Raw genomic sequence first — 126,632 nt, 5'->3', positions numbered from 1 at the left:
GTTTTTTTATTGTTTTGGTTGGGGGGGGGAGGAGGTATATTGTTTTGAGGGTTTGTTTTTTTTTGTCTTCCGACGTGGTGGCACTCGCTGTGCCCAGCGTGTCGGGAGCGCGGCTCGGAGGATGGTTTTTCGGCGTAGCGGCGGATCGGAAAGGGGCTGATAGTGCATGTGTGCGAGTTGTGCGTGCTTTTTTCTTATCCTGAGCCAGGCGACTCTGACTTGGCAGCACTCGCTCACCTTACTGCCGCCTCTCCCTGCCCCGGTGGGCTCTAGAAGATAACGGGAGGGTTTTCATCCCCTTCACCCCTACGTGAATCCTATAAAGTCGCGGGGGTGGGATAAGGGGACGGCCGTGGGATGAGGGGGCGTGTAAAAATAAAAAAAAAATATCTATCTGGCCGCTTTTACGATGGGCAGGAGGCTCAGTTGCATGCAACAAATCATGCTGCTGCGTGCCAGACTGTTGTGAAGTCTGGACTGCTACACTGCAATCTATTATCAGGCTGTTGTTACAAAAGACTGGAGCTGCACGGCAGCCCAGATGCTTAAAACGTGCCTGGAAAGATACTCTGATTCTAAATTCAAAGTTCATATTAAACGTCATTTTTGCTTGTTTTTAACCAGGGGTGCCCCATCTCCCCCAGCTGTTGACCTTGGATATTTTAAAGGCTGTACAAATAACATATTTGAAGGATATGGATTAACACGTTAAAATTTATTTTGGAGGTGCTTTTGGAAATGAGTTTGTGCTTGTACTGCAGAAAACAGCAGTGTCTTGGGGATGTTCCATTGGCAACAGATGGTCAAGCCTGCTGTCGAAAGGGTATTGTAATTGAGCAGTCTTGCTCAGTTTTGAAAGGGGGTCATGGTAGTAAACATTCTGTGCAAATGCTTTTTGTTCTTCGCCCTTGTGGCACAGCTTGCCTCCCTAACAAGTGGGAATGACAGTGTATGCTCAGACCTTCCCGTAACACAAATCAGTGTGTGATGCCCCAGCTGGCCATTAAGCTAAATGGGTAGTACCTGGGACTCTGCGGTGTCTTACTGATGTAATAGATAAAAATAGGGTTGGTGGGTCTTCACAGTTCATGGCGCAAATTTAAAGTTCAGTTTATGTAAGAGTTGTGTGATAGAGTCTGTATCTGGTATGGTCTGGACAAGTAAGGAGTTTGATGCCTTCACTCATGACATGGAGCACCTTGTTTCCCATGTAATCATAGTTTGGTAGGGCTGATTATGGTAAAAATTAAAGTCAGCTCTTAACAAAAAAGTGTGGGTCACATGAAACACAAGTGTTGCATGATAGAATTTAAGTTGAAACTGTGAAGTTGAGAATACTTAGCATTAAATAATAAAGTCTGATTGTTTTTTTGTTTTTTGTTTTTTGGGTTTTTTTTAATGCTCACTTTAGGTGTTCTAAGGTGTTACCAGCTGGCCTCTGGACTGCAAGAGATGACAGCTTGCTGTAATTTGGGGTTAGAATGGGATAATTCAACAGCTAGCCCAAACTATTCACAATAACTGTCCCCTGACAAGTTGCTGCAGAAGGACATGTAGCTGTGTGATAGGTGAAATAAACACCTTGGGTGCAGCTATATATAAGGTTCTGGCATTTCCAGGAGTCATGGTAGTCTTTTGGATGTTTGTTCAAAATTTCTTCTGAATAGAGCTGCTTAGCAGTGCAAGCAGGTACATCGAATGTTTCTTAGTGGTCTCTTCATTGAGGCACATTTATAAATCAGTTTGCCACAGGCAACGGCTGGCAAACCTTTTTTGTACTGCTAAATATTTTTCAAACCCAAGTCTCATTCAGTGGTGTGATCAGAGGCTTGATCTGGCACCAAATTCGGCATGTACCATCATGGTGTATATAAAGAGTAGCTCCTGGTCAAATGCTGAACTACAGAAGATGGAACACCACGAGCTTAAAAAAGGGTCAGTGAACTTATTTTGGCCTTTGTTCCTGGAGTGGCCTTTTTTCTGGCATTCCTTAGGCTAAACTTCTCCCTGGCTGTGTGTGGGTAGACCAGGCTTCTGTGATTCAGGAATAAGCCTTAGTGGCTTTGGGAAAGTGATGGCAGGTCTTCTGTGCAGGATCTGGGTTGGAGCATTCTCACCTGTTAATCAAGTGTAATACATTTCAGAAAGCAAGTCCTCCCTTGCCTTCACCTCTGCCAGCCTGGTATCTCACCAACGAGTTCACCTGGCAGAATCAGACCCACAAAGACAGAGCAGGAGGAGGATTGGTACTAACTCATCCATCTGTGGCTAACTATGATCAGCTCTGCTAGTGTTTGTTATGTGCATTGCACCATGCAGGCACAATATTTCTTAGGGTGTGGTGTCTTCAGAACTTTAATCCAGAGTAATTGAAGGTTACCAGTGAACTAGTACTGGACCTGCTTTATTTTCCCTGGTCTGCTTGCTCTTTTTTTTCTCTCTCCGTCTGTTTCATCCTTTGTGCTGGCACTGGAGTTCACCAACCCAGGGTGAGTAATTGAGAACAAACTCTTCTTTTTGTTTGGTGATTTTTTTTATTTTTTTTTTCCCCCAGCATCCTGTGCTCAACATCTTCTCTTGGCTTTGTGAGCACTGGTGCCTGCACAAAGATGATGACAGAAGGGGAGCAGAAAGGGAACCAGACCACCAGTTTGTTTAAGAAACCTTGAAGCAAGCACCCATGATGTTTATATAGATCTTCTAGGCTGGGCAACATACCAAATCTTGGAATGAGTCCAGAGGCCATGGCTGACTAAACACCAGCATGTTTTGATTAGGCTGGTTATTCCTGATGATTCCTGTGAGAGGGGCTAGAGTAAGAACCTAATGTTTAGTAAAATACATTTCATACATAAAATATATTTTTCTTGATCATCTGAGGCTGCTAGGGACTCTGCCCACTTTCTCCATGTCTGATGTGTTAGAAATTAAATCTCTCTGTGATTATCTCATATTTATGCCAGCTGAGGATTTTAATTATGAATAGTTGAAAGTGTTTTGTGTAATTGATGAGCATGCACATCTGCAGTTACTTGTATTATGAGTATAGATAAAAATATACTGTGGTCAGACTCTGCTTGTAGTGTTCAAAAGATGATCACCACGAAAAAAGAAGTTTCACATTCTGAAGCTGCATGTTTTGCTTCTGTTGATTGTACAAAAATCATACAGATCCACTCAGAAGAACTACCATGACTAAAACTACTGAATGGACTACCTGGCATACACTGTTTTCTTTTTTTAAAATTGGTGGCAGCAAAGCTAGTCCTGTCTTTTTTAGCATTTGTAGTTGGGAGGAAAAGCATGTGAGCTCGACTCAGACTGAGAGCAAGACAGAGTAGGATGGAAAACTGTAGGATGCAGCCTTCCTGACACAGCAGGCTAACATGGTAGGAAAAATGGGAGCATTCAGGTCTTTATTCATTGGGTTATTAGCAAAAAAGCTTAATCATAGATAATAAAGATGCCTGCTGGTTTGAATGGCATAAATATTCACATACAAGCTGACCTTTTTCCTCTTCTGTTATTTTCTGGAGGAGTGTTGCCTAGCAGAGCTCTGTCTTATTCAGTGAGATTGGTTTGTCTTATGCTGACTTTGTTAGAGAACAATTGGAGTTAGACAGAAAAAAGGAGAGCAAAAGAGCCTTTACAAGACTGTTCTGGTTTGGGCTAGATAGCAAGGTTATTCTCTGTGAAAGAACAAAGTCCAAGCCTTTGACCGCACAGTTCAGAGATAATTCTGGGGATCTGGTTTCCTTTGTAGCAAATTTAGCCAGGGCTGTGTGGAGGAGGATAGAGGTGGCCAAGACCTGTTGCCACTCTGCTTGCTTGACTCTCTGAAACACTCTGCAGTTTTCCTAGCCCAATTCCAAGTGGAATGGTTGTTCCTGGGAGCAAGCAAGCAAACCGTGCAACAGATATTTATTAGCGCAGTAGTTTGTTGTTAGCTTAGTAAAAATTCAAAATTAAGCCACGTGGAAGGTCTCAGAGCAGCAGTTTTGGTGGTGTAGGTGACAAGAGCAGGGCTGGGGACCAGGAGAACCTGGATCTCAGCATCTGTACCCATCTTTTAATGACTTGATGCATTTCCTCTTATCTGCTTTCAGCATTATTATAATAATGACATGACCAAAGTTTATACTCTCTATGGTAGAAGTGAAAGCATGTTTGTTTTGTTTTTTTTTCTCACCAGCAGCAGGTGACACTTCTTAAAGACTATGGGCCGTGTTGCTAATGTCAGCAACCTGGGTTTAAGTCCAAGGTTTTCAGAGGTATGACTGCTTATTTACAGGTGGATTTTTTTTGTGCCTTAAAATGAAACAAGCAAGTTACCATAAGTGTTCTTTCTGGCTGAGAGCTGCTGTATTTATGAGGAATATATTGATATTTTGGGGATCTATTGGTGGGGTTTTTTTCTCTTCCCCTTATCTTAATTATGCTCCCATAACAAGAATTTGGCTATGACTGACAGTAGAAGCAGAGTATGGACCAAATTTGGATGGATGAAAAAAAAATCTAGATTCTCCTCATCCAAACAATAAAGCAGCACTGACTTTTTCTGAGTGCAGATGCATGGACATTTCATTCTGGTTCAGTACAGGAGTCAAAATTCAAAATCTACTCCTCCCCTGAATGCAGCGTTCCTGTTTAATAAACTAAATTGATCCCTCAAGTGTATTTTTGTTCTTCCAAAGGTGCTTTTAATCTAATTTATTTGTTTTAAAGTATTTTAGATATTTAATTATTCTTTACCTTATTAAATCAGAGTAGCAATTCTTACTGTGTTGTTTCCCAACTCTCTCAAACTTGTATTTAAATATTCATTGTAAAGTAAGCAAAAGGAGTTTTTCCTACTGTCTTTGGAGAGATCTGGACTTACTTCCTTCTTCTAGCAGACTGATACCATCACCTGTACACCCTCTGTTTTCAGGCTTTTTCAGATGTTATTTTTCCCAGTACTTTTTTCATTCTCCTGGTTGCCAAGTCTCCCTGTTCTTGTGACATAGTCTTAATATTCCACATCACTATATGTATCCTCCCAGTTGTGTTTATATATAAACCCAGGCACAATTGCAAAACTAGGTTGTCTGACAGAGCGTGCTTTGGTTCCAGTGGAACTTTCCCAGCACAGTTAAGGATATTTAAACTCAACATAAAAAATATGTTTTGAATCCTGTATCCATTTAAAAACTTGCAAAGCTTCTTTTTGCTCACCTAGCTCTCCTGCAAGGTTATTTCTTTTCCCTTTAGCATTTCATGCTACTTCTGCACTTGCCTGAAGTGTTTTCTGTTCCAAGCCATTTGGCTGAAATTTAGTCGAACACCTCTGTGCTTGGTCTGTTGAACCTTTGGGAGAAAACTGATGGAACTCTGTCCTGAATCTTTCTGTGTCTTGAAACGTACCAACTCTGTCCTGAATCTTTCTGTGTCTTGAAACGTACCTTAGGACACGAACAAATTCTGTCATCCTTCTTTCCTGGATATGTGTGTGCGTGATGTTCAATTAGGCGTGCACCAGCCTGCTCTGTGTGCCTGCTAAGTGCCATGCTGGCCCTAGGGACTGAGGCTCCAGCAGCGGGGTATGGGCTGTACGGCTGGAGCTGGAGAGTAGAAAGTGTGTGGAACAGCTGTTTGCTCCGTGGATCAGGCAAAACGGGAAGATTGGCACACACGTCCTGGCAGTGTGCCCAGCTAACTGCGCTGTGCCACACCTGACACAGCAGGTATTCAGGCTGCCTTATCATGTGCCCGCTATTTTCATATTCTTCTATGAATAACTTTAGAGATAAGTGGTTATTAAAGTCTGCATGGGTTACCGAGATTGATCAGAAATTCGTTCCTTGTCATAGCTGACACTCACTGCTTTTGAAAGTACTTGGACATCTCTTTATCACTTCAGTGAATTACCAGCTTCTGTATCAGCACTGTTGGATGGTAGCCATGTGGGAGCCAAGGTCCTGTTGTGGCCCTATCTGTTGTAGGCTTTGTAGACTCAAACTCTGCTCAAGCTGACAGTGGCTGCTAAATACTGACTTTGCCAGTTTATTGCTTTCTTTTGTCAGTGTCATTTCCTTGCATTGTGCTAGAGGCTTTTTCTTGGCTGCTGTTTTTCTGCATCGTGCAGGGTTATTTTTGTTTCATTTACTGTTACTTAAAGCTGGGGCACAGATATCAGTGCAACTGTGTAGATATCCAGCTTAACAGACAGCTTATTCTTTATGCTTATGAATCTCAAGGGCACCACTGGGATGTTTATGACATTATAGGCCATATTGTTTTCTGCTCTGTTACTGAATACATGCACTGGTTTTTGGCATGATGTTCCCAGATAGCAAAGATGGAAAGGAAAGGAAAGTAAAGGTACAACTTCTTTTGATGTTACAGGACAGGCATACATCTCAAACTGCAGCTCAAACTGCAGCTTAATCTTGTACTGGACACAGTTTGTGTCCTTCTCTTCTCCCGAGATGAAGGAACAAGTTACAAACACAAGATGCAGGAGAAGACACTCCTTTCCAAAACAGTCCTAAAGAATGTGATGGGAAAGCTGCAAGGCTTGATATCTTTGCTCAGTAGAAGATAGAAGTGATGCTCCAGCGACTCTGCAGTAGGATGGTGGAGCACCTGTCAGCACTGCACTTAGTTAAACCAGATCTGTGGCTGATTAGTGTAAATGACTCAGTGACCAGGAAGGGGTGTGGAAGGGGTGGTGGTCAAAAGTGTTTCTGTCCTAACGCCATCCGAGCTTGTGGATTTCTTTTGGGAAAAGCTGCTTTCTTGGGGAAGCTGTGCCTTCCTTTTCCCCTTTGAGGTTGCTGCCAAGCAGAAAAGTACCTTTTGCAATGTGAAATTCTTTACCCTTTCTCCTAGTTGCAGATGTAATGTCCTTAAACAGGATGTGCCAACAGCTGGAAAAAGTGACTGAGGCTGTGTAACACAGCTTTTTGCAGAGTGTGTACTGACAATACTATACTTGCTCAGAGATCAAAGCTTAATGGCATGAATTGTGCTCGGATGTCGCAATTATTATTTTAGCAGGATGTTCTGTTATTTCTAAAGCCCACTAGAAAAGAGCCATTCTTTGAGAGCCCAGGGAAAAAAAAAAAATCATCTGCTAATATGGACTATGGATTTTTGGACATTGGCCGTGATAAAGTAAATCACATTTTGTGTTTGTTTTTGCCAAGGAATGGACTAGATTTTTGCCTTTTTATTTATTTTTTTTTTCCTCCCGTGGGGAAAGTAGAGGACATTCAGTGTAATGTTTAAAGTTGAAATGCTTCACGTATTTCACAACCTTCCAATTTTTTTAGCTATTCGAAGCTATTTTTTTTTTTTGGTAAAATAGATGACTGGATTTCATCTTGCGTCTTATACTTGACACTTAAGCAATTCCTCTTGCCTAAGTGCATGCCACATCCCCTTGCATGTGCATTCCTTTAGGTCAGTCCAGCTGTGGTGCATGCAAACTAGACACCTTCCACTGTGTCGGGGCTGTGCTTGTTTTCATCAACGAGCCTTTTAAGCATGCTAGAAGTAATGAGAACCGGCTGTTTTGGTGATTCTGGGAAGCTGAGCTGTGACAGGTTCTTCAGAATGACTTGGCGTGCTGTGTCAAAAGGAAACGTTATAGAACAGCAGCCATTTTTGAAAATATGTATCCGTGTAAATGTGTAAGGAGGCACTGAGGACTCTGGAAAAGGTAGTCAGGCTTGTATTTATGGAGTACTTTAACTGGTGCTGACTCTGGAGGGAATTGTCCCATATGGCTTGTTTCTGATTGGTAAGGGTAGGCCCACCAGTGTCCCAGAAATACATCTTGGGAGTCTGGCTTTGACAGGAGAGGCAGGTTAAGTACTCTGAAGAGTTTAGGGCCAGGAATGTCAGTGCTTGTTGTGTTAAATCTAGGCGAGGTCTTTAAAAAATATCATCTGCTCATGTGTTCATAGTGGAGCATTCAAAAGGTCTCAGCACACAAAATACTGACTTGTGAAAAGTCAGTTTTCTCAGTTCTCATGCCAAGGCTAAATACCTTTAGAAACCACTTGCCATTTTGCCTAAAGAGTTGGGAAGTCAGGTTCCTGCTCCTAATGTGACATTGTGTTAAGTCCAAGTCTTGTCTGAGCGAGATCCAAGCTCACTTCAATGTGTGGTACCTCATCCAGCAAGCGGAACCCGATATAGGGCTTGTTTTTTGTCTCTAGTTGCTTTAGTAACAGCAGTTCAAGCAGGTTGTGAATAAGTATTTTATTGTCGGCCTGTTGCTAAAATTATTTCTTTTCCACTGATTGCTTCCAATTTTCTGTGAGGTTGGAGCCCCCTTAAATAATGAAGTAATTTACTTAGTGTTTTATAGCTGTGTGCGTGCTGCCTTAAGGATCCTGTGGATGAGTGGGAGGCTCTGTGTCTTGGACCAGAGGTGGCAGGTTGCTGGAAGTGTTCCATGAGACTCTTCCATCAGCTTCCTGATATTTTGGCTTTGTTCTTTAAATCGTGGTTTTATGAAATTTGACAGGCTCCTCAAGGAGGGAAAATGAGTTCAACTGGTTGTGAATTTATCACAAAGATGGATCCTTAAAATTGTGCCTGTCATACAAATCACTGTTATTTAGAGGGCTGATGTGGATGGCCATGTTGAAAGCAATATATTAGTTGCCTTCAGTATTGGTAAGCACTGGAGAACAAGGCCAGCTTACTACCTAACCTAAGAGCAGATAGTCAGTGTGTGAACTGAAGTAAACTAGTTGGGGATCTTGCCAAGAATTGCCACTAAAATGCTGTTGTTTGTTGTCCTAATTCTTGCCTGCTGACCCAGGAGCTCTCCAGTCACATTCTTAGGAACAAGGAGTTGGTGTAAACTCTGTGACATGACCTAGGTGATTTTTGAAGAGGAAAGCACTTCTCTGTGAATGACTCTTTAAACGGAATAGGAAACTTTGTGTCCTGTATTCATTTGGCAAATAGGAGAGAAATGTCCTCTGTGAGGAGATTATGAAAGACCTGCTTTTAGTGTTTGTGTGGCTCCACTGATAATGTGTCCCAGGCAGAAGGCTCTAGGTTCAAAGCTCACACCTCCACTGCTGATCCTGCACTGGTTGTGATTGCTACAGAGTCCAGCCGTGCTTAACCCAGGAGATGGACGCGTGAGATCTGCAGGTTTTATTCTAATCTCTGCTTTTGTGTGCTTGTGGCCCCAGGTGAGTTGCTTGAACTCTGTGCTGCTAATGCTTTATATGGCACCTCTTTGTAACCTAGTTCAGGCTCTTCGGCTTAAAACATTAAAAGGTCAATACTGTCATTTATATGAAACTATCATTATTTAGGTGGCAGTTTCCCCTCTTTCCAAGAGCCCCAGTAGGTGCCGTTAAGTTTTTTGACTGCTCGAAAGTTTTAGAGATGGGAATGTCAGATTTGTTCCTTTGGGTTTTGCAAGCTTTGTGTGAGTTTTGATCACGATGGACATTACTTCTGGTTCTTTATGCATTTCCTTTTTTTTTTCCTATGGATATTAGCTCCAACTAGATGATTAGCAACAGGATAAAAAATTATTTGCATTTGTCCACAGCTGTTCTTTATCTGGCCTAATCTTAACAGAATGTGGATTAATACTGTTTTTTCCTCTTCCTTTAGTCTCATTTGAAGTTGCATCTATGCAAAGTACTTTCTGGGAATTGAGGAAGTAACAATGAAAACATCTTCCCAATACTTATGCCTTGAGAGCTTTTTATGGCCTTGCACAGTTTTAAGTTCTACAAAGTGGATGCAGTTGTGTAAGAGTAATTCTCTTGGTTACAGCTGCTGTGCTGGAAGAAGGGAAATCCTGGTGTTTGGCAGAGAAGTGGCCAAGACACTAGACCTTGATTTGGGAGATGGGGATTTGATTCTGGACTCTTGGCTTAATCTGTACCTCTGTTACACTAATCCCCATCCAGGCTGCTAGTTTCTTTGGTGATTTGTCTTATGAGAGTCAGAATGTCAGTTCATAAGGGAGACAATTCCATCCTGTCTTGGTGTGTACAGCCCTCGTGGGGACCTGATCTCAACTGATGGCATATGGATCACTGGACTTTGCAGAATTCGCATGGCTCATGATCCTGTTTCCTTCACAAAACATCCTGACACTACCTAAAAGAAATCGAATGATAAGACATCTATCAGCATTCACAAAGAGGACTGTATTTCTGCTGAAGTATGATGTTTGTGCCTTAGTTGCTTCTTTTCTTTGAAAGTGGGTCTCATTAGACAAGATCTGTTGGAGTTAAGCAGATGTACAACTTTTTGTCTGGGGCAGAAAACCTGAAGTACCAGGTCATGTCTGCTTGTGGCAGAGGAAAGCACTGGCTCTAGGAGCTCAAACCTGTGCTGTGTCCAGCAAATAATGCCTATTTTGCCCTCATAAAGGCAAAAATCATATGTAGGCATCAGATTGGCACTCTCCATGGCCGCTTGATCTGTGGAGAGTTGCCAGTGGTGGTAGTTTCTGTGATGTGGAAAATCTGAGAGGACAGAGGCTGCTAACTGATTTCACAGAGGCCACTGAACCTTCTTCGACTAATAAAAGCTTTTTAGCTCTGCTGACAAGGACTTAGTTAAAGTTGTCCATAGTCTCTTGCCAGAATCATGAAATGTTCCAGTCTCAAAGTTCATTAAGATCGTTTTGTTCCCTCTTGAAATAATGATTTTTTAAAAAAAAAATTTTTTTCTCCAGGGGAAAGAGTTTTTTGGCCCCCCCCCCAAGAAAGCAAACAGCTGCATTGTTTGCAGAAAGCTGCTTTTGAAGGCCATTTTATGTTTACTTAGTTCAGACACCAGGCATGGGGGTGGAGAACGGATTCTCTGCCACTTGAGGTTTTTCCTCTCTAAATCTACAGCTGTAAAAATACATTTCTTTGTATTTAAGGTGGATTAGATCTGGAGACTCTTGGTGTAGCAGCTAATGGACTTTTCCACAGCCATTTTATTTCTAAGTGGTGGATAGCACTGCTCTAGAAATAAAGGGTTGGCCAAAGACTGTGTTTCTCTGTCATTGTTTTCAGAGGTTGCCCTGCAGCCTAAATTTCTTTTGAGAGCAATTTTCTGAATTGCACACTGAGTTGAAATAGGTCTGGAGGCTGTGCAGGTTTTTTGCAACAGGGCAAAATGTCGTGTGCAGGGAGTTTTCTGCAAAGGCAGACCATGGGACAAGTGTGTGGAATCATTGCTTTAATTGTGCCAGTCCGTGTTGTACTGTGGTACTTTAGACCACAGAAAAGTGTGGGGATGATTTCTTGAAGCTTTTCTTACCTTAGACAGAAACAGTATTTCTGCTTCAGATAGTTCTGGGTGAGCGTCAGGAGTGATCACTGATAGTTACTGTTGGCTCAAAATTTTATGTAGGTGAGGCACAAAAGAATGAACTGGAAACAAGCTGTGTTTTGGCACTGCAGTGCTAACTGGCAAGTTGGATTTCCCAGCGGTGTTGAACTTATCAGGCTGGTCTGAAACGGAGATCAAGATGGACTTCAGCTCTAACTGAGCTGGAAGTGTTGAGTCTGTCACTTTTTTCTGCATTTTTGTCTTACAGTTCTTGCCTGTTGTGAGCTGGATGAACATCTGAAAGGGTGCTAACCCATTTTGCTCTGATATTCTTAGTTTGCAGAGCGCTTTCTGATGGATTAGTAATTCAGTGGACCTAGTTAACTTGTGTCAGCAGTGAACCAAATATGTCAGCCTTTGTGGATGAAAATCAGAGGCGGCTCTAGGCATTAACAAACCTGTGTTACCCAGTTTGTAACAGATACTGGGGCACACAGTGTCATTGCAGCTGTCATCCAGCATGGCTGGAAGAAGAACTGGATATGCTTCAGGTTCAGGTGTTGTGCTCTTGGTGGTTAGTCCAGTGTTAGGCTCCATGGCCTGGTTTAATGCAGGGACTTAGCTGGTATGCCTCCAACTGGGCAGTCCTTAAAAGTCAGTATTTTTACATCATATGAAACCTTCATCCAGGCAAACTGGTCTTATTTGAAGGCCAGGACATTTGCTTTGTTCCCAGTAAAGTCTAGCCCAACTCCAGAGAGCTGAAGTTCAAGCAGAGGCGGCACAGCTGAGTCTTCCTGGCTGTGCAGGCTTCTGCTCATCAGCTGAGACAAGCTGATTGATCAAATACTTGCCCTCTCTCACTGCAGTCTGCTAGTGTGATGGGAATGCTACAACCTCTATAAAGCAGTATTTCCGTGTTCTGGATCCCGTGGGCTGACTGCGACTGCGAGGGATAAATATTTGGATTTTCACTGATAGGCATTAAATCGACTGCCCTGACATTTGCTCAAACATCCCACAGACCGCTTCAACTTTTATTTTGCCTCTGTGCAGAGTATTAAGGTGCAGGAGTAGGGCCTAGTTCCACTGAGGAGAATGCCAAAGGCCTCTTTGACTCCCAGTGGGATCCTTCTCGTACTCTTCCTGTGGCACGTCATACGCAGGGATTTTGGTGTTTGTCTTTAGTTGTTGGAAAGCATTGGAAGTCAGAAGTCAGCTTATTGCAGAGAGTTAACAATATTGGGAGGCTGGAGTTGAAATATAGAGTGGGTACTCTGGAACACACTTCTGAAGATTAAAAAAAAACCCTGTTACATAAATACCACTGATTGTAGAAGGCCGTACAGTGGCTTTCTGTCCTCTGCTCCTGTATGCCAAACTTTTGCAGTGGCCACAGGATCAGATGCAGGAAGAAAGGATTATGTCTCGTGGCATGTTGGACAGCACAGCAAACCAGTACCAGCACCCTTGTGGAAAAATGCTTGAAAAGATTAATTCTCCCAGGGTTTTGTAAAGTGATTTTGCACCAAGTTAGTGGTTGCAGCGTGCCTGTGTACTATGTGAGTAGCAATCCAGGTTTCTCAGTAGTGTGAGTAAAAGTGTTGCCAAATCCCCCAAATCCTAAGCAGAAATGGGACAGTGGAGGAGGTACAAAGAAGAGGTGATAATATTCCCTGCTTGGTTCTGTTGCTAGGTTACATGTTAATTGCAGCTTGAAGTGTGTAGTACTGACATGCAGAGGAGGTGCTGCAGCCCTTCCAAACCTGTAAGCAAAGGTGTGCTTTGGGTCCACGAGCATGTGTGCAGTCATCACCAGCCAGGGTTTGTCCTCTTGAGATTTCCCCACAAAGAGCAGGGTCTTTTTCCCTGCTGTGGCCTGTCAAGTGCCTCACTCTAAGCATGTCTGAGAATTCTATCAGCCAGATGTGCATGCAGCTGGAACGTGTTACTGTCAGGGTGCTCCAGCCAGCAGCAAGCACTGTGCAGGGAAGGATGGCTCTCCTGCCAGATTAGTTTTGGGCATCCCTCTGTGAAGAAGCATCTGTAGAGGTCATGTCAGTGAGTTACAGCAGCACGTAGCAGAAGTTAATGAGCCCATGCTGACTGTGCCCTCAGCTGCCTGCGTGCTGACATGAGGTTCAATTTGTAGGGTTTTGTAGGCATCTGTTATTGTTCTTTGGTTCTCTGTGCTGGCATTAGGAAGCACTGTTGTCTTGTTGTGATACTATAGTGTAATTATCTGTAGAACTCAGTGTAATGGGTTTAATTTATTTTGTTAGTCATGTTAAGGAAATATTTTTGTGACACGGGCCTGTATTATTAAGGGAAGTTTTCATCCCACAAGTCATTGTAATAATGGAATTTACTTTTGGATGAGACTTAAAGATCACAAATTGTTCATCAAAGCTCAAAGCTCACATCCAGAATTGCCACTTAACATATAATCTTAACTCCAGTGTAGGGCTGGTCAGAGCATTTCCCGAGGAAGTGTTAAGTTCCTAGTACATTTATGAACTTTGGGAACCTTCTCAAAGCAGTTTGCAGTCAGGGAGGCAACTCTGAATCATAGCACTAGGGTACTGGTATGTGGGACACCAAAATCAAAAGGATGTGTGTTCCCAGTTTAACAGGTGTTTGAAGGAATGATTCTCTTGCTGTGTTTTTGGATCAGCCGCTAGTTGTCTTGTTAACACAGAGTCTGTCAACAGAGTATATTCAGGTACATAAATCAGAATTAATTTAATGTGGATTAACTGAATTCTCGTGTGAACACTTACTCAGAATTAAACTACTCTTGATTTGAAGTGGTCTTAAACTCAGAAGTAAATTAAACTATGCCAAAATGATTCTGGAAAGAAAGGTTTAATGACATTTAACTAATGTGTTATAAGCTCACCTTTCCGTATGATTGAGTTTTCCTGGAAGGAAACTGTGTACCCAAGCCTATGCCATGCTATTATTAATAGCTACCAAAGAGATTAATGTATTTTTTAACCCTTTATACTCTCATACTCTAACAAGATACATGCTTAATGCACCTAATTCTCAGTAGTGCTGGAGGCCAGGTGTTCACAAAAGCTGAACACTGACTCAACAGCAATTTTCCATTCATTTTATCCAGATATTAACAAGTCTGGGGTCATTCTTAGTCAATTATCTTCAAGGAAATGAACATTTCTGCCTTGCTTGTTAAATGCAAAACACTTTCTCCTACAAGTGGTGGTGTTGGCTGGACTTCAAAACAAAGGCTTTGCTAATTTGGCAGCGGGCTTTTCACCGTTATAAAAGTAAATATGGAAAGAAGCATTTAGAAAAAGAGTTGAAATGTATGATTCTGTCTCATTCAGAGGGGTCTTTAAATCAGCTTTCAAATAGTAGTATTTTTCTTATTCTGGGCTATTCTTGCTTTTGGAATTCTTGGGGCAGAAGAGAAGAAAATTGTCTTGCAGAGTGGTGCTTTGGAGCTCTGAGGTAAGAGACAGCATGTCTAGATCTAAGCCTGCTGAGACCCATGAGATTTGGCTGGAGTGCACAGGATAAGAAGGCAGCGGGGAGTGCCATGTGGGGGCTCTAAGGTCACAGAGTGCAACCTCTTGTCTTTCCCTGTCTTGTTGCCTTTTCTCTTGTGACTCCCTTTCAGCATTTTTCCTGTTTTTGTTTTCTATCCTTAGTTAATGCCTGGCCACAAACATCTGTGCTGTGTACTGCTGCTGCTGCACAAAGGAAGCTTCTAGGCTTTACTTAGAGAAGATGGCTTTCTGGACGCAGCTGGGATTGCTGCTATGGAAGAACTTCACCTACAGAAGAAGACAGACTGTAAGTATTAACCAAAGGGTGTTTTGAGACCTTAAGCTGTAGCCTTTTAGCTTACTTTTCAAGCAAAGTGGGGAAACATCCTGTATTTTACTTACTGTCTTTCCTCTGATGGTCCCTGGCTGAGCAAACTGGTCTGGCTTTGGAAAGACCCAGTTCAAACTGAAGAGAGTGATGGGTGTACAAAAACCAGAGGGCTTGAAGGAGCTCAAGACTTCTGTCCTGAATTCCAGTGTGGGAGAGTGTTGGAGTACTGAACCACTCATGTCAGATCAGGCAGAGAGGGTATATGACTGCTGTGTGCAGCAAGGAAGATGTGAAATAAAAACCTGTGCTGTGACCCACTCCACTCTGGGCGAGGCATTCCCAGGCTGTGGGGATGTGCCAATGAGTCTAAAAGCTTTGGAATATTGCAAGCTGCAACAACAGCAGCAAAATTCTGCCATTTCCTAATGGCAGAAATGGTGGAGACAATAGCAGGCATCCCCACTTACTTTTTAACCAGGGAGAGAATCCCAAACCCGTTATGTAACTTTACAACAGGAGATATAGATTAAGTCAGTGGCATGAAGCATGTTCTTGTATTGGCATGGGGATAAGCCTAGGCAACTGATATTTTTCTACTAAGGTGTGTTCTGAGTAGTTTTAAGTGCTAGCCTCACCATCTGTTAACTGTGTGGAAATGTACCTGTTCAGATAGGCAGTACCTAAGAAGAGCTTCTCCTTGCAATAACAAGGGCACTGGAGTGTGAATCCAGCATGGTGTTCTTAAAATTCTTTTGCCTTTAGGTTAATGAGACCTCATAGAATGCTGTAACTCTTGCAGACAGCTAAAAGCCAGAGAAGACATGCTACTGTGTTGGATAAGGGCACGTCCTGTGCAATAGGCTTGTTCAGAGGATCCAGAATGTTAGATCTGACCTTGAGGAGACATGAGTAGGGAACGTGAAAGGAACATGAGGCACTGAGGTGGTGAGTGGAAAAGTGGTCTCTTTGATAAGCTTTCTGAACCCTCCAAATGTCAGGGTACTTGCCAGCTGGTTGGGTTGGGTTGTTTTAGAAACTCAGTGTCACAAGGGAGGGGAAGCTATCATATTCACCACGGGGGACAGTGACAGTCCTGAAAGTCTTCACTCAGGTGTCTGAGGCTTGTTTTTATTGGACCTGTGGGGTCATTTTAGTACTGGAATTAGTCCATTCTTAAATAAATCAAAGGTACCTCATGGCATCTTTGACTTTTCCTGTATACCTCTGTGGTTAGGGAGCTGACAGTGAGGACCAAGTTTTTGTTTTGCGTGTTTTTTCCCTTGCTTCACGAGTCTTGGTCTCCCAGGACAGAACTGCCCCCCCAGAGAGATCATGGACTGTATCATCTGCAAGGATGAGGTTATCTGCTCTCTGGATGCCTAGGCTGGCATCCTGACCTTGTGAACAGCCTCTTAGTTTATAAAAAAGTTACAAATGAGCTGGGGAATGCAGCCTGGAAATTTGCTATAGCCCCTTAAGATTGGCTCTTCTCAGCTATTGCCTATGTAACCTAGGCTCTTGGAGCTGAAAACATCCTTCCTCCCTTACTACTAGAGGTCTTACTCTTGACTCCTCCAAAGCTGCCTTTAGAATGTAGGGGAACTCTAGGATGTTGTGGGATTTTTCTGGAGCAATGCTTAAACCAGGAGGATATTTCAGAGGAGCTGAGTTTTACACTAAGGATGATGGCTTTTTTTGTGTCAGGATCTTCTGAAAATAATAGAATCACAGAATCATTAAGGTTGGGAAAGACCTCCAAGATCATCAAGTTCAGCCTTTGGCCAAATACCACCATGCCAACTAAACTATAGCACCAAGTGCCACGTCCAGTTATTTCTTGAACTCCTCCAGGGACAGTGACTTCACCACCTCCCTGGGCAGCCCGTTCCAGTGCATGACCACCCTTTCAGTGAAAAAATTATTCCTGATGTCCAACCTGACCCCTAGCACAGCTTGAGACTATGTCCTCTTGTCCTCTTGCTGGTTTCTTGGGAGAGGAGAACAACCTCCATCTTGCTACAACCCCCTCTCACATACTTGTAAAGAGTTGTTCTCCCCAAGCCTCCTTTTCTCCAGGCTAAATAGCCCCAGTGTTGCATCAGGTTTGAAGGTTTCTTGAAGAGGTCTGAGTTTAGCGTGGATGTCACGTCAAGGTAGGTGTAGGCCAGCTTACTGGGCAGCAGAGGTGCATTTGTATCCTTTGGTGATGCCACAAAAGCGCATCAGAATGGCTAACCATTCTGGATCTGCTCAGCTGTACCTTGGTACCTTCCAGCAGCTTCGGTACCAGTTTCCCATCAAGTACCCCAGAGGGCCTGAAACTCTATTCCACCCTGCTGCTATTAGTAATTTCACAGTGAAGGTCTAGGACGTGGCTTGTTTTCTTGGGATTCCTCGTATTTGTGGGGGTTTTCTCATTAACAGTTCCCATTTGAGCTTTACCTGAAAATGTCAGGAGGGGAAGGCCACTTAACAGGAAATTGCAGAAAAGCAGCAGAACACCTTTTCTCACTGTGCTGTTGTGATGTCTGCACAGTTGTTCATCAGTTTGTTTTCCTGTTAGGACACCATTGTCCTTGAGCTGGGTGTGCTGATGAAGGCTCTCTCCCATTTGTACTTAGTGAAGATGTAGCCCAGAAGTGGTTTGATCCTTGCCCTTCTTCCCACACGCTAGCCTTGGCTTCCCCCTGAACCCCCTTGCTGGCTGCTGTGAGTTTGGGCTGTGTTGCGAAAGCTGGGTTCAAAGCTCAGCCTGACGTGTGCAGTTCAAGTGTTACTTTGTACGGGATAACTTCCAGCACCACCGGAGTGGGGGGAGGGAGCCTACAGGGGGTGGGAGAGAGAGGAAAGAAAAATCGTGTTCAGGGATCATTGTTTTGAAAACGTTTCTTTCCCTGCTTTTTTTTTTTGCAAATGAGGGGACACTTCAAACTTGCATGGAAAGACTGGTCAGCTGCTGGTAGCTCCCTGCATTTGAAACTGGACCATAAAGGTGGCGAGGGGGGTTGGCAGTAAATGGGGTCACAGCTTAGTTAGTTCTTGCTCAACAGATTTCCTGTTGACACAGTGTAGAGCTCAATATTTGATGGCATCCTACATCATCAGGCAACTGGTATGAATTTGGTGTGCTTCAGGGATTAGCCTCGGTAAAATAAGGAGCAGTTTGTTCTTGGCTGAGTGTTGCTGCTGAATTCACCTGCTGTGTGCAAATGAAATGTTCCTCCTTCAACTCCCAATGGATCAGGGATAACAGAGGGGTTGGGCGCTTGAAGATTGATTTCAGTATTAACCAGGATTCTCTAGTAGTTGCAGCACAAAAGTCGGTGAGGAGGCTTGGCTTTTCACTATCTACTTAGTGTGAACATCAGTGAGATATGTCCCCTTTAGTATCTTTGTGTCCTCATCTGCAAAGGCCACAGTAGATGAAAAGTGCTGTCACAGCAAGATCAGGAAGGAACCTGCTGACTTTTGCAAGCAAAGGAAGGTAATTCGGTTTTTGTTCAACAGCACAAAAGGCTGGACAAGGAGTCTCTGAGATGCTGCTGACACTCTGAGCTTGGCTCTGTGCAAGCCTCTGGTGCAGCAGTTGCCAGCTCCTTGTCATTAAGTAGCACTTTGGTCTCTGCCATGATTCAGCAGCCTTCAGCTGTAGAGGTGCAACTTGGTCAGTCCAAGCTGCACCCCTCCTTTCTCTGTCCTCTCTGAGCCTGTCAGGTTAGGCATGTTGTGTGTGGGGAGGCACACAGCCCTGAGCATGCAGCCCACATGTGGTTACCTTCGTGACTCTGTAGTTACCCATAACCAGGCAGGCAGCAGGAGCTGCGTGTACAGGTGGCCAGTTCCCCCTTCAGCAGCAGGGCCATTTGGGCACTACTGTCCCACCCCTGTGTGGTGTGGCTGAGGTTGGTACTTCTCTGAGCAAGCCAGGGCTTGAACCCAAGGGCAGTATTTTCTCACTGGTTCTGTAGCAGTTGCAGGGCTGAGAGAAGCTCTCTGGCTTCATTGGTCACCCCCAGAAGCCCCCAAAAGCCCAGCTGACACTGCCCTTCCCCAAACAGTGTAGTGGCAGTTGCTCGGGGTACACGCTGCTCACCTACAGCCAGGGTGGCAGAGGGCTCTTACTTGTGCCAGGGCGTGGCCATTGATGCTGGTGGGCTTGTCTTGGTTTCACAGCCACCCTTCTGTCAAGAGGAGGAAAAGTCCTGCTGTGCCATCCTGGAAGCAGCTGTAAGGGGATCCTGAAAACAGAAGGCGTACAGAAGTTGTCAGTGCCCTAGCTCTGAGCATCTTTTGATCTCTGGGGGCCAGAGCACTGTTTAATGTGGAACAAATCAGGCTGTCCATGTTAATGGATGAGTGTGTGCTGCCACTACATTGCATATTGTAATAGGACAGACCAAAGATGCTGAGACATCTTCCTGGCACCTTTGTTAGTGTGGTCTCTTTCTTACTCAGTAGTCATACAGTGTGTGCATGAAAATAACAGATCACAGAATATTTTGAGTTCAGATGACCCAAAGGGATCATCAAGTCCAAGCCTTAAGCGAATGGCCCATACGGGGATAGAATCTGCAACATTGTGATACTAGTACCATGCCCTAACCAATTGAGCTAATCTCAAGGTCCAGTGGGTAACATTATCTCAAAATTATCTTGCAGAGACTGACGCTGTTATCAGGAGTGCCTGGGAGACTCTGATGCTCAATTTTTGCCTTTCAGATAGAGTTGCTGTTTGGTTTGATGTTAGCCATCAGGGGTATCTATGAAAAGCTACCCTACATAGCTTCCTCTGCTGGATCAAGTGGCCTTTTTTTGAATGGTCTGTTTTTACAATGTGAGCTTATTTTGAGGTACAATAGTCACCTAGAAGCCTCACCTCAATGTTTGCATGGAGTGCCTTGTGCTGAGTGCCAAGAGTCCAATTTTAGCTGTTAATGATGGAACATGGGAAAACATGTTTGTGTGGGGGATTCTGTCTCCTAGGGGGGTGCAGGTCTGGCTCTTAAGGAGAATGATGTAGACCTCTTATTAGAAAAGACGGAGTTTTCCAGGAAAGAAAAGGAAAAGAATTTTCTTTACTTGACCAAGAAAACACTGTTTTCCTACTTCCAGTGACTGAAAAGTATAAGAAGTGGCAGCATAAAAAGCTTTTGGTTTTTCCTTGTCTCATGGCTTTCTGAAAATCCATGTTTGGGCAGTCTTTCTAGAGTGGGAAAAGATGGGTGTGGCTGGGGAAGCTCAAGTCTGGGAAGCCTCAGCTTGTATCTCAGAAGCTCTAGGCCGAAGAGTTGCTTTGTCCACGTGGTTCTGTGGGATGTGACACATCTCGGTGAATTTTTCTGCACTTCAATTCTCTGTTTAAAAAATGCTATGCACTTAATATCAGGCCTTTCTTTTTCTTGTCCAGTTCCTCTAAATTACTGAGTTATTTCTTTATTTACCTGACACTCCCTGCCTGTCTGTAGATAACCTGGACCAGTGGGTGCCTACCTTGGGCAACAAAGGTACATACATTAGGACAAAACAATAACTAGATATGAGCTTAAGTTTAATAGTTTTTCTTTCCTGATACCAATATACTTCTGCAGCACTGAAAGATTTGGCATAGCTGTGCATCAGCACAGTTTCCATGCCTGATGTGTTAGAGTAGAAGCTTGGTGGTTTATTATGAGAAGGGCATATAAGTACCTCCCACTACCTCAAAATTATGAGGCAAAAAATTCAGCTTATTGCTGGGAAGATTCATTGGAAAGTTTTTTTCAGTCAGGGGACGAAAAGAACTATAAAAAGAAGCCAAAAATAGGCCTTTAAGCATATATCTAGTTTAGTCCAATAACGGCACATTTTAATGAGGAAAGCCTGTAATTCTTTGCAGATTATCCTCTGAAGCTGGAGGAACAAACTTCTTGATCCTGGAATGCATAGGCAAATCAAAATGAGACAGTGCTTACAAAACTATTCTGGCTTACAAATGGATTGTCCTGGAACCTCTGTTCTGACCTGTATTTTGAATATGATATCTTAATACTTTGCCTTTATTGTTTCCAGTTCCAGCTGCTGATCGAAGTTGCCTGGCCCCTGTTTATCTTCTTCATCCTGATCTCTGTAAGACTTTCATATCCGCCCTACGAGCAGCATGAATGTAAGTACCAAACACAGCAGCTGCACCCAGAATGGCTGTTGTTTCATGGCTAGAAGGTAATAATAATGCAGCTGGCAAGATGCAAAGAGCAGTGATTCTCTACTTCAGTTAGAAATCCGTAGGGAGGTCTTAATAGCTCCTTTGCTTCCCCCTCGAGGACTGCAGTGTCTTCTGACATGTTAATGTTGCTCCAGGACTGTACTTTTTGCTACTCTTTTTCTTGCTGTTTCTTATTTTTTCCATTTATAATGAATTACCTGAGAATTTGCTGTAGAACTGTGACAAATCTGTAAAACCCACACATAACACAAATCTTATTTTTCACTGTTGATCTGTATGTGACTTAGCATGAAAGAATGCAGTGTTCTGATCTCTAAGAAAGCAATCTCATTTCCAGGCAGTAATGTGCATTAATGTATTATAAAAAGCACAAGTGCAATTCCATTCCATCTAACCATTAGGGTGTCAGCTCTGCATTTAGCAGATTCAGCAGTCACACATTGCTGAGGAAAAAATTGTTCTACTTTTTTCTTTATACCATAAATGGACACAATTCTGCTTTTCTTTCAAAGGGTGCTTGTTCTTTATAAATGACAATCTGTAGGCTTATTTGGTTGGCATTTGATTTAGGGAGCACGACTTGTTTATTGGGAACATGCTTTGTTCTACTGTGTTTGGTGACAGCTTCATACTGCAATTAGCTGACTCTGGAAGAGCTCTTTGTTTATCTTTCCTTGGCCTGATTGCTGCAAGGTAAGGTTTAAGGGTCAGCAAAACATGTTTCTGAAGGGCACTCTGAAGCATTTTGTTCTTAAAACAGGGCATTCTGTGCTGTTTGCTAGATGTTCAAGCTAGTAAGGGTCCTTTTAAAGCTGAGGTGTTAGTGTGTGCAGTTTCCCATTACACTTCAGACTCTGCTGGTCCCATGTACTGCCTAACTCACTTTCTTCAGTGCTCAGCAGAGTAATTGAACCTTCCCTAAATTGAATCTCATACTTTACATAACATTTGAATTGCCTCTTCTGACTGAATGTTACAGTGACATTAGGAGAGGTACCTGTAATATAGACATGAAGCTGAAGAGAAGCAATAAGCAGTCTACTCAGCTGGTATAAAAAACGAGCAGCTTTTATAGTAGTTCAACTGTGGCAGTGCTGTATATAAACTCAAACCTAGCAAGAGCTGCAATTTCACAGAGCTATTTAGATTGATCTTGTTAGTCAGTAGCCTCCTTGTAAATCATTTGCTCTGGCACCCTGGTGTCACAAGCAGAGTTTTGAGTCTTCCACCTACACCCCTTTTTCCTTCCCATTTATTTAGAGTGTTATTGCTTTGTCTGCTTTCTTAGTGTCCCCAGGAATTGTAGAGTATAGGACATCTGCTAACTTTTTAATTAACTTTTATGATTAACTCCTCTTCATTTTTCTAAAAGGTTCTGTGAATAGGTTTCTAAGTTATGTTTTTGGCATCTGGATTGGTTTCACTGAACGTTCACTCATATGCTGACAAATGTGGATGTGTTGTTGTAAAGTAAACCAATTTTTGCTGAACTGTGAGCAGAGATAGAAAGAAGCTTTGGGTTTGTGGCAAACTCTTTAGCAACTCTGTGGATGCCTTAAGGGAAGTAAGATTGCTATCTGTAGTAGCAGTGCTGTATGCTGTTATGAAATCACTTGAGGTAATGCCTGGTGATAACAGTAACAGAGCTGCATGCAAGTGCTTTGTAGCCTCCAGACAGCCTCAGTATTTTAATGGTAGTCTTTTCCAACAAATGACTAAAATTTTCAGTTCTCTTTTCCTATTTGAGAAGAACCAAGGATTGGACTTATCTTCTCAGGATTTCTTATTTCTAGCAGCTTGGCTTAGTGTGAGGAACTTTTCTGTGAAAACATGGGGGAAAATTTTGCTAACTTTGAAGTGATAGTTATGTGGCTTTCACCAGATCAGTCAGAGAAGATCTCTCTTAGATTGCTATTGAGCCAGATTGCTGACTTGTGTCTTCTAGAGCTTTTCTGTTCCTGTGACCCCTTAAGGTATTCAAAATGCACTTTACTGGGGGCAGGGGGAGGGAAACTGACAACAAGGGACTTTAATCTCTACTGAAAAGCTAGATGTTTGAAGCAATGTAATTGAAAATGGTGTGCTGTTGCACTGTGTTTCCTGTGTAATTCATCTGATTTAAAACTGGCAGGTTCCTGCTTTACTCTTGGAGAAACTGCTGTCACATGCATCACTATGTGTAAAAAGTTGCCATAAACTCTTGTGCACCATTTCTTTCCATATTGCTCTTAATAGTTTCTTGGAGTTCTTGACCATGTAAAATGAAAGGCATGGAGGAGAGAGAAGGTGATTCTCCGGGAAATTTTACAAAAAAGGTTCTGAAAGTCTTAGCGTTCTTTTTTGTCCCTCCCACCTCCCAAGCCCCTCAGCCAAGAAGAACAAAAAACCGAAATGAAACAAAAAACAGAGAGCTCAGGTAAACAGCTCTTTTATTTTAAACAGAGAACTAGGAACAAGAACTCTCTGAGTACTGGAAAAAATGAACTTTCGATTCCTCCACCTTTCTCCTGGACAGTCCTTGGCTTTCTCCCAGGAGGGCTGATAATACTCCCATCTTTCTTCAGCCATGTACATTAACCAGCCTTGCTGTAATTCAGCAGCTTTGATATTTCTTCCTCCTGGGGCTTTGGTACCTCCACTGAGGCTGTGGAGGTAGGGAGCCAACCCCCTGAGTGATCGAGGCACAGTGGGAGGACAAGGGGAGGAGAATGTGCATCTCATCATCAGAGTCTTGAGCTCTGAGATACTGAGGAAGGGGATAACCTTCCTCCAGGCTTCCCTCCCTAGTGTGGGGGTGAGGAAGGGACCTCCTGGCAGAAAGTAGCTGGACAGCTCATCTAAGGTGCAGGATTATACAAGGGAAGCCTTTCTTCCCCTTCACTGGTGGGTGAGGGACTCGCAGGTACCTGAGCCACATACTGCTGGAGATCTGCCATGAGTAGGGTATTACTGCTTTGTGCTTAAACAGGCCTATGACTTCAGTAGTTCTGTAGTAGAAAGATTCAGACTTGAGCAAAAAGATTTGAAATATGGCAGGCAGGTGGCTAAACATTTTAGAGACTCTAAAAGTTTTAAGACTATTTGAGAGTCAAGCCAATATGGGACATGCTTATCTCAGGGAAACAGTGTAGGCACCCACCCTTTGTTTGGTCTTTACTCTGTGTGTAATTGGAGTGAGCAGATTTTGAAACCAAAAGTACTGAATAGAAATATTGTGGATCTTCAGAACCTAGACCCTGGCCAGGGCTGTCCCTGTGGCCTCAAACCAAATCCTTGTGTTAGTTAAAGCTGTAAATCCAGAGCAGCATGGCTGGTTTGGAAGCATGTATGCATGCATGAGCTCACCACTGCCAGTCTTTGAAGTTGCCTGTTGTTAGGCATTAATCAGCAAGAAGTACTTTATTCCCATCAGCACGGCCAAAAACAATGCTGCACAGCTGAGAGCAGCAAAGAGCTTCTCCTACAGGTTTAACAAGGTTTTGTTTTTCAGCTGAGGAAGTGTGGAGGCTAGAGAAGTGTGGAGAACCTAACATGAGCTCAGCCCTTCTTAGTGTTGGCTGCTCTGCTCTCTCGTGAGCACTTTGGGACAATAGCCAGCACAGAGTTAACACTGCCCTCCAGATTCAATGGTGTGTAGTAGAGGCTTGCATCGTGTGTTTGTTTCCTAACTCCCCTGCTTCTGTTCTAGGTCATTTTCCAAATAAAGCTATGCCTTCAGCAGGCACCTTGCCATGGATACAGGGGATCATCTGCAATGCCAACAACCCTTGTTTCCGCTACCCGACTCCTGGGGAGTCCCCTGGTATTGTTGGAAACTTCAATGCCTCCATGTGAGTCTCTGCTTTTGCCTCAGCTCTGTTCTTGGGGGGAACATAATGAAAAGGGATATTTGGAAGTCACCAACTAGTTGTAAAACCGTACAATATGAAGGGTTTTGCAGTTTCTACCACCACTGAAGTACCAAATTCTTCAGCTACCAAGTTCAGAGGGGCTAGCAGACAGCTGGTAGGTGTGCAGTATCTTCAAGTCCAAGCAGTTGAAGCTCTTGGTGAATGAAAAGCTCTGCCTTGATGAGAACTGAGTCCATTTACTTATCGGGACTCAGAATTTGGCCCATGAAAAGGTAAGGCTTTTTAAGATGCTCTTTTTTTCAGAGCATCTCTTTCCCTGGTTAATGAACCTCTGAACAATGCAGAGTAAGAGACAGTTGAAGGACAGGTCTGGGGGATAGTCTCTGGCATTTGTCATTTATTACTGGCTAATGTGAAACAGAGTTTATGGCCAGCTTCCCTATACCTTGTCTTACTTTCTGCATTAATACTGTCAGGTGAGTTAGGCTTGATGCAGAGTATATTGTGTCTGCAACCTGGAGAAACATTTGAAAGGAGCAAGGACATACTTAAATTATTGTGCTTCCGAGGAGTAGTTTGCAGGCAGCAGGAGTCCCTCTCTGTCCCAGTCTTAAAAATGCTTTAAAATGCATGGATGTTCCCAATGTAACTTAGTTTGACCTTCCTTTAGCAGACATCTTTTATTAGGGTCCTTGGATTGTCCTAGTGGAGACAGGGTTTTTTGTGCTGGAGTGGCATAACTGAAAAAGACTAAAGTTTGGAATTGGTGTGTAAAACTGTGTCTGTGGATGCTGGCTCACAGAGCTGATGACTGCTGCGTGTTTTTCTGTTTTCCCATCCCCAGTGTCTCCCGCCTGTTCTCAGATGCCAAGAGGTTACTGTTGTACAGCCAACAGGACACAAGTATAAAGGATGTCCAGAAGGTCCTGGGAAAACTACGCAAGTTGGGAAACTCCTCTGGCTTAGGTAAGAGAATGGCAAAAAAGAACCACCTACATCTGGCACTTCTGGTCTGGTTAATTCTGCATGTGTGTAAATTTCAGAAAGGTACCGTAATGGGAATGTGCATGATTACAACTTACAGCTCATCAAACCCCTTCCAGTCCTGTAGAAGTACCTTAAGCTTCTCCTGTGTCAGAGAAGTTTGTACGCTCCTTAGCTTATTTGGGGGAAGTGAAAAGGGATGGTGTGCAATGCCAAGAACAGCAGCTGTTCTGGATGTGAAATTAAAATCCTCAACGCACCGAAGTTAGTCAAAATGCTGGCTTTCTCAAGGAGAACAAGTAGTGTTTCTTTTTGGAAAGATATGTTGATATTTTGTCAAGCAGTGCACACAATGTAGCTGCAGTTGAGTGTCCTAACCCCTGAGCTCCAGAGGGAAGTGTGCTGGAAGAACACAGATGATGTTGACCTCCAGTTTACAGACTTGAAGCTGGTTATTGTCTGACAAAGAAGTATCCCTTTCCCTTCTTGTATTTTGTTTTGGAGGGTTTATTTTTGTTTCTATATGACTGTTTGGTGTAGTATAGTTCATTCTCTTCTATTGTCTGGCAGGATTTTGAATGGCAAAGTACAGAAGAAAATTTTTTTGTTTTGCACAGCCCTATTTACCATGAAAAATTAGAATCCTTATCTTGTGTGAGAAGATCTGGTGTTTCTTCCTGTACTGTGCAGATGAATGAGTGACCAGTATGAAATCTCATGGAAAGCTTGCAGCACACCTGGGACATGAAAGAGCTCTGCCCAGTCTTGTGAAATGTGGCAGGTTGCTGGTTGCTTGTTGTTGCCAGAACTCTCTGATATGGCAATTTGTAAAAGTTTTTTGGGATATTTTTTTCTGAAAGGTTATTTATACTGGCTGCTGTGTTAGTGCTGCACGAGTCTCGTGGAAGTGATGGAAAGTAATGGTTTGGAAGGAAATACAGCAGGAGAATAGAGCAGGGAGAACAACCATTGACTGTCTTCCTCTACAGCATTTATACAGGCATATGGAGCTCTTTGAATGTGGGTAGTATTTTAGTGCTTTGTCTGAAAATTGTCCTTGGTTTTATGCCTCTTGTTCTTCCCAGCTCTTTTCATTTGAGCATGTCTCAGGCAGGCTGCAGGAAGAAAAACATTTGACGTGATGTGACGTGAGTAGTTCCATATAGTCTGATGTGTGCTGAGCACACTTAAAGAAGAGATGGCATTTTTACATCCTTTCCTGCGTTGCTCAGTACATTGCAGGTCACTTTGAAATAATCTGTATTGTTAGTGGTTGGCAGATAGGTGTTGAATGTATACCATGTCCCCAGGCCTTCTGTCTTTTTCCTCGGAGGACCTGGCAAGTGGCATCCTCACGCTTTTACCGAGACCTGCAGCAGCATTTAGGGGGGAGAGCCTGCAAAGTGAACCCTTTTGCATGGAGATGGATACATAATGAGCACAACCAAAATGAGCTAAGATGGTTATTTGCTGAGGGGAAGTTTGACACTATTTTCATGGAGGGCGTCAAAGGCTTGGTTTGATTTGGTCGTCGTGTGGGAACGAGCTCTCTCCATCAGAATGACAGATACTGCTGTTAGTGGATTTTACACTTTGTGCTTGTAGCAGCATCTGCAAGGTAACTCTTCCAAAAAGAGTAGATACCTGTGTTTTGTATTGAAACATACAGTGAACATCAGACATGGACATTTAGAGGGAAACTAGCAAAGCCGCAAGCTGAAGATCTCCTTACTGGTAAGGTTTGAGGGGGAGTAGTGATTCCAAGAAGCGTTTTACACTCAGTATTGTACAAGTTGAAAGTCAGAAGGCTCGTGTTTCTCTATACTGTAAAGATTAGCTGACTAAATTGCAAAAACAATACTCAGACCCAGTCATCACAGATCATAATTCTAGAATAAAATATTTCAAATGTGTAATCAGAAAATCAAACCTCTGAGTCATTAGAATGACAGAATGCCCATTGTTGGTAAGGCTTGTGGACAACAAAGCCTGTTTGTCCTTCTTATGGTCATCTACAAAGCCTCCAACTTGGGGGTCCCTGCTGCCCTTTCCTGCTGTGTGATTTGTTCTCTGACAGAATGCATGCATCCTCTAATCTTAGAAGTATTTATGTATTTATACTTAGTATTGCTTAGATTCATGTGCAGGGAAGGTCAGTCAGCCCTTCAGTTGCTGTTGACAGTGAGGTGTGAGAGATGCAAATCCTCTCCACTCTGGGGCGTTTGCTCTAGTGACTGGAAACCTTAGAAGACAGTTGGAGTGGATGTTAGCTGTAAGAACACCCCCAAACCTCAAAGTACCATCTTTATACAGTTGTTTCCCCAATTAGCAGGAGGGCTAATTACCTGATGAGCCTAACTGAAAACATTGTAATACCCTCTGTGTTGTAGCTCTGGCCTGGACCTGAAGTTGTGTCAGTCGGTGGTGCTCAGGGGTGCAGCTTTGCAGCTTCCCCTGTGGAAGGGACTGTGTGCTCCCTGCTGTGTGATGTGGGCTCTGTTGGAGTGTCTGCAGCTCCTTCATCCCCTCACACACTGCTCTCACTAGTGCCTGATGATTTTGAAACAGGTTTCCAGGAGGTGATCTTCTATTGCTGGTGTATAAACTGGAGCTGTGGTACAGATATTTTTTCTAATGCTGGTCATACAGAACATGCGTGTCTGTGTTTGGCTTCTGATGTCTGAATCGGTTCAGAGAGCATTTGCTAAAATCCTTTCCCCTGAAGCTTCTTTCAAACAGCCCTCACAAACTAATGTTCAAGGTGTGACTCTTAGAGCCGTCTGATCTGAAATTAGGCATGCACTGAACCCTGGGGAAGGGAGATTTATTTAATGTGGCAGGTTGCTTGCACAAGTATGTGAAAGTGAATGTCTTGTCTTCATTAAAGACAAGGTAGGTCACTAAGATTTTTGTTCTCATGCCAACATGCTTTGTGTCTCAGGCACTTCTTGATGCAGTGTCAGGTAATCCTTCATTAACAGGGCTGTTTGTGCAGGAGTTTGAAGGGGAGCAGCATGGAAGAGCTCTCTCATGGAGAGAGGGGAAGGTGTTATCCGTAAGGAACAGTCCACTGTTGCTTAATGTAGCACCTTTTGTGGCCAGGATGAAGTACTAACCGTGGTGTGGGGGAGTTCAGCACAGTTAAATGGCCGCTTTCAGCAAGACCTGAGCAGTGAAATCTACGTGCAGGCACACACATACCTTAACATAATCAATTTTGCAGGCAGGTGCCAGGTGCCCTCTCCGTCCCAGCACTTGTTACATCTCTGTCCAGCAATATCAACAAGGTCTTCTACACTCATGATAAGGGCAGAGTGCAAATCAGAACAGAGAGTCAAAGACCTTAGTGACAGCACTTCCAAGAGCACGACATGGCTGCTGGGATTGCCAGCTGCAGTAGGTTTGGGTCACTGCTTGCAGGCACTGCACTTGCAACTGGCCTCAGTACCACTTTAGCAGATAAAGTGTTTGCAAGAAATAAGCTTTTGTTCTGTTTTGAAAGGTGGAGATACAGCGTGCTGTTGACTCTGAGGCACACTTTCTTTATTTCTTCATTCCCTCTACAGGGTTCCCAAATACTTTGTTCTGCAGTGCCATGGGGTAATAAATCAACAGATATACTTAAAGCCACCTTCTTTGGTTGTTGCTAACAGTTGCACATATAAGCCAGTCTGGCTGGTATTTACTTCATTGCTCTCAGTTTTCAGTGATCCCAAAGGAAATGTTTCCATTTTTCTGGAAAGCAACCCAACCAAACAAAAATGAAACGATGAAATAGGCAGAAGGAAACAAACATCGCCTAAGAAATTGCATCAGATCTCAGATTATTGTTCCACACGTGCCCTGCCTGTCTCAAGTTGTTTGCTGGATTAGTATTGCTCATGGCAGAGGAGAAACATAACTGGGTGGCATTCTCTGCTTATGTTGCACCTTGCTGCACAGACCGATGCTGAGACTGAAGGAGTTTGCAGCCTGTCTGGTCACTGCTATTAGTGCTTCTTTCATTTAACAGGTAAAGAATGATGGGAGAGCTTGGGCTAAAGAGCAGCCTTGGAGGAGGCTTTCTGGTGGCTCTGTCCTACTGTGTGATTACAGGGTGTTCAGGGAAACAGGATGTTGTACATTGTCTGCTGGGTGACATTAGGTGATGGCTAACTCCCTCTTCAGTGTCGTGTCCCTAACAAAATTGACCCCACACCCTCAAGCTAAACATTTAGATTGAGTCTTATACCTGCCTACGCCTCCCTAATTGAACTGGTCTCCTCCCTGGCTTCCCTTGGGAAGAATCCTAACAAAAGCCACCCAGACTAGAATGAGGACTAGCAAACCATATATATGTTCAGGTGGCCTTCACCCCTGGAAACACCTGCAAGCACCAACTGTGGCAGGGTGGCATTCCTGTTGCTGTACATAAATATACAGCTGTGTTCTCTGAGACTGTGCTCCATAGTGGCATACACATCCTTTAGGCCAGGGGCGGGGGTAAAAACGTTGCCAAAAATGCTGCCCTGTGGTATCAGTAGAGAGATCTTGACTCACAGGGGCAGGTAGGAAGGACACTTTATGTCTCTTACTACAGGTAGTGGACAAAGTCTGTGTGAATCCAATGAGTCCGTTTTTTTTTCTTTCGATTTTATCTTAAACTGAAATTGGGAGGCTGACAGTCAAGAAATATGCAAAGGTAGAAAAGACTTCTAATGGCAGTGTTAGTCCCAGGGTTTTGTTGGGCAGTTAGGTATGTAGCTTTTATTAATGAGGTGGAATGATACTGGCATAATTCAGAAAATATCATAGCATAACTATAATACAACTGCATATGCTGTCACCATTTTCAACAGAGCCTACTTCTGCTTTCCTTAATATTCCGAAGCCAAAGATGAGATTAAACTAATAAAATGATCTTGGTAGAGGTTAAGGTACAAAGGTATGCTGTAGCATTAAATCTGTTCCCAGGAGAGTCATGCTTGTTTCACAGGGGACTGTTCATGAACAGTTTTTACTACATGACTTAGCTTAAAGGTTGAGATGGGTAAATGTATGATTAGATAATGTGTATTGCCATCTTCTGATTCTGTAGAACTGGACTTTGGTGCTTCCTTTTGGTCTTAACATCCTTGCTGCTGAGACACTTTTGAAGTTTAGAATTATGCCAGCTTGGGTTCTAGGTCGGTCTGTATGGATGTGAAAGGGCAAGACTGCAATCTCTTTGAATAGGGAATTAAAAAAAGCCATGCAGAGTTATGTTAAATCTGGCCTTGCTGTAGTGTTTGCACTTTACTAGGTGACACGAGCTTGAGAAAAACATTTCTGAGAATCCTATCACAGAATATTGTGTGAACCCTGTTAAAAACACACAAGTGGAATAGCAAGTTTGTCAGCATAAGCCTGCACTGACAGTAGGTTACTTTAGGACTGGCTAACCTGATGGTGCCAGCTAATAGCTTGACTTCATGTAAGGAAGTTAGCAGTGCCTGTAACTACAATTAGCAACAGAGCTATTCCAACAGAAACCAAATTGCCCTACTTTAAAGGCACCATCTTTATCTTGCCGTTAATTTGCTTTAGATAAAGACACAATGATAAAGAAAGCAAGAATTGCTTACTGTGCTTGTCAGTAATTAATATTAGTATGTGCTGCAGAAGCAGGACAGTATTAAAAAGTTCTGAGTGCTTTCTTTAGTCTTTAGCTGACTTTTTAGTCTTAACACTGACTTTTATTTTAAACCAGCAAATAAAATGGAGAGTATTACGTGAACAATTACACCTTTTACATTTTGCTATTATCTCCCTCTTTTTGTATGCAGCCTTGTTGGTACACCTTGCCAATACCAGGATTATGTTGCTGAAATTTAAACTGGATTAACTTCAATTTGCATTTTTTTTTCTATGTTTTCCACTCTGACAAAATTTCTAGATTTGTTCTCATTAATTTCTAATCTCAGAATTCTCAGTAAATTGCCTGATTTGTGGAAGATTGCAATTGGTTTATTTAAGCTACAGTCTGAAGTTGGTTGAGACAGCAGGGTAGAGACTTTTCACATGGAGCTTGGTGTTCGTAGTCCCCTAGGAAATTTGTAACACTGTTATCTGGTGAAAAGTTCAGCTTTCTCGGGGGATTTCCATGGGCCTGAGCTCTCATGAGAGTGGTGATTATGAAATTGTCCCATTTGGAAAAAGCCCTATCCACTTCTGTGTCTGATTGGTATTGAGGCCAGAGTGTGTAATCTGGGTCTGACCTCCCATATCTTTCAAGTTAATATTCAGCTTTGGAGCCATCTCTAGTAATAATACATTTTATCTTCAGCATGCGTTACAAACTCTTATTACCTAATTTTTACAGCATTCCTGTGATCTAAGTAAATAAACAGCTTCTAAGGAATTCTGAATCACAGTGGGATATGGCAGTTTTCAGTGCAGTCAGGATGCAATAAAAGGTGATGGCTTTGAAATGTTGATGCTGAATCAAATTTATTTTTAGACAGGCAAGAGGACAGAGCACTGCTTGACTGAATTTTTTTGAAAATCCATGTCAGTTCAATTTTTGTGGGCAGCCTTTTTCGTGGGGAAACAGATGCTGTTCTATTTAAATATTTTTAGTCATTAGATGAGCGAGTGTTAATACCAGATCCTGGCTTATTCTACCACCTGTTGCTGAATTTTTTTGCAGTTTCAGCAAACTGCAATATTCTTAACTTCCAGCCCTAGGTTTTTTTTTTTTTTGTTCTGCTGTGTTGTATTGAGTATTGGTTGGGTCTTGTTTGAGATACATTTTTAGTTCACTTTACAGTTTTTATGCTTACACTTTGCATATGTTTTGTTTCCAAAATTGTGGGAAAATCCTTTGAAATTAATTGCAACAGCTGCAGATTTAAAAAGTGCACATCCTTATGTATTTACTAAGTGTTAATAATTAACTGAGTTTGTAAAAACTGCATATTGCTTAGGCCTGTGTGGAATCAAATCCTCAGCTGATGAAAAAATGGTGTAGCTCTGAAAATTTATTGGAATGTAGCTCATCTGTATTAGCTGAAGATCTTGCCCTAGCTTTTTTTTTTTTTTTTTATGCTGATCTGGCAGGTTTCTTATGTGCTATATGTGGAGGAGATTCAGCCTGTTCTGTGACACACATCCTCTGGAAACAGCCAGAGTTTCCTTCCCTTTCTAATTTAGCCTTAGTTTTAAGGATGGTGCAATGAAAGACTCTATTAAGGAATTTTAAATAAGACCTTTTGCTGTGAGTTTTGATGTTTTGTGGTGGGTATCGTCCCCTCCCTGAACCCTTCTGTTCTTCTGAACATAGCTTTTTAGAGGCAAATATTATCTGAGTTAGTACTTACATGTATTTTTGCTGGACACTGTCAGAAGTTTTGTGTGACCTCCCAGGAGGTCCTTTCCTTGTGCTTCTCAATCTATTTTAATAAGTGTGGCTGAAACATAACTGGGCCCTATCTGAGGCTGACTGAGCATACACGTGTGCCAGAAGGAGATTTGCTGATGGGACAAAGCTTACTGCAAAGATAGCAATATCTGAAGTCTTGAGTGCTTGTTCTGGCTTGTGCCAGCCAGCTCCTTAGGAAAGCAGCAGCTGCTGCCTACCCACCAAAAAGTGCTATTTCAGAACAGTAGGGGGAAAAAAAAAAGTGCTTTGCCACTTGAGACAAGGTGTGGACATCAAAGTTCTTTGTCCCAACAACTTTTGTTACAGCAAAGGCACAACTGTGTGACAACATGGTCAGCAGCCATGGCATATATTATTATCCTGCTCTGTTCACATGCCCACTGCCTAGCAGGTGGAGAAAAGTGTGCTGTAAAGCCAGAGAACACAAATCAAGACAGTGAAATAGCCCTTCAAGACCACAAGTGTCTTTGCATGCTTGGTCTCTTTCCTTCTTTTTCATGTTATCTCTGCTTCTGCCTTAAAGTGCAAAGAATTTTACCAGTGTATCCATAGAAATAATGCAGAACCTGGTACACAGAACCAGGTTCCTAAAGTACCAGGAGGCACTGCTGTTCTGTGTCTGGTAGTAATGTTCCAGTCCTCTGTGTGAGACACAGTGGTGCAAATACTCCGTGTATTTTCAGCTTGCAAGTTATGTCAGTACTGAAGGGAAGGGATGGCTAGTATATTGACAGTCCAGAAGAAAACCAACCTGAAGTGTGAGCTCCTGAGACTACCAAGGCAGGGGCTGTTGGGAGCATCCTGATGTGAACAGCAGTGTAGCGTTGCACTTAGGATAAAAGAGACATGATCTCCAGCCAAGCCATTGTGTCAATTTAGGCAATCCTTATCTATTAAGCATCTGTTTTTCAGTCTTTCCCAAAGACTCAAAAAAGTTCTTCAGCTGTTTTGAAGTGGTGTTTGCTCAACAGTCTGTTTTATAGTAGTGAAGGGTTTGAGTGGTCGCAAAGGTTGCCCTAAACTAGGCAGAGAAACCATAATCTTTTCTTTTAGTGCTTAAGCTTGAGGGTTTTTTCCTTTCTGTTGACCTTGAGACTCAAAACCCAAATTACTATCCATAAGGGTAACTTTGCAGTGACCAGCTAAACTGAAATGTAAAAAGCAATCATGGGAGATTGAAATAATCTAGATGTAGGTATATTTTCAGTGGACATAAAGAGTTGTTCTGGTTAAACTAGTTGCACTATAATAATTTGCTTATTGTTGTTAATCTTTAGCATTTTTCGGATTGGTTTGACTCTTTGTTCTGGAGGTGGCTTCTACTGTAGTGTGCTAGATAAGGAGCATTAGGACTTGGCACTTAGTCTGGAAGTGACAGGTCTTCCTGAAGATAGGAAAAGCAAGAGCCACTATGATCTGCTCACTGCAGGCTTGATATCTTGTTAAACTTTAGAATATGTCAGGTGTGAGTCAGGTTCCCCAAATTTGTGGCAAGTGAGAGGAAGGGATATCTGGCAGGATGAGTTTTCACACCCGAGGGAGGGGTGGCTTTTTCACTTCTTGTCAGCCTTTCTGTGTAAGGAGGGGCAAACACAAGCACAGCATGGTCAGGGAGCTTCAGTCCTGGGAAGCTCTGCCTGCCATTTTGCTTCAGGTTCACCATGACCATGCCAGTTTCATGGGGGAAGCTCTTCCAACTGTACAGCTGGTGCTGTGATATGTTCCAAGGAGGAGGATACTGCTGGGTTGGTTCTGCCTGCTTGTTTAGGGGACTCAGAATGGTTCTGATATAAGTGTCTTCTGTTTACATTTGAACCAGCAATCTCCCAGATGCATGCTTACATAAACAGCTTTCAAAAACACTTCTGCTGTTAATAATGGTCATTTGATTAAAGTGTCCAGCCCTGCTTTTTCCTGTTACTTGAATTTCCACTAAATTTAAGGTCACTTGTTCAAGTACAAGGAATTCTGGACAGGGTCCTCCTTGGTCATAGCTTATTCTTTCAACTTCTATTTAGCTGCATGCTTTTTTAATGGCATAATGCCATTGCTTACATGCTCACACCAGTGCTTGCCATTAGAGTAGCAGTATGTGCCTGGATGTAACCATGGCATTTGGTTTTCAGTCTGTCTGTTGATTTTTATTTTTTTTCCCCAATGTATTTTACTGTATGAGTTTATGTTTTGAAACACCTAAAAGCTGCATATTATCTAGGGCATAATACTCCTAGTACAATGAAAATCCAATCCTAACAGCAAAGCCTTACTTTCTGCCTCTTTACCAGGATCTATCTTGCCCTGAGCTGGATTTGACCTTTAGAGGACCTTCTCTGCAGCCTGTACCATCCCTAAATGTGTTCTGTTTACCACTCCTGGAAATAATTTTGTTGAAATAATGAAGTATTGTATCTGGTCACATCTGTGGTCTGCCATCTCTGCGACTGACAAGCCAGTTCAGAGGCTGAGAAGTTTGCAGTTTGTCCTTATTTTGTGAAAATTAGTGTGAGAATTTTCAGCCAGTTATAGCACCACACGATTTGGAGCTCTGCTCAGGACTTGCTTCTGAAGTGATAGAATGAATGTACCTAAGGTGTTTCCTTGAAGCCTGTTTCATTTTTTGCACTGGTAGAAGCCTGCATAATTTTTTTTTCCTGCTTTTTTCGTTGGCAAGCTGTATTTCACAGTTGTCTGTGCTGATAACAGAATTTGGCTTGCAGCAGGGAAAGCCACAAGAATATCTCTTCTGTGGCATTACATGGGGCTTAGGGAGGTGGTTGGGTGTGCCCCTCCATAGGCAGGAGGTCTGCAGGCTGTGTTTGCTGGCAGGGCTGCTGGTGCCCAACCTGCAGCTTTTGCTTCTGGGCTTTGTGTCTTGGTTTTCTGATGCAGAGTCTTTCTGTCGTCATGTGTGTCATACTGGAGGAGGGCCTGATGGCTTTTGGGACTTAAATAACTGCACAAAGGGAGGTATGAGCCTTGTGGTGGCTGCTGGCTTTCCACGGAGGGCAGAGGTGGGATCTCAGCTGGCTTAAATGGGCTCTACATCCTTGAAGTCACCCCCAGTGAAGGCTAACTGAGGATTGTGTTGTGTATGTGACTAGTGTAGGCTGTGAGCTGTGCTTTCGCCAGAGTCATTGTGCTGGCCACGAGATTTAAAGCTCTTCTAAGCAGAAATAGTGACTTATAGAGGACTGGAGGTGGTCCCAATGTTTGCACTCCCAAGATGAGAGAGAAGACCTGGGCCTGTTTCCCTTTCTCTCAGGAGAGATCCCAGCTGCTGGAGATGGATGGCAAGGCTGCCTCCTCTCTACTCAGATCACCATTTGGCATGGCAAATATATATGAAGACAATGGGCTCTGGTTAAGGGGGTGCTCATTTAAGGGGGTGCTCACTTTGGTGTTATCTAATGTCTGCAGAGGCAGCCCTGTTGGATATCTGATGGCCTCGGAGCAGAGAGCTGCAGCCCACTGTAAAAACAGGGCAAGCCATGGCTGCACAAAGAGCAGCACTTTGACTGTGAGCAAATTAGGCTTGTATTTTCCCACTAGTCAATCCTGCACAACAGGCCTGCTGAGCTGCTTGATTTCTTCTCAGCAAATCAGGGTATGGCTGTCCAACTTTTTCAGAGCGCAGTTTTAGCTCTTGCCAGCATCAGTAGGTACAGAGGCAGCTCTGAGAGCTGTTCCCACCACACAGGGGGAAGGCTGCCCTAGAAGAAAAGAGCAATTAAAACGTAGTAATTGCTTAAAAAAGAAAAAAGCCAACTTAAGAAATGTTACTTTATCATGCTCTCTGGATGTGTTGTCCAAGGTTAGCAGTATGATGAAGGCAGGTGAAACTGTTCCATCTGAAAGGTTTCCTTTTTTCATTGTCAGTTGGGGTCATTGGCTCACTAGGGTACAATGCAGTAACATGGTTCACTGTTAAAAGATTGTTGTGTCCTCTGGATGGTTGTCAGTTTACTGCAGATGATTGTCAATTTACAAGTTCAGTTTTTGGTTCTCCTGTTGAAGTTGTTTGAAAGCCTTTTTTTTTTTTTTTTTTTTTTTTTTCCAATGGGAAGCAGCTTCAGACTGTAGATCTTCTGTCTACAAATCAGTGTTGGGTAATGAGTGTGACAATCAGTCCAGGTGTTCAAGTGCACCCATCACCTATGCATGAGGAATACTTCTCAGATAATGAAAGTTAATACAAAATTCCAGTGTACAAGGTAACTGTGTGACAGCGTTTGGGTTGCTTGCCCTGGTCCTGTCACCGTGTGAGGGTTTGCTGAAAGGTAAGGCAGGCTTCTAGCCAGAGACTTTGTGGTGGTCAAGTGTGCTACCAGTAAATGCTCTCAGCTGCTGGAGCTGGAGCTTCAGCTCTTGCTCTTGGCTTCAGCCTCTTTATGTACTTGCAAAAACTGTTGCTGGAAGTGTGACTAGTGAACAAGCAGTGCCCTGGGTGAAGCAGGCCTGTGTGACCAGGCTGCCTCATGACCTAGTTCTTCAGTTGTGCCTGGGCACTGTGGAATAGTTTTGCACAAGCCTGACGGCCAGCTGTGTGATCAGGCTGGACCTTCCCTTGCTGTGGAAGCATGGCTTTACCTGAGTGGGGAACTGTGAATATGAACTCTTTAAAAAGGGAGAAGAAACTGCAGGTGCCTCTGACTGTGCTGTGCTGGGAACCCACTTCTCTTTTTTGTCTCCTTTGGGCACTAGATGAAACCTGCTGACTCTAAAGAATGAAACTAAAGCTTCTCGTGCCTCATCCTGCCTCGCTTTTCATCTTGCTGTGATGCCTTCATGTTGCTTTTACAAAAATGATTGGGTTACCCTATGGTCAGTCTCTGTGGTGAGAAACAAGGGTCAGAATTTAACATCAGCTTCTCTGTTGCCTTGATACTTGGCTATTATGAATACAGGCTTAGCCAAAGGAATGAATATAAAGAAAATAACATAGCTGTTTTCAGCCTTGCATGTTCCATCAGTAGAGAGTGAAATCCCCTGATGACAAGTTGTCGTGTCTGTAGATCAGACACACTGCCCTGCTTTCCTCTTGGCTGTTGAATTATCTTTCGGCATGAAGCCCCCTCTCCCTTTTCCTGCACCCAGTTCTTCATAGGAAGTCAAGATATGTGAGGCTGTGAAGAAGATTTGACTGTCACAGCGTTTTCACTGAGCTTGTTAGCTTTAAACTGTCTGAAAGTTGGTATATTGCAGATTATGGGCGCAAACCCTTTGGGCAGAAATCCCACAAATTAAAGTCAGACCTGGTGAGCTTTGTACTCAAAGCGGACTGAGATATGTTGAAATAACACTTGCATGCCTTTTATTTTTAGAAGGCAGTGTTCAGGATATGAAAAACGTAGCCACAATTTCCGTGGGGTTTTGTTTTTCCACCCTATTGTTTCATCATGACAGACAGTGCACCATTAAGTTTCTGGAGGAAGGTATGGGCCTTCTCTACTTTCAAGTGAAGCAGCAAAGAATGAGAGAGAAGTTTGAGGAGAAAGGTCTTGTTCTGTAACCTGCCTCTAGAGGCTTTTTTTGTTCTGCTTGCTTGTGGATCTTCCCAGTATTGTTGGAAATTGTCACTGCTTACTGTGGGACCTGTTACAGTCATCCTTGCAGTAAGATCAGCAAATCAAAACTTGTTCCTAACTGTGGTTTCTCTTGCTCCTTGAGCCACCTTTTGAGCTTGCAGAAGTAACTAGGGAGGTGTTTCTGGAACGAGGACACTAAAAACGTGTGGCTTTTGGACCACAGATACTTCACTGCACAGTCAGTGCTTCAGTTCTGGTCTGCATGGAACAGAGACCTCACGTAGCACTGACTTGCTGTTTTTCTATAATGCACATTTTTGTTTTGATGTTCCCTGTAATCAATAATTTAGCAAGCATAGAGGTTGTTTTTCTTCACTAATTCATGTGACTATCTTGAGCTGCTTGAGCAGGTTTTTTTTGTTTCTTTTTTTCTATTGTCACAAAGTTTTGGTTCTCAAGCAGAGACTGATTGGCCTACCATTGTGCTCAGGAATGAAGGTGCTGGAAAAAATTAGACTGTCAGAAAAATGTAAATCTTAAAAATATTTAAAACAGTGTTACAGTCCCGTAGGAGATGCTCTGCAGTCTGAAAGTCCAAGAGTTTCTAGTTTCAATGCCCAGAATGCAGCCCCCAAGGTTCTTTTGAACTGTGTGGAAATGAAGGACAGCTGTGCCTTTCACAAAGACAATATCTGTGAAATGCTGCCGTGTGTGATTCTCTAATCTTGACCAGTGACTTTAGGGAGGAAGGAAGGTTTTGTGGTTAAAAGGCACAAGACCTCCAGAATCTAACAACTCTCGATTCTGCTGGAAGCTTCCTTATGTGACCATATGAAGGATCTTTCTCCCTACCCTGCATGGGAATTGGACTTCCTTCTGCTTGTTTCATGTGAATAGGGACAGTTTACTGTTGCGTTGCCACACTGTGCCCAAACTAGTTAGAACAAAAGCACTTCATCCCTGCCAGACCTGCTGGCATTGGGGGTTATTTGCATGATTTATATGCAAAGTCTCTGCTTTACTATCTTTGTTCTGCTGTTGCTCCCTTAGTGTCAGGACTGAAACTGTAAAAGTAATCTGCCATGGGGAAAAGCTGTCTCAGTATTACTTCTGCAGACATTTATCCCACCACTGAATAAGCCTGATGGTTCACATCAGATCTGACAGTCCTGGAGTGTGTTTGTTCAGTCTGACCTGAGGTTCATCTCCACACTTATGCCTGGGGCTTGGCTTGCTTGCTGGGACCTGTGGTTACAGCCACAGGCCATACTCTGCTGCAGGACTACAGCTCCTTTGGTTTTGCCTCGAAGATGAAGGCGAGAGGGAAGGAAAGGCTGCATGCCTTTGTCGGGAGGCCTGTGGAGAGACTGCTCTCTGATGTGCTGCCTGGATGCTGCAGCTGCATTTTTATGTGCCCACCAGCTTGCAAGGGCTGACCATAAGGATGCTCTTGGGGAGATGTGTGAGTTAAAACGTGTTTGAGCTGACGTATTTTGCCTCACGTTTGAGTTACTTGATAGGGTGTCTGAACTTTTTTGGCAGGAAAATACTGCCGTAGTAGGCTCATGGTGGTAAAATGAGTTCTTCCACTCAAGGTGTTTGCATTATTAGGTAAGCTTGCTATTAGCCTTCAAAAAACTCGCCTGTTTCTTTTGTTTCTAATTTTTGAGGAGTTCTTTTAAATAGCCCTGTTTCCTCAAGTCTTGGTGGGCAGGCGGTTGCGTCGGGGGGGAATGGCTGTTTTCAAGAGGAAGCCTTTATTAACTCTTGACTTTTTGAGTTATCCTGGGAAGGAATTTAGATATTGCAGAGCTCGGTGCTCTTCTGTGGTTTCATGTGCTTCCGTTTTGCGTGCCTCTGTGATGGAGACGGGTTGCGTAAGACACTGACCCACAAGTCCTGGAAAGTAGGACCACATGGGATGGGGGAGGAAAATGCATGGTAAGAAAAGGCTAGCTGTTTGCTTAGGGCACTGCAGCCAGGATCGTGGTGTTGGGATTTAGCTCCTTGGTCTCACAGAGCTTTCGTGTGTGGCCTTGGGTTAGTGAGCACGGGTTCGTGATCAGCTGGCTGGAGTCCAAGCATTGTCCCACAGTTTTGGTAACTTCATGTTCTGTTTCCTTCGTGTTTTCCTCCAAATGATGATGAAAACTCCTTCAGATGTTTGTAGGCGTTCCTTGGAAGGCAGCTTTGATTTTCAGCAAATTCTAATGTTGAGCAAGTCTGAAAATGCTAGGCATGACAAAAAAGGCAGGGGATAAGTGCTGTGTTAACGCTGGGCTGGTTAATTATAGCTGTGGAAGATGGCAGGCTCTTTGTTACTCCTCCTTATGATTATAGACCAGCCAGCAGGAATCTCAGTGTAGTTCAGGTTGCTCTCCTGCAATTGCCTATAGAATATGTCCCCGACCAAGAAAATCCTGCTTTCATATGGCAAAAAAACCTCCAAACCAAACCCACAAACAAAATAGCCTCGGCAAACCCCAAAGCAGCAAAACACTGTGGAAACAGAAAAGTGGGGGAATCGTTGCCTTTTTTTTAAAAAAAAAAAAAAAAAAGGTGTGTGGCCCTTTAAGAGAAGGTTGAAAAATATCTTAAATGGGGACAGATTAAATGAAAAAGCTTGCAAACATCTGATCTCTGCATGCCAGTGTGCTTTCAGCCAGCCACCCCTTTGTCCATCTGAGTTTCTGAACAGTAGATGATCTCACCAAAAAATAAACAAGCTGCAGAAGTGCTTAGGGAGTTTGGCGCATTTAGGAATTAACCAAGGAATCGGGGTGTGGGGGGGGGGGAATTTTTCCTCCAGCTACGGCGAAGCAGGGTGCTTCAGCTGGAAAGAAAAGGACGTTTTTGTTATTGCAGGAGCCGGCTCTTTTACCAGCCTTTCCCCGGGCTGGGAGTGGGGGGTGATGGTTGATTATTTTTTTTTTTGGGGTGGGCTCAGTGGGGCGTTTGCACGGCACGTTCACGAGTGGGTCCTGCTCCGTGGGGAGAGCGAGAGAGAGAGAGAGGAGAGGGCGAGGGAGGAACTTTTTCGCCCCAGAGTAACCTCCGCGCCGCCTCAGCAGAGGCGGGTGATTTACTTTTTTTTTCGCCGTGGAACAAAAAAAGGCAGCGGGGAATTTGTAACTGGATATGTGGATGAGGGAGCAATGACCGTCAGTAACCCCGCGCGCTTCGTGCCGCGGGAGCGGAGCGTGTGGATTCATTCCTTGGATTCGTTCCTCCCCCCGACGGCTGCTCCGCCCGGCTCCGGCCGGGAAGCAGAAGTGGCACCCGAACCACCGGTCCCCCTGCTACAGCTGTTCTCTGTAGGACGAGGGGGGAAGTGCAAACTCTTAGTTCTCCCGTGTCATTACTTTCTCTGTAGGGCTGGCTCGTTGTTTCCCCACTGTTTGCTCTGGGCTGCTTTCCTAGAGTGGTAAAAAAACCCAACCAACCAAACAAAAAAAAAACCAACAAAAAAACAGCCTTGCTGGTTTTGTCTTAGCTCAGCCTGGAAATCTTCACCCTGGTAAATCCTGTGGTGCTTGCTCTCTCTGCCTCCTCCTGGCAGAGCTGCTTTGCTCATCGCTGCTTGTTTGCAGAATCACAGAATATTCTGAGTTGAAAGGGACCCGCAGGGATCATCATGTCCAGCTCTTAAGTGAGGCCCATAGGGGGGTCAAACCTGCTGTCTTGGTTTTATTAGCACCATCATGAAGGTAATAGGGTCCTCTCTCTCTTAAAGAAAATAACAAAACCAAAACACAAAAAACAAAAAGAAAGAAAAAAACCCACAAAAAGCCCCAAACAAAAAACCACACACACACCCCAAAAAGAAAAACAAACAAAAAACTCCAACAAAAACCCCAAAACCCAACAAAGAAACACCCCCCCAAATAAACAAAAACCCAAAACTACCCCCCTCTCCCCAACTGAAAAAAGTAACCAAACCCAAACCACAAGACAAAAATCCAGAACAGTGTTTGAGGGTCAGTTTCTTAAGATCCAGGTTTGTGACTTCAGTAGTGTGCTTGGATTACAATTTCCCTATGGTTCCCCTCTTCTGTGGTGAAGATACGAATTTGTTTTAAAGCCAGGAGGTGAAACACCAATGGCTTGAGAAGGTGTGAAGCTTTTGGGAGAGAAATTGGAAAAAATCCTGCAAATGTTTTTTTTTTTTAATTCCAAGTGGTTAAGATCATTTGCTAGATCTTTGTGCAATTCTATATTATACCTGTGTGTCTGCATATGTCAGACTTCGAAATTTGTGGTAGAGTACATTTACTATTAACACAATTGACTGCAGGATGGTAAATCCCTTGGTAGTCCATGCACCAGCTCAGTCTCATGTTCTGTAGCAACACAGGGATTAAGTGCTAATGCTGGGTTTCAGCCCAGATCAGGGGAAAGCTTGGTGTGTCTTGCTTCTGTGTACATATGTGCAAATTGAGCTGAACTAATGGTGTTAAAGGGAGCTGTTCTTAAAGGTGGGTTGTTGGGGTTTTTTTGTTGAAGTTTTGATTTTTGCTGGGGTTTTTTTGTTTGTTTTTTTTTGTTTTTTTTTTTAATTGGGGGGTGGGGGGACGGGGTTGAGGTCATGACATCATGGATTGACATTTCTGAAGTCTGCAAAGCTTCACAACACTTTGCCAGCAGCTCCTCTTTTCCCTTTGTGCCGTGGTTTGTGTGATTCCCTATCCTCCATTCGTCAGCTTTGCTTTTCCTGTTCAGAACTCCCACATGAGTTTCCTTTTGGCTTTGCCCTGACCAGAACGTTGCTTGTTTTGTCACTTTCCAGACTTGAAACTTCGGGATTTCCTGGTTGACAATGAGACGTTCTCAGACTTCCTCCACCATAACGTGTCCATGCCATCATCTGCAGTAGAGGAGTTACTGAATGCAGGGGTCAACCTCCAGCAGGTAAAGAGCACTTTCAACCACTAACATAATGCTTGTCTGTTGTTTGTTTAGCCATAGTGCCAAGATCCACAGTGCAGAAACCCTCTGAGATAGATGTTGTACAAACACAGAGGAAAACGTATTCCCTGCTTCTCTCTTCCATCCTGCCCTCTCAATTTACTGTCTTATTTGATTGTAAGCTGTAAAAGGACACTGGGAACACATGGGCAAATGTTTTGGTCTGCCTGAGATCTCAGGCTAAACTGAATTTCTTCTTTCCTTTTTTTTTTAGTGTAAGTAAAACATTAATTAGGTTGCTTGTGCTGTTCTAGCTGTTCGGTCACTCAGCTTGGACTGGAGCAGGGTTTCTGTGTGCTGCTCTGCCTTATAGTCCTGTGCAGCAGAAGGAGGTGTGCTTTTAGGTTTGTGACCAACTCTTCAAGACAGACACATTGTATATTATGTACTACCGGAGTCCTGATATCAAATGAGATTCCTGAGCACTCCCATGGAGCCGTAAATACAGCCAGTGGTGACACTGGACTAGAGCTCCTGTCTTATGATGGCTGTCTGCCATTGTCAGGTTCATAACATGTTTTTTGCTAGGCTTGATGCATTAGTCCACCAGCATCCTTTCCAATGCAGAAGTCAGAAGAGACTTCAAAGAAGACCCATGGTTCTCTTGAGGCAGTGCAAAAGATGATATGCAAAAGGAGAAGGAAATCCATTCTGCCTCCCAACTCCGTATCAGATCTTTTCATTGAAGTGGGATGGATTAATAGTCCTTTTAGTCTTTGTTTTCATGTAGTTACAGATACTGTGCTGCTTTGCACAAGTTGTGTTGTTCTTCAGTAAATTCTACCAAGCCATCTGTTTTAGTGCAGTTTGATAGTTAATCCTCTAAGTTAAGGATATGTTCTACTAAAAAAAAATGTGGAAAAAATTTCTTACTCATTTTAGGGTGCAAGTTTTGTTTTATTTGAAACTAATTTGCCTGAAATTCAAGATAGATTAAGACAGAGTCATGGTACGGATGGTTCTGGAAGGATAGCTGGAAGACTTCAGCAACAGCAACATAGTCATTCTTCCTAAGCTGGTGTGGAGAGGCTTTTAAAACATGCAAAAAATCCAGCTCTCACACTTACGTTGTGTGGCTGCCACGTTGTATCAGTTGTACAGGGCAAAGCCAGTGGAAGGCGAAAAAAGCTTAGCTTTGATCTATATAACATGTCTGAAGGGCAGTCAGGGGGTGATTGGTCATCTAGTTCTTCCTTGAATGATTTAAGCTGCGTTCTTGTTTATGTAATTCTTGAACTCGTTCTGCTAGGGCACTGGGAGTGAGGCTGTTAAATCTTAACAGTGTTTCGTGCTCAGGGAGGCAGGGAGAGCTGACAGGGCAAGAGGGCAGTAAGCTGCAGAGCAGTGGCCCACCAGATTTTCTTTGAGCACTTTTCTAACACAGACGGTAACTAGAGATGTAGAGCTCTCTCCTCCTGCAGAATGACTTTATCTGAGTCACAAAATGGACCCCTTTGATTTTGTGGGAGATCTGGGTTGGAGATCTGACCTCGCTGCTGAGCTGACTTCAGTATTAATAGGCAGTAGTTATTAGGTCTCTGTATGGGTGGGTCATATAGAAGGGCCTGTGCATGCAGAGTATGCAAACCTCTCACAGGAAATATAGCTGCCTTCTGTGGTCTGTTTGTGTCCTAGGGTTGTTCAACAAGGCAGGAAGTTATGATATGCTAGCAAGTAAGGAACTGAAGTCAGCAAGGAGATGGGACTGTTCACTGGTGTTACTGTGATGATAGTGCTCCAACGTGCCAAGCTGGGTTGTGTGTCCAGCATGCTGAAATAAGTGCAAATAGATAAAAGCCACCAAAACCTTCTCTTGATGGGCATGTTGCTTCCTGGGGCAGAGTGGCTCAACACTGTTTCTCCATTACTGGCAGCTGAGGGATTTGGAAGGCTCCTGGATCAGCAGTGGGCAGGCAACTGTCTAACCAAGTCTAATATGCTGCTGTTGTCCAGGTGTGGCCACACAGCTCTTAATGTGGCTTGGAGGCAGGAGTAGGTCCTTTCCCTCCAAAAAGTTGGAGGCACAGTGAGGTCCTGGGCCAGGGCTGCAGCATGATGTATTGAATAGCAGTGAGGAGTGAATAATAATGGCCAGTGCATATTCTGCTTGGAGCAAATCTCCCTGTTTCATGAAGCAGGCGCAGTCCTAGGAGAGAATGATGTGACCTGTGAACACAAAACAGTGACCTGTGACTACTTTCAGACACGACCCTGGCATTTTGAGAGTCCTTAGGGGACTTAGTCTGTCACTTAGGATGTATTTTTGCCTGTTGAAGATGCTATGAGTTCAGATGACTGCAGATGGTTAGAGAACTGGTTGGCTTAGCGTGACTGGGTGTTTTAGTTTGGGATGGATGGGCAGAGCCTTAGATTTAAGGTCTTGTGCTGTGGATCTCAGCATTTGGAAGGGGCAGCTTCTCTCCAAAAGAGTTTAAAATCTGAGTGAAAATAGTTGGGCATGCTCAGGATGGTGGAAGGGTTGGTCACCTTCAGTTTTTGTGGGTAATGCTGAGACGCTAGGAGACACTGGTTTTCTATCTGTCCATGCAGGGAAGCTGGTTTAGACTAATTCCAGGTCTCTGGAGTGTTATTTCCATACCCCATTAATATCTCCTTTTCAACATGGCTATAACACTGGTAGTATCTCTGCTGTCCAAAAAAAAAAAAAAGGCAACAAAAAAACCAAACCAAAACAAACCAACAACAACAGCAAAAAAGAAAAAAAATCCCCCCAAAAAACCTCCAAAATTTTTCAAAAGTCCAGCCTTTTTGATGAGAGAGAGCTGATTTATTCAGCTGAGTGTGCAGCACTGAAATATCCTATTTTTGGCATATGGACACAGACCAGAGTTAAATGTTTGCACAAGTGTTGCGTTAAAAATCTTTTGCCTCTCCTGTCAGTTCCATTTGCTTGTTTTCTGAACATAATGTGCTTTTTCCCCTAGATGGTTGATACCCCTTTGGTTTTGAAAGATGAGAAAGTTTTCAGACTTACCAGCACTGTTCAGGAGCTGGTAACTCTTCTGGGATGTAGATCAATCCTCCTGAGTTGTTACTGGAAACTGGGCAATGCATGCCAGGTATTATTAAAGAATAGAAAGAAGAAATGAAGTCTAAAGCTATTGTTACCTGTGCATTTACAATAAAATTGTTCCTTCTGTCTAGCCCCATGGCAACCAAAAAGTCTTGCCAGCAGTAGATTCTGCATTTTCCTTGTTTATCACCTTTCTGAAATGTGCAGCTTTTTTGACATGGACCTGTTTGTTGTTCAGCAAGCCTAAATTCTGTAACTAACCTGATTAGAAGAATCTAGGCTGTAAGGTCTGAAAGGGTCTGATGGTAACACAGAGGGATTTTATCAATTTCTTTCATTAATAAGGTGGTTACTTGTGGGTTAAGAAACATTATCGACGAGCAAACCATTACCTTAAGTAGAATTTGCCTGTGAGGGAAGACTCTAGAATCTTATCTCGTCTGTTGCAGCCAGTAAGATAACTTTTTTTCATTGATATGTTATCTGCTCAAAAACACTGCAAAAGGTTTGTCTCAGCACTTAGTGAAGAGATATTTCAGAGCTAAGGGAGAAGATGGTTCTGATCCAGAACTACACAGCAAATGTGGCTGGCAGATACGTCTGAGGAGTTTGGGACATAGGTCTTTTGCCCTTCGCATACATTTGCCAGACTTGTGTCTAGTCACAACCCTTGTTTTTGTCTCTGTGGCTCAGTTCCCAGAAGACTGAAGGTTAGGCAATGCATGTACCCTTGGTTGGAGGAAATGGCTGCTGTGGAGGACAGGATCACTGCTGCTCTGTGCATGTTTGTGGAGAAGTGAAGAGAGACCTTCCTCCCCCAGGACTTCTCTCCCATGTTCTTCAGTGGGGAAACGTTTTTCTTGGAACTGAGTTGTGTATGAGTCAGGGCTGCTCAACCTGTAGAGAAGAATGCCCTCTTACCTCTATCTGGAAATGTTATGAGTGTTTTCTTTTGTCTAGGCAATAACCAGTTTTTTGCTTGGAGTCTTATTTGAAGGGAGACTGACATGCCTTCCTCACTTTTCTAGGTCATTGTGTCTGGTTATCGAATGCGATTGAGAGATCTCTGCAATAACTCAACGTCATCCGAGTATCTTAAAATCCAAAATCAGACGGTGGCCATGGACTCTGAAGCCTTAATTTGCACCTTGTCAAAGGAAAAACTCCATGCAGCTGAGCAAGCCTTCCGTGCTAACCTGAATCCTTTGAAGCCCCTTCAGGTGAGTTCACTGGTCCTACCTGTGAGAGTCTGTCACTGACACAGTGGCATTTTCCAGAGCTTTCAGTCTAGGAACTCATTCGTATGTTTCCAGAGTGAACTGTTCATTGGCAGTAAGAAAGAAGATTGTCTTTATTACTGGAGTGTGAAGAGCATTGCTTCTTCCTGTCATTCTTGCCCTTCCTGTCGCAGTCTGCTACTTGTGGAGCATAAATGTGTGTGGTCTGCAGTTCAGTTTGTCAAGAGGAAAGTGTTTATGCTGCATAGTAACAAACAGGCTCTTGGTTGTCCCTGTGTTTTAGTCAGATGTTGTGTCTTGACTGGAATGGGCCCGGATATTAGACCATTTTGTGCTGAGTGCTAAAACCATCACCCTCTGTCCTTAGCGTGAGGCCACTGAGAGTAGAAGTTTCCAGCCACTGATAAGCCACAACCTTTAAACAGGTTCAATTCGTACAAACTAGAGTCAAGTTTAAAAGTCCTGTTTCAAAAATTGACCAACTGAATGGGTTCTGGATCAAGAATTCGTTGAGCTTCAAGAAAATACATTATTTACAGGGTAATTGGAGGCTGGAGCAGACTTGATCTGGGAAAATCTAGTGATGTTTTGCTACAGATCCACAATATCTGTGAAAATACAGAAGTCTGAGGAATTCAGTGCTGGAAACAACAGTAGAGTGAAGAACAGACCACAGAACCCACTTTGTTACCCACTAAAACAAACATTCTGTTGTCCGCTGTGGAAGAAATAAACACTTCGGCTGTGTGAGTTTTCAGATTTGATGAGCCTTTCAGGACTGAGAGTCATGTACCCCTTGCTTGGCTTTGTCCCCAGTCAAAGAGGGTCATTATCGAGTACTGGAATCATGTGAGTCTTCTGTGCAGCATGTAGTGGTCAGTGACTTCTCTCCACAACCCATCTTCTGTTTTCCATGTGTCCTCCATCTGCATTTTTTCTTTCCTTCTGGAAGAATAAGATAATCATAAGCATGAAAAGATGAGGTAACAGCACTAAAACTGTCCCCATAACAAAGATGGGCTCTTTGGAGAGGAATGGCTGTATGCAGTTTCTTGTCTTCAGTTATATGTATGTGTGCACATCTATACATATATTGCTTTAAGCCATTCAATGATGCTAGAATTTCAGGGTCTGAAGAGGATGAAAACAGCCAGCTGTTGTAATACTTAGTATTGGCTTTCTGGGCCCTGTGGAGACTCAGTTTTGCTTTTCTCATTTATGGAAGTTCCTGCAAGATTGCTGACAGAAGTGGGTACTGAGTGTGTCTGTGCCATTAGGTCTGTGTTGGTTGCTGGTGAGATAAAGCAGTCATAAACCACTCTGTGCCACTTGGCAACAGCAATATAGATTTAAGACATTTATGTGCAATTGTAGGGGACTTCTGAGAAGCTGGCTCATTATCTTGTCTACAAAGGGGAAAAAAAGCTGGAGGACAGAGGCCAGCAGTTCTAAACCTGCTGTGTGTTACTGTCTGGTAAAGGCCCACAGTTTTTCCTTAGAAAAATGTCACAGCGTACCATCCAGTTAAACTGCTGTAATGCATCAGTGAGTGAAATAAAAACTAACTGGCTTCAATGTGTCGGGGCAAAGCGAATAAATTAACTCTAGGATCACGACCAACACGTTCGAAACTTGTGTCTCTAAAGACCAAAAAGTGCGCTGACCTGCAGTAACATCTTTGAACAAAGAGAGAACTTTCTGTTCGTGAACAAAGGACGCTTTTGACACAGCTTATTGAAAGCACTGTGTGTCAAATCTTGGACGTGCACACTGAAGACAGCTTGTACCATATCTACTACAGAGTCTGTAAACCAATAACAACAGTTTGCCCAGAGATTAATTTTTTTTTTTCCCCTTAATCTCTTTGATGTACTTCACAGCAAGTCATTTCAGTAAGTAGAGTAAGAGCCAAGTCAGGTGCAGCTACAACAGCAATTTGGAGGCAGGTTTTTAGTTTGTGTAATGGGACCTGGGCTTCTCTGGTTGCTCCATTTTGTGACTTATGGAGTGGCAGCATCTTAGTGCAAGTAGGGTAGTACAGGGACTGGAAGCTGTGTGCAGGAACTGTGTAAATTCAACACCAAGGGCTCGAATAGTAAACCAGGAGTTTGAGCCCCTCAGATATCTGCGCAGTAAAGTGGCTGTGGTTTCTTGAACTGTCCTAATCCTGAAGACTTCAACTCCTCCTTGTTTTTGTCCCTGTACATTCCTGTTGTTATTCCATCTACAAGATGATGGCAGTAAATTACATCATGGAATTGATCCAAGAGGCACCTGACTGGGTGCTTACACAAACATTTGTGCTGAAATATGAAGAGGAGGGTGCAGTATTGAGATAAGGGAGTGTGTGTGTGGCCTGTGACCCTGATGATGACTCCTGCTGGCTTAAAGTGTGTGTGCATTTGAAGCCTCAGAGAAACTACAGGTGTTCTAGGTAACTCTTGAAAAACTCAGTAATTATTAACAAATTATGGCTTTAAAAAAGAAAAGTGCTTGCTTGGTGAATTGCTTGAGCTGTAAATGCCACAGCACTGTTAAGGACTTTTTTTTAAAAAGAAAGGCAAAAAATAAGCACTTTATATACCTGCTCATCAGTTCTATCCAGAACACCTTGAATGTTGCCCAAAGTGCAGTAGTACAGTTAAAACAAAGAACTTCTAATTAAAATTTTCCACTAGGATTTCTAGCTCTGTCACTCATCCTTTGTATTACTTCGATTTAGCCTTCTCTGCGGGATGAGGAAACAGATCCAAGCACATAGAGGCATAATAGGAGGGTTAAAGGGTGTCTCCTTATTCATTTTTTTATGTAAGAACCTATTTGAGACAGGCTGTTTAGATCAAAACCCAGCAAAATATCTGGAAGTGATCACAGGGCAGCAAGGCAGAGGATCAGCTCTCCTTCTTCTCTAGGTGTTTCAAAAGTCAAATTCCTTTTTCCAGGACCCACGTCTTAGTCTGCGTTCATTCTCTGAAGAGAATGGTCTTTTGACCAACAATAAATACTGTGGGATAGGGGACATGTTGTACAAGATGCAGACACATCTTCTCTTTTTGGGGTTTGCCTTGTGCGCTGGGTGTGGTGAGTGGGACTGAGGTAGGAGAAGCAGGTTTGAGAACAACAGTGAAGCAGTAAGGTTGCAAGCACTCCAAATTTCCTTTCCCTCTTTCTCCCAGTGGTAGGCCAGCAGCTGTCCCATGGAAGAACTACACAGTTTGGGAAAGATTTGCAGGAGCAATGGCATTAAGTCCCCACCCATCCCAACACAGTCTGGTGGGACACCTCTGACTGTCTTATATAATAGAAATACCTGTTTAGACTTGCCTCTGCAAGTTCTCCCCAGTTTAGAATATGATTTGAGGGGGAGGGGAAGGTTTAATGACAATTCAAATTCGTCCTGTAGGATTTCATCTCTGCAGCACTGCCTAAGAAGGGCTTTGCCACACTCAATTCCAGTGAGTAATAAGCCATAAATATGTTGTGGCTTGTGTACTGTAGTGGTCCTTGAAAGAGTGTGGGTGAGCACATGAAAATCCAGTTGTTTTTTTTCCCTTCGTAATATGGGTGGTATTTTGTCAAAAGGTTAGCATGAACTAAGTGTTAGATAATAAATGGCTTTTAGAAAAGGTCTCTTAATGTAAATATGTGCTGCAACTGAACTTGTGGCTTTCCTTGCTCTTTTGAGAGCGTTTTCAGTCAAGCACAGTGATATCATCCTTTTAAGCAGCAGTAGTTTGGGACTTCTGGGAAACAAAAGCAGAAGCTTAAAGCACATGATTTTTCTGCAGAGGCCAGTAAAAAGTTTCTGCTGAGATCAGTATGGAGTTGCAATAACTATTTCAAAGCAGATGTGGCAGAGTGGTCTTTATGAAGCAGAAACAGTTAGCTGTATGATGCAGACTGAATTTTGGTGGAATTTTGTTATGACTTTTCAACACTTTAAACACATGCACTCTCATGTATGTTAGTGAATTGGATTTTTCCATCCCCAGTAAGTCTCAGGTGGATTTATTCAAGGCTTGTCTTGATTGTGCAGTCAACTCCTGTCATCTCAAGTATTTTTCACTATTTAAATCCTGTAACATGCACATACGAGCACACAAAGTCCCCTCAGAGCACTCTGTGCCTCAAGAGTATTATGATGTTGGCTGCCCCAGAAGACAAGTCTAGTGACTTGCTAGACACTAACACAGTAATCATACAGGGCAGTTGTCCTAGTTAGGACAGCTGAGATCAGTTCATCATGGTGGGTGTAACCCAAAACTGTATTCTATAGCCTTCCATGTCATTTCCCAGAAACTAGACTATTGTTGTCAATAGACTATTCGCACCCTCTGCCCATAGAGCATGGTGGGTGTAACCCAAAACTGTATTCTATAGCCTTCCATGTCATTTCCCAGAAACTAGACTATTGTTGTCAATAGACTATTCGCACCCTCTGCCCATAGAGCCTGACTCCTCAGGCTATAAACTAGGTGTTAAGAGGCCTGTGAGATAGAAGGATGTTTCTGTCCTCACACCCTTTGTGAACTCCCCGCCCTGAGGAGAGTACCAAGCATTCCTGCCTGAACTGGAGGATATATAATCTTGGAGTTTTGGAACATTTTTCAAAACCCACTCGTGGGATCCAGAGGACGGCTGCATCTCATCGCTCTCAACCAGACTTAGACCACCACTGGACTGCGATCACCAGTTCTGGCCAGACTGCAGCAGCTCTCCCACCAGCAGGTTCTTCCCCTCTCCCTTTACTTTGGACTCAAACAGGGCCCAAGGAACACCACTTTGTTCAGGCCCCAGGGTACTGGGTTACACATTTGGGTTTTTTGTGGGTTGAGACCAATTGTTTGTTTGTATTATTGTACTTACTGTATTATTTTAATAAATTGTTATTCTGACTTATAATCTCTCCTTTGAGTTGAGTTCATTCCCCCTGCTGGTTAACTTTTAAACCAGGACAGCAGTTGTGCTCAAAACCTGCTAGAACTTTGTCTTTCCACGGTGTGCCTGGAATGGACAGTCGATGTTTTTGCAGCGCTTCACCAGAACAGCCCCAGGATGTAGTGCAGACACCTGCTAAAGCCAGCCTCACAGTAGGACCAGTCTTACTGAAGCTGCCCTGCACCATCTAGAGGTTTCTTATTTATGGACTGATCTACTTAATGAGCCCCTACAAAGTTTTATGTTGCAGGGAAATCAGTGACATGCTCATCTGTTCGAAGAAGACTGGCCTCTGTGACTGATTTTTGTCATTGTCTCTGGAGATGACTTGTGAGAGGCTACCTGAGTGGGCTTTAGCATGCAAGAGGTGGTAAAGAAAATAAAATTTCCTCCATGTCAATGATACCATTGCAAGTTATGGTGAGAAATGAACTTGAAGTGACATGAATTTGTTAGGGAAGAAAAATCAGGGTACTGTGGTGTGAAAGGATAGGTTGGCTGCTCCTCATGTTTCAGAGTAAGGTTTGCAAGCTCCTTGAATCTCCTAAGACTGACATACTGAGTCAGGACAAAGTCTGGTTAAGCTCAGTGTCATTGAGTGATAGCCCTTAATGGAGGCATGTGACAGAATGCAGCCATGGGGCAAATATGTAATATTTCCTCAGTATAAAGTCCTGTTCTTCAGTAGCTTGTAACTCAGACTTTGTCAGCTACTGCTAGGATCTTGGTGTTCAATAGCATTTGGTAAGATTTTTATGTTTAATGAATTCTTTTAAGCCTTTCTCAAACTCACAATACCCTCAGGATTGCATAATAGCTACTGATATTTTTTTTCCATTTTGACTAAGTTGCATATGCAGAAGCTTCTTTTGGTTTTGTTTTAGACTAGTCATTTCACTGGAAGTCCTCCAGTCCTGTAATGTGAGGCACAGTGAACAATCATCCCCAGTTTCCATTCTCCATCCCACTTGTAATTCCACAGACCTCTCATAACCTGTGTTTGTCCTTACAGATCCCATTGGAAGACTTGTGGTCTATTGTTCTTCCAACGAAAACCGTTTTTGCCTTGAGTCACACTTGTGGCCTTTGCTCCTTCAGAGATGGAGAACCCAAAGTTGCACGTAGTTCTTGAGAACCAGGACTGCAGTGTGGATTTATATTGATGTTGATCTGTTTTATCACAGTAATTTTAAGATCTCCCTTTCTGAGTGGCACTAGCTCATTCAGAGTCATAGAAGCGTATCTTAAGGTTCTTCTCCCTTATGTACTTTACTTTGCAGTACTGAATTTTGTTTGGCACTTTGTAACAGTGTGTCAGCATGAAGTTGTTCACTAATCCTTTGCAATTGGATTTTGACTCTTCACTGCTCTGAACCAGTTAGTGTCATCAGAAAACTCTTCCTCATCCACGCTGTCCTCTGAATGCAGTAAGCAACACAAAACTATGTAGATTGAGGTATATGGAGCAGAATAAGCACATCTATTGTTATGCAGGAACCTAGGACCTTCCAAGTCGTTGCTAAAGTGGTAGAGCAGATAATGTAGCTTTGGTATCTGCTAACTGAATTTCTTTAAATGTGTCTTGAAGGTCTAAGCCTGTGGGAATTTTGAATTGCTTTTCTCCTACACCAGTGATGTGGGTTTTATTTGTCCAAACTTTAAGGCTCCAAAGCAACTGGCTTTGGAGCGAACACCAACTGTGCACTCAGAAAAATTATCTAAGTCTTAAATGTCCCAGCAGATCAGCAGAGCAGTGCCCATTTACACCAGCTGATGCTGACCAGGTCTTAGCAGCCTCCAGCAGATCAACTAGAATAAGTGAAAGCCTCCAGGCTTTGTTTCCAGGAGTTACTCCAGGAAAGATGAGAAAAGGAAAAGATTCAGCTCAAAAGTCGTGTGCTGGAATCAAGGGCTTGGCTGTTCAATGTGTCACAATGTAACTTCAGTATGCTTTCAGATGCCACAACATGTAGCTACTAATGGGAAATCTTAAGAAATTACTTTAATCTTCATTCCCTTGAAACAAAGATTGCGTCCAAATGTTTCTATGCATGATAATACAGATATGTGAACAGAAGGGCAAAAGAACCCCACAGCCCAAAATCCAGACCTGCTAGTTACATGTAGAGCAACTGGAAACAAGGAGTTGTCTTCAGTGTAACTCCCTGCTAGAGCAAATAATTTCCTAAAAGCTATGCCTTCCACTTCCAGAAACCTGTCAGTCTTGCTCTTGGTGAATGGTGCATGTCAGCTGTTTCCTGGAAACTGGTTGTTTTTAAATAGGCCACTGGTTTAGATAAAAAACATCAAGGCCCGATGGGGGGACTTGAATAGTGCTGATATACACTGTAGTAAGGAGTTCTTTCTATGTGAGCTGGTATCTGTGTAGTCTCACTGAAAACTTGTGCCTACCAAATCACTTTGACAATATCCTCCGTTGTACTGACTTTGTACATCCCCTTCTTAGTACTGGCTTGCAGGATTTCAGGTCTGTCAACGTGCTGTGCTTGCTTTGTGGCCTGGAATGCAAGTCATCCTTTGCACTGTTAAGTGTGTGTGCATGCATATAACATTTTATTGGTATGGTTCTGGTTATGGCATCTGTACCTAAACCCGTGAGGAGGGAAAGGAGTGATCCTATCACATTGCAGGGTGCAGATGCCAAGGTATTTTAAGTTCAAGGTTGCACAGAAAGCCAGCTCTGCCTTCCCCATCAAGAAAGTTGCTGTGTAAGCAGTCCTTACTACTGTATACAAGAATGTTTGTAAGAGTTTAATAATCTTGGTGCCTCGCAGTAACTTTTAGTTTCTTTTTCTGTCTTCCTGCAGAGACAACTTTCTTTCAATTCCTCCTTGTGGGATCTATCAGAAACTGTGGAAACTTTGAGAGAAAGCATTGGGAAGCTTGTGAAAGAGGTAAGGAGAACCTTTGTGTCACAACACATTACCATTGTGATGAAGTTACTGTCTTAGCCTGCCATGGAGCACAGAGGCACGGGTGTCCTTAGAGCAACTCTTCAGTCAAATCCCTGGCTTGTTTTGGAAACTTTGCCCATCCTACAGCCGTGTCAGTGCAGGCAGCGCTCTCTTTGCAACCCCTTGGCACTCCCAAGTTACAAACACCATAGCAGGAGTTCAGATGTTTTCTGTAGTGTTTTGCCTTCTCAGCAGTGGCACAACTATTGCCCTTGTAGTACATCTGCTGCCTAGCAGTGCCTTACGAGCTGTACGTGGAGGCTTTTCACTGTTTTTCTTCACTCAGCTGCCAACCATGTCAGGGTTATTACTTGGTTGTATCTACTGTTTTTTGGGTGCGGTTAGGGTATGGCATGTGGAAAAGATGTTGTGGCTGTTCTAATCTAAAATAGTAGCTGTAGGCTACTGTTGCCTCTTTGTCTAACTAGCTTTTTGGGGCAGAGACTGTTTTCCAGTCTTGAGGGGCACTCGGCACAACGACATGACAACACTAAACATTAACAGAGATTTGCAGAGCCAAATTGACATTCTCGAGACTGCAAGTATTTGTTTTTGCAGGTGAAACGATGGATCAAGAAAAAAACCCCGCGTACCTTAGTGTGAGTCAGAAGTCCAAATCTGGCGGGGTGGGGGGTGCTGAGCCAGAAACTTATCCTAGTTTTTTTGCCTGACTCTGACTTTGAAGTGCTGCTGTTAGTCAAAAACATTCTCTCCCTGGAGCAGAAATCACAACCATCTAAGCTAAACAATGCCGCCGCCTCCATGTAAGCTAAACAATGCCGCCGCCTCCTCCTCCCCTTCGCTAGTCTTCCGTCTTCTGCATCAGAGCAGGAGAGCTCAGCGGCCGTGAACGGCAGTAACCTCTGAGAGCAAGCACAAGAGCGGGTCACTTCAGGTTAGCAAGCGCCTCACTCCCACGGAGGGGCAGCTGCCGGGAGCCTGCGCCCTGCCAGCCAACAATTCCTGGCACGCATCCTTCCCGGAGTCCTCCAACCTGCCGCTGAGTCCCATTTGCATTGAAATTAAGACTATTCCAGGATCAGCTTCAGCTAGGACCGACCATGGCAGAGCTTTTGCTGCCACCAGGGAGGCTGCCCTTCAGGGTTTGATTACAGCTGTTTCCTGTTACGTCACTTCAGCTTGCGTTTTTTTCCTTGTCTGGGATAAAAGTAATTGAAACCATGTGATACTCAGTTTGCTGATGTGGACGAAAACGTCCCACAGTAACGTGCCTTTTGCTTGGCAGCTGCTTTGGGTAGGACTACCTTTTATTTTGCCCTACTGCTCTGCAAACAAAGGCAGCTTTTTGCCCTGTGTACAATATGAGCTGCTCCAGATGGCTTGACCGAAAGTTACTTCTTATTGTCTGTCAGGCGGATTTCTGTGTGAAAAGGAGGGACTTGCTCCCTTGTTTCAAAGGGCAGCAGCTTGAGGGGGTTGAGAGAACTATTGTTTGTGCCATGTCTAGGAGCCTTTCTAGCAGGGAATTTTAATTAGAAAATGGTCTGAACAAAATATTTGTCTTGGAGTGTGGGGGTTGATTGGGTATGTGTCCTTGAACTCTTCAAATCAAGGTCCAGGAAGGCAGATTAGACACCAAGAGCAAGGGCAACTATTAAGAAACACTTACGGAGCCAGGTTTGATGTCTGGGAAAAGAAATAGCTTAGTAACCCTTCATGCATGAGATGCTTGTTTCCAGTGGTGTAAAAAGAGCAACTCTGCATGTAAATTGTGAAGTTGCTGGTGCCAAAGATGAAACAAAGCTCCTTGCTCAGGCTGTTTTAAAATTATATGTAAAAATGTATTTGCCAATGCACTCCCTCTGTAAGATGATTAAAACTTCATGTGTTCATGGGAATTAACTGCACTTCCTATTTGTGCACCTTTGCTCCTCCTATTTTGGAGTTTGTGGTACTTAGCTAAAGCAGCTGACTTTTTGCTGAGCTAAAATGAGCTGTTTTGCCTAAAGTATCAGTACTCCTTAAGGGGTCTCTTTGAATTGTACCCTGAAACTGTAACACGTCTGAAATGCAGCCTTGGCCTCTTGGGTAGGGAATTATCAAATCCAAAAGGCCACATGAGCGTGTGTAACAAACAAAGGCTCTTATGTGACACTTTTTTTCCATCAGTGTCCCATGATGCTAGGGTCCTGTCAGTCACCCTGAACCTGTGGAGTCAGGTTGAGTGGCACCAGGGTGCAGACAAAGGAGGCAGTGAGGAAATGAAAGCACACTTGAACCAGTCACTCTGGACACACGTACTGAATCCTCAGGCTTTAGCAGTTCTCACAGCTGTCTTCCATCAGATCAGTGTGTCATGTGTTTTTAGGCAGCTAAAAATAGAGGCTCCTCGTGTAGATGACACATAGTAGCTGTAGTTTAGCATAAAAGAATTTTTGTCCAGATGTTGGCCCATCCAGAGGATGCACAGCCCTGCAGATGAACACAAAGGGTCAGGTTTGCTTCCCACTGTAAGGCCAGAGACTCTTGAGTGCACTTTCATTGGGTGATCTTGGACTGAGTTGTTCTAGCACACTGCTGCTTTTCAGCATTGTTGCTGGCTGGCTTTACCAGCTGCCTTAGACTTGGGTTACCTGCAGTTTAAACAAAGGTGACAGAACCAATACACAGTGAGCAAAATTGGCAAATGGTCTTTGATTGACTCCGTCCCGTTTTCAGAGACGGTAACAGTTGGACCACAGCATCTAAAGTTTGTTTCTAAAATGCAGCTTGATGAGCAGTTACAAATAGGTGTCTCAGCAGCTCTCCTTGCCTTTATTAGTGCATGTGGCTGTTTTGGGCAGCATGGTAAAAACATCCAAGTTGATGTCACCTGATATTTCATAGCAGTCAAGAAATCAACTAAAATGCTGGAAAACATTTAAAATGGGATAGAGAACCATGTAGCCTTTTACCGTTTGATAGGGAACACAGATGTAGGCCCTTAATCTCCAAAAAAGGATATCAGAATTGGAAAAAACATTCAGAAAAGGGCAGTCAGGACACTTAGAAGTGGAATGACTTGCACACAAAGAACAAGGGAATAGGCTGAGACTGGACAGCTTGGAAAAGAGATGAGCTGGGGATGTGGCAGGGGCCTATGAAGTTGTGTGGCACATGAAAGAGATAGGAATGGAATGTTAACTGTCTCTTCCAGTAAAACAAACAAAACAAACAAAATACACAAAGAAGACACCAAAGGGAGCTAACCATAGCCAAATTAAGGAAGGGGAGAGAAGGTTCTTTCGAGTGATATGGTGATGTGTTGGGTGTTAAACACTTCTGGATGTTCAAAACTCCAGGAGCTGATCATGGAAGAAATTCATTGAGGGTTAGGAAATAAAAGTTCCTGGAGCTGAAAATAAATGGAAGGTGGAAGGTTACTTGGGGGAAGTATCCTACATTCTTGCCTTTTTCTTGTTTTTTCATAACATTCACTTACTGTCACCATCACAGAGGTGTTGTTCTTGCGTCTTGAGACAAGGAGTCTGAGAGCAATGCTCCAGTGTAGCATGAAGTACTCAGGGAAGTGGGTTGCTTTTCCTCTTGTGGTGAGCTTAGCCATACCCAAGTATGGCCACATTAATGCAGTGAGTGTCTCAGACTGAGGGCCTGGTGCTTTTATTCATGACACATTGCAGACACATTGTCTGGCTTATGCCAGACAAATGAGTCTGGAGGTACCAATTTTCCTGGCTGGTTGTATGTTGTCACCCAAAGCCTGGTGCCAGATCAGCTGGGCAGAAGACTCCTTGCTGTGGCTGGCTGCATGCACAGCTTGCGCTGTAATCAGGCTCCAGGCTGCAGCAGGTCTTGTTTTCAGGCATTTTCTGGGAATGCTGTTGACGATGGGACAGGAAGTTTCTGGGGCAGGGATAAGCGATACCAATCTGAGTGGTCAAACTGGCTGCCAGGTGTAAATCAGTGGAGGCTTGCTGACCTCTATGGAATTGTGCCAGGTGACACTGCCGTGGCCTGCAGCTCACCCAGCCTGTGTCTCCTGAGCTGCACTCACTGTGTGTTGTTCCTTTAATCCCTGTTCTGACTCAATGCACCCCACCCCACCAGCCCTTGTGAGGGGACTCCACTGGAACGTGAGCCATTGTGCAACTGGGAGGAGAAGCAGCTTCCACGTGAGAGGACAGGGAGGGCAGGAACCACCCAAAGCACTGGAGGAGAAAACTCTAGAGTAAAGAACTTGGCAAGGATACATTCCAAGTGCTTGCACAGAAGAGACTTCCTTCTATATTCTCCTACTGTAGAAGGGGGGGAATGTTATCCCTGGTCCTTACCCTTGATGTTGTGTTCAAGGGCATTCTCGTCTGTTCAAAACCAGATGTGTGATTTGAAGGAGCACAGCAAGACCTTCTCCTTTCATTAATCCTGTTCTGTACTTGCTTCCATTCTTTTCTACCCTCTTCCCTTCCAGTTGCTGACTATGAGGAGCTGGAGTGACATGAGGCAAGAGGTGATGTTCCTGACCAACGTGAACGCCTCAGACTCCTCTACACAGATCTACCAGGCTGTGTCACGCATCGTGTGCGGCCACCCTGAAGGTGGAGGGCTCAAAATTAAATCCCTTAACTGGTATGAGGACAACAATTACAAAGCACTATTTGGAGGCAACAACACTGAAGATGATGTAATTAACTTCTATGATAACTCCACAAGTAAGTGTAACCCTGGCATGGCCCACGGTCCCGTCTACTTCATGGTTGTCACCACTGGTGTTTCCCAAACTTCCACAGATGAAAGCAGGTGGTTCTGAGGGACAGTATACTCTGTTGTTTCAGAAAGGCATGTGCATGTCACCCTGCACGTGCCCTTAAGTTCAGCGAAGGTGCCAACATGCAGAAATTCCCAAGGCCCTTCTGGAGAGTCCGCAGAAAGCTGTGCAGTGGGCTTCCTTCATGGGGAGAGGGAGCACAGTCATGTGCAGCCTTTGGAAATCTGTCCTTTTTGGGACAGATTTTGCTTGTGCGGTGCAGTGGGGTTGTTGAGAGCATTGCAGAACTACTGCTGTGGCTCTTGATGGAGGCGAGCTGGTTGCTCCGTGTTCACTGGGCAGGCTTGGGCTGAAAGGGGCTTTTTGCAGAGCTTTGTAGTAGAGGAGGGGTTTTGTGTCTGAAAAATGCTGTGCTTTCAGTTGTAACTGTCCTTGAAGCCCACACTAGTGGGGTTTATGCCTTCTGCAGTTGTCACTGTGCTCTTCAGCCACTCACTCTTGTGCTCTCTTAATCAGCACCCTACTGCAATGAGCTAATGAAGAACCTGGAATCCAGCCCGCTTTCCAGGATTATCTGGAGGGCTTTGAAACCCTTGCTGATTGGGAAGATCTTGTACACTCCAGACACACCAGCTGTAAGGAAGGTCATGTCTGAGGTAACTATAGCCCTGTCCTCTGATATGTAGCACAAGCTATGTCCTCTAGCTGTGCAGCTGATCTAGTCTAGTTATATTGGGCCCAAACACAAGCCTAGAAAGGATTGGCTGCAAAAGCAGAGCCTCCTTAGCCTCTCACCTCCCATGCACTCACTCTTGAAGGCTCAATGCACCCTCTCAGCCCACAGTGGGTCTCTGCCAGATTTTGGAAATAAACTTCCTCTCCTCTTTGTGACAGGTGAACAGGACATTCCAGGAGCTGGGTGTGTTTCGTGACCTCGGGGGAATGTGGGAGGAGATAAGCCCAAAGATTTGGACATTTATGGAAAGTAGTCAGGAAATGGATCTCGTTCGGGTCAGTATGCTGTCCTTGCCAGAACCACTACTGTTGTTTTTTGCAATAAGTGATGAAATATTTATTTTAGATGGTGCTTCATGGTCCTTCAGAGCTGGATTGGGCAGATAAATAGTATGGATGGGACAGCTTCTCGAAGCAGGTTGTGACTGTACTAATCCTGCATTATGCTTGACATTCCTTCCTTCATGTAACAATCTCCTGCAAATGGGAGTAGTGGACGTTTAAAACCTGTTTCTAATCTGCCTCTGTTGGGAAATGGATTGTTTCATCCACAGCATTGCCCTAACAAGTTATGAGTACATCACCATGGTCCCTCACGTGCGGCTCTGAGGGGTGGAGCTTTGCACCCTGTGCTGATGTCTTTGGAAGCACAGCAATGTAAAACTGGGGTCGAGCAACTGGGGGACAACTGTAGAGGAGCTTTTCCAGTGGTCTCTGCGAGGCAGCTGGTTGGGTATCACTGTGCAGCTGTTTGTGTACAGAGACCTCCCCAGGTCTTAAAAGCCTTGAAATTCTTTCCTTTTTTTACTCCAGTGTAATGCTGTGCTGAATAATCTATGACCTGTCCTGTTGTACTTTCCCATCAACATGACATACTGGAGTGTCAGCCTCCTGTACCTCTCTTGGCTTTATGAAAGTTAGTGCTGTAGATGGGTAGCATTGGAGGTGAGAACTGTGGCCACTAACTGTAAACTGAACAGTTTGTTGCAGAGTTCAGGTGGAAAGTCAAGGTCCAAAACTTTGATTTGATGTCCTGGGAAAAATGAATGTCTGTGGGTTTTTTTGTTTGTTTGGGTGTTTTTTTTAATGGGCCCTGTGCTTTTCTGGATTCCTGTTTTGTGTTGCTTGTTAACTCTACTGTCTCTGGTAGTTAATTCTTGATCTTCCTAGCAATCTCTCTTCTGTATTGGTGTAGGAGTTCCTTTGTTGTCACCTATTGATGATCACACAAGCAAGAGTACTTCACTGTCAGTGCCCAGGCAGCTCCCAGACAGCATCCCACTCAGTTTAGAGGTGCAGCACGGATCATTTGCACCTTGAGGACATGGAGGTGCTGGAGCATTTCCCAGGAAGGGCAACAGAGCTGATGAAGGGACTGGAGCACAAGTCTTGTGAGGACCAGCTGAGCAAGCTGGGGTTGTTTATTCTGGAGCAAAGGAGGCTTGGGGAGACCTTATTGCTCTCTGCAACTACCTGAAAGAAAGTTGGATCCGGGTGGAGGCTGGTCTCTTCTCCCAGGTAGTAAGAATGAGAGAAAAGGACTTCAAGTTGTGCCATGAAAGGTTTAGATTAAATATCAGGAAAAATTTCTTCACTGAAAGAGTGGTCAGGTATCAGAACATGCTGTCCAGGTGGTGGAATCACCATCCCTAGAAGTGTTCAAAAGGCACTTGGCTGTGGTACTTGAGAACATCACTTAGTGGTGGGCTTGGCAGCGCTGGGTTAACATTTGATCTCAGTGATCTTAGAGATGTTTTCCAGATTTAACAAGTGAATAAACTGAAACACAGTTGCCTGTTTGTGAGTGCTTTCAAGAGGGAGGTAGGTCCTTTGCTGGTTTTTAGCCACTGAGGGTGCTGTGCTGCTGGGTTGACCAGTCGCCATCTTCCAACTTTCTGGGTTGTACAATCTCTTTGGCATATTTCTTCCTGCTGAAGTACAGGAATGTGCTTTGCTTGCCCATCTCTGCCACTTCTAACTTGATGCTAATGTGGCTGCTCACTTCAGGAAGGACAATATGTGCCCTTAGAGTTAAGGAGCTTTTATGTGGGCACTGAATGAGATGAGGCTGAGCCACTTCCCTGCAGGCGTGGTGTCCTTTCTGCTGGGGATGGTGGCATAAGCTAACCTTGGGAGGCCAAGTGAGAAGAGAGAGAGCATATCCAATCCCTGTTTGCTTGGATTTCCCTTTTGTGTGTTTTCCTTTGCTAGCTTGGTCTGTTCTGTTTCTCCAGTTTGCAGTGCTGTTTTTATAAGTGTGTGACCCACTACTTTCTGGTTTGCGGGTAACAGCAGAGAATGGGGAAGCTCTCCCTGCTTGATTTTTTTTCTTGGGGCAGAAAATCCATTTCCTGTTTTTATTCATATGGATTTTTGCAGTTTTTTCTCTTGTGCAGGCTTTTTTTAATTTTTTTTTTCCTCATCTCCCTGACTTCAGTTCAACTATGTCCTTTGCAATTAATGCTCCCTTCCTGCCTGGTCATATATTGTCTACCCAGTGGACTGGTGTCTGCTTCAGTGACAGGCTGGAATTGCACTTGTTTGAGGCCTTGAGCATACAATAGCCTGTCCTCAGAAAACTAAAGTTAAACGAGATGAAAAAAGCACTGTCTCAGCCAGGAGAAAAAGGCAGTACCTCATGGCTGTACAGGACTGCTTCAACCAGCCCTGGTGACACAATAGCAAAATATATAAGAAAATCACCTGGCCTCTGGTGCTGGTATTTCTGCTCAGCACCGTGACAGTTGAACCTTCTTCCATGCCATAGTCCCTCTCCATCCCAGCTAGGAGCAGAAGCTTGGCAACCAGCATAAGCTGAGTGGGTTTCTGCTGAGCACGCGCCTCCCTCTTCCCTGGTTTGCATTTGTAGGGTGCAGAGCTGTGCACGGCTCTCTGCTGCCCTCTCCTTGGGAGAGGGGTGGCAGGACATGGAGGCAGCCAACCAGCCTGCAAAGCACACCCGATGGTGTAGCTATACCTGGGGAGGCATGTCCTTCACAATGGGAGGGTGAGAGGAAGGACCCCACTGTGCTGATCCTCCCAGTATGACAGGGGGCCTCTCCCTGCACCTTTTTAACAGGTGTTTTCCATGGTAGCACGTGTTTTCATTATGAGAGAGGAGACCTAACATTAATTCTCATAAGTGCTTCTCCTTTGAAAACAAAATATTTGCAGACGCTGCTGAAAGGCAAAGCCCTCTGGGACCTGCACTTGCCAGCGTCCAACTGGACAGTGGAGGACATTGCCCGTTTCCTGTCAAACCATCCGGAGGACTTTGGGGCAGAAGATGGCTCCGTGTATACCTGGGTGGATGCCTTCAATGAGACAGACCGGGCTATCCAGACCATCTCCCGCTTCATGGAGGTGAGATCCTGCTGCTGTGAGAAAGAAGCTGGGGGGATGGCTGGAGCTTGATCTCCGCCCATGCAGTGGGGTGTTCTGGAAAGGGAAGTCCCTCAGTCCATTTTCTGGGCGCTACCAGGCGTTAGCAGGGCTCAGTACACAGCATATGAGAAAGTTATCATTTATTCAGGTGCCTAATATAGATGTAGGAACCTAGCTGTAGGCCTTGTTCTTGAAACTTTTGCTTTGGCTCCTGTGTGTGGTTTCCTGCCCTCCTGTTATTGGGTGACTGAGAGTTGCTGCTGTCTCTGGCAGTGTAACAGCTCCTGTTTTGGTCTGGGGTTTAGCTGGGGACCACAGTGAAGCCAGCAGCTGCTCTAAACTGAGGGAAGACAGCGAGTAACAAAATTAGTTCTGCTTGTTGCCTGATCATCCTGGGAGATGAGTGCAAACAGAAACAGGCCATGGTCTGTCAGGGACCTGGTCCAAAGCCTTCAGATCTCTCCATGATATTTAGAGGCTTTGAATGACTGGTTTATTGGTAGAAGAGGAACTAAGACTGTGTATGGAAACTGATACTTGGATGAGGTCCTGTAGGTAGTGCTGCTAGTGCTACCTAACCTCTTGTACAGAAAATACCTTTGCTGGGGTATCTATCACTAATAGGTGACCATCAAGCAGGCAGAAGTGACATCTTTTGCAACTTACTGGGCTACTATAACCCATAGCAAAGTAGTCCAATGCTGTCTCTTCCTTGGGCATGGAATTACCATTACAGAGTTCTCCTTTTTTCCTCCATCCCAAATGTAAACAAAGTACATTCTGGTTTAGTAATGTATCCAGTAAATGCTTCCAATTCTACTCCTGTCTAGTGTGTCAACTTGGACAAACTGGAGCCTGTGGCCACAGAAGTCCGGCTTATAAACAAGTCCTTGGAACTTCTGGATCAAAGGAGGTTCTGGGCTGGCATAGTCTTCAATGAAATAGCTCCTGACAGCACAGACCTCCCTCAACATGTGAAATACAAGATACGCATGGACATCGATAATGTGGAAAGGACCAACAAGATCAAGGATGGGTGAGCCCTGACATCCTGCCCGATGGATGATTTCTTATGGCAGATGTGGTGATGAAGATTTCTCATGGAAAGGTCTTGTTCCCTTGGTGCAGGTACTGGGATCCTGGTCCCCGTGCTGACCCCTTTGAGGACATGCGCTATGTCTGGGGAGGCTTTGCCTATCTGCAGGATGTGGTGGAACAGGCTATCATCAGGGTGCAGACAGGCACGGAGAAGAAGACAGGAGTTTATGTGCAGCAGATGCCCTACCCGTGTTATGTGGATGACATGTATGTATGCTGGCTGCTTCGAAACCTCCCAGGGGGAGCAGTTTGGGAGGCATGGGCTCTTGTCACTCCTCAAGCATGGTTTATGTCCCTATTATCAGTGAGGAGGCATTCTCCATAGTGTTCCTAATCCCTGGAATTAGGGCGTACAAAGTACGTTCCTGAGGTGTGACCATATCCCCGCACCTGATGCAAACAAAAATAGCCCTGGGGAAAAAAGCAGACACATATGCACAGGAGAGTGGAAAGAGGACACTTGAGAGCAGTCCCCAGGCAAGGCAGGTTTTGCACCCACTCTTCCACCTGGTGATAGCTGTAGCTCCAGCTCCCACTCCTAACAAGCAATGTGCTCCAAACCCATCAGCCTCACCTCATGGTGATCACACTGATCCTGTGTCAGGCTCTGCACATCAGCTGCTGTGTGCAGTGAAGCCCTGGCTGTCACCATGCTCTCATAGCCCTTGAGTGATACTGCAGTTCCAGTGATGTTTCTCACTGTGCTCTCCTGGCCCTTTTCCTTCACTTTCTCAGATTTCTGCGTGTCATGAGCCGCTCCATGCCCCTCTTCATGACACTAGCCTGGATCTATTCAGTGGCTGTGATAATTAAGGGCATTGTGTATGAGAAGGAAGCCCGGCTGAAAGAGACGATGAGGATTATGGGACTTGACAATGGCATCCTTTGGTTAAGCTGGTTCATTAGCAGCCTAGTCCCTCTCCTGATGAGTGCAGGACTGCTGGTGCTGATCCTGAAGGTGAGTTGTCTGGTTTTTCCTGTGGCAGCAGACCCTAGAGCCTTTAGAGCCTGCTTAAGCAGTGGTCTGCACTGACATGCTGGGGAGGAGTTAATGGTGTGTGTCGACCAGTCACTTTTTGGGAACAATGTTCTGGAGCAAAACAGGACTGAGTGGCTGAAAACAGCAGGAGGGGGTGTAGTAGATTCAGTGCTCTTGAAAAGATGCCTCTGGTACTGCCCCACTTCTGGGAAAGCTGTTGTGCAAATTGCAGGAAGCCCAGCTTCTCCTGAGCAGCAGCTTTGCAGGCTTGCTTATAATAAAGCTGCCTTGGAGAGCCCTTTTAAAGCCTAATGCACTTGTTGTTCTCCTGCCAGATGGGGAATCTGCTGCCTTACAGCGACCCTAGTGTGGTGTTTGTTTTCCTCTCGATCTTCGCCGTTGTGACCATCCTGCAGTGCTTCCTCATCAGCACTGTGTTCTCCAGGGCCAACCTGGCAGCTGCCTGTGGGGGCATTGTCTATTTCACCCTGTACCTGCCTTACGTGCTGTGTGTTGCCTGGCAGGACCACATCAGCTTCTCACTCAAGATTTTTGCGGTAAGTCTTGATGAAACGATCCTGAGTACTGGGCCTCCACCAGTACGACACTCAGCAGCTCTCTAGCTGGACTCTGTTTGAAGGGGGAAAGTGGCAATGGGAGGATAATTTCCAGCGTAAGAGACTACCAGGGCTGGGCTTGATGAAGCAGTTCACTGAACCTGCTGGAAGGTTCTGGGAGGGTTTTGTTGGCTTTGGTTGTAGAAGCAATGTGGCTGGACTAAGTTGCCTTGATCTCTGTGTGCTGTGATGCTGTACCACCAGATATGCAGGCTGAAGGAACCAGCTGCCTTTCCTCTGCACAGCACTTCTTACCTGTCTGGAGAAGGTGACTGTCAGTGACCTGAGGAAGGGAGGAAGAGGAAGGGAAAGAAGAGAGGGAAACAATCAGTTCTGGAGGGAGGTCTAGCAGAGATTTCAGGACTTGCTGGAACCAAGACCAAATATGCCATTCCCTCTCTGCAAATACAGTGATGCTCCTTGGAACTTTGACTTTTCACAGGGATGATGTCCCTTAGCCTTGTACTAGAACTGAGCTGCCTAGTTGGAGAGTGGATGTGAAAAACTCAAATGCGTGTTTGTGCTTCCCATTTGCAGAGCCTGCTGTCTCCAGTAGCCTTTGGTTTTGGTTGTGAGTACTTTGCACTGTTTGAGGAGCAGGGTGTTGGTGTTCAGTGGGACAACTTCTTTGAGAGCCCACTGGAAGAAGATGGCTTTAGCATCACCACATCTGCCGTCATGATGCTCTTTGATACGTTCCTATATGGAGTCATGACCTGGTACATCGAATCTGTCTTCCCAGGTGAGGTGTGCTTCTGAGGTTGAGTCATGTCTTCAGGCTTTTAAATAAATCCTTCCACCCTACTCGCTTGCTAAGGTGCAGATTTGGCCCGTTTTTAAGCAGAGCTGCAGAAAGGTCATGGAGGAAAACTACAGACCAGCATCACAGCAAAGCTGTTGCTTGCTGTTAGTGGTGAATGTTGCTCACCACTGAAGTGTGGCCCCATTGTGGCCACAGCTGAGCTAACCCCAGGAGCTTTGCTGTACTTCAGCTGTTCCCTTCACTGAACTACTGAGTCCACAGACCCTGCTGCAAGGGAGAATTTAAGAGTGCCACATGTGCCACTTAGCACCTTCCAACACAGCACACTTTAACCCTAAAGTGAAGTTAGGTGTCTCTTACCCACAGTCTGTCAGTGTCTTCATCAAGAAAGATCTCTTCTTAGCCTTGCCTCACCTAGAGGCTTACTGGGGGTGGAGTACTTCCCTTCTTGTCCTGAAAGCTAATAAAAGAAAAGGGACAGATGCGGTCAGGTTCATGTAATGCTTTTCTTTTTAGGCCAGTATGGGATTCCCAGACCCTGGTACTTTCCTTTCACAAAGTCGTATTGGTTTGGTGAGGAACCACAGGACAGGCAGCAGCCTCATCCTGATCAGAAGGGGTCTTCAGAGGGTAAGTGGCTGGACAGAGAGACTTTCTGCAGTGAAGTGTTATGGTCTGCCTTTTTTAAATGAGTCTGAGGACAGCAGGACTGGCATGGCTAAGGTGAAATTGATTGTCATTTTGTTATCACAGTTTGGGTACACTGATCAGGTGGGTGTATCCAGATAAACCCAAAGTACTTTGCCCACTTGAGTGCAGATGTGCACTTGAGCCTCATGGAGTTGCAAAGTCCCCTTCCACCTTTGCTGACCCTGATAACAGTGGAGATCTCCAGATCTCGGATGAGACCAGGAAAGAGAAAAGACTAAAGGACAACTTCTGCGGAAGGTTCCTGTTCCTGAGGCAGAAATGTGGTCAATTCTTCATATAGGTCATTTCTTCTTTGAACTCCACAGTCTGGGGGGAATGTGATAGCTGTTAGAACTCCCATGCAGTTCCTGTTAAAACCTGTCTTTCTATTGCTGTGTTTTCTTCCAGTCTGCAAGGAGGAAGAGCCAGTGCATTTGAGTCTTGGTGTTTCCATCCAGAACCTGGTCAAGGTTTATCGTGATGGCAAGAAAGTTGCTGTAGATGGTCTCACACTGAACTTCTATGAAGGACAAATCACCTCCTTTCTGGGACATAATGGAGCAGGGAAAACCACTACCATGTAAGAACAAAATAATCCTTTAGGACAGTGGAGGAAGCGACTGCATAGTGCAGTTCCTACCCATATGGTAGAAGTAGCCATACAGCTGCAGTGTGCAAGCTGGTGCAGACTAGTGTGCTTCTGCTGGTTTAGTCCAGTTGTGAGCTGCCTCAGAAGACTTACAGGGGACTGAAACTAGAGGAAGTTCAGGTAGAGAATGGGTCGAATGAATCTGGAGAAAGCATTTTATAGTAACACCATTTGTGATTCTGACTTACCAGTGTAAGGAAGAAAGTTGGGACTGAAAGAATGAGAAGCTCTTAGAAGAAAAAATTTTTCCTTCAAGCAACCATGTGGGTGTTCTTTGATCGCTGTTAAAACCATTGGAGATGATCTTATTTTTTTTTTTTAATCCATTAGTGAGATGTTTTTCAGACTACTTTCTTGATGTGGGAGTTCCCCAGGGCTTCCACCCACTCTTAGTTCAGCCATCCTGGCATGCACAGCAGCTAATTCCTGGTGGAACCTAGGAACCTGCTAATCTGTTCTGTTTGTCCTTCAGGTCCATCTTGACTGGCTTGTTCCCCCCAACTTCGGGTACAGCCTTCATCCTGGGCAAAGATATCCGCTCTGAGCTCAGCGCCATCAGGCAGAACCTGGGTGTATGTCCACAACACAATGTGCTGTTTGACTTGTGAGTAGCATCTGTGAGGCACAGAACTGGTGTTATCCAACAGACGTTTGGGTTCTTAGGAATACAGTAGTGGGCTTTCAGCTTTGATGGTCGTTTTTTTTAATGTGTGCACTGTGTGACACAGTGGGGTGGTGTGAGATTGGTACAGGAACGCTTTGTTTACTAGCACGTTCCTATGTGCCTGTGAATGATCAGCAAGAGCCTACACTTTCATCTGTCGTGTCTCGTAATAATCTATTCCACTGAACTCCACTAGGCCAAGTGCTTCCCTGGTGCTTAGTGATTTGGGATGTTTGGGCTACTCTGTCAAGCGCCCTTAAAGGAGGATTATTTACATGGGTGGTGAATAGAGCCACACCCTGAAGTCAGGCCCAAGCAGAGCACTCCCAGTCTGTAGCTCCCTCCTGAGACCTCAGCCTTAAAAGATGTTTTTCTGAGCAAACATATGCCTGTGTAATGCTAATGTAAGCGATGAATTCCAGCATGGTGCTTTCAACCATTCCCTGAGGCTGCTCCTGTTCCGTAGGCTGACTGTGGAGGAGCACATCTGGTTCTATGCTCGGCTCAAAGGGCTGCCGGAAAAGAAGGTGAAAGAGGAGATGGAGCAGATGGCAACAGATGTTGGTTTGCCTCACAAATTGAAAGCCAGGACAAGCAGACTCTCTGGTAAGGTTCAGCTCCGTTACATTCCTTCCCTCCAGAAATGCTCTGTTGGCTTTCTGAGGCTGCATTATGAACCTTGATTGGATCCTGTAATTAGATACAGACTGCTATACAATTAAGCACGTAAGGAAATCAGTTGTTTATTAAGTACCTAATCAGTGTGTCTTAGTAAACTTTAAAATCTTGCACTGTCTCAAGCTATCTAATGGCCATAAAAAAAATATCTCACTTTTTCTGAGTATTTTGTACTTGTTTCCATCATGATGTAGTCCAGCTGCACATAATATCTGTTCTTCTACAGCTTATGAGTTTCATGAGTTTAGGTGAGAGTGGTTTAGACCATAATGTCCAAGTCCCTTGCTGTTTCCAAACTGTATGTGCATTCCTTATGCTGACTTGTGCTTCTTCAGTTGGTGACTTGGAGTGTTCTTCTCATTGTTTCAAGAGGAGCTGGATTCCTGTATCATTCTGTACCAGATAGTTGAGAGACTGAGGTGCCTTTGTCTTACTCAACTATCAGTACAGACTGCACGTTTGAGTTTGGGAAGGGAGAGCAGATGACCACAGTTGGCTTTAGTATTGAAGAGTGCAGTGTAATTCCTCGCTTCTGCCTCTGGAACGCCTCCATGAGGTCTCATGGGGACCTAATTCTGCAGCTCAAGCTCTGGAGACCTGTGCTCCAGATCCCCAGATATGGTTAGGCCTCCAAGCTGGTGACTTGCTCAGCTTGTGCTGAGATAGATGATTCACTTACGGAAGGGTATGCAAGGCGTGGTTTCTTGCAGCAGGAGGAGAGTTACATCCACTGAGGGAAGACCACCCAGACCAGTTATCCACTGTGGAGAAGCTGGTTGGGACCCTGAAGGCCTGAGACAGTAGCAGTACTTGTTCTTCTCAGTCTGTTTTATTTCAGAGAGCTCATTATCCACTGTGCTGCAAGTATTGCTGTTCCACTTGTCACTGCATCAGCCTGAACACCTTTCTTCTTGTACCTGACAGGTGGCATGCAGAGGAAGCTCTCTGTTGCCTTAGCATTTGTTGGTGGTTCCAAGGTTGTCATTCTGGATGAGCCTACAGCTGGGGTGGATCCTTATTCTCGCAGAGGGATATGGGAGCTGCTTCTGAAGTATCGGCAAGGTAAGTACATGTCTTTTTCTTGACTCTTAATGAATGTGTTGTGGAAGGCAGAAGAAAATCAGTCCGTTTCATGACTGTTCTCAAAATAGCCATGTGTCTCTGCAAATCTGTTGTTGCCTGCACTGAGGAATGAACAAAGATAACGCAGGACAAGGTTGTTCTGATCTCTCACCTGTCCTCCTCCCTCATCCTATTCATCCTATTCATGTCAGAGCTCAGAACAAAGTTCTTTACTGGGTCATGAGGGCGCTTAAAGTCTAAAAGTCACCCTTGGTGTTCAGCAGTGTTCTGTTCTGCTCTGTGCAGCCAGCCTTGCTGACATGAAATTAAACCTGCCTTTGCTGAGCACGACAAAGGTCAGCAGAATAAGCGCGTGACAGCAGTTGTGAACCTTTTCCATACTGCTGGTCTTGTTCAAAGGAGCCAAGCTCGTGGCATCAACCTCCCATCCAACTTCATGGCAAGATGCAGATGGCTGTGGCTTTGGCGTGGGAACGTGGGTTTGTTTGACTTACAGCAACATCTTCCTTGGTGTCTTTCAGGTCGCACTATCATTCTCTCCACACACCACATGGATGAGGCAGACATTTTGGGGGACCGGATTGCCATCATTTCTCATGGCAAGCTCTGCTGTGTTGGCTCTTCTCTCTTCCTGAAGAACCACCTGGGAACAGGCTATTACTTGACCCTGGTCAAGAAGGATGTGGATTCCTCTCTGAGCTCCTGCAGAAACAGCAGCAGCACAGTGTCCTATCTGAAAAAGGTACAGCTGACCCTTTCTGCTTATGTTTATTTTTTTCTTCATGGAATCTCAGGCCTATTAGAAGCAGCAGACGTGTTACACATTTGATAGGTACTATGCCAGACCATGTCTGGTTAAATTGTTACATGGGGTGTACATCTACGCTGTAGTTTGTTTCAATGTCCGTGGTCCAAACCTGGTTGGAGGGATACAGAATAGATGAAGTGCATGCTTTTGTAACACTCACTTCTATACCTATGACCTCTTACTTTTATTTTAGCCCTTTGCAGTGGTACGTCACCGTCTGCAGCATCTAGTGGGCCCTGTTTTGATTAAACAGGAGGAAATAATGTTTGTCTTCTCTTTTTGTGACCAGGATGACAGTGTTTCCCAGAGCAGCTCTGATGCTGGCCTTGGCAGTGACCATGAAAGTGACACACTTACAATAGGTGAGGCTTGAAAGAGAATTTAAGATTCAGTCCCAGTGCTGACATTGCTCTACAGTTCAGCTTGGACAGCCGTCTTAACCTTGTGCCCCTATGTAGCTACAGTCTTGGGGCAATTATTAAATTTACAGAGATGGTATTTTTAAAGTTGTAAATATTGGAATGTTTTTCTTGAGTGAGCCATTTCGAATTCAAGCTCTCCTGAGAGTTAATAAGCAAAGATTATGTAGTTGCTAGGGCTGTAATGCTGGTGGACTGTACGTCAATGACTTGCAGATCTTCCAGTAGCATGTAAAAGCTCTCCCAGATTCTGCATGTAAAAAGTTACAGCTAGGCTTGGGTCCAGGCTTCCATCCATTGTTAAATGTAAAAAGAAACAAGACTTTCCATGGAAATGAGCTGCTTTTCAGAGATGTCCTCTTTTCCCTCCTTTCCTTCTGGCAAGATTTTTCAGACTGAGCTCTTCTTTCTTTCTACTGTAATGAGTAGTAACCAGAAGAAAACTGTCTTTTATGTTTGTTTTTTCTAGATGTCTCTGCAATTTCAAATCTCATTACAAAACATGTTTCTGAGGCCAGACTAGTGGAGGACATTGGCCATGAATTAACCTACGTCTTGCCATACAAGGCTGCTAAAGAGGGAGCTTTTGTGGAGCTGTTCCATGAAATTGATGACCGTCTTTCTGATCTTGGCATTTCCAGCTATGGCATCTCTGAAACTACCCTGGAAGAGGTTAGTGAGTTGACAATTTTCTTCTATCTTAAACTAGGCAAAATGAATTATGTCACAACTAAGAATGAGATGCAGTCTTACCTCTTCCTGTAAAAGTTTATTATGGAACAGGCTGCTTTGCATTCCCCTCCAAAATGGATTGTCTTCTGCCCTGTTGAAGTGTGTGCTCATAGAGGGGTGCCCTAAAAACTAGGTCTGTTTCTGAGACATGGGAAAGAGCTCAGGTTCGAGATGCACTGAGAACTGCCATTGGAAAGGGGGAACAGCTGGTATGTGGTAACAGGCTGGCTCCTGAAAACTGGAGAGAAACCACAAAGTCCATGTCCCTGTCATGCAGGGGATAAACTATATCCTCTGTTTTCTTTTTGCACCTGTCAGTCTTTTGTTCTCTCATGGCATCTCCTGAAGCAATCCCCACATTGTTGTTCCTTCTTTGATTTTTTTTTTTTTCACTGACACTTACCATTGCTTTTCAGATCTTCCTGAAAGTGGCTGATGATAGTGGTGTGGATGCAGAAACCTCAGGTGGGTCTAGTTGTCACCTGCAGGAGTGACACATCCCCTGCAGGTGTGACAGACCCTGTTTGAGACTGGACAGGAGCTCTGGTGTGCTAGTATTTTTAATGATTTAAAATAGCTGTCTTAGTATACTTAATGCATGCTTTTATATACTGTAATCTTCAATTGACTCAGTGGTAGCATATTTATTTTGGAATAGTGAAGAATTTCTACTGTTTGAGTGTATTGAAAATTATTTGACTGACACAACTGTCTACTCTGAGGAACTCTTGAAAGGGTCAGACCAAATGAGTTTCTGAGAGCGGATCACTGCACTAAGTGCTTATAACAACATTTCCTGATAAATGAGTGCTAGCAAATAGCACTTGTAGTCATGTACATATCAAGTGAGAATTTTATTATAATGCTGTTTCCCTGCCTACATGGAAAAAAAAAAGTGTCCAGTGCACTAGAAGTTGTTTCTGGAACATCACACAAGATATGATGCATAAAACATGACCCTTTGCAGAGTGAGGGTCTTGGTTTTACTTTTACCTGCACTGGAGTCACTCCAGATCGGCTCCTTGTTTTGCAAATAGAAGACATGTAAAATGAAAATGATATTACTGCAGTTTTTCTGGGGCTAATTGGAGATTACCTGAAGCAGCTCAGCTAACCATAACTGCGTTATTTTCAGATGGGACATTGCCAGCCAGAAGGAACAGACGTGTGTTTGGAGATAGACAGAGCTGCCTTCGTCCATTTACAGAAGATGATGCATTTGATCCTAATGATTCAGACATAGATCCAGGTATTGCTGTGTCTTAAGCCTGTTCTTTTCTGTTATACATACTGCAGGTCTGAAGGCTGAGGCTGCAAAAGGCGTGGTGGCATATTTGCCTTTAGGAATAGTGACCAGTGCAGGATCCACAACCTGTTCAGTCCTCTCATCAAGGCTCAGAGAGATAAGGGAGAAAATACATTCATGTAAATTTCTGTTATCTCTGCTCACCGTGCACTTTCTTTCTTTTTTGGATGGGTGAGAGTAGCTGCTCCAGCCATCACCTTTTGCCTCCAGCACAGAAGTACCCAGAGAGCATCTCTGAACTTCTGAATGAGGGTCATTTCTTCTTAGCAGAATCCAGAGAGACAGACCTTCTCAGTGGCATGGATGGGAAAGGCTCCTACCAAATGAAGGGCTGGAAGCTCACCCAGCAGCAGTTCATGGCTCTGTTGTGGAAGAGGATGCTTATTGCCAGGAGAAGCCGGAAGGGCTTCTTTGCCCAGGTGAGAGCACCCAACGTGAGCAGAGTCCCTCAGCAGGGACAGCTCTGCACTGTGTGTTGTAGTCTGAGGGGGTGGCAGGCTGAAAACCTCAAGGGAATGCGAATAACCAAAACTGGTCTTCAGCTGTGAACTGCACACTGCACCTGTGAACAAAGGGAGGCCTGTGCAAGTGAGAGGAATTGTGTGATAACCAGGTGGTTACAGTATTCTTGCACAGCGAGGATGCAGCTGAGGTTCAAATCTAAATTTGGCCTTGAGAGCAGCATTTGCAGGCTGAATCCTCTGAGTCCCAAGTCAGTGCCCTGGTTAAATGCCAAGATAAGTCTTGCATTGGTGTCTATCACTGCTTTGGTGAAAACAGCAAAGACGTTCCTGGGAAAACTTGAAAAAGTTGTAATCCAGTAAGTTATTCACATGTAACTTCTGATGCCTCTGGGAATATTTGCTTAAAAAGGGACTTGCTCTTTCCTTGTACTTTCAGATTGTGCTGCCAGCTGTCTTTGTGTGTATTGCTCTCATGTTCAGCCTGATCGTTCCTCCTTTTGGGAAGTATCCCAGCCTGGAATTACAACCCTGGATGTACGATGAGCAGTACACTTTTATTAGGTATGTTTCTTGTGGCCTACAAATTCTAAACTTTTCAGACTTGTGTTACTGAGTTCCTTAACAGGTTATTTAAATTTGGGGTTTGTGCTTATCTCAGAAGCACATTTTAAAGAGGGTACTGTTATTTTCTTCTTGGACCTTTAAATGCCAACTCTGAACTACTGGCAAGGCCGTACCCCTTTTTGAATGGTGTTATGACTCTAACAGTTCTGTGTACAGAGACTGGAAGTGTGTGTGTGCTCTAGGCCAAGCATTCTTCAAAGGCAAATCCCCACCCATTATCCTTTCACTGTGTTCTTGGCCTTGCTCTGCTGCTGCTTTTGCTGTCTGCCTGTTAACACACTGACCCAACAGTGGTTTTCTGCTGTACCCATAGCAATGATGCTCCTGAAGATGCAGGCACTCAGAAGCTTTTGGATGCCCTTCTTGATAAGCCTGGTTTTGGGACACGCTGTATGCAGGGACATTCCATCCCGTAAGTAGAACTCTGGTCTGGGAAGAGGAAGTCCACCCCCAGATTCTGGTCACTAGTAGATTTAGTTAGCTTTAGGGAATTATAGTACTGTGTGGCCAGAGCAGGATTTAAGCCAGGAGAGTTGCAATTACATTCAGTTTTTCTGCTGAGAACCTTTTAAATAGTTGCCAGCCCTCAGCATGGTGAGGGAGTGAGGTTTGAGTGCAAGTCCTTGCTGATGGAGATGAAAAGGAGAGAGTAGTCTCTTCCCCCAGATTTACTGTTTGGTCCTGAACGTGGTGAAGAACCTGGTTACGTTGCTCTGTGTTATCAACTGTAGGTATTCCCTACAGAGTGTACATCAGTCTGAGATGGTTGTCTTTAGCCTGGAAGAACTGCAGCTGATGTTCACGGGATGATAGGGAGAGAGGCAAGGTGTCCAATATGCTGGCTAGGGGTGGAAATTAAGCTACATCCTTTATAACAGACATGGGAGCTGCATTACTCCACCAATGGGGCATGGGGAGAAAGCTACCCACTGATGCTGCCGAGGGGGGAAAAATAGTCTTTTGGTGCCCCAAAGGCAGAAATGTCATTGAGGAAGTGAGTGTCTGCTGTGATCTTAGAATCATAGGATATCTTGAGTTGGAAGAGGCCCATGAGAATAGAGTCCAAGTACCTGCCCCTCACAGGGCTACTTAGAACTAAACTATATGACTAAGAGCATTGTCCTTGAACTCTGGACACTGTGCATGCTGAGACTGACTGAAATAAAGAGCTTAATTATAATACAAAGAAGGGAGTGTCTGACACTACTCAGTGTTGGCCAGCCTCAGTCTCTTTGGCACTGGGATGTCTTAAAAGCTGCAGAGCCAGGTCTGTCACTCTGAGCTGTTTGTCTCAGTGAGGTCGAGCTCCTTTGAGAAACACTCTGCCTCTTCTGAGGACTGTGACGTTTGATCTTTAAATGGCTTGTAAGCAAAGGCCATCATAGTTGGTTTTAAAACTGCATTTTTCTTCCCTCTTTCCTGACACAGAGACACTCCTTGCACTGTGGGGCAGAAGGAATGGAGCACTGCTTTGGTCCCAGAGTCAGTCCAGGACATCTTCTTGAAAGGCAACTGGAGCATGGAGAACCCTTCCCCATCTTGTGAGTGCAGCAACGAGAAGATCAAGAAGATGCTGCCTGTGTGCCCCCCTGGTGCAGGCGGGCTGCCACCGCCACAGGTAGGAGGGAGCTCAGTGGCACTGCAATCAGGAGCAGAGTGGCCGGGTGTGATTCTTGTGTGCAAAGCATTGCACAAGATTTGTTTGGCTCGGCGTCTGTGCCTTCTGACGAGTGTTTATCTGTGTTTTCACCGGTGGCACCAGCGAGAGCAAGACACTGCTGACATCCTCCAGAATCTGACAGGCCGCAATATATCAGACTACCTAGTGAAGACCTACGCACAGATCATCGGGAAAAGGTAGCTGTTAAACACACTCTCTCCATTCCCTCCCCACCAAATGTTACTCGCTCTATGGGGGGTGCACAGATCAGGCAAATAAGCCTGGGCAGCCCAAATTCTTCAGCAGCAAGCCAAATCCACATACCCCTGATCCTGAGCTCAAGTGGTGTTTTTGCTTTATTAGTGATGCTGTGTCCTGACCCTTGTAGGCAGAGTATGGGAAAAGTCTGGGTACCAACCCTAGGGATTACACTGCAAAGGAACGGTGGGACATGTGACAGATGCAAGAGGCTGTTGCACTCTTTTCCCTGGCCATGTGCCTGCAACAGTGATGGGTCTGTCTCTTCTCTTGTTCTATATATTATACATCAACTCTCTTTTCTGTCTCTACAGCTTAAAGAATAAGGTCTGGGTGAATGAGTTCAGGTGAGTTACTGCCTTTTCTTTAGCTTGTATGTGTCCACTAACCCTTGAGCACTGTATTAAGCCTGACACATCCACCCCACTTTGCAGTTTGTTTTATGACTCTTAGCTGCCAGATGTTGAGGGAAGATGTTGAAGGATAAACTGGGAGACAACCCCAGAGTACTGAAAATCATATCTGCCTTATACAGAGTGCAGTATTGGCTTGAAAAGATTTGCATGACCAGCCTGCTGGTACGCTGTCCTGGGAGGTGCTATCCTTCCAACCAAGGGCAGCAGGGAGATGTCCTGCTTTGTCTGCACTTGCAGGAGAGGATAACTGCATTTATTAAATGGGCAGCATGCTCAGCATTCATAATATGGGTATTTAACCCAAGAAACAAAGAGCAGAAGACACCACGGCTAAGCAGCCATGTAGGAAAATCAAAGTCATCCTTTCCTGTACTAGTGGAGACACTTGTGTTGGATGTAGTGCAGGAAGAGGAGGCATCTGGAGAGGGAGGAGGAGCGGTATTTTCTGGATGTCAATGAATAGTCAGGTCTCAGCATCACTTTCTGTCTGAACTTTCAGGTATGGTGGCTTTTCCTTGGGAGCCAGCAGTTCCCTCGTGCTTCCTCCAAGCCATGAAGTCACCGATGCCATTAAACAGGTGAAGAAAATCTTTGAGCTAGCACAGGTAAGCAACGTCCCCCATAAACCCAGGATGTACTAATATCAGTCTTGTTTCTTGGGAGAGGACTTGGAAGCCATAAAACGAGGGGGGTGTGTATGTTAGCTGTGTCCAGTGGCTTCTCCCCACTGTCTCTGAGCTGGGATCTCCCAGGCAGTTGTCTGGGAGTGGCAGGAGGCTTGGAGAGATGCTCAGCTGAAGTTCATGTAGCCCACATTGCTGATGTGGGTTCTGCCCAACACAGTTGCAAGCTGGTGGGGATTGCAGACACCTCTGAGTGTTTTGTGGCAGGACAGGCTGGGCTGTCTCAGGGAATTAACAAGGGGTTGCTGTCTTCTTTCAGTACCCCAGTTTAGCCCTCCTGTACTGAGTCTGCCTTGGCTCAGAAGAGAATTTGGGCCCTGGTTTTCCTCTGAGACTGCTTGCCTGTGGGCTGCAATGTCTCTGAAGGTTGCCTGCAACCTTGTTTAATACATTTTATTGGGAAAAAAACAGGCATGAAGCTGACCTCTTACCGATGAGACACCAGAAAGAAAGGGTGGAGGAAAGCTGAAGTTTCTCAGCCTTGTTACCACCTCCACCTTGGTGGATAGAGGCTTTTGAATGAGAAGAAAATTGTCAGAGCTGTGAAAAACATTGTGTAACCCCTGCTAGACCCCAGGACGTAAATAAGAATACTCTCAGAGGAGAAGTAACTGTCTTTACCATTTGCAGGGAAGTTCTGGAGATCGATTTCTCAACAGCTTGTCAAGTTTCATGAAAGGCCTGGATACAAAGAACAATGTGAAGGTAAATTAACCAATCCTCACTGCTGTGCCTGCTGTTTGAAGCTCTGGTGACCTGGTGTCACAGCAGTTTGCCATGGTCAACTGTGCAGAACAGAGTTCCCTGTGGGAACACGAGTAGTTTGCATTCTCGTGTGGGTTTCCTCAAAATCTGTTTCTTCGAAGTCCTGAAAGGAGTTCAGTGCTGGATCATTGCTGTCTTCCAGCAGCCTTTTGTACTTACTGATTAAACCCTGTGTTCTGTCCCTGAGCGTGCTAGCTGGAAAGACGAGGAAAGAAATTGTATGGCCTGAATAGAGAAAGGGACGTTCTGCAGGGCTTAGGAGCCTGTTGGGTTGATGATGTACCTGGTGCCTTTCTGATGTCGATGTGGTCTCTCGCAGGTGTGGTTTAACAACAAGGGCTGGCATGCCATTGCATCCTTCCTGAATGTGATCAACAATGCCATCCTTCGAGCCAACCTGCAGCAGGGTGAAAACCCCAGTGCCTACGGGATCACTGCCTTCAATCACCCTCTGAACCTCACCAAGCAGCAGCTCTCTGAAGTAGCCCTGTAAGTCCTGATGTGAACATGGGTGGTTTTGGGCTCATCAGCTGCTGATTACTGGAAACAGGCAACATAGGAGGTTTTAGCCTCGCTGGTGGACACTCAGTGGCCTGTGGCATTTAGGCTGTAACGTGCAGGCCTTATTTTCTCTAGTCTGGGCAGGTGGCAACATGTGCTGCTGAGAACTTGGTGTTGAACAGCAATTCTGTGCCAACTTTCTCTGTCTCTGAGTCCCTGGTAGCTGCAGCTTCTAAGAACCAGTGTGATCTTCAGGTCTTCTGCCACTTAGGAAATTCCTCTCAGCCACCTTCAGAAACGTGTCTCACCATGAATATGGTCATTCTTTTGTCCCAAGGTGCCACCATTTGGCTAGGAATCATTGATTACCCACTGTCTCAACCTGGGGGGGCACACAGTAATGTGCAGGGTTCACTTCCCTGAGGCATTGACTAGTCCACCCCTACCACTATCCAAGTCAGGACATGTCTGCAGGTACATCTTCAAACCTGTAAAGCAGTGGCAGATGACAGGTAGGTGTCTCTGAACTTTAAAACAGCACCAAAAAAACCAAAAAGATAAACCCCCAAACAAGCCCAAGAAATGCATTAGGTGAGAAACAAAATGGTGGTGATAAGGAAAGCAGAAAGCAGTCTATTACACTGAAGTTCTAACCAGTCTGCAGGTTGTGGTGTTGTCCTTGAGATGCCAACAGGCTGTGTATGTTCCCTTTGTTATATGGCTGGAGAAGAACTGTGCAGTTAGGACAGCCTGGTGTGGTCATCCCTTACCCTGCAGAATAAGAACAGCAGAAGAAGCAGTTTCTGCTTTGCTCTGAATGAGCTGCTTCATTTCATCTCAAAGGAGCCAGCACCAACATACAAACATTTTGTTTTCTTCCCTTTTTTTTTTTTTTTTTTTTTTTTTTTTCCCTTTTTTTTTTTTTTTTTTTGTCCAGGATGACCACCTCTGTGGATGTCCTCGTCTCCATCTGTGTGATCTTTGCCATGTCCTTTGTTCCTGCCAGCTTTGTGGTTTTCCTTATTCAAGAACGTGTCAGCAAGGCTAAACACCTGCAGTTCATCAGTGGTGTGAAGCCTGTGATCTACTGGGTGGCCAACTTTGTCTGGGATATGGTAAGGGCTTTGAATGTGCTAAACTGTGCTCTCTTCTGTTTTTGCAGAGTGTCTTGCACTGAAGTGCAAAGTGCAGTTTGGGCCAGCAGGCACCACGTTATTTCAGTGAATAACCACTGTGACCATGACTTTTGTGTTCGCTCTCTTGGGGCAGTGGTTCACTTCAGTAGGGCAAGAAGCACAACAGAGGATGGGAGGACAACCATAGGCTCAGTCATCAGCATTTATTACGTCACGTTAAAGTAATTGCCCCAAAATGTTTGCTGGTGTAGCCCCTTGTTCTGCTTTGTCCAAAGCAGGTTTTTATAACATGTGTCCAGAACCTCTGAGAGTCTACTGGCTACTTCTAGAGGGACCAAGAAATGTAAATTCATGTGTACTGAGTTGTAGTTCACACATATGACACTTCTAAGAGTCTCATATTGAAAAGAGCTTTGGGAACACAAAAGAGTTCTGAGAACTATTGGATTAGAGCAGGAAGGCACCTTTTTTTGTCATTGGGAAAGAAATCTAAAGTCATGCTTTTCCCTTCAAGTGCAACTACATTGTTCCAGCCACATTAGTCGTCATCATCTTCATCTGCTTCCAGCAGAAGTCCTATGTATCCTCCTCCAACTTGCCTGTGCTGGCTCTCCTTCTGTTTCTCTATGGGTAAGAGATTTCTCTTTAGAGAGTGACTGGGAAGGCTCTTAGCACTCAGCAGGTGCTTACCTGATGCTGCTGCTTTTCTTTTTGCCAGGTGGTCCATCACCCCTCTCATGTATCCAGCCTCCTTCGTGTTCAAAATCCCCAGCACAGCATATGTTGTGCTGACCAGTGTGAATCTCTTCATTGGCATCAATGGCAGTGTGGCCACCTTTGTCCTGGAGCTCTTCACCAACAACGTACGTTTCCCCAGAAGCTCCTCACTGTCTTGTGCTGCTGCAATCTGGTTCCATGTTGGTGCCATGCTGCCTTTGGCAGCCAGTTCTCCAGAAAAGCTAGGCCATGGCCTGTACCCATTAGCTTTGGCAGCAGTTTAAACATAGGTTCTGGTGGAAGTGGGTTAAAGCCCAATTCAGCAATGTTCACAGAATGGTTAAGATGGGTAAGGACCTCCTGTGATTGTCTGGTCCGACCTCTGAGCAAGATCAGCTACAGCAGTTTGCTGAGGGCCATCAGATTTTACATTTCCAGGGATGGAGACTCCATAGTCCCTCTGGGCAACCTCTTTTGCTTCTCAAATCACTCTTAGGGTAAAAAAAACCCACAAAAACAAAACAACAAAAAGCCCCAAACAAACAAATGAAAACAAAAACAAAACAACAACAACAACAACAAAAGACAAACAAAAAAATCTCTCAAACAGTTTTCTTGTGTTCAGATGGAATTGTTTGTATGTTACTAATGAAGGGCAGTTTCCATCTACTAAGGCTGTTGAATCACTCAAGCATTTAGTTGCCCTCAATTTTGCCTCCTGTGGTAGAAACCTCTCTAAATGTGTTGGGAACTGACACTCCTCCATTCAGTTTTTCAGAGCCAGATGCCTACTGGGGAAGGTGCAAGTTCCTCCCCTGCTTGTATACAACACAAGATGTCTTAGCCAGCCCCATTTGACCCACAGTGGTGTGAAGTCTTCCTTGTGGGAGGAAGCTCAGGAGACCCTGTGGGAGTTATTTGTTGATTATACCTCTTCCTGTGGGCATAAGGAGGCAAGGAACCTTGATGGTGGTTCCTTTTGTAACAAAGCCTGTTTCAGCTCAGTAAAAATAAGTACATGCTGGAAGATAAGTGTCTGGCAGAACAGGAACCCCTCCTCAGGCTGCTATCAGTTCAATCTGTGGGCTGAGCCAACTGGAAGACAACAAAGGAGAAGTCTTGGAGCCTCTAATATGGGATAGGGATGAGCTGCCCACAGCCACTGACATAACCAGTTTGTGCAAGCACAACTTCCCCATCTCCTCAACCTGTAGCCCTTTTACATGTTTGCAGACAGTGCCTTTTAGACTGTGAGTGTTTGGAGAAATCTCTCCTTTTGTTGCAGTTTGCTTGTGTTAATAGAATCTTGAGCAACTCGACAACACTGACTGTTCTGAGGAGCCAAGGCACTGGCCCTTGGGACAACATTTCTAATCCTTGAATTTTTGTGGAGTGCAGTGTTGAGGAAGGGAGGGAGGGGTCAGACATAACATGGGTCACCCTTGGCAGTGGTGGCTGCCTTCTTCTCAGGTGGCTCACTGGCATTTGACTTTGTCTTAACAGAAGCTGAAGGACATCAATGACATTCTGAAGTCTGTCTTCCTCATCTTCCCCCACTTCTGCCTGGGGCGGGGACTCATTGACATGGTGAAAAACCAGGCCATGGCTGATGCTCTGGAGAGGTTTGGTGAGTGAAGCTATGTATCACAGGGACAATGGCCCGAAAGGAACAGAGAAATCTCGAATCTGCTCTGGATGAGCTTCTCTAACTTTTCAGGAACTGAAAGGGCACAATTTGCAGCACAGATCTGATCAAAGGTGGCAAGTGTCCACAGCCATCCACTTTAGGTTGTTACAAGGACTGAAGAGAACCTGGCAGACAGAACCCCAGTGTTTTGAGTTAAGGGAATTAAATAAAAATGCATAAAGATAATTGTATGGAGAGGACCACTAGGCCAAGTGTGATGAGTGGCTGAGGTTCTAGAAAGCTGGATTTTTTTTTTTTCTGGCATGCAGATGCCAGGCCTGAGTCATAGTCTTCCTGTGCTTCACTAACCTTTTGAAAAGGTGATCCAGCTCTTTGGCAGACTGAATTGTCTGGGCCTAAGTCCCAACTTTGCTACAGTAAGAAATGTGTACACAGCCACAGCTGTCCCCTGTGTGGTCTATCCCTTCCCTCTTGCACCTGGCTGATCACCAGTTGTCCCAGTGCCCAACTTGGTGAACGCTGTGGGAAGAAATGCTAGCCCACTCCCCTTGCTCTGGAAAAGTGATTGTGTGTCTCGTCTCCTTTTGGCAGGAGAGAACCGTTTTGTGTCCCCTCTGTCATGGGACCTGGTGGGAAGGAACCTCTTTGCCATGGCAGTGGAGGGCGTTGTTTTTTTTCTCATCACAGTGCTCATCCAGTACAGGTTCTTCATAAAACCCAGGTAGGTTGTCCTCTCCACTGCTCCGCTATGGGCAGGTGACGTTTTCATTGGTGTCCCTTGTGAAATGGGGAGAATGTTATATCTGTGAAGGCCCTGTCATCTTCTGCTAAGCCTTTGTCACATTGTTCTCTCCAGGCCTGTCTATGCCAAGCTGCCTCCTGTGAATGATGAAGATGAGGATGTAACCAGAGAGAGGCAGAGGATAATTAGTGGAGGGGGACAGAGTGACATCTTGGAAATCAAGGAGCTAACCAAGGTGACAGAGAACTTCTGCATTCCTACTTGTTGACACAAAACTATGCAGTTCACCATGCCTTATCAGAGGAATTTAGTGGGGTCAAAATTGGATCAAGTATGGAGCGTTAAGTATGTATGGCTGAGAGTTCTTTGGCATTCTCCTTCTCATTCTTTTTTCTTCTGGTTTCAGATTTACAGAATGAAGCGAAAGCCAGCAGTTGATAGGATATGTGTTGGAATCCCCCCTGGAGAGGTAAGCTTATCTATCAAATGCATTGTTTTGCTATTACTGCAGCATTTTAAGAGCCACGAGGCAGCACAGGGTAGAGTAAGGTCAAAACCCAGTGAATGTTCAAATTACATTAGAAGAAACTGGAAATGGAAGCAGTTTCTGATTCTGTGTATCTCTCTGCCTTTGAAGAAAATACTGAACTCTGTTTCTGGGACCAGAGGCCAAACTCCACTATCCAAGGTTTGGTATGGATACACTGTGGTGACAATGTACCAATGTGACACCACAGTTCCTTCATTTTCCCAGCCTGAAGGTTTATACTTAGAATAAAAGCCTAGAAAACTTTTTTTGAAAATGCACTGAAGAGTCTCTCCACTGTCCTGAGGATCAAGTTTGCTCCTTCCCCTCTTGTCAGTACTGAAAGTGATGCAGCTGAATCCTGTTCTCAAACACACTGTACTCTTTTATATCCCCAGTGCTTTGGACTCCTGGGAGTAAATGGTGCTGGCAAGTCATCCACTTTTAAGATGCTAACTGGTGATACAGATGTGACAGGAGGAGAAGCTTTCCTCAAAGGAAACAGGTGAAAGACAATGCATCTTTTCTCTGCTTTGTGTGGAAGTAGGTCCTTTACTGCCTTCTCCTCCAGCTTTTGCAGCAGTTGTTCCACTTCCACATCTAAACTCACTTCCACTTTTTCCTTTTACAACTCCTGTCATCTGTTTCAGCCCTTGTTCAAGTCTGGTAAAATACTTTAGTGGCCTTAAGAAAATTGATTTAGTCTGGTAGTCACTTCTGAATACCTGCTCTTTCACATTTAAATGTCCTTTTTTTAAAAAAAGAACTGGAAGAGTGGGAGAGAGAAAACATGTCTTGGCTGAGATGGACTTTGAGGATCCTGTATTTTTGTTAGTCCAGTGATTCCAAAACTGCTGTTTCACTTTCCTCCTGTTAACATCTAAAACAGCAGCATGTACTCCTGAAATCCTAACAAAGGGTTTTTTCTTCTACAGTATCCTCTCCAACATTCAAGAAGTCCATCAGAACATGGGCTACTGCCCACAATTTGATGCTGTTAATGAACTGCTGACAGGGCGAGAGCACCTGGAGTTCTTTGCTCTCCTGAGAGGTGTTCCAGAGAAAGAAGTCTGCAAGGTAAATGAAACACCATAGAACTCACCCCAGTAACCAGTTTGCAAGTTGTTGTGTGTGCCCTCACTGCAAGACATAAAATGCCATGATGTGAAAGTGTTGAAGGTACTGTGTGGTGAAATCTGCCCCCCTTCCCTTCAAAACAATCCAAAAGTTTTGGTGTTTTTTCAGTGTTGGAAGGGCAGATAATTTGGGTCCTGTGTTCTCATAGTGGAAGCCCTTCTCCACTGAATTACTTTCTTTAAGAACTTAAGGGCTGTGGAGTTGCAGGTCTTGCAGAACCTCACCTGCTGTCAAGGGTTAGTTCTTCAAAGTCCCAGGAACCAAACTCTACAGCTTAACAGAAGCCTCATGCTGGCTGTTACAGCTTTCCAGTTGATCATGCTTCATCACTGAAGTGCTGCTATTTCAGCATTCAGACGTGGAGTTACACCGATGATCTTTAGGCAATTAATCACAGCTGTCAGTACCATACAGCACTCTTCTTAGCACTGTTTCCTTGAGTTAACAGCAGTTTTCACTGTATGAGACCTGGGTGCTACAAGACAGGAACTGCTGAAGGCAGATGTTATATAGGGTGTGTCCAAGTAGCTTGAGTCCCTCTGTAAGAGTAGGCATGATGGGTGAAAATTGCAAGCTCCTTCTAAGATTGCTGCTGAGTTCTTCTGTTTGATATTCCCGCCAGCTCCCATAAAAAAAGGGACCCAGGTCTGCATATGATTTGAATAGTAGCTGGATCCCTTCCCCATTTAAGTCTGTAGGGCAACAGTGCCTGTCTACTGGCACCATTAGGGATACTCCTGAATAACAGACAGATCCCATCTGTCTGAAGGGCTAAGATGCACCACGGTGGGCTTTGCTGTGTGTCAGTAGTGACCATATCCCTGCTGTAAGCCCACAGGAGCAGGAAAGCTCTCTGAAGCTGGTGCTGCTAAGAGCACTAGACCGGTGGTTAATGTGGCTCAGCTGGTGTTAAACTCATGCTCGCTGGCTGATCAGCTGCAGCCATTTGACTTTTCAGGCCTCCCAGGGACAGGATTGCACATATCCTGCTCTAGAGGCGAACAGGGTGCTTCAAAAGCCATATCCGTGCACATCACGTCCTCGGATGAATGGCCCTTCTAAAAACTGCTTTCAAAGCCAAAGCTCATAAGGAAAACCTCCTTGTGTGGATGTTGCCGTGCTTGATTCAAGATGGTGATGTGCTGTCTGTCGCAGGTTGGCGAGTGGGCAATTCGGAAACTGGGCCTTGTGAAATACGGAGAGAAATACGCTGGGAATTACAGCGGGGGGAACAGACGCAAGCTCTCCACGGCCATTGCCCTCATTGGAGGGCCACCTGTGGTGTTCCTGGTGAGTCTGCAACCTTTGCTCATTAGCAGTTTTCTTGCAGAATAGAAAAACCGTCTTCAAACGAAGGCTAGCTATTTCATGTCCAACTAATGTTTAACTACATCATTAGTCACTTAAACATGAGCAAATAGCACATGGAAATAAATATTCCCTATGTAGCTGCAAGCTATAAAGTGCCTCCGGGCTTCTGTTTCTGGAAAATCACTGTGAAGTGGGGGGTCTCAAACATGATGCCAAACTGTCAGCAGCTTCAAGATTTCTATACCTACAAAAAACTACAGCCTTCTTGCTAGACATGAACAAATCTGACTGTGTTTTCAATAATCGACTGAAAATTGGAAATAAATATTTTACCATTCCCTAGATTAAAATTGAGGACAGATACTAGAATTACTGAAGTTCAGAGTGCATGAGAAAGTAGACTTGTGCTCTATTTAAACAAGCTAATTGGCTTCAACTTGTCTTAGAACTGGCTATTTCAACGTGCTGTAATTGCAGAATAAGCAGTGCTTCTCAGTTCTGAAAAGGATGTGTTTGCTAATTTAAAATTTTCTCATTTTAGAAAATGAGTCAAACTTGCTTATTTTCAGTGTTTCCAGTATGCTTAATCAGAATGGACAGGTCATTTCACAGACGAGGTATTTGTCAGTGCAATGTGGCAGCGTAATCTGGTTTTTTTGTACACATATTGCAGGATGAGCCAACGACAGGGATGGATCCCAAAGCACGTCGTTTCTTGTGGAACTGTGCTCTGAGTGTAATCAAGGAGGGCAGATCAGTGGTGCTCACATCTCACAGGTACGTGGCGGCCCACTTGTGTCCTACCCTGGCTTTTGCATCTGCCAGGGCTGGATGCTAAGCTCAGCTTGGCTGCTCTGCCCTCCACTGCTGTTTGCAGTGCTAATGAAGTTACTCTTGCCTGCAGCATGGAAGAATGTGAAGCCCTGTGCACTCGAATGGCGATAATGGTCAATGGGCGGTTCAGGTGTCTGGGCAGCGTCCAGCATCTAAAGAACAGGTACCTGTTTTCTTTTCACTTACACCACAGAGTTGTCTGCATTTTTAGGGAGATGACAGTCAGGCTTAATTCCTCGTGCAGCGTTCCCGTTGCTATTCTGACTGTGGGAAATGCTGATGGATTTTAAGCTGTGCTTGTATTTCCCAAGCACTTAAGCCTTGTGCTGGTGTTCTTGTTTGCAGGTTTGGAGATGGTTACACCATAGTGGTGAGAATTGCAGGGGCAAACCCAGACCTGAAGCCTGTTGAGGAGTTCTTTGGGCATGCCTTCCCTGGAAGTGTCCTGAAGGAAAAGCATCGGAATATGCTGCAGTACCAGCTTCCTTCTTCACCATCCTCCCTGGCCAAAATATTCAGTATTCTCTCCCAGAACAAAAAGAGGCTCCACATAGAAGACTACTCCGTTTCTCAGACAACACTTGACCAAGTAAGTTTTTAGTAGCCTGGATGCCAAAAGCTTCTTTGTGCAGAGGTAGGAATAAATCCACTAATTTACTGGACCTTTCTTTTAAGGGCACTTCAACAAAGTAGAGTACTGAGTCCCAAGACTATTTCAGGATGCCCAGTGTTTAAAATGCCCCAAATTAATGAAAATCCAGGTGTGTGACATGCTCTTTTTTTCCTGTAGGTATTTGTAAATTTTGCTAAGGACCAAAGCGACGACGACCATAGCAAGGACCTGTCATTACACAAAAACCAGACTGTGGTAGACATTGCAATCCTTAATTCCTTCCTGCAAGATGAGAAGGTAAAAGAAAGTTGTGTGTGAGCCAATTTCATCAAAGAAATGATGAGCAGAATGCAAACTTCCTTTCCCTGGGATAGGATACTCCCAAAGAAGAAGCTAGAGGAAAAGAAACTGGACACTCTACTGATAACCATTCAATGCAATGCAATTCAATGCAATGAAAACAATTCCTTTACAGGGGCAGTGCCTCATGGAGTCGTCTTGTACTGTTTTCAAGTGAAAGACTTGAACTTAGCTCCTTACAGTATAACTCTGAAGCTGTGGTAAAGCACCCACTAGATGCTGTGGGCTTTAAACCATACTGTATCTTGTTCTGCACAGTATGTTTTTCTTAGGGTTGCTAAAATAATTCACTGAGGAGTCAGGGCCAGTGGTTACTTACAGGTATTTTAGACATGCATGTTTTAGTTTTTAGAACATTCATGTCAGGAGTGGGAATTTGCTGGTGCTACATCCATTGCTGGCAATGAATGTACCAGAACAGTCAGTGGCAAGGAAAGTCACCACCAGTGTTGTAACCTTAGATTGAGAAAACTTACCTGACCAGCTGCTTTTTCTAGACTGGTATAGATCAGTAGTGACAAATCTGAGGCCACAAAGCAGTACTGTGGAGGTGGGATGGCAAGAGATGGGCCATGATAACCATGTATCTTCATCAGCAAGTTGTGATAAGCAGAACTGTGTACCCTCCAAATGCATATGATTGTCCCACCAGCATCACAGTCAATAACACACTCTGACTAGGTATTTGTGTAGTTAAGTACTTTACTGTTCCTTTGAGGTACTGCAGCAGCTGCATGAATATCTAGTGGGAGGAAGTGGGTGAGAAGCAGACCTAGGGTTTGGACCACAGCAGCGAACTCAGTAGTTGTACAAGCTGCTAATGCCAAGAGCAAATTCTAAGTCATGAGCTGTCACTCAGATTTGTAGTATCTGCTCTTTAACCTCTCACAAGTTCCTGCCCGTTCCTCTTGTCCCATTGCTGGGCACCCCCAAGCAGAGCCTGGTCCATCCTCTGACAGACATGGGTGAGGTCCCCTCTCAGTGTCTCTTCTCGAGGCTGAACAGCCCCAGCTCCCTCAGCCTTTCCTCATAAGGAGATGCTCCAGTCCCTTCATCATCTCCACAGCCTCTGCTGGACCTGCTCCAGGAGCTTTCTTTTGTCCTGAGGAGCCCAGACCTGGACGCAGCACTGCAGATGTGCCTCACTAGGGTTGAGCAGAGGGGCAGGATCACCCCCTGACCTGCTGGTAATGCTCTTCCCAATGCACCCCAGGATCCAATTGCCCTTCTTGTCCCCCAGGACACACTGCTGGCTTAGGGACAGCTTGTCCACCAGAACCCCCAGGGCCTTCTTTGCAGAGCTGTTCTCCAGCAGATCAGCCCCAGGCTGTGCTGGTGCCTGGGGCTGTTCCTCCTCAGGTGTAGATAAGCAAGAATAAGATGTATAAAGACAAGTGGTAGATTTATAACTGACCAGTTTACTATGGTGTTTCTAATAAGAAAAAAATACCCAAGCCAAACTGCTCGAAGAGGTTAGTTTTTTTTATGTACACCTTTCTCTATAATTTGTCCCTTAGTATTATAAGGTAATTACAACTTATAAATCAGCTGGTAACATTTTATCTTCATTCTGCTGGAAGAGACCTTTCTCTTCACTGAAGTAATTACTTTTGACAACAATCCATTGAAGAGATCACTGAAGTCTTCACCAGTTACGTGATTCCAGTCCTTAACTGTAACATGTAATTCCTCTAAAAGAACACAGATAAAAAGTTTATTTTTCAAGACTAGAGAAGTCTGGTCCTCCTTTGCTGTAGTTTCCAGAAACTTCTGCCCCACTGAAGTCAAATCCAGGGTTCTCTCTTTGGAATCGCTCCAGTGTAAGCTTCCTGTGCATCTGGTCCTGTACCCAAGGATCAGCAGCGTATTCATTTTCTAACAGAGATGTCCAACAGTTTCCAGCATCTCTATTTGTCTTCGTTAGAACAATTCGTATCAACTGCCTGTCTTCTAATGTCCATGTTCCTTCATCAGTTACCGTAGAGTCAGAAGGTTTACTCTGCAGCAGCTCCCGCCCTTGCGTGGCCAGCGTGATGTCGCGGCTGCCCAGGCTGCAGCGCACGTCCTTGGCGTGCACCTCGATGAAAACCTCCTCCAGCGTCTGGTACCAGCGGCCCCACAGCGTCCCACAGGGCACCGCCCCACCGTGCTCCTCGAACGGCACCAACATGGGGCACAGCGGCTCCAGGGGCACGGCTCGGCACACTTCACCTGCTCTTCAGGCCCTTTAAGGGGTACGAGGGGTCTCTCATCAAACTCACCTCCAGGCAGCCCGTGGGCTTCGTCAGCTTCGACAGCCGCTCCGAGGCAGAGGCGGCGAAGAACGCTCTGAACGGCATCCGCTTCGACCCTGAGATCCCCCAGACGCTGCGGCTGGAGTTCGCCAAGGCCAACATCAAGATGGCCAAGAGCAAGCTGGTGGGCACCCCAAATCCCAGCACCCCTTTCCCCACCACCGTACCTCAGTTCATCGCCCGGGAGCCCTATGAGCTCACAGTGCCTGCACTTTACCCCAGTAGCCCTGAAGTGTGGGGGATGTACCCTCTGTACCCAGCGGAATTAGCACCTGCTCTGCCCCCTCCTGCTTTCACCTATCCCGCTTCGCTGCACTCCCCCCAAGGGCTCCCCCATCCCCTCCCTTTTTTTTCTTTTAATAATAATCACCAGTTTTATTATTAAAAAAATTACAATAGAAAAGTACCCTTAAACCTATTCCCAAAAACGGAAGTTTCTCTCCTCTCCCTGAGACAAAGTACACGAAATAGTTTGTAAACCCCAGGGACTGCCGCCCTCAAACCCCCCACGGCCCCCGCCCCGCTGACAGATTTTATTTTTTTTTTTTAAACAGTATTATTTATGACTTTAAATATGTAGGTAGCATAATTAGGGATTGAAAACACTGTCAGCTGATCTCTGTAGCCACACTATTCCTTCACATTATGCCTCAATGCTATGCTCTCTTTCTGTCTATTTGGTGGATAGCTGCATTCATGATGGGGATGATGGAAGACTTCCTGAGGTGCAGGTGTATGGAAAACTTCTGTCTTCTTTAAGCTGACTTCCAGCCCAAAGAGCTCAGCAGCCTCTGCAAAGCAGGATGTTAAACGCTGCAGAGCTGCTTCTGTGTGGGCAACAAGGGCGGCGTCATCAGCATAGAGCAGCTCCCGGACAAGATGGTTTAAGGTCTTGGTGTGGGCCTTCGGTCACCTTAGGTTGAAAAGGCTTCCATCAGTACGGTATCGAATGTAGATACCGTCCTGATCATCGAGGTCTGCTGTGGCCCTTTGGAGCATCCTGCTGGAAAAGATTGTGAATAGGTTTGGAGTGAGAAGGCAGCCTTGTTTCACACCATTGGTTATTAGAAAGGGCTCAGAAAGTCCATTGCCATATCTGACTTGGCCACACTGATCCTCATGGAGTGAGATGATCATTTTAAGGAACTTGGGGGGACAACCTAAACGTTCCAAAATCTGCCACAGACCTTTTCTGCTCACAGTATCAAAAGCCTTGGTGAGGTCAGCAAAGGTTCCATAGACACCTTTGTTCTGTTCCCTACACTTCTCTTGCAGTTGTCTGAGAACAAATACCATGTCTGTGGTGCTCCTGTTGGCTCTGAAACCACATTGGCTTTCAGGTAGGATTCCTTCTGCTATAGGAGGTATTAATCTGTTCAAAAGTATTCTTGCCAGGATTTTGCCAGCAATGGAGAGCAGAGTAATACCACGGTAATTTGAACAGTCTGATTTCATTCCTTTCTTCTTATACAAAGTGATGATGACTGCATCACAAAGGTCTGATGGTAGTTGGCCTAGTTCTCAACAGCACATCACAAACTCGTGAAATTTAGCATGGAGTGCAAGGCCCCCATGTTTCCAGACTTCGGGTGGAATTCCATCAACCCCAGCTGCCTTGCCAGTTTTCACCTGCTGTATGGCCTTAAGAGTTTCTCCCATAGTAGGGGCAATATCCAATTCATTCTTCACCAGTTGTGTGAGGGACTGAATTGCTGAATCTTGGACTATACGACTAGTACTGAAAAGAGTCTGAAAGTGTTCAGACCAAAGATTCAGAATGGAGGTTTTATCTGTCAGAAGTGTTTGACCATCTGGGCTGAGTAGAGAGCTTTGGACCTGATATGTAGGCCCATATGCTGTTTTCAAGGCCTCATAGAATCCTCTGTGATCACCGATATCTGCGCATAATTGAGTTTTTTCTGCTAGATTGATCCACCACTTGTTCTGGATGTCACGGAGTTTCTGTTGGAGCTTGCTGCATGCAAGAGGAAAGGCTGCTTTTCTTACATGACAGGATGGCAGTGCAAGGTGTGCTTTGTGAGCAGATCTCTTCTTCCTCAACAATTCCTGGATCTCTGGATTGTTTTCATCAAACCAGTCCTTGTTCTTCTTGAAGGAGAACCCTAAGAATTCTTCAGAGGACTGCAGGATGCTATTTTTAATATGTTGCCAAAGTGTTTCAGGAGAGGGATCTATAGAATGATTTTCGAGACTAGTTTGAAGTTTTGCCTTAAATCTGTCTCTTATTGTGGCTGTTTGAAGATTGTTAACTTGGAGTCTCCTCCTTGGGATACGTTATACATGTGACAACTGCTTCAGTAAAAATCCTCTTGGAGAACAAGATAGTTCGAAATAGTAGCACTGCAGTTCATCAATCAATTTTTCAAGTTTTACAAGGCCAGAATAATATTAGAGGGGAAATTTATATAGTGAGAACAACGAATTCTTGTTCACATTGTACAACAGTCATGGGAAAGTATGCTTTCAGGGCCCCTTTGTCTTGCTTTTACATTCAGAAATGGGCTCAGTAATGAGGTTTGAACCTAAGTGCAGTTCCTGGGCTATTCCTTTGTCATGTCTCTGCCTTAAACACCCACATAGTTTCTGCACTAGCTCTTGATGCTACTCCATGAATCAGTCATGGACCATTTTCTTCTGTGAATGTTCCTAGCAGCCCAGCAAACAATGAAGAGGCTGGCATGAGCCTGAAGAAGGTTGATGGCCTATTTCCAAGTACACTTGGTAACACTGACCAACTCAGCATTTTTAAAACACAGTTAAACCAAGTTCCCAGTCTCTCCAAGTCCTGTCTTGAGGTGAAGTTAGAGCTTACTCCAGGCTCTGCAGAAGTGCCTTTTCCATACCTTTTTTTTTTTAATCTGTATAATACATTGCTAAGGGGATTGCGAAAGGAGTGTAAAGGGGATCGGTATACCTCACTTTAAACATACTTTGTTGTTACCTTTATAGCATCACTCTATGGGGATGAGTACAGGGTGATGAACACATCAGACTTCCAGGTGCGAAAACAGCTGAGTTACAGCCATTGCTCCATAACAGGCTGCAAGTATGTTGCAGTATCATTGAAACAAGTAGCATGTACTGGATGCTTACCACTGCTAAAAACCACTGTTACGAATCAGCATCAAGTCGCTGAAGTGAAGGGCTTAAGTTTTGCACTGCACCAAACTAGTGCATGTAGAACTAGAACGAGTTCTAGGAGGATTTGGATTTGGTCCTGAAAGGGCTGTGGTTTGCTCTTGGTAGCTGCTCATTTAAATTATTAATTTATCAGGAAACAACACTTACGTCATCCTCTTTCCTTAGCCAAACAAAAAGATTCTTGATTCCTGTTGCCCTGTGATTGTCACGCTTAAAGGGTCTGCTATCTGTGCTAAAACGTTACAGTGGATATTAACCAAACTATTTCACAGCTCTGATCTGCCTTGTTTGTACTGAACAGACAGCATAATGCAACACTGGCATGAAGATTTGTCATGGAGTAAGTTCAGACAGCCACTAATTTACTCGTTCAAGTATGTGTTGGGGAAAAATCACTCTAGAGACACATGCAGTATATGAACCACTCTTGATAATGAAACTGCACTGAGGTGTTAACTTATTTTAAACTGCAGTACTATTGACATGTTGCATCCCTCTTTGTAGTACATTTGTATTTCAGTAAGGAGTTGTTGGATTTTCCCCTTGGTTAAACCACCACTTTGTGCTTATCTTTCCCTCCTGAATTATAGTTGGCCCTTCGTTCCAAGCACTTTATGCTATCTGTAATGGGATCTATTTTTGCACTGGAATATCTGTTAACTTTGCAAAAATCTAGAGAGATTTCACAACTGAAATTTCTAAGTTAAATCCTTAAGTGGACATTTTCATTAAAAGCAAAAAAAAAAAGTATATATATTTGTATTTGCTAATATCTGTTATGTGAAGTATTAAAAGGCACTCTGCCTTGTATTAAGTAAAAAATAAAGCTGTTTTAGCACCATTGGTCTTCACAAGTGTCATTTTTACATTTATTCTTTTGTGGAGCACAGATTTTGTTTTGTTGTGAATTTTGATGCATAGCATTCCAGTATCTCCACAACTTAGCATGGAGTACATACTATTCAGGCAAGCAGGGTGGTACAAGATTTGAAAGGTACATGCTTTAAGCTTCTAAACTTAGTAAATAAAGAGGTCTCTAGCAAGTCATGAAAACAGTGTTTGGTTTATTTGTCAAATCCAGCTGCAGAGCATAACAAATTTCTCTGGATGTTTAAATCCCAACTCAAGTACCTGTCTCTGAATTTTCATTACAGAGATGTAAGTTGTACTCTGGACATAAGCATAATTGCCTATGGCTGTTTTATAGTGCTTTCTGTGAGGTCTTAATGCACTTTAAGCAAGCAATAATCATTAGGCGAACTGCACAAAGATACCTCAGAAGAGATATTAAATCAATTGCTCGTTGCAGGTCTGTGATGAACGTCTGGAACAGACTCCCAAGTGCTCTGCAGTTTATAGTTAGTACCTATAAATTGCAGAAGAGGGTGCTCCACACCACCTGACCAGCTCCACTGTAGCACCCAAGTGCAAGTCCAGCTACGTTGATGTTTTACTTTGCTCAGAATTAATAGAGTATCCCAATGAGAGGTCTGATTAAAACTTAACTGGGTAAGGTATATGTGGGAGCATTCCTTCTTAAACCAGTATGGAATAACCACGATGTGATAATTATAAGAGGCACCAAAATATGTTAGCAAAGTGATACCACCCCTGACTACAGTGTTGGAAAAGAACACTTAACTTAGTAGGTTTGATAAGGGATCTAGCTATTTGAAAAAGTATTAAGAACTTAGGGGTTAAAATTAAAGACTGGTGAAGTGTGGTTCATGTCACGTGTGATACGGCTCAAGTTCTCTTTCCTGGAGACGTAGGAACAACATCATAAACTTCTTTTTAACAACTGATAGCAGCATGCTGATTTACACTGCTAGTGATCAGCATTTTGCATCCATTTCTGGTCAACTGAAGAACAGCTCAGTTCACTGGGTATGGGGATCCATGTCACTTGCTGACAGCACTTCCACCTTGTCTCTTTTGCCATCAGTTACACCCTTCAGAAGAAGGTTATTTCAGCGGTGAGCACTGCAGAGGAATCAGGAGTGCATTTTGCTGGGACTCCAAGAACCTGACGCTGTCGCGCACTGAAATTAAATGCATGTTTAATTAAGACATAACTTCCAATGAGAAGCAATATTTTTCTCAGCATGCATGCAGGTAACATGAGTGAGTTCTCTGGATGCATCATCTCTTACCAGCTGCTACGACTCTGGCATCTTCATGGGCTCTGTGTCTTCCCGCTGCCCGGTTATCTGCGCTCTCATTCCACCACAACACATGGACTGAGAAAGTACAAATACAGTCAGCTGAATACTGTTATGCTGCAATACAGCATGCACTGTAAGTCCTAGCAATCTGCCTTCATCTGTTAAAAGCCTTGCAGTTAGCAGAAAGAATTCTCCAGGCAAGTCAGTGGTGGGATGATCCTTTACTGAGGTTTTACACAGTTTGACTTTAACATCAGATCTGAGAGACTTTTAAGACTGTGGCAACCAGCTTAAACCTATTAACCCAACAAACAAAGCTGGGTTCAAGGACTGTTTACAGGACTTTAGTGATCCACAGCAACGTTTTCAGCAAGCTGGCCAATCCTGATGCAAGACCAGGGCTTGCCCCTCATCCTCTGCCCCTTCCCCTGCCAAAGTCTGTATCAGAAATTGAGTAGTACCTCTGTTAAGTAATCCATATTCTGTATGGAAAACACCAATCAGCTTGGTATAGCCTGTGTTGATGTGAGCATTGATTGCAGCTCGAAATGCTTCACCCCACAATGCTGGCCCACCAGGCTTCATCTGGAAAGTAACCCATTCATACACCCCTAGAAGAGAAGGCAAACACCACCACAGGGAAGGAAATACAAATTAATATGTCAGTTCTGGAACAGTGTGTTATGGCCATGATGTATTTATTGTGAAATGAGTACTGCATTTCCCTGCCATTTGGGGTCAGCCAAATTCATGCCAGCACCCGGTGCAAATTTTCAGTGTTGCCTGGAAATTTTGGGAGATTCAGACTACTTTGCAGAAATCACAAGTGCTCATACCTGTCTTCTTTCCGTTCAGGTAGTTACTTCAGATCACAATTGCTGACACTGTAATAGAAAGCCAGACACTTGCTATATGTCTGGTCTCATTCTCCAGCAATGGGCTGGAGATGGACTACAAGAGGAACAAAGCGTCTGAAAAGTCATCTCTCCAGATTTAGGAGAAAACTGGACTGCTTTCAAATTCAACTATAACAGCATAAAATTCAGAATCCTGGGGAAATAAAGAACGAAGATTACTGTATGTATGCACATGCTGAGGGCTGAAGAAAGGCCTGTTCCATTCCACTTCATGCAACAAATTCTACAAATGTTCGTAAACTGGGGAATGGTCAGTACTATTAACATTGCTTTTGCTACAGAGAGAGTTAAAATACATAAGGACAGGACTTTGACATCTAACCCATGACTGTAACAAAGTATGGTTGACTTGCGTGCATCTTTAAAAGGTATTATGCAAAAGAATCAAAACAATGAGTAACAAAGCAAATTGATAAAAGAGAAGAATCTCTGTGAAAGAGAGCAATCATTATTCCCAGCATCTCCAGGAAATCCCCTCTCACTGATGGATAGACAAAGGAAGTCTGGGATGACTGCTCTGACCACTACTATGGCACTGCCATTTTGCATGTCCATTTAGCAATTCACAACCCTGACCATCAACAACCTTAACGAGCAAGGCTCTAGTCAGTTCTTGATGTAAGTTAGTGTAAAATCCTTCTTAAAAACTCTGTCCCTTGTCTGTGTTATGTCACCTTTTTCACACGGGTGCACGTACATGACTTTGTTACATAAGGGGTTATAAAACCATGCAACAGCTGGTTTAAATGTTAAACCATTTTTTGTTACTGTCGGTAACTTTAATCACCAGAAGAAAAGATAAGCTCACCCCCCTCTTTTGGAGGCTTTCCAAGTTGACACCAAGGTACCAGATAAGCGACCTCATTGTGCTGCTTCTCCATCAAGGGGAGGGCTGCAGACATAAATTTTCCCTGCCAGTCTTTGTCACTGGCTAGTGCTTGCCGGACTGCTGTTCTATGGGCAAAATTATCTGTAAGAAAGCAAAAGAAAACCCTAGAAAAAAATGCATTTAATGTCACATTAGACTCAATCAAAATGTTTAATTACGAGAAGGCAAGCTGCACTTATCTAATTTCAAAACTGGTATTTTTAAACAGAATATTAGCTTAAAGCAGATGTGGTAAGTTTCCTTTAAATTCTGAAAAAAACCACCTTTAACTTCTGCTTTATGTCTCAGACTAAAATGGTTTCAAGCCAAGAAAGTTTACAACACAGTTAAAATCCGCTAACCAATTTTACAGTTAAAGGACATTTACATATGGCATCCACAGGCACTACTGGATGTGGCAACAATTACCAAGGATAAGTAGATTCATAGAAAGCACAGTGGATAAAGAAGTGAAGTGGAAAAAAAAATTCAAGATAAATAATAGCCTACCAAGAAAAAAAAAATAATAAAAGTATGGGTTTTTTGCTTATATAAAGTGACATTAAAAGTGTAGAAGGAATGTTTGTGTGTTCAGCTATGTAAAAAGTTGTTAAATCCCTAAAAGCTAAACCTTTTCTTCTTTTTTTTCTTAATTAAAACCAAAACTACTTAATTAAGAGTGTCTGAATTTCAACTGGTTAGTCTGTAGTAGCATCTTAAACAATATACTTATGCAGACAGCTTCCAATATTATGCAAGAAAAATCCAGCAACTGAAAAGGGGAAGGAAGAACCTTAAGAAATATCAGTATTTTGGGACTAAGAGGTAAATATACTAATTATTTTTAACTACTAAAAAGGTATAAGCAGGGGTTTGATGAATCAAGGAGAAAGGATGTTGTAATTTAGACATGTAAAACACTGTTATGAAACAAATAAAAAGTACAGGTTTTTTCTTTGTTTTGCACTTTAAAAGTTTCTCACAGATTATTATTTTTTTTTAGTTTAGAGATAATAACAATAGCCAAGGCTAAAAAGTTCTGAGAAGTAGGACAATTTATTCATCATAGATGCAGGTGAACTCAAAATATTCCTGTTGACAGATGCATGCCCTCTTTGGAAGAAAGGGGAGACATGGCTGCCCGGTCATGACAAAGAACTGAGGTCCTCAGTGACCTTTTTTTGCCTTGGTCTGCAGTGGCAAGTGCTCCAGCCAGACCACCCAGGTCACAGAAGGCAAAGGCAGGGACTGGGAGAACAAAGAACCACCCACTGTAGGAAAAGATCAGGTCTGAGACCATTTAAGGAACCTGAAGGTACACAAGCCCATGGGACTCAATAAGATATATCCGTGGCTTCTGAGGGAACCGGCAGCAGAAGTGGCTAAGCCACTATCCATCATGTTTGAGAAGTTATGGCAGTCCATTTTTAAAAAAGGACATAAGGAAGACCTCCCAAACTACAGCCTGGTCAGTTTCACTCACCTCTGTGCCTGGGAAGGTCATGGAGCAGACTCTTCTAGAAACTACACTAAGGGACATGGAAAACAAGGAGGTGACTGGTGACAGCCAGCATGGTTTCACTAAGGGCAAATCATGCCCGACAAACTTGGTGTTTGGCCTTCTGTGATAGGGTTACAGCACTGGTGGATGAGGGAAGAGTGACTGACACCATCTACCTGGACTTGTGCAGAGCATTTTACACCGTCCCATACAACATCCTACTCTCTAAACTGTAGAGGCACGGATCTGATGGACAGACCACTCAGTGGATAAGGAATTGGCTGGATGGTCGCACTCAAAGACCTGCAATCAACAGCTCAATGTCCAAGTGGTGCCCCTCAGGGCTCAGTACTGGGACCAGTGCTGTTTAACATCTTCCATGGACACAGGAATCGAGTGCACCCTCGGCAAGTTTGCTGATGACACCAAGGTGTGTGGTGCAGTCAGCATTTTGGAGGGAAGGGAAGCCACACAGGGAACTGGACAGGCTTGAGAGCTGGGCCTATGAAAACCTCATGAAGTTCAACAAGGCAAAGTGCAAGGTTACACATGTGGGTTTAAGCAATCCCAGTTACAGGATCAGGCCAGGATTGAGAGCAACCCTGAGGAGAAGGACTTGGGGGTGCCAGTGGATGAGAAGTTCAGTGTGAATGTGCACTTGCAGCCCAGGAAGCCAATCACATCCCGGTCTCCAGCAAAAGCAGCGTGGCCAGAAGGTCGAGGGAGGTGATTCTGCCCCCAGCATAAGAGGGATATGGACCTGTTGGAGCAATTCCAGAGGAGGAGGCCAGAAAAATGATCCAAGTGCTGAAACATCTATCCTATGAAGACAGGCTGAGAGAGTTGTTCAGCCTGGAAAAGAGAAGGCTCCAGAGGCACCTTAGAGCAGCTTTCCAGTACCTGAAGGGAGCATAGAAGACAGCTGGAGAGGAACTTTTTACAAGGGTATGGAGTGACAGGACAAGAGGAAATGGCTTTAAACTGAAAGAGAGTAGATTCGGAATCATAGAATGGTTTGGGTTGGAAGGGACCTTAAAGATCATCTAGTTCCAACTCCCCTGTCATGGGTAGGGACACCTTTCCTCAGACCAGGTTGCTCAGACCTCCATCCAACCTGGCCTTGAACACCTCCAGGGATCGGGCAAAATTTAGATTAGATATAATGAAGAAATTCTTCACTCTGAGAGTGGCGAGACACTGGAACAGGTTGCCCAGAGAAGCTTCCATCCCTGGAAGTGTTCAAGGCCAGGCTGGATGGGGTCCTGAGCAACATGACTGAGAGAAAGGTGTCCCTGGCGATGGCAGGGAGGACGGAACTATATGATCTTTAAGGTCCTCTCTAATCCAAACTATTCTGAGTCTATGATTCTATGACTCACCCTTCCAAAACAAAAGAGGCAATCCTTTACTCTAAACAGGTACTGTGAACGTGCTGGACTTTGATGAGCACACTGTCTCAATATGCAGATATACCCTGGACTACAGCTGGTATCCAAGGAAATGATATAGGTGTGCCTTCCCACCTCTCCATTATCCAAGTACCAGCTTCCTTTGGTCTCCACAAAAAGCATGGCCAGTGCACCTAGTTTCTGGTGTAAGTGTAGCTTTTCTTGGCTCACCTGCACCTTTCATGTCAGCACCAACTTCAACAACATAAAAAGTTGATTATACTGCAAAAAACCTATTGTTACCAAGGCTAAAGCTGCAAGAAAACACTGTGTGCTTGAGAAGTCAGAACTGGTTGTCTTCCTATCTCAGCATAGGCCAATTGCAGAAGGAGTTTAAGCATGCAAACTGCGTGCTCACTGTTTTAAGGAAGCTAAAATTTGAGAACAATTACACCGAGCGAAAATTTGTGAAAAATTATACACACATACGAACACACATAGAGTGCATATATGTGCATATTTCCTTTTTCTCCATTCATTTTGAAATTCTGAAGGCATTTGTGGAGCTGGCCACAAGTTAAAAATATTTACCATGAACAAAACACTCCACCATTCTTCCTGTATTATAACTGTTTTGAGCAGAGACTGCTGCTTTAGAACGTTTCTAACTCTCTCATCCCAGCACGTCAAAGTTGTCCTGACGGGCTCTGAAGTTGTTCTTTTCACCAATCAGTACAGGAGCGATTTTTGGGGGGCACCTGTTACAGTAAGAGCAACAAATAAAAGCCAGCACCTTCTTGCCTATGAGACAGGGAACACACAGAGAGCAGAGCAGTGCAAAGGGTTGCTGGTCGTACCGTACTTCCAAATGTGGAACACCTTATTCATCGCTCCCAGCTCCGAGTACCAGAATCCCACCAGCTCTGAGTGAGCTGTGCGAAAGTGAATGTACTTGTTGACCATTTCCAAAAACTCCTTCATCTTCGATGGCTTAATATCATATGTGCGAATTTCGTAGAAAATGCTGGTATCTTGTCTGGGCCCTGTAGCAAGGAGTGCCTGAAAGAAAACAGTCAGAAAAATAAGTAAAACTATTGAAAGCTGTCTTCTAATTTTTTTTTTAATTAGTGAGATGCTATAGAAGGATTTTTTACTGCAAGCTGGGAGAGGGGTACTTACTTCATGATGTCCAATTCCAAAAAGTTTCTTGCAACATTTTTCTTTGGAAATAGTTCCCACGAGCATTATTTGCTGCCACTCCTTTCAGCAGTGCAACAGACTGTGATGTGTCTCTTATTTGTTGCACTTAATTGTTTAATTATTAACTTATAACAAAGCAGCATTTTCCTCTTCTCAATCCCTTCCTCAGGAAGTCAGCAGCAAAGAGTCAAAGCAATAAAAAGATATTTGACTAAACACATTATTCAAAAGCAAGGCTGCCAAGATGCCACCAAAGCAGGAGCAACATCAACATCTGCCTTTGTTGCCCTTACCTAACCAGCTCACACCACTGCACTGTGTTTTCTAATTACAATCTTATATCAGTATTAGCAAATTACATATTGTTGGCAAAAGAAAGAAAAAGATACAAACACTTGGGGAAAGAGTGATTCCTTCCAACACAAGCTTCCTTAAGTCTGCATCCTAGCCTCTTACTGGCTGCTTCCCAAGGGTTGGTCAAGAACAGTTCTTCTATTCATGTAAAATAAAACACTTTGAAGGTCCCAGACTAAGTGTACTTTTGCAACTGTCTCAATAACCTGGAACGTTCCACTCATCTTAGAAGTAAAACTCAAAAAAAGAAGGCCAAAACACATCTCTGGCCTTAGCCCATATTTGCACAGAGGTGGCTGCAGGATGGATTTTGGACATGTCTTATTTCACAAGCATCTGCAGGCATGCATACCATACAGCTCAAGCCACAGAACAGAACCCTATAGGTTGGAAATGACCTCTAGGATCCTTTTATCTACCATTAACCCAAGAGCGCCATGTCCACCACTAAACCATATCCTCAAGTGCCATACCCACCTGTTTTTTGAACACTTCCAGGGATGGTGGAAACACTTCCCTGGATAGCCTGTTCCGATGCTTTACAAACCCTTACAGTGAAGAAAAATTTTTCTTAATTTCCAATCTAAACATTCCCCGGCTCAACCTCTTGCCACTTCCTCACATCCTGTTAGCTGTTACCTGGGAGAAGAGCCCTACCCTCACCTGGCTACGCTCTCCTTTCAGGTGGTTGAATACAGATGGCCAAGACCAAGGGTTCTTGTTCCCCAATGGCCCTCTGCAGCATGACACATCTAGAATTGGTTCCCGTGTGTCACAACTTCTTGGAGCCATTATAAACCCCCACGGGATCCCGACCGAGCAGTGAGCCTGCAGCAGTGACCCATCCCACGCTGGATTTCTGCAGGAGAAGAGGAGCCCCAATGCTTTCTGCCGCTCAAGGAGATGCTGGGGTGCTGCAGGACCAGTTCTGTCCAGAGAAGGGCAATGAAGCTGGTGAAGGGTCTGAGGCACAGGTCCTGTGAGGAGCAGCTGAGGGAGCTGGGGGGGCTCAGCCTGGAGAAGAGGCAGCTCAGGGGGGACCTTATGGCTCTCTACAGCCACCTGAGAGGAGGCTGTAGACAGGGGGGGGTCGGCCTCTTCTCCCAGGCAACCAGCGACAGGACAAGAGGGAACAGTCTTAAGCTGTGCCAGGGGAGGTTTAGGTTGGACATTAGGAAGAAGTTCCTCACAGAAAGGGTGATTAGACACTGGAATGGGCTGCCCAGGGAGGCGCTGGAGTCACCGTCCCCGGAGGAGTTTAAGGAAAGACTGGACGTGGCACTGAGTGCTGCGGTCTGGCCGACACGAACGATCGTGTTCGGTCACAGGTTGCGGACTCGACGATCTCGGAGGTCGTTTTTTTTTTTTCCCCCAACTTAAAATGACTCCGATTCTCCCGCCCAAACGACGTGCCACAGCCGGCCCGAGTGGATGTCGCGACAGCGACAGCGGGAGACCCGCCTCCCCCCCCGGACCCACAACAACCACAACACCACAACACCCAACACGTCCCGGGACTCCGCGGGCCCCACGCCCACCCGCTCCCCGCTCCCCGGCGGCGCCCCCGCCGCTACCTGAGGGCCGGCCCGGGCCCGGGCCAGGCGGCGGCGCGGCGGCGAGGCGCCCGGCGGAGCAGGGCCGGGGGCAGCATGGCGGGCCCGGCGGAGGCGGCGGGCAGAGGGGCAGGGCCGAAGGGACGCGCGGGGCCCGGGACGGAGGGCGGGCCGGGGCGGCCCCGGGGCGGGGCGCGGGAGCCTCCGGGGCGGGAGCGCCTCAGCTCGGCCCGCCGGCCCCGCCGGCGGGGTCAGGGCCCAGCCGGCCCCTCACGGGCTCTGAGCGGCGAAGGCACCGTTGAGGAGAATTACTCGTCCAAAACACCAGGCACCAGTGCCCGAAACGTGTTATCTGTGCCTCTGCCCGTGCGCCGGAACGCAATAAGAGGTATCCCGACTGCTTGTGGAGACCTGGGGCTCTTTGTTCCCCACAGGCTGCACTGGGACAAGTCACTCTCAGGAAATCACACCCCCCGTCCCCCTACCCCGCCGCCCGGGATCGAACTTCAGACTGATCAAACTGATATCATAGAATCATCATAGAATCATAGAATCAGCTGGGTTGGAAGGGACCTCAGAGATCATCAAGTCCAGCCCTTGATCCGCTATCGCTGCGGTTACTAGACCATGGCACTGATGCCACATCCAGTCTCTTTTTAAAAATCTCCAGGGACAGAGAATCCACCACTTCCCTGGGCAGCCCATTCCAATGTCTGACCACCTTCTCTGTAAAGAATTTCTTCCTAATATCCAACCTAAACCTCCCCTGGCACAACTTGAGACCGAGCCCTCCTGTCTTGTTGATAGTTGCCTGGGGAAAAGAGACCAACCCCCACCTGGTTCCCCCCTCCTGTCAGGGAGTTGCAGAGAGTGATGAGGTCTCCCCTGAGCCTCCTCCTCTCCAGGCTGAACAGCCCCAGCTCCCTCAGCCTCTCCTTATAGGACTTGTGCTTGAGTCCCTTCACCAGCCTTTTTGCCCTCCTCTGGACCTGCTCCAGGACTTCAATATCCTTCCTGAACTGAGGGCCCAGAACTGGACACAGCACTCCAGGGGTGGCCTCACCAGCGCTGAGTACAGGGGAAGAATCACTTCCTTGGACCTGCTGGCCACACTCTTCCTGATCCTCTTTTGCGGGCTCAAACTCCGACTTGTGCAGACACAACCTCTCCACCTCTATAAGAAAGCCCCGTGGCGTTCCTCTGTGGCATTCCTTTGGGTAAATCCAGGGGTGCTCAGCACCAAGCACTGTCACCCCATCACAACTCTGTGCCCAAGTGTGTACTTGTTCCTGCCACACAGTTACCAAGGGGTGGGATTATGTGATGGCTGAGACTGTATATCTTTGCAGAGATAATTATTGGCTAAGGCGCATGTAAAGGTAAAATTTCTTCTGGTGTCGGTCCAATCCAGTGTTTGACCAGTGGGAGTCAAATCAGCTCCTAGCAAAGGATAGTTTATGGGGCACTACCTAAACTAACAAGACATCTTTTATGATTCCTCATAATAGGGGCAGCACACACCTTCCTGCACACCAAACTGAGGGTCCTGCACACCAAACTGAGGGTCTCTGCGTGGAATTAAATGTGAAGAGGAAAATTATGAATTCATGCCTATGGAGCTTTCATGCTTTTTCTCTTGTTAAGGAAAAATTCAGGAAGAAAGACTATCTTTCCATTAAAACGAGATAGAAAGAGCTGTAACAAACAATTTAAAAGGTGCGGAAAGAATGAAGCATCTAAACTGCATACATCATGTCATTTTGCAAATGGTTACATTTGTTATAGCAGCATGAATATTTCGCATAGTTTTTACAGCAGAATCACAGAATCACATGTAGTGTGATTATGGATGCAGTTGCTGCTGGTTTAAAATTGGTTTAACATGGAGTTTTTGTTCACTTATGAGCAAATTGTGCTTCAGCTGAGGGCAGGGAATGAGATGGCATTCTCCATTTAAGGTTCTCTGTTGTTTATCTTATTGTATGGATAAAGTAAGGCTCTTCATAAAGATGTTGTACTGGAATATTCCTTCACATTTGTAAAAGATTTTATTTTTATTGTTTGAACATTTTCTGTGTTTGCTTTCTCATCAGTAATGATCACATGAACCAGGATTTGAATTGAGTAGTCATAAAAAGCAGGTTTTGTTCTTGGTAACCTAAATAGCCAAAAAGAAGCTTTGATTTTATCTTTACTGTTGTGTAGTCAGGGAATAGAAAGGTGAACATGACTTTCATAATTGAGCAAAACAGTTTATGACAGCACGGAGCTTAAATGTCCAAAATTGCATTAGATTTCAGTGAAGGCATGAAATGATTCCCTGAAACAATTCAGCAAATTATTTTATAGAGCAAGTAAATCTGAGAAAACTGCAGTTCAGGAAGTGACTAAGATAAATTTGTTGAGCAGAACGTTCTTTGCAATTTTACCTGGAACTGGGGCTCACTTTTACTTCCTGGTATTTTCTCACTTGTGTTCTTCTAGAAGTCTAGAGGTGTCTCTGTCTTTCCACGTGTATGTGGCAGAGAGTGGTGAAGTGAGAGGATTGTACCTCCAATTCTTGCCTGCCACTCGAAGGTCTGCCTACCAATACACAGAACGGTGAACAGGAGCTGTGCTTTATAGACACAGATGGTACTGAACATCTGGGAATGGCAGCGTCGATCTTGTAGAAGAACCCACAGAGAATAGTATCTGTTACAAACGCTTTTTGATGGGAAGCTTTTATTTTGGCACTGAAGTGATGAATTGTATGAAATCTTCAATTTATGTAGCCTAGACTGGCAGAGCTGCCTGAGTACAAGTTGTCTATTAAAAACTGTTCTTACTGTTGGAAGCCAAAGCTCCATGGAGGCAAAAATGTAAGAAGGTGATTTGTGTGCATTAGTCCATTTATGTGTTGTACTCCCTGCATGAAACCTTTTCATCCATTCTCATTTTCCCATGGAACAGGAAACACTTTTAATCTCATCTGCATGTGTCTTGTTAATGTGGGCAAGGACTGGATAGGGTTTTTTTGATTTGCTTTATCCTCTAAGTGAGATGGTGATAATGAAAGAAAGGTAACCATCTATACCAGAAGGTTTAATGCTTTCAAAAGCAGCTTAAACTTCCTTTGTCATATTTGCTTAAACACAGAGACAGTGACTCAGAGTTTTGGAAAAGGAGGAAGAACAGTACCTGTTCCTTTGCTAGGGAGATTTTCCCATTTGTGTACCCCAGCTTTCAGTTTCATATCACATGAATGATAAAACAAGAAATTTTCCTTCTATTTCCTCATAAATCCTTTGGCTTAAATTCTGTCCTCAGAAAGGCAGTTTTCAAAAGTACAGGAGGGTGTAGCTCACCACACATTTTCTTTCAATGGCAGTAGTGTTTCCATTACACAGTGCTGTGCTGTTTATAGGCTTGAGAAAGGTGTGCAACAAGCTCGCTCAGTGAAATTGTTAGACACAAGCTTTCCACTGTTAGGTTTTCACAGATCTCTCATACTGAGTGCTTCCCTTCCTCTGCTGGGTGAGCAAGCAACAAGTGGTTTCCTGCTTTGCACACAAGGCAACATTCCTGAATGTAATGCAGCCTCTTGGTCTGTTCCCAGTAGGCCAGAACATGTAAATATCCTCTCGTTTCCATTCTCTCAGCTGTTCCATATGAAAATCTGGATAACAACTTAGCAAACTTGGTATTTTCTTCCCTGTTTTTTCTCACCAGTTTGCATTCTTCATCTCATTGAAACAATCTGCATTGTGTATAAATATTTATTGTGTAGAACTGATCAGAATGCCTACAAGAACCAGTGTCATCTCTGTGTTTACCAGTGGTAAGAATCACGTCAGTGTCCTTTGTACCTAGAGCCTCCGGACATGGTTGAACCATAGTCATGTTCAGGTGCCCTACCAAGCAGTGAATGAGCTTCAGGAAAATTGGTTCCATGTTTTTGCTTTGCTGGGGAAGGCAGTGGGAGAGCAACGTAGCACTTTATCTCTCTGAGAGGCAGGTTTATGTTGTTCACTCTGGATTTACCCACTCCACACCCAAATACGTGCTGACATCTGCCGCAGCCCCTGACCATGCCGGCACGGAGCCCATTAGCTGATTTGGCCTGGCTGAGAGACTGCCAGCTTCCAAAGCTGCACAGTGGGAAGATAAAGGGCAGAGCAGGTGCTTATGGTTACATGGAAGGGAATTAAAGAGCTGCTTCATACTGCTTGTTTATATTTTAAACACTTAGGCCTGATATTTGACCTAATGGCACCTTGTGTCAGTGCTTATATCAAGCCCTTGAAGGAGATAAATTCTACTGTATCAAAATGTTCTCTGCTCATCTTGCAAGTAGCTTTAGCACAAACCTGGTAACAGGCCACTATGTCTGTTTGAATTAAGTTCAAAAGAAAACATTCAGATATGTTCTCTGTTCTTTTTTTAGAAGACCTGTTTCTTAGAATCTTCATTAATGGATTTTCCTTTCTTTTTTTTTTTTTCCCTGCAAAATCTGTAATAGTTTAATGATTCCAGAAGAAGGAACATGTTAAAGGTAACACACAGAAACTGAAATCATCAATCGTTTCTGTACAGGAAAATGATTTTATTCAAAAACTCTGAATTAAAAAAAAAAACAACAAAAAACAAACATTTTCCTGTCAACGGGCTAGAAATATTACAGTATTTAAAAACTATATAAATTGCTGATATTTTTTACCTGGCCACTGTAATTGCAGTTGTTCCCCTCAAGTATCCACTTGGGCTTTGTGAATTATATTTTTAAAAGTTGAGAGTGAAATACTCCTTTTAGTCAATCCATTTTTAGTTAATTAGGCAAAAAACAAATGCTCTGCCTGCATGTTTTCACAGATGGGGTGACATAAGGTAGCTTCTGACACTGTGGATATTTAAAGCACAATTCAGCTAAGAACTGGGAAGTCAGGGCTACAAAGAGCACAGGAAAGAGACAACATGAGATAGTGGTTTACACAAGAAGATCTGGGTGGGTTGACTTTTTACTTCACAGGTACTAACTAAAGTAGCTCAATTAACATCTTCCCTAATAAAAGTAAGACTTGAAAGCATGGTGATAAACTGCCAAGATCCTCTTTCCTCAGTTAAAATTGTCTACAGGCATCTCTTATTTGCTTCTCTTTTAGGTATACGATAAGCTGTCTTCTGGAGGTGGGGAGTGAGATTTTCTCTAGGATTTAGCCAAAGTTGCACTTGTGTTCTTCTTATCCCGAATGTGGGCTTGCTGCCCAGTGTCCAGTGCCAATTTACACACCGACACAAGGTGTTTCTATTTCTTTCTTCCATTTTGCACAAAGTAGGGAGCTGAGTGGTAACCCACAAAGGGCTGTCTCCCCAGCCATCAGAACCTTACACTATTTATACACTTTAATAAACAAATAAATCACTGTTCGTTGACTACAAGTTATGTAGTTCTCTTACTAATTAATATTATATCCTCTACTGGTTAAATGATTTTCTCGCTTCTCATGCTAATTAGTTTGGATGCTCAGTCGTCCTCTTCTTTTGAGTCAGTGGGTTTCTTGAGTCAGTGGTCACAATCTCCCTCTGCCAGAATTACCTTTTATGCAGTTGGAGCTGATTTCAGCACAGTTGCTGAGTTGGCTTTTTCAGTTTCTTCCTTATCTTGAGAGCTCTGCCAAAAGTCGTTGTGGCCTGTAAATTCTGCATTCTTCGTGTCCACTATCAGCAGTACATTCTTCTTCCCAAGCTTTGTTAACTTCCCTCCAGGTCTGAGGTCACTGAAACATGTCAAGCCCTAAACCTTAACAAGGCAATTCTACCGACAAATAACTTATCTTTCTAACACTTGGACATCATTCTGTACCCGTGTTTTCTTGCAGAGAACTGAGTGTAAGATAGCAGCTAAATATTGCTTTGAGGCAGGCTCTAATTTCTCGAGTATGAAAGCAGGTAAAGCCAGGTGGCAGAGATCATTATTTCAGGGACACTCCACCATTCCTTGGGCAGGTATTTTCTATGTTTTCTACTTGGTCTTCTACACACAGACCTGGACATGTTTAACTTGGAGAAATCCTGGATGATTTCAGCTGAGGAACAATACTGTGCCTCCTAACCTCCTAATCTGTCTGAGGCCTTATGTGATAGAGGAGACAAGCAAAAGTACCCATTGCATCAGATTTTTATGAAGGAAGATGGAGTCCAACATAAGGCAGCTAACTGGGAAAAGCATCTTCTTACTTTGCAGTGCCATGCTGGGCCCAGCCCAGAGGTGGAGAAAACACATGGTCCTGTGCAGGCATAAGAGAGGGGGTGGAGGGTGGGGGAGCTGACCCTGCAGTGCCCCAAGTCGAAGGAGAGCACTGCTGGTTTACTGTGGGACTCATTAACTTGGGTGGAGAACCATCAATGCTGGCACATAGCAAACATCTAATTTCTAGGTATTTTGTTCTTTATCTCTTTATCTGTGACCTACTGTAATACCAGTAATACTGCTTATGACATTGACCCACACAGCCTGCAGCCAAAGTCCCAATGGTTATGTTCATGAAAGAAACTCCCTCATGGCTGCCCTTGCCCTCCTTGGGGTTAGAGGCAGCAAGCTGTGTTGCTTTTCAGTTGTGAGCAAGCTCCTCTGCCATAATTCAGCTCCTGATTTGGGCTAAAGTCCTGGAAGATTTTTCAAAAATGAAAAGCCAAAAATAATGAGTGAGATTTCTAAGCAAGGCTTAGTAACTCCAGTAACTCAACTCTCCTAATTATCAATGCATTGCTTAGATAAACATCTCTTTCCTGTAGAAAAACAGTCTTGTCCCAGTTGACTAGAAAAGTTGTTCCTTCTTCCACTCTCTGTAAATAACTTCTTTCAAAGCTTCCTTTGCCTGGAGTTGCATTGAAATGAGTACTGATAATAGGAGTCTGTTTCTGCCTTGGTTGCTCTTCCCTCAAGCTCTACAAAACTTGCTTTTCTTGGTACTGCAAGATGAGAGGTTCCTCTGTTATACAATGCCTCCTGCCAAAATTCAAGAGGCACTGCTGGTCTTTAGGGAAAGGAGCTGCAGGTCTGTGCTAATCACACAGGGCAGATTTGCAGCAGTACTTGTCAGCTACCTCAGCATTGTCTGGCATGGCATCAGCCCCATCTCTGTCCTTCTGATCTGAATCCTTGTGCAACAAGCACAGCTGAAGGCTGAACTACTTCATCTGCCTGTAAGTGAGCTATGGTTAACACAGGTTGAACGTGCTGAGCAGGGTATAGCTCAGTTAAAGAAACCAAGGGGTTAAGAGGATGGAGACTGGGAGCAGTACAGACAAGTTCTGCCACCTTGCTCCTCGAAGCAATCCCTAGAGTGGTACTAGGCAGAGGAGCTGTGAGATTACACCTCAGCACTCCTGTTACCACATGGGAGTGGTTGTAGTACCCAAATAAACTGCAGGTAGACAGATATGAATTGAGTGGACATGCAATGTGAAGAATGTTTGCAAGGGAGCTTGGCTCACAGGGAGATTGTAACTTACATCAGGACCCACTGCCTTTTACAAAAAATAGAGGCTTCTTCTTCCTTGCTTACATCTACCCGTATGGGACTCATTCTTTCAATAAAGAGTGAAAACAAACAGTACTAGTGTCTTTTAATATGCCCACACTATTTCAGAAAATACTCTGAAATGGTGCTCTCTGTGAATGCTTCCGCAGAGAGAGCTCTCTTAGAATTTAATGCATTAAAACCAGAAAAAAACAAATCCTTCTCTTTTTAAGTTAGAAAACCCATAAAGCTATTTACAAAGCTTTGATACAGAGTCTCTTGGCTAACACAACTAAGGGAAGGTGATTTTATAGAAGGTCCAGCCTAGAGAAAAAGTTTTATCAGTAAGTGTTTGAGTGATTCCATATATATCTCTCCTACAGTGATACAAAAATAAAACCAACAGCCTGAAGTGGAAAGCATCCTGTTACTCATAATCAACTTGTAGGAAGAAGGAATACAACTACTGTAGAGAGAATCCTTTCAGCAGGCTCAGATGGCTTGATATCAGGAAACTTGTGGGTCACAGCAACATTAGGCAAATCAGTTTAATCATTCACTTGGAGGGCTTCAAATGTCAATACTTACACATGGGGTTCCTGGTATTCTGAAGTCCTGCAATTTCCCATGTTTACTTGGGAGCTACTGATATCCCAGAAGTTTGATGTAGTCACTCTTGAAAAACTTTGATTTTTAAAAACACTTGGAATATTTCAGAACAAAATTTTTAAAATAACTTCCAAGAGAGGGCACCTGTTCACATGGAAGACTGTCATAACAGTGAGCTCTTCCACCAGACTTTACAACATCTGCACAATCTCCAACTTTATATTACCTTGGCCATCCTGTGCTAAGTAAAGCAAGCTGCTGTTTCTAGACCTGTTGTTATTTCTAGGGATGTCTGTCAAGAGAAGAAGCTGTGAACTGAGATTCAGTTTGCCCAGGATCAGACAGACTGGCAGCAGCAGAACTTGGGTTTGAATCTAGGTACTCCTAGCTCCATGTCTCAGACATTTATGGCCTACAAGCCCGGAACATTTTCTTCACACTTGGTGACAGGCAGCTGTAGTAATCACTGCTCAGTTCTAATGAGAAGGTGGACTGTTGCATTTTTGCTTTATCTGGCTGGTAGACCTGTCTCAAAACAAACAAGTCACACACGCAGCAGGACTTACAAGTAACACTGAACAAAAGCCAGGGTTGTTTTAATTTAGAGAAGAGGCAACTCAGGGGTCATACGATCCTTTTTGATGTAATTACAGGAGTGCTTCAGGAGAAAAAGGTGTAATCTGTTCTCTCTGACCATGGTGGATAAGATAAACGCAGCTGGCTGAAATTACAGGAAGGCAAATTTAGACTGTATGTTTTCCACTTCTTAAGACAGTGAAACATTTGAAAAGAGTGCACGGAAGAAAGTAGAATACCCAGGCTCAAAAATAATAGGGATAGTTCAAATGGTGTTCATGCATTCACACAGCTGGTATGGGCTAAATTAGCATCTTTAACCTGTGACATATGGACCACAGAGTAACAGTCCATAACAAATACAGGGCCCATGCAGCATGCAAGGGCAATGGGAAAACAATCTAAAGATACCTCTGAGTCCACACCCAGCAGGGATGTGGCAGATCTCTGACCCCTGCTCCAATGGATTATTTGACTTGTTGGGGGCAAAAATACCATTTTGTAAAACCTTGGTCAACACCGACCAAATGCTAAGTAATCACATCCCACCTAATTGACTTATGGATACAAAATATTAGGCCCTGAAGGACTAGCAGCCCTTCAACTCAAAGCAACTAAAATCTCAACCACCTTCCACATGGCCCTGATCAAAATATACCTAGGATCCTTTGCCTTATCTATTCTCATCGTCATTTTATCAACATACAGAACTAAAAATCACTGCTAATCACCCTCAGATTCTGTAATGCTTAATGGCTTATAGCCTTTTCTTTCCTAATTAAAGAAGGTTGTGACATTTTTGACTACTTGACTTTGCAGGTTCCCTTCAGGCATCTTGTCTAGGATACTGTCAATTTCTGGGAGAAAGTAACTTTTATTTATTCCTAAAGATTGGCTGATAAGCAGCTTCTGCCAATAGCCAGTCCTTTTCCCCTGAGCCTTATACATTTTGAGTGACTACCAAAATAACCAAGGATGCCTCAGGTTTAAATGTTGCAATGTAGCTCTGCTCCCTACACACCATAGAGAAATTCTTTCTGGGAACGATGCAGACTCAGGAAAGGATGAAGAAGGGTGAATGCCACGTCATAACTTAGCTCTGCTGTTGTTTTCACAATTGCTTCTCTGTCTGTGATGTTGATCCACAACTCTGGGTGTTCACCAAAGAGCTACCCTTTGGTAATCAGGAGCTCTTCCCTCTGCTAGCAAGGAAAAAGAAAATGAAAATGAAGGACTCCTCTAGTTAGAGCTGCCAGAATTTGAAAGGGACCAACTGTGTAAGTGTTGAATCACCAAGAAAACTATGGCTTTGTTTGCCTACTAGCAGGGCACATGAATCACAAGGAAGTTCTGCCAATGGTAACTAAAAGTACAATGTTTTGTGTAGTCTCTCTTCCTATAGATTCCCTTTTTTGGGGCATACCTCATGCACTCATATCAGTATTTTCCATCTCCCACTTGTGTCCTGGTGGATACCTCTGGCAGGTTTAAAAAGTACCTAGATGAGTGGACCACCTGCCAATGCTGACTGCTGCCCAAAGGGATGTGCTTCTCCCTGTCTTTCTCTTGGAACAAGCATTAATACAGTGCTGGTTTCCAATCACTTAACTTTCCCTGAGACCTCTGTCCTACTTTTTCTTTAAAAATCAGCTAACTAGTTCAGAAGATTTAATGGGAAGAATACAGATAAACAAACAGATAACACGCAGCATAACCCTGTAAGCTCTTGTTTTCTTAGAGAACTCAGGTAAAACAAGAACTGTTGAATCAAATTGTTGCTGCCTATGAGTTGGTCAAGTTATGCACTCAAGAGAAAGCCTGCACCTCAAGCAGACTGCTTGAGGAAACACACACAGAATGTCATTACAAAGTATTTCCTTCTAGGGCACCTTTATTAGCCTCCTTGTCATGTGATTCATAGACATTTTAAAAGCCGAATATCAGTTTTTAAAAAAATAGCGCTGAGATTTAACTGTGAATTTTCTGAGTAACAAGCAATGCTTATAAAGCATCTTCCACATTCTGGTTTCTCCCACGGGGTAAGCAGCACTTACATTAACAGTTTTGGGTGGTCTGTACTGTACCTTATTTTCTGCAATATGCTCTAGCCTTTGAAAGCATTCCACTGTGTTCATCTTCAAGATGGCTTTCATTATCCAGTCCACTCCAAGGATATGCATTTTCCCCCGTTCAGTCTTTCACTGTAATTCACCATTTGAATTACACAGTGCCATCCCCTAAGGATGATCACAGATCTCACAGGGAGCTTTTCACTGGTGGCTTGTCTTGCCATCTTTAGAGAAGATCTTGGTGGTTCGAGATCCATTAGCTGTAGACATAGTTGTGTGGTGTGCTTACTGTGATCTCCCACACCTTTTATGGGCTCTGATCTATAGGAAAACTTATGTTTGTGGTGGCTGTTAAGACAGATTGTGCCACTCTGTTTAATTCCACTATCTTCATCTACTAGATTTGTAGCCACACACCTAGGCAAAATGCTGGAGTCTATGCCCAACCCCTGCCAATTCTTGTAAAGTACCCCTTGGGTTCCAGAGCTCTTCTGGCTTTATTCAATTCAAACATGGCTTCCTAAAGAGAAAAAAAAGGCCTTAAACAATCTCTTTTTGGCAGGTTACCTCAGTGCACATAGCGCAACGAGTCTTTCCATGTGTTTGAATGCTTCATATCCAGAAGAGACCCTTGGTGAGGTACTTGCAAATCCTCAGGCTGCATCAAATGCAGCTGTATGGCTTGAGGCCCATAGCCTCACTACAGAGATTACCTTTGGGATGTGCATGTTCCATTCAAAAAATGCATTCCCTGCAGGAAATACATAGAGAATGCAGGAAATGCAAAAAGGATCACTGTCATCCCACCAGATGATTATGGTAGTTTTGTGTCATCATAAGGCTGCAGTATTTGTTTTCTTTAGAAATCAAAGCCATTATTTAAGCAAGCTATTTTAGCAATAATCACATTTCCATTATGGGAAGTAGGAGGGTTTTCCATTCTAGCCTTGGCTGTTACTAATATCCAGTGCAGATCTGTCTGCCTTGCGTAGGTGTGTCTAAAGAACTGCTGAATGAATTCTGTGGAGAAACTGAACCTTTGTATTTTACCTACAGAAAACAGTGGTCTTCTGTTGGTATCAAGGAAGCTGCTAACACATTGACAAATACTGACTTGCAAAAAAAGGCAAAAATCTCCCATCTAACTCAGAAAATCCCCTCGAACTCAAATCCAAGATGTGAGTGAGGTTTATTAATCTGAGGTCACTGATTGAAAGGTTTCCCCCATTCAGGTAGGAGAACAAACCTGAGGAACAAACCTGAGTGCCTCAATAATATCATTCTCTTCTTTTTCCACCCAGTTCCAACAGCTCAGGATCAGGCCCTCCTTGATGTCTCAGTTCTGCAGAGCTCACTCCTGAGGCAGCTGGGCTGGCTGGCTATTTTGTGACCACTTTGGATGTAGTAAATGAACTGGAGCTCATGCTTCACCACAGTTCTTGACCAGTGTCTAAAAATGTGTATGTGAATATGTGATATTTTGGTCCTGGTTTTATAAAGTAGTTGTGTGTCTGTCTAATTTCATGTATGTGACTACCTGCAGTGGGACTGAACCACGTGCTTAGCAGGGACTGAGAGGTGCCTGGCTGAGAGACATCTGGTTTATTGCCATGCAAAGAGCAGCCTTTTCATATTAAGTGTAACACTCACTTGCATCCGGGGTTTGATCAGGTCATTTGACTTCTCTACCTCACTTGTTTCATCTGAGAAGTCAGATTGCTGGGGCTTGCATTTTTGGCAGGCAGTGTAGGAGGATTAATTCATGAGTGTGTGCCCTGGACTTCAGAGAAGTCTACCAGTATGAAAAACTATAACTAAGAATTGCTTGTCCTGCACTTGAAAACACTTGCACAACGACCTTATCCTGAGCACAGCTGACTGTTTGCCACTACTACTCAAAGCACTGAAGGTTAAATGTGCTCAGCAGGATCACAATCAGACTAAACATTTGCTTGTAAGACAGCCATTGAAAATCCAAAGTTTGGGAAGAACCAAGAGAGACTCCAAAGGCCAAGGGAGACAGTGATAGCTTTCCACGGACTCCAGTAGGCTTTGAATGAAGTTTGTGTCTCCCTCAACTGTCTCAAATAGTTATCCCTTCATCACTATACATACCTCTTCATCTTCTGAAAACAAGAATCCAGCAACTTTTTCAAGCCAGAAGAGAGTATTTCTGACATCAAGGAAAGGGAAGAAAACAGCATGTAGCTTCTGCACCAGCTGTTAAAAATCTAGCATTCTAATTAAAAAATATAAATGGAAAAGAATTATGAAAGATTGGAACACATACTTGTGGAACTGAGCAGCTTTTTTTTTGGGCTGAGTTTGGGCTTGGATTTGATCTGGAGATATAGCTATGGAGCTGTAAAGCTGGCTTGATGGAATTGTAAAAAGTCAGTATGACACCGAATGAAAACAGTGAAGCTTTTGGAAACAAAATAAAGAAGGATTTTTGGATTTGAGGGAGTCAGGAGCACCATATCTGTTCCACCTGCAGGTGCTGGATCCACATGGTGATGGTGAGTGGTACAGAGTGAGAAATGACAGGCAATGCCCACTGGTGGCCTCGGTTGTTCAGATAAAACCTGCTTTGTAGGAGATTGAATCTCCATGCTAGAGCATTGAATTGTCCATTTCATGTCTTCTGCATTCCTGGTGAGGATTTTCTGGAAGTAAGGGGAAGAGATAGATGCTGGATAGCCTGCTACTCTGGCTTTTAGTACAGTCATCTAGGTTGCAGAGGAAGATGTATGAAAATGGTGAAAAACTTATGCTGAGACCTGTAGCACAGCAGCAGGTGAGAGCTGATGGAAAAGTAAGGCTGGTGTAAAGAGTGGGGTGAACAAAGGTGACAGCAGCAATTAATCTGGGGAGAAGATGGAGAAAAAAAAGCTCAAATGCAAAATGATGCTTCTTGGCTAGAGCATTTTGTCTGCACAGGGTGGGCCTGGCTAAATGTGGCATTTGGCAAAACTTCCATAGTGTTAGAAGGAGCAAGAGTGGGGTGGGTGGGATGAGAACTCCTTACATGTTTCCTGCTGCTTCAGGTAATATTGAATGTCAAGTCTATGTGCCCATCTCATTGATGGAGGGTGGGGGTAGTAATTAACAATTAGCCTGGGAAAAAGCAATAATAAGAAGATAAATGATTGCTGGGGAGATAGGGACCATGAGTCTGGGGATGCATGGCAGTGGGGCTGGGACTCTTCACCAAGGGGCAGCAGTTCTCTAGAGCAGGACAGTAGGGGAACTGAGAGTTCCTGTGTTGAGGTCTGGGTTTGAGCGCTGTAGGAAGCCAAGGCTGTGAGGAGCAAAAGGTGGCACTCGGTTTTGAGAAAGTAGGGTGGTACATGAGATGGTGGAAGTTTAGAGGATGCATGCTGAGGTTGAAGTCTGGGGAGAGAAAAGAGAGATACAAAAAGTTTGAAGGGAGGTTTGGTGTCCTGCTTTGGAGAGGAGCAAGAAATTGTAGAAGATTTACATCTTCTACAGGAGATGACAGGATTCATCTCCTGGTAGCCTGTTTTCTACTCACATCTTCAGTGTGTGATGCCAGCCATATGCTCCCTGCCACTTGATGCAAAGCTATGCCTCCCTTCTCGCTCTGTCCTCCCAGGCACCTCAAAGCTCTTGCTTCACTAAGGCTTTCCATCCCTTCAGATGACCCTTCCAGCTGATATTAGCCCAGTAGGCTGTGCAGCAGCCTTGTGTGGCAGGCTGTCCCAGGAAACTGCTACAGAAGAAGAAAACACCTGTATCAGCCTGGTGACACAGCCCACTGCACTGCAGCCCCTGGCTGTTACCATGGTGCTGCACCAGGAGAGTGGCTGTCTCTGGTGTCACACTCCGGCTGGACACATGACACCTCTGCCTTGAGTCTTGTTCAGCTTTGCCTCCTGTTCTCTGCTGTGGGAACAAATGGCATCTTCCTTTGTTTAGAAAATCTGCTGAGAGACCTGCCAGCAGAGACCTTCCAGTCCTGACCAAAGTCAATATTGATCTGTTCACATTGGCTAGGCTCACTCTGTCCCAGTGCAATGTGCTTGTCACCATTTAACCTTCCACCTGTCATTTGTGACTGATGCCTGAGGAGAACTGAGGAGGGATGTGCCCACCCATTTCCAGCTGTTTGTTGCTGACACCCGCAGCAGCTTTGTTTAAGCAAAGGAAGTGATCTTGTTAGTACTTTTCTTTGCAGCAGCATTGATTCCATTTTTGGCTACAGCATTTCAGCCAGCGGCTGCTGTATGAACATGCCAGAGTTACAGGCCATAATTATCCTGTTTTGGGGAGCAGAGTGGGGTGATATGCCTTATGTTTGCCTGACTCTGAAGGCTGCTTATTGCATGTCAGTGCAACCACAGTTTTAGGTGCAGCAGTCCTTCTCTGACTCAGGTTTTCCAGGTACTGATAGTACTGTAAAAAGCTGCTACCTACCCTACCAAAAAGAAAAGACATTGAAAAAATGTTCCCTTCCCCTCACTGGCTTAGAATTTGATGTGCAGTCTCAGTCCTGTCTGAACCATCTGTAGGAAGATAAAGAAGATACTCATGAAAAGGGGAAAACTGTTCAGGAGACTTTGCAGGAGTATGCCAGGGTCTACGGAAGCCGAAACCACAAAGCCACAGTATCTTGGCTTGAAATGTATGCTTTCCTTGATGATAGCATGCCATAGAGTTACAGTATTTGGCATGTCCTTTTGGAGGTCAAGACCAGAAAGATTTCTGTGAGACTGGCTAAGGTTTTCATAGAAAGGGTAGTATTCTGTAGGATCACATGTGTTGTTCAGGAGGGTAAAAGACTACCTGGAGCATTTCTGTTCAGCTCAAATACAGTGTGCTCCCCTCACTTGCATGTTGGAGTGTGCTTCTGAACACCTCTGCTGATGTTTATGCAAAACATTCCTTTTTCTTGTGGCTGATAGTCTAGATGGGCTACTTTGCTAATGAATCCATCTGGTTACCATATGCAGGCAAAAGGCAGGGATGGCAGAAGGAATCAGTGAGTCTAGGACAGATGGGGCTCTGAGAGGAAGACTCGAGAGTAACCATGCCTAGGCAGAGGTTTTTCAGGCTTATTTTGAGATGGCCTTTGATAAATCTGATTCAACAGAGCACTGTTTCCTTGTTGAACATATGGCTGGGTGTTTGAGTCTGAGAGAGGAAGGTCTCACTTTCCTTACATTCTTCCTTTGCTTTTCTGCTAGGCACTGTATCCTCTGGGGAAGAGCTGAGGAGCTGTGCATGCCAGACTGACCTGTGGGGCTGATGATGCTGGTGTGATGCATCTTATGTACTATAAGGCAGTGAAAGAACTCTTCCTTCATATTGCCCCAAAGGCCAAATCTACCCTTGCTGCATGGATGACACTGCACATAAACCAAACTGTGATTCTCTCCTTTACCCTTTATGTGGCAAGCTGGGGGAAGGGAAGAAATCTTGGTGATTTGATCCCTAGAAGCCTCCCTCTAATGATATAATATGGCACAGATCCAGACACAGAAACAACTGAGCTCCTGGAAACTGGCTGAAATTTGCTTTTCCCTACCTCCGCTGATGGCATTCCCATTAGTGGAGTATTCTGGAACTCCCAGACCTAGCCTCTTGCTTCCCTGTCAGAACTAGGATGGTGGACTTTCCCCTATCCAGAGAGATGGCTAGGCTATACCCCTAATGCTGGGGAGCAGCAGGAGCAGAACTCTGTGTGACTCGGTAGCCCAGGAGCAACCGACTACTTCTCTGTCACTTTTTGAGGTGCTTGGGAAGAACATGGACAACACCAGCCTGGCTGGGACCCTTTCTCATGGTCTTTACTCTGGCAAGCTTTCAGTAGGGCCCGTAGATGACACCAGGCTTGTTGCATGGAGCTGCTACTTTTGGAGGGAGTCGGCAAGGGAAAGATTTAATGACCTGTCCCTGCTGTAGGCTCACCAGATCCGCACAAACTCCCAGGAGTTTTGGGTTTTGCTGGGGAGGGGATGGCGGGCTGCTCAAAAGGCTGTACCCACCACAGATAGGCTGATTTCAGGACCCTGCAGCCCTTTGCTAAAGAGAAGGCCAAAGATGGAGATTTGCTGGACATGGGGAAGAGCAAGGGTTAAGAATAAGAGAGGAGGTGACAGCAGAGACTGAGGAGGTAGCCAAGAACCTGCCAAAGCAGGGATATTCAGCAGGATTTTCTGTGTCCTTCAGTTTGACTTGATCTAATAAGGTGACTTCTAAACACTGCCAGGGGAAGTTTAGGCTGGATATTATGAAGAAATTCTTTACAGAGAGAGTAATCAGACACTGGAATGGGCTGCCCAGGGAGGGGGTGGATTCTCTGTCCCTGGAGGTTTTTAAGATGAGCCTGGATGTGGCATCAATCCCATGGTCTAGTAACCACGGCAGTGTTGGATCAAGGGTTGGACTTGATGATATCAGAGGTGTTTTCCAAGCCAGTTGATGCTATGATTCTATGACTCATCCAGCAGGGGAGGTACCTGTGCTGTGAAGTCCTTGGTTTTGGAGATAAATATCAAATTGGAGATCCCCAAAGTCTGATGGGTGGAATAACAAGTGTTTTAGATTCCCCATCAAATGGTCTAATTTTGGCCAGTTACAGGGCTACACAAGCAGGGAATATTGGTCATTTCCTCTCCTCCCAAGGAACATGTGAGATAGAGGAGAGTGTGAAGGGAAATCTCCAGACACAAGAAATGGAGGATCTGAAAAAACAGTTTCCTGGAAGTCCTGGGCATAGCAAGACTCTGGAGAATTGTCAATGCAGAAAGGAGCAGGACAAGAGTCAGTTAACCCATAAAAGGGAAGTTTCCAGGAGCTTTGAGTATGAGGCCAAACCAACCTGGCAACCTGCAAGGAAAAAGCCAAGTGGAGAATGATGATACTGGCATGGCTTGCAGCATAATGCCTCCTCACAGCAAAGCCAGCTAACTAGCCAGTGTGTTCACTAACCCAGTCCATGTGGCTATCACCCTGGGCTTTACTATAATGATTTGTACCTGACTCTTCTTAAGAAAGTTACCATCTTTACACATGCACCAGTTGTTCTCAGTCTGCACCTGACCTCCAAATTTGCTGTCTTCTTTGTGCTGTTGCAGCTACTTTTCCACCCTTAATTAAAAAAGAAATGGTTGTGATGGTGACTGTGTTTTTCTGAGTAAAACCAGAAAGAAAAATGTTTTCCCAGCTGTGTCCAGAAAAGCTGTGTCCAGAAAAGCCAGACACACAGAGGAAAATCCAATAAATGATTAACTCAGTCTTTCCATCTGTAGATAACGGTGTTTCTGCTTAGGGATTTTCAAGTATTTTTTTTTTCTTTTAGTGCTAACTTTCTTTTCCCTCATGACAAAAGAGAGTCTTTTTGATTTGCATGTCCTGAGAAATTTTCTGGTGAGTACCTGGATGATGGCTTACTTGTGGTTTTCTGCCTTTTGAATGAGGAAAAATGATTTGGAAGTGAGTTTTCTGTACTCCTTCCCTGTGAGAGCAGAATAATGAGCAAGGCAGCACCTTTATAGCCAAAAGATTAGAGTTTATGCATTGTTACCCTTTACAGAGCACTGATTTTGATACACTCCTTTTTTCTTTTTCCCTTTTTTTTTTTTTTGTTTCACTTGGGGGTGAGGTGGTGATGTAAGGTATTTTCAGCTGTGAATTTCTGACCCAGAGAATTAGTGTTTGTCTTAGGAAGTGGTGGGAAGAGGTTGGGGCCATCTGTCTGGAACAGTGATGTTCAGTCCATGCATACACCTTGGTGCTGCCCTGCTGATGAGAGAAAGCACCCTATGACCTCACGTTGTGACCAGAAGCAGGTTTGATCCATGTTTTAGGATCAGAAAAATGGGTTTAGTTTGCTGCCCTTCTATCGCTCAGGTTTGGGTCTGCTTGACAAGGACACCTTGGCAGCCCCTTGACACTGCCTAGCTTATCCATTTTCCTGTTTGTTGACCTCCTGTTTCTCATTCAAGACTCCTTGCAAACAAGCAATCCACCATAATTACTTTTTTGCCCCAGGTCCCAATTTTGCTGCCTGGCATATGCTGTATGCTCGAACCTAAATTCTTAAATTCTTAAGAGTTCTCCATAGCTGTGACACATAACTCACAACTACTTAGCAAGCTGCCAGTTTTTGTGTCAGTTTTTGCTGACATTTCTTTTAGCTTTTGATGTAACTACCCGGACACTTATATCAAGCTTTTGGACAAAAAACCCCACAGATTTCCTTCATAAATGCACTAAACCCATCCCATTTCTTTACTGATTGCCCATTCACAGAAATGTTTTAGGATTTAATATGGTCATTGTGCAGAAAATAATGATGAGTGGTGTAAGAAACTCCACCTTCCCCTGTGTAAATTTCAGGACCCCGTCATCCTCCTTGGGCAGTGAAGCAAACTAACAGCTAGATGCCTGTGTAGCAGAGGCTTGCAGGATCATCTTGCCACAGGCTGGCAAATGCTCTCCTCTCCCAGTCCTTCAGCACAGAGCATATTCCTGGCAGCCTAAATGTCTGGGTGACTCAGGCCAGATGCCTGGATCAGAGAGAAATTCTTCTCAACACAAAGAGGGGGGGAAAACCCAAAGTGGGGTGCAGTTGCTGCATCTGCCACCTAGGTGCCCAGGGCAGGGTGATGTGCAGCTGCCTTGCAAGGGGCAGCACCAGCCCCCTCCCTCCCTGCCCCACAAGCCTCAAACCCTGTTTTTGCTTCCAGCTGCCTCCTGGCCTGCATGACCTCAGCCCTCTTGGGGAAGAGGGAGGCAGAGTGCATCAACTCCTCAGAGCCCCAGGCGCTGGGTGGTTTCTTCTTCCACTGCATTAGCCAGCTCAGATGTGGCACAGATGGAGAATATGCAGCCTGTGCCCCTTCACCGGCTTCTGGGGCCTCAGAGGCCCCTGACAGATGGGACAAAACCCTGGCGGGGCCAAAACATGCTTGACATCACAGCTGTGGCTGGGGGAGAGGGGTGAAGCCCTTCAGCACATCAACCTGCCCTGCTGGGGCACAGCAGTCCATGGCACAGTTCAGCCACAGATGATGGGCATGGAGCTGCATCACAGGCACATGCAGCTCCCATGGGTTTTGGGTTCTGTGCTGACACACGGGGCAGAGGCCCACACCAGTCTGTGCGTAGAGACCTCTTCAGGCCCCATGCCAGCTCTTTCAGGGGATGGAAAGCCAGGTTTTCATACGCCTGTTCCCAGAGGACAAAAATTACTGGATTGGAGGACTGCTGAGCAGGGCAGGGGGCAGATGCTGTGCCGCTCCTGTGATGGGTGGGTAAACATAGCTTGTGCTGGGGTGCAGGTTTAGGGGCTTAGCACGTGGAGAGGAAAGCTGCAGGGAAAGAGCAGGATGCCTTCTGAAATACAGGGTACACCAGGTCTGAAGCACCCATTCGACAGAGGCAGTGCAGTCTCCCTAGAGGGTGGCATGGGTGGAAAGCAGGGCCACTATTGTTTGGGTAACTGTGGAGCTGGAAGTGGTGAAAAAGGGTGGGTTCAAGTTAGGAGGAGCAGTGTGAACTCTGCCTGCTGCAGCCCTATTGGGAGGAGCATGGGGAGGTGTCACTGGATGGAGCCACCAGATGAGTTTTAAGAGCCTGGAGATGGTGCTGCTACTCCCGTCTTACTGCTAAGCAGGTAAAGCTTCAGGCCAGGCTTCATGTATTATGCCTGGACTTACTTTTATTCTGCCAGAAATGGAGTTTTAAAATTTTTTTTCATAGTGCTGTAGAATGGAAAGGCTGAGATCGTCCAGTGCTGACAGGGAGGATGCTTGAGGTCGATGGGGAACAAGGCAGGACTACACTCTCTCCTTGGCCGCAGAGATGCTGCTCTTCCCTGGGCGTGGTACACTTAAGTCAATGACTTCATGGTGATGCACTCCTACCACTAGCACTGTCCAGAGCCTTTCAGAAAAGAAAAGCATCAGAAAACAACCTTGTCTACCACCTAACATGCAGCTTTGTTTTCCAGTGCTGGGGATGAAGCAAACATACGGTGTTCAGTGAGTCCTGGTCCTAGGAGATTGCTCCAGAAAGCCTATCCTTAATTTTGATGGGTTAAAACCAAGATGTTTTCAGCTGCTACTGAACAAAACACAAATAGGCTGAACCCACAGAAACTGACACTCTTCTTTATCCAGTCTGTCAGTTACTTGGGCAACTCATTCCTCTAACTGGGGCCATGAAATTTGGGGGTGTTTTCTAATGCACAGCTTCTGACGGGCAAACCCCACTTTTATTTAAAAGAACAACTCGCAGAGCTCCTGGGTAGAGAAATTCTAACGATGTGGCTGTTAGCTCAGAAACCTGAAGGCGCAAGAGAACTTCCAGCAAGCTGTGAAAAAAAGTGAAAAATCAGTTTCCAGTGTTCAGGTGGGGTTACTCCGAAGACATCTGCGCCGTTCTGGTTTTTGAAGTCGGACTGCGAGGGAAAGCCCCAGGGCTGGAAAAGGCTCCTGCCTTTCCAGGAGCCTTTTTTTAACTTTTGTTTT

At 44.4% G+C, this 126,632-nt stretch overlaps 3 protein-coding genes and 1 pseudogene across 4 annotated transcripts in view; 2 read left to right on the top strand and 2 right to left on the bottom strand.

Annotated features, from left to right (window-relative positions):
- The first annotated feature begins 9,100 nt into the window (after positions 1-9,100).
- Positions 9,101-90,965, top strand: ABCA1 (ATP binding cassette subfamily A member 1). Of its 2 annotated transcripts, none has more exons than XM_018086003.2 (50): positions 9,101-9,197; positions 14,970-15,114; positions 21,187-21,280; positions 25,029-25,170; positions 26,036-26,157; positions 43,886-44,007; positions 48,127-48,318; positions 56,103-56,189; positions 60,679-60,919; positions 61,492-61,631; positions 61,870-61,986; positions 64,885-65,073; positions 65,925-66,130; positions 66,223-66,399; positions 66,928-67,150; positions 67,507-67,728; positions 68,326-68,530; positions 69,068-69,181; positions 69,650-69,821; positions 70,363-70,494; positions 71,021-71,160; positions 72,157-72,294; positions 72,837-73,057; positions 73,413-73,485; positions 74,012-74,214; positions 74,691-74,739; positions 75,410-75,523; positions 75,851-75,999; positions 76,481-76,605; positions 76,982-77,080; positions 78,097-78,286; positions 78,431-78,525; positions 78,901-78,933; positions 79,502-79,607; positions 80,316-80,390; positions 80,770-80,939; positions 81,889-82,066; positions 82,602-82,717; positions 82,806-82,950; positions 84,308-84,431; positions 85,044-85,173; positions 85,309-85,429; positions 85,601-85,663; positions 86,119-86,225; positions 86,656-86,797; positions 88,013-88,147; positions 88,842-88,945; positions 89,073-89,165; positions 89,348-89,591; positions 89,793-90,965. In XM_018086003.2, exons 2-50 carry the CDS (start codon positions 15,049-15,051, stop codon positions 89,931-89,933), a joined length of 6,786 nt encoding a protein of 2,261 aa, XP_017941492.2. In that variant the 5' UTR covers positions 9,101-9,197; positions 14,970-15,048; the 3' UTR covers positions 89,934-90,965. The 2 variants fall into 2 exon arrangements, with proteins under 2 accessions (XP_017941492.2, XP_017941491.2); XM_018086002.2 differs by having other exon boundaries at positions 75,848-75,999.
- A 471-nt stretch (positions 90,966-91,436) lies between these two features.
- On the bottom strand, positions 91,437-92,152 carry LOC103758407 (annotated as a pseudogene).
- A 4,323-nt stretch (positions 92,153-96,475) lies between these two features.
- NIPSNAP3A (nipsnap homolog 3A) lies at positions 96,476-105,475 on the bottom strand. Its single transcript, XM_018086107.2, is given in 7 exon segments — positions 96,476-97,473; positions 97,585-97,671; positions 98,058-98,207; positions 99,322-99,483; positions 103,128-103,329; positions 105,399-105,428; positions 105,431-105,475. Coding segments are annotated over 7 exon segments (753 nt in total). The 3' UTR covers positions 96,476-97,396.
- A 17,996-nt stretch (positions 105,476-123,471) lies between these two features.
- The window catches only part of PSD3 (pleckstrin and Sec7 domain containing 3), a 116,992-nt gene continuing 113,831 nt past the window's right edge, over positions 123,472-126,632 (top strand). The window contains exon 1 of the mRNA XM_018085996.2: positions 123,472-123,525. Coding sequence (XP_017941485.2) covers positions 123,478-123,525 — 48 coding nt within the window. The 5' untranslated portion in view covers positions 123,472-123,477. The remainder of the gene's footprint in view (positions 123,526-126,632) is intronic.

The sequence above is a fragment of the Manacus vitellinus genome, unplaced genomic scaffold, assembly GCF_001715985.3.
Source record: "Manacus vitellinus isolate BGI_N305 unplaced genomic scaffold, ASM171598v3 scaffold_9_pilon, whole genome shotgun sequence".
Lineage (NCBI taxonomy): Eukaryota > Metazoa > Chordata > Aves > Passeriformes > Pipridae > Manacus > Manacus vitellinus.
Note: the sequence above shows the minus strand (reverse complement) of the source record. Positions and strands in the feature narration are given on the sequence as shown.

Excerpts from the sequence above, each read along its gene's own strand:
- ABCA1 (XM_018086002.2), top strand. The coding sequence starts at position 15,049 with ATGGCTTTCTGGACGCAGCTGGGATTGCTGCTATGGAAGAACTTCACC. Across the intron at positions 15,115-21,186 it reads CCTACAGAAGAAGACAGACT|TTCCAGCTGCTGATCGAAGT; the intron begins GTAAGTATTAAC and ends TATTGTTTCCAG. Across the intron at positions 71,161-72,156 it reads CAGGACAAGCAGACTCTCTG|GTGGCATGCAGAGGAAGCTC; the intron begins GTAAGGTTCAGC and ends TGTACCTGACAG.